Raw genomic sequence first — 144,179 nt, 5'->3', positions numbered from 1 at the left:
ATCAATGGAAAGGTCAAGCGTTCCTCTTCTAAACATATAGTCATTTCACTAAAAACTTCACCAATTTTCACACAAAAGTACTGGTGCATTTAACCCGCTACATATTATCTGATCATCACGTTAAATTGCAAGCTACTTCTCTGTCGTAAACCCTAACCTTACATAAAATGTTGCGCCGATCAGACTACCATTGCCACCCACAGATCCGCTACAAAATCGGATAACAATTTTGTTTTTGGTCCATTTCACCCCCTCATCGCCAAAAACTACAGGGGTCTATTCTGGTCTGAACCCGACCTCCATACAAAATTTCGTGAAGATTGGTCCATAATTGCGGCTTGTAGCGTGATTACAATTTTTAATGGACGGAAGGACGGACAAACATCTCAAAATCGCTTTATCTCGTCGAGATATGAGTTTTGGTATACCACACTGTGGGTCTACGACGAATATTTTGCGGTGTTACATGAATTTTTGAAAAACAAACTTATAATACCCTTTCCACATTATGGTGTAGGGTATAAAATTTAAAAGATTAATAACAAAAAAGAGCTCGCGGGCGAGTGTTTCTATCTGCTTCGAATAATGTGCGATAGAAAATGCTTGCAGGGTAATAATCTAATTATAAAGGTTTAGGAGGAAACACATTCAAACATTAAACAGGATTGTATACCATTTCGTCACTGTAGCAACACTATCTGTGAAAGTCCAGATGTACATAGGGCATTTTTTTGTTTTTCTCTTTCTTCAGCTTCAGCTGACATGCTTCTTTAACTACAGATGTTGCGGCAATTCTCAATCAGTTTGTAAGAAAGAGCGTTAAGAATTAAAAGATACAATTAGCCTAAGCTCTTTTTCCTAAAACTAAAAATAAAACTAAAATTGCAATATCTCGCCTATTAGCCTTCCCTATATGTTTTTTAACTAGGTTTGGATTGTGGGATAAGTTGTCTTTAGTGGGATATTCATGACAGCTATGTTTATTTATACACATCTGAACTGTTGAAACTGTTATTCAAAGCAAAGTTTGCAGGGGATAACCCGAAACATTAACCCACTTAGTGCCGAGAATTTTTTTGCGAGAAAACTTGAAATTTTCAATGAAAATGATATTTTTGAGACATTTTGATAAATAACTTCTTCCTCAAAAAACGTATATTTTTCTTGAAATCCGGCCTTCATTTAAAGTCGAAAACTTTGGAGACTAATAAAGATATATAATTTTTTCATCCCTTGGCTTTAGCTTCTGAAAATACTCTTACTACATACCTATCTAATCCCTGGATTTATATGGATGTAACATTTACGATTAAATATATTTTGTATTTTCATCCCAAATAAAACTTTATAAGCATGAAAAGAAAGATAACTATAAGAAAAAATCCACAAAAATATGCGAAAATTTCCGAGTTTCATTACAAATTTTCCAACAATTTTTTTGTGGTGTTAAAACAACCAATGGCAATAAGTGACGTGATTTATTTTGTTCTTTCCCTTATGGATTTATTATTGAACTGCTGTGATTTAATACTCTATCTTTAAGCAGAATATATGAACAAATTTATGTTAATTTCACTTTTTTTCAAATGTTCACTAATATTTAAATTTCTTTTATTAAATAAAATAATAAAACATATCGGCCATGCCAGGATAAATCTAATTTACTTATATTATAAAATTGCAAACAATAAAATCAAATTATTTTCTCTTAATATATATAATCATAAGCTTCATAATCAGAGTGGAATTTACTTGGGTGGTTTCACATGCTTTCCACTGCAGCAACTATTCATTCCATTCTAGAAGCAATCGGATTAGCATGCAATACATTCTCATATTTCATAAGCTTGATTTGAAAGCAAATCGATTTAAGCATTTGGGGGAAGAGCTTAGTATTGAAGCAGCACTATGCACTATAAATAAAATGCCTTGGATGGTGTAGCCGTTGCTTGGCTTTGTCGCCAATCCATGTTTCATAGGCATTTTGAACATGCACAAGCACTTCCGTAATATCCACATATCTTGTGGTTATTGAAATTTTCGAAATGTTCGTTTGTTGAACAATATTTGATTGAAATTAATGCTTTTCCATTCACATTGGTTCCTTCCTGGCAGGAGGAAATCGGTGGCAGTTGGCCATTGCTTGACAAATCTAGGACTCGTTCGCTTTCAAACTAATAATTAATTGCAAAACGAATTATTTATTTCATTTGAAATTCCTTTCAATTATCCGGCAAAAACATTGTATATGAGAGACACATAAACGACGTTGATTGGGTGGTGCTGTGCGGCAGGCGTAGCTCAACTTACCGTACATATACCGAACAACAAAATCGACACGGTTATCCCAAGAGTAAGCCATTGTGTGAATTTATGTGGAATTCTTTTTTAACACAATTTTATCTAAAATAAACAAAAGATTACTTCAATTGGCTTCAATTAAATTCAAATAGCTTTTATAATTTAGTGTGGAATTCTTTTGTCCCAAACGAGGACTATTTGTTTCCATTCAAACTTCACAGTTTTCAATATTGTTACTGAATTGAATTTAACTTTGTTACTAAATTGAATTTAACTTTCACTTTAGTGCGTTTATTATTTTTCACTTTGTTCTTTTATTTTTTGTTTAACAGGATTTCTTTCATAGAAAGTTTAAAGTCTTTTTTATTTTGCGTTTTTTTTTTTGTTCGTCTAGTTCCCGCTAACTACCTGAGGACCCGTTCGCTTCTGATTGACAAACTGTATTTTTGGTCAGCAAGAGAACTAGAGACGGTTAATTCGCCTGCCTACAATACCAGACAACGGTTCGCCCTTGCACCAGATGCAGCCGAAGTAAATGTATCGCAACAACCCGATCGGCCCATCCAACATGTTGAGCAACAACAAAAAGACCTACCCAACTAACTACCTATCTGCGGGCCTCGGCCCGATGTCGATCGGCAACCACTAGACTACCGTTGCCATAGTAAAACGACGTCTGTCGTATGCACTAAATGTTAATTAGAGTAATGCGAGAGCTACATACATATGCGAGTACTAGACAATGCTAGCTGCCGCCATAGGCTCAATACTAAATTCAGACAATAGCAACAGCGATCGTACTACGAGGGGCACGGGCACAGGTTACCATTGAACATGAATAGGTGGCAATCAGTTCAAATTTTCGACATGGCTGCTGTGATGTGTTGGTGCCTGTTACGACAAACACTTAACATCGTCGTAGGCAAATTTGTATCTTCGCAAATGTATATCTGTCTGTCTGTCCGTCCGATCATCAGGTCCGATGGACGTATTAGCACCAGTAAAATGTAAACAATTTTCAAAGAAAAAAAGACAAAACGAAAGGCATGTGAATGCATACACATTTATACGCACATTCAATTCGATTTACACATTAGATGATTGTTTTTAGCCGATTCCTGGTAAATTCGAATAAACAAAAGCGTTTTATTTGCATTTGTTGATTTTATTTACTTGTGAAACCACATTCGCTTGACAGCCTTTCTAAAGCAGATCCAAGAAAAATGCAATATTGCTGCATAAATATTCTAAAGACGAAAGAAACACGTTCCGTAACTGAAAGCGGTTTATGCTTTAATCTTGGCGAAATTTACAAATATTCCGTAAATGTTAAAAATAGTTGGTAAATGTTTTACTAACTTCTGTTTCAATAAGAAAGTTTTGCTAGTTAAGGCATTTGCCGATTAAAATTTTGTTTTAAAGTTGATACATTTGTATGCAAGTACATACATACATATGTAAAAGGAAATGTTTTTTTTGCGGAGCAGTCCCTGGGAACAGCGTAAAGTTCGAGCAAATGTAAAAACAAGTGACATTCGTTTGTATGACAATATGAATTTCCGCATACGTACATCCTATGTACATACAGTGGCTCAAATTAACAATTGGCCAAACAGAACATTTGTTAAAAAACAGAATGATGTTTTTCCTTGGACTCTAAGCTGATTAGAAAAATATTTATTACTATGAAAATGGAAACTAAGGAAGCTTTCGGAAATGGGAAAAAACTACACTAATAGATGAGATGTTGATGTTGTTGTGTTTTAAACTTTTGTTTTTACACGGTTTTATTTAACTTTCTTTGGTGTCCGTTTAGTTCAATCGAATATACTTATTGAGGCTAAGTGACAAATTATTTTCTAGTTTTAAGTGCATTTATAAATAAAACACTGAAACCTAATTTTTTTAATTATTTTTTATTTATTTTATAAATATTTTATATTCCTTAAGGTTGGGACACCAGTGCGTATGATTGGTATTATTTAGAAATATCATACTCACCTCCAATGTTAAGAAACACAAAATAATGATGTGGACGACTGGAACTGCGTAGTGAACTTTTTTGGCAGAACTTTAATAAAAAAATCAAAAAGGTTAAACAAAAACATTGCAAAATTCATGTTTTTTCAACCCTTGTTTGTTCCTTTTTTAAAATTTCCTCAGCTTTCAAGAAGAATTTTGCCTGTTAGGGCGAATATTTCTTAATATTAACATTTATTAATTTTCTCGTGCGAGATAAGCGGAATGATAAAAGATTTTGGAAGTGAAAAAGAAATGATTGAACAATAATATTCGACTCTCCTTTGTGAAAAAAAAAAACATAAAATCCCTTTTAAGTTAAAAATTTAAGAAATCAGTCTGTTGCTATCCCTACACTGTAGTGATTGTACAAATAGATAACACTGTGCAACATTTTTAAGGTGATCTTGTGCAAACAATTCGAACTGAGGATTTTTGAAAGTACAGACCCAAACGACAAGAAACACTAGTTGGGCTTTGTTGTGTCAGATCCAGCTAGGATTTTATGGCCCCATCTAAACATGGTTAAATATTGAGTTTTTAAAGAAATTCGGGGCTATATCTCTGAAACCAATGCAAATCTTCTTCTGACCTCTGAAGCAAATTCGTAAATAAGGACAAGAATAAAATATTTGGAGAAACAACGGACTCAAAAAACTACACTTATTGCATCAAATTTCAAAATATATGCAAAAATTCCACAATTTTTATACATTTCGCACCGTATCTCTCAAACCGTTAAATTTTTCTGAATATTTTCTTTTGAAAAAATATTCCCTGGAATGTAATACACAACTCTTCAGAACATTGTTGTAAAATGCCTCTATGCCGTTGTTTTTAGTACATTTTTCAACTACGATTTTATAAAAATGTCAATAATGTAGTGAAAACCGAAATGCGAGAATAAACTGTTGGTGCGAACTGTGTTTGAAATACGTGTTGTAAAAGATATGATGCAAAATACCGCTGAAACAACATGAAGTAAGCATTTTAGAGTTTCAGAATGTTCTAAAGAATTGTTGAGAACTCTATTTAAAAGAAGAAACCACGTCGAGATTGGACAAGCGTTTTGCTGTGTTTGAAGAGATAAAAGAAAAATCGAAACAGGTGCTGTTGGCTATACCAAAAAGCGTTTTTCGAAGATTGAAAAACGCTGGCATAAGTGTATTATATTTGAGGGGAATTACTTTGAAGGGAACAAGATGATGAATAAATGAATACTGTAATTTTTACGTTATTACGGTTAATAAATTATCAGACCTCGTATATGTATTTAATTTCATTTACTTAATGTTCGTAAACATTTTTTTCGTATTTCCAAACACATCAATAGCGAGCCACATTTTGAATTTCATATTTCCCGTTTAATTCGAATTTCCAAAACTGCGATTTCATTTCGCAGATACAAACCAAGAACCCAAATAGATCCTTAAGGCGTTACTCCTACTTGTCACTTTCAAAAAATCTAAAAAAAATATTATTAGCTTTAATTCATAAACATTCTGATCCATTCTCAAAATTGATGACAAATTTCATTTAACGGTTCAATCATTACCAGTGCTTCAATGTTTAGTATTATTAATATATTTAATATTAATATTTAATATGGAAACGGTGAACGTTAAAAATTTTGTTGTACTAGTACCTATTTTAATTGATACATATTCTGTGACCAATCCTCTGCAGTTTACCCTATATTTTTCCACAATTGCAGTGTTTGCCTATTATGGTGAAATGTTTAATTTGTTATCTATATAGTGGCGCAAATAAGTATACGTACCCCTCACAAAAATGAAGTTTAGGCTAAATCGTTGGGCGTTTTATAGAAACAACTGCACTGTGTGGCTCGATGGTGATAAAATAACCATAATTACACAACTTTATTTTAATATTATACATATATTACCTTCACAACGACCTGAATCAAGGCAATGTTTGTAATACGTGAAAATAGTACTTCCGTTATACCATATTTTTTTAAAAATGCCATATTTAAAATAATTACGAATGTATCGGTTTGGAAATTAATTTACGAGACAATTGTAGTTGTGTCTCCGACCATATCTACTTTTTTAGGACGCAAAGACTTGACCACGCCCACTTTTTTAAGTGTGTTACATCTACAAAACTACTGAAACAATTTTCTGAAATTTTCAGGGAATGTACAGGATGGCCTCCGGTGAAAATAGGATGCATATTTTCTTGAATTTCGAAGGGGTGGGTTTCTTTCCTTTTGCCATATTTAAAAAACCCAATATCTTTATGAATTAAAATCAAATGTCGTCATAACCCAACTTAGGGTTTTATGGAAAGACAATTTTACCGCACCCACTTTTTTCCATTTTCATTTCAATTTAAATTTTTTCTGCAAAAACTACTAAATCAATTTTCCTAAAATTGTCAGGGAATGTACCGGGACGGCCCCAAAAACAGAATACATACTTACTTGCTTAGGCCGCCATCAGACCATCTGCTTTTTCACATGTATGACATCAGCTGTTCTGTATATTAGTATACCCAAAGTGACAACATACATGTGAAAAAGCAGATGGTCTGATGGCCGCCTTAGTTGGCCCATTACAGAACGTTTGTTCCATAGACCGAACTAAGAAAAGATCTCCATTCCTCTCTGTTTTTCGCTTGACTTTTTGGAATACCGCGCCTTTTCATTTCTTCATCCACTTGTATGCTCCATCGAAGCTTAGGCCTGCCGATTCTGCGTGCACCGCCATGTGGCATGTATTCATACGCCTTTTTAGCGGGTTCATCATCGCTCATTCTTATGATATGGCCTAGCCAACGCAATCGTTGCATCTCGATACGTTTAACTATATTCATGTTTTTCATTCATGCCATTTCTTTTGACATTTGCATCTCGTATTACCTTTTCCAGCAAAATGTTGAATATGTCACACGAAAGGCTGTCTCCTTGTCTGAAACCTCTTTTGGTACCAAACTCTTCGGAGAGGTTCTTTCCTATTTTAACTGAGGACCTCGTGTCAGTTAAAGTCATTTTACAAAGCCGGATGAGCTTTGCGGGGACATGGCTTGGAATACCTTTGAACGCAGCGGGCTGTCGAAGGCTGCTTTATAATCGACAAAAAGGTGGTAGGTGTCGATCTGCATCTCTTGGGTCTTCTCCAGGATTTGCCGCAGGGTAAATATCTGGTCAATGGTGGACTTGCCAGATCTAAAGCCGCATTGGTATGGTCCAATTATCTCGTTGACCATAGGCTTTAGTCGTTCGCACAATAGCCCCTGTAGGCAATAGGGAGTAGACTTATGCCCCTATAGTTAGAGCATACAGTCTTATCTCCCTTCTTGTGGACGGGGCACAGGATACTCTGGTTCCAATCGTCGGGTACTCGTTCTTCCTGCCAGATGGTGCTAACTAGCTGATGAATAAACCTTATCAACGTGTCGCCTCCGGTTTTGAACAGCTCGGCCGGTAAGCCATCGGCCCTGCTGCCTTATTATTCTTCAGCCGATTTATTGTTGTCCTTACCTCATCTTGGCTGGGCGAAATATATTCTTCTGCGATTGGGACTGTGGTATCTTCGTCGTCTTCGCTGCTATTGGATACCAACAGGTTTGAAAAATGTTCTTTCCATATCCTGAGTACATTATCTGTATCAGTTACCAAATTACCTTGCTGGTCTCTACAGGAGGATGTGCCTGTACCAAAGCCATCAGTTTGATGCTTCACTCTTTGGTAGAATTTTCGGACTTCATTCTGGCTCCTGTACATCTCGATTTTTTCACACTCCCGCTTTTCCATCTCTCTCTTTTTCCTGCGGAAAAGGCGTTTCTCCTCTCTCCTTTTCTCCCTGTATCTCTCTCGTGCGCTACGCGTTGCTACGGATTGTAAAGTAGCCTTATATGCCGCATTTTTCTCTTCGATGGCAGCACGACACTCCTCATCATACCATGGATTCCTTGGTGGAGGTCTCTGGTATCCAAGTATGGATTTTGCGGCTGTTTGCATGGAGTGGGCAATGCTTTGCCATTGCGCTGATATGTTATAGGGATGAGGAGTGCTTTGATTAAGCAATTGGGCTAGTTGAGTGGAATATGCTGTGGCTATCTGTTGTGATTGCAGCTTACCGATGTCTAACTTTCGTGTTGTGTCTGTTCGTACTTTGTTTGCAACGTTTAAGCGGGTGCGTACCTTTGCTGCAACAAGGTAGTGGTCCGAATCAATGTTTGCGCCTCGGAACGATCGTACATCCAACACGCTCGATGAATGTCTTCCATCTATCACAACATGATCAATTTGGTTTCTTGTTTTCTGATCTGGAGACAGCCAGGTGCCCTTATGAATATCGAGATGATTAAATCTGGTACTGCTAACTACCATGTTTTTTGCAGCTGCAAAGTCTATCAGCCTCATACCACTGTCAGATGTTTCACTGTGGAGACTGAATTTCCCGACTGTTGGGCCAAAGATATTCTCCTTCCCAATTTTGGCATTAAAATCGCCTAGAATAATTTTAATTTCATGGGCAGGGCAACGGTCATATGTTTCTTCTAAGCGCTCGTAAAATATATCTTTGGTCTGTTCGTCCTTTTCTTCAGTGGCAGCATGAGCGCAAATAAAGCTGATGTTGAAGAATTTAGCTTTTATTCGAATTGCAGCAAGTCTTTCATTCACTGGGGTGAAGCTGGATACCAGATGTTTTAGTCTCCGACTAACTACGAATCCGCAACCAAACTCATGCTTTACGTCATGGCAGCTATAATACAGTGCGTCACCTTTAGGTGTTGTTGTGACGCCTTTCCCAATCCATCGTATTTCCTGTATGACAGTAATATCGGCCTTGTACTTTTCAAGTACGTCTGCCAATGCGAAGACTGCACCTTCTCTATAAAGAGTGCGAACATTCCAGGTGCTGATGCGCAGATCATGGTCCCTAAAACGTTTGCGGGGTTCTTCAACTTTAGAGGGGTTTGTTTTTCTTTTCTTTCGTTTTTTCATAGTAGGCTATTTTTTCTAGGGGAGGGTTACTAACCCGACGACCAAACCCAAGTTTTTAACGTTCTTATGGGTGAACGCGCGGCACATGTTAGCTCACTACCTTTAACGGGTGTTAAAGGCAGTTCCCCAGGTGACACCACGGGGAGGTCAGTGTCCACTTGAGATGAAAGAGGGACCAAGATAAATCCTGGGCTTTGCCATGTTAAAACCGGTCAGGGCCGTTCCTTGGTATCTTCCATCTCCTACGTCACCCAAACAGACTACATATTTATATTTGCAAAAATTACGCATGTATCGGTTTAAAAATGTAAGGATTAATCTACAATGTGGTACTTCTTTGGGGCCTAAAGATCCGACCACGCCTGCTTTTTTAAATGTTATATCTGCAATAATACTGAACCGATTTCCATCAAATGTGCAGCAAAAGCTCAATGTTTGCCGTTGTTATGTATATTTTATGAATTTCGGAGGAGGTGGGGTACCTTCCTTAAGCCTTTCTTTGAAACGCTATATGTATAAGCCAAACTTATGATTATATCGGTTTCACCATAAATTTTGGGAGGCAATGGTGTTGTGTTTATCCTAGGTACATATTTGGAGCCAAAAAACCGGACCACGCCCACATTTTTAAATATGTTATATTTTGAAGACTGATGACAACGCCCACTGTTTTCAATACATTGTTTTTCCAAAACTACTGAACCTCATTTCATGCAATTTTCAGAAAATATTCAGAAATGTCCCGTGGTCCAAAATGCTATATATTTGTAGACGAAATTCGGGAGCCTATTGTTTTATAATCGCTATATTTGCTAAACTTATGAGTGCATCGGCTTGAAAATTAATTTTCGAGACAACGGTGGTTGCGCCCCTGGTCAAGAAAATCGGTATAATTACAAATTTCCTTAAATGGTGAGATTCAACGGTCCATCAGCCATGAAAAACTAAGACATATATGTAAGTCTCAATAAGCGGGAGAATTCGACTTAGTAATTTTTTTTACTTTTATAATTAGATCGCTTTAGGATAGAGACAGGGGACATGGACGATAATAAATCCTAAACAGCATCAATGGGCGAAAAATCCGACAAATTCCGTAAGAGAAAATAAAGGTTACAGACAAAATCTCCTGATAAATTTAAAATTCTCCTCGGTTTGAGAATGGACCGAAGAGGTGAGGTAGAAAATACCTATTTTTAAATTTTCAAGCATAAAGTCCATAAAATTTGTCATTAAAACTCATTACGGCGGGCCAGCAACGCGGAGAGGGGTCTGCTAGTATTAACATAAATTAGTTTAATTATGGTTATTTTATCACCAAGGAGACACACAGTGAAGTTGTTGCTATAAAAAACCCAACTATTTAGCCTAAACTTCATTTTTAAGGGGTACGTATACTTATCTGTACCATTGTACATTCTCAAACAAATCCACAAAATATAAAAATGATAAAGATTTTTATAACAAATGTATGTGTCAACAGCGAAAGCCTATATGTTCTTTAGTAGTTTGCAAAAGTCCTTTAAATACTTAATTGCATTATTGGCCATGCAACATGAAAGTGACCAGCCACACAATACTTCAAAACATTTATAATCATTTCCTCTGACAAGCATGCAAGTTGTGCTCTTCCCAGGTTTCTCTGATTGCCAAAGACTTGATACAATTACAAGCAATTAACAAACAACAAACCTCTGCCATTTTTCTTCTTTTTTTATTGGCGGGCGAACTGTTAGACAGTCATACAATGGAACAGAATAGACAGACAGTCAACGTTGTTTTTTGTTTTGCTCGCTTATTTGTTTGCAGAATTCAAAATTATAAATACATTTTTCTTTAATATTTATTTGAAAGGCCTCGGTGACAGGGAAAGTCGTCGTAGACGAGGAGAACTGCACGAATTCGGTTCATAATCTTGCAGACAATTAATAAAATCGCTTCTGTGATAAGAGAGATTTAGGGAGGTGTCTGACAAAATTGAAATTTATTTGTTTTGTAAGAAAATACATATGCAGATACATAGATTATTAACTTGTGATGATTTTAGATTTTTGAAAATTAATGGTTGTAAAGTAATAACTTATTTATTAATGTTAAAGCATAAAAACTGTTTATATATAACAAAATCAGAAAATATCGTAGAATCTTCGAAATTCGAAAACCACAATAATGCTAAACAAACTGCCGTTTATTTTTAATCTTGTAAAATGGAAAGGCTGGGTAACAGGTAAAAAATTGAGGGACAAGCGACATTTACATTTATCGGGGTTCTAGATCTGTGTTGATATTTGTATGTATCAGGGTTCTAATCGATTGGTTGAAATTTTAAGTCGTTTTTTGTAGTTATACTTACTAAATTTAAAGAGATTATCCGTAATTATAAAACTTATGAAATAATAGAGGGTGCTCATGTTCTTCTACACCTTATTAAACTTTTTATATTAATTTGCAAAACAATACAAGATAAGTTCTTAAAAGAGGTTTCTTAAAAAGGGTCGTAGGGGAGGTAGCTATACAAACACGTGCCTGCTACTTTGTCAGCGACATGTTTACATTAGTAAACCAAAAGGATCTAAATTCCTTGAGAACAAAAAAAACACATTGCATTTGAAAAATCAAATTTCGATGGCAAACATGGTCTCTTAAGGGTTTATAGCCACTTGCATACTCGAACATTTTTATTGGCTCACAGGTAGACTATAATATGCTGCAAAAATTTCGAGTGGATTGGACAAAAATTGTCTGAGATATGAGGGTGTGAAGAGAAAAATTCATTGTGTTTTGCATGTAACATAAAAACAATAAACGTGTTTTTCTCGAAATGACATTTTTGAAAGCGGTGCTCTAAAAGCTCAGAAACGGATGATCCGATCTTCATATGTTTTTGTGGGATTATTTTACACATAGAAATCTTGTCTTTAAGCGAGAGACTTTTTACATTTTTTGATGGATTTATTGCGAAAAACTATCCATTTTTCGTTGAATCCGAAATTTTGAATTTGTGAATTCACCATTTTTTAAAAATGTATATTTTTATACCCTATACCAAAATGTGGAAAAGGGTATTATAAGTTTGTTTTGGTAAAAATTCATGTAACACCGCGAAATATTCGTCGGAGACCCCCAATGTGGTATACCAATCTTCATTTCTCGACGAGATAAAGCGATTTTGAGATGTGTGTCCGTCCGTCCGTTCGTCTGTCCATTATAAATTGTAAACACGCTCCAGGCCGCAATTATGGACCGATCGTCACGAAATTTTGTATGGAGGTCGGGTTCAGATCAGAATAGATCTCTATTCTTATTGGTGATGATCGTGAAATATTTAGCGGGTGAAATGGACCAAAAACATAATATTTATCTAATTTTCTAGCGGCTCTGTAGTTCTCAATAATAGCCCGATCAACGCGTAATTTTAAATAAGGTAAGAGTATATCACAAAGGAGAAGCTTGCAATTTGAGATGGCGATCGGATAATATTTAGAGGGTTAAATGGACCAAAACTTTTGTGTGAAAATTGTGAACATTTTTAACATACAGCTTATATCTTAATTCCTGGAACTGACATTCCGGAAAAGGGAGATATACTTCAAAGTGGAACGCTTGACCTTTCAATTGATGCCAATTAAGTTTGTTGTGCATGATCAGGTAACAGAGTTACAGCCTAATATATTCCGTTGTTTGTTTGTAGTGTAATAATAAACTCGCTAGAAATCGCAATTATACATCAATAGTCACGAAATTTTGCACCGGGTAAGAGTATAGGTCGAAAAAGATGCCTACAATTTTAAATGATGATCTGATATTCTTTAGCGGGTGATATGCACCATTACTTTTGTGTGAAAAATGTAAAAATTTCTTTTTTGGTCGATATTTTAATTCCTTGAAGACATATATATTTCGCAAAGTAGCCTACATATGGAAAAAACTACTGACTTTCCTCTGATGTAAATTGCAATAAAGTGTTTGCTAGATAACGGGCCTAGTGCCTAATATATAATGGGTTCTGTGTAGAGAACCACATTTTTATTCCATGCTACATATTGTCTCTCCAAAAGTTTATGTAACACAACGAAATATTTGTCCTAGACCCCTTATTTGGTATGCCAAAATTCATATCTCGACGAGATAAAGCGATTTAGCGATGGACCGATTGTTACGAATTTTTTAAGGAGGTTGGGTTCGGGCCAGAATAGAAATGATTAGTTTTTTGTGATGATCGTGAAATGTTCAGGCGATGAAATGGACCAAAATCAAAATTTTAACCAATTTTGTAGCGGCTCTGTAGGTCGAAATAATAACCCGCAAAATTTTAAACAAAGTTTGAGTTTATGATGAAGAAGTGTGAAATTGTGTGAAATTGGTAAAAATTTCAATTACGTAGCGGTTAAACAACGGAAGTAGTAGTACTACATAAGTGGATTTCATTACATTTTAGTTTGTGTGAACTAAATTTGCCTTTCCTGCTACAAAAATGTCTTTGTCATGCTAGATAACTTTTTGGTTTTGGTCATAAGTATTATACATTACATCTCTGATATTTGATAATTAAATTTTCACAATCATTGAAAAGAAGTTCCGTTGAGAGCGATTGTCCAGGGATAGTGGTATAGGGTATCCCATGGTCGGCTCCGTCCGACTATAGACTTTTCTTACATGTTTTAATTCCGTTCCGCTTAAGGACAAAATTATTAGGTTCTTAATGATATATATATATATATATATATATATATATATATATATATACATATGCTGAAAATTTATGCTGATCAGTAAGTGGTCACCGCAAACTGCTTTAGTAAAAACAGTGTTTCGTAGGCGGTGATTTGTCAAAAAAATATGTAATATTTTTCAAAAAAAAAAAAAAATATCCGAAATTTGCTCAACGTGTGACCTTTCAGATGAAAAAAAACATCTTATAAAAAATATTGGTACATTTCTAGTAAAAAATTAAAAAAAAAATGCATTTGCAATATTCGCAATTACAATATTACAATAACTTCAGCAAAAAATTCGAAGGGAATCTCTTCGGCTTTCCTTGTTCATTTGCAAAACATCTTCGAGTATTCGATCATTTTTAAATCAGTAAAAATTTATATTAAAAATAATTTTTAACCCTTTGAACCCCAAATTTTTTTCCGTAGAGATAAAAATATTTTTCATATTTATTATGATTATTAGTCCCAAAAATTAGTCCTCTGCGAAAAAAATCTTATCAATTCCTCGTGGTTAGGGAGTTACCAAATGTTGCCTGTGGGCAACATTGGGCCATTGTGGCTATAAAAATTAACAAAGTTTGTTTCGTAAGTCTTTGTATTATCGTTATATTTTTTTATTATTCATGATGTGGAAAAGCATAAACTGATGAGTTTGTTTAATTCTAGAGGAAAATTTATGAAAATGGAATGAAAAATTGGTTTATATTTATCATATATAGTTCACAAATTAGCTAATTTTGACATAGGGTGGTATTCATATAATTTGAAATTTATCAGAGTAGAAGCGTTTGAAAAATATTTTTTATTTTGTATGCAGACTCTAAACCTGATACTCCCAATCAGCATTTTTTGAAAATTATAATCAAATTCGAGTCTTTTTTGATCCGACTACACGATTAAAAAGCTGGAATATGAGCTCATTTTCTGATCTATAAATGACTCCTTTGTCGGGAGGAAAACGTAACCTCAGGCGACTCTTCTAAAGTATAAAAGCCTTTATAAAGTCTTTTTCGAGTCGTATTTCAATCATTTATTGGTGATTTCTTTTTATTCTATTTAATTTTTTGTTTCTCTCCTTTGTTTTGTTGTCTTTTCTGCTTTGTTATTTATTTTAATTATCTTTTATGTTGTTGGTTAGTATTCTGCTTCTCCATTTCTCTTGGCAAAACCTGAACATGTGTTGTGTTTTTCTATACTCTTAATATTATACGTTACATTTATGTATATCAAAGTTTTGTCGAAAGTGTATATGAGAATTATTAACAACCAAACAAAAGTAAAACAAAACAATCAGTTTTTAATCACCTAACTGTTCAAAATATGATCAGATAATACATAATTATAATCACTTTTCAAATACCTGAATGACCCTTTTTTGATTAAGCATTTTTCAATCTTCATGAAGATCAAAATGTGACAATAAATGACGAAAAAGTAGTCACATTTTAAACGCCTCAATGATTTATTTGTGATTGCTACGCATTTGTTGTTGTATTTTAAATTGAACTCTTTTTAATCATTACCGGGAGTTACTTTCGAGTCCCTTTCTGATCATACAAGCGACTTAATCAGTTTTTGATCACCAAAAGGACTCTAAAAAGACTCCGCAATGTGATTTTTGAAAAAGCAAACATTCAAATGCTGGCTGGGATATTACCCTTCATCAAATACATAAAAGTATCATCATCGATATTTGAACAGATATCCGTTTGATATCTTTCAAATCCCTAACAGGTAATATGTATGTTCTACCAAAAAATGTGTCAATCTCCTCTTAATTCAAGTCCAATCTTCGAATAATAATATAAATACAACATTTTTCACAAGCTCGAATGTCCCAATGATCCTTTGTATTTCATTAAATACCACTAATGTAACCATTTAATACCACAGTGGCCCAATGTTGCCCACAGGCAACTTTCACATTTCAAAAAATTAGAACTACTGATTAGAGCTCTAAGTTGTATGTTTCTTTATTTTATTAGATCAATCAGTAAGATTTTTCAAAAAAAAAAAAAGAAGAAAAAATGGCTGCAATTATACAATTTGTTGAACATTTAACGGCATTTTATAAAATCACTAAAATGTTTAATGTCCGAATTTTTACTCGATTACTAATACTTAAACAAGCATAACTTCGCCAATCTAGGCATTTATTTAAAACTAATTTCCATTTTTTCTTCTTATGAAATCAACCTACCCACACCCACTTAGTTTATATAAATAACTCAAACGGTGTGGGAAATACGAATACACAAACATGCAAAATTGCTCACAGGTAACATCGGGCCCCAAAAGGGTTAATATCAATAAAAATTCATATTGAAAATGATCTTCTGCCTAAAGACAAAAATTAGTTCCACCAATTTGTATATACATAGAAGTACTATTTAGTACCTTGCATACACATAAGTAGGAATTTCCAAAACAACCACCTTATCTGAACGCTACACACCAAAACGTTACTTTAATACTAAATTTTAGATTTCCTGCCCTATCTTTCAGCCTGACTCAACTCAACGCACCAACAGTGACCTTAATACAATTTTGCAGTCCTTTCATGCATCACCTAAGTACGAATTCCGAAAATCACATTTTCATAACAATCCTTCGCATCTACTTTTATATTTTAGAATTCCAGCTCTATCCACACCAAATTTAGTACAATTTTGTACTTTCACTTGTAGATCTTCACTTAATATACCAACAGTGACCCTAATACAGCCCTGCTCAGAACGGTGAAATGTTTCACCATCAATTCTCTTTCGGTTTTTGTTGAAACAGAAATAAGTGAATACTTTTGTAGATTTTTTGTTTAAATTGTTAATTGTTTAATCAGGGAAATCGTTTTTGAGGATACTGAAGTGCAAAAATGAATGAAACGTCGTAAGAAACTTCCAAAAATCGTTCTTTCCTAATTTCTCTTAAATGGTGTTTTTTTTCTTTCATGTGAAAAAATAAACACCGTTTTGAGCAGCCATGCTCTAATACCAAAATTCAGAATTGTAGTTCTGTCTCTTAATCCAATATCAAATAGAATTTAGAAAAGCACCTCCATATCTCATCCCTACACACCAATCAACTCTACCACCAACCTTTTTTTCAATCCCTTAGCGGCGGGTTCATCGATACCGGATTCCGTGTTACTGCCAGCGGCTGCTAACTCAGTGTACATACATATGTTTGTATTTGTATGGTTTTTTTTTATGGAGCAGCATATCCCGGAATGCTTACTCCGGATTCATTTTGTCCATGCCGGATGGAGGAAAGATAAGGACCAGGAAATATATCCCTTTTTGCAAATCAGGAACATACATAAGTATTTAATTTCTGTTCTGCATTCATCACATTTGCTTCGTTGTATGCAGTGTTGTACATCAATACATGTGTATGTTCAAATACATCCCATGGTGAGTACCCAAGACTATCATGCTTGTTGTTATGGTCTTTGCTTTGCCAATGTCGATCCGGATGATAATCTTGATGATGATGCATTGTTGTCCCCCGTTTGATGAAAATATCAATGTAAAACTCACAATAGCCATTTGTATTGTCACAGCCAACACGAATACGCCGCCATGGTTAATATTATCACCCGATTTTTTCCTAGTCTTTCAATAGCATTCACGTATGTACATATGTGAGTGAGTGTGTGTGTGTAAGAATGCGTAGAAGAATCTTGCATCATTTAAATATTTAGTATTTATGATAAATTTCTTTTGATAACCAATTGTAGCAACCAACGACAATGCGAATTTTCTGAAAATACAATCTGCACGACGTACACATGTATTTAAATTAAACTAAATGTACGTATAAATAAATAAAAAACGGGCTTTTAGAATATATTTATATGTATTTTATAGTACAATACTGTGTTCAATGGCATTAACATTTCCGTAAAAGTTTACAAAGTTGTTTATCTTCAAAATAGTAGACTATATATCACATCACAAGATGACAACGTCTTGTACCAAATTGCAAAACAAGTAAAAAGGCGTTAAGATCTGCTGGACAGAACCACAAACTCTGCTGAAGTAAAATGAAATAAAAATTATTAATGGGCTCTGATGTTCCAATTCGGGTTTTTTTGGGGTCCATAAAATACGAAAATACCTTTGGTAAATGTAGAGGGTGACGTAGGGGATGAAAGATACCAAGGAACGGTCCTGACCGGCTTTTACATGGCAAAGCCCAGGAGTTATCTTGGTCCCTCCCCGTGGTGTCACCTGGGGAACTGCCTTTAACGCCCGTTAAAGATAGTGAACTAACACGTGCCGCGCGCTCACCCATAAGAACGTTAAAAACTTGGGTTTGGGCGTCGGGCTAGTAACCCTCCACTGGAAAAATGCAGCCTACTATGAAAAAACAAAAGAAAAGAAAAACAACCCCCTCTAAAGTTGACGACCCCCGCAAACGTTTTAAGGACCATGATCTGCGAGTCTGTACCTGGAATGTTCGCACTCTTTATAGAAATGGTGCAGTTTACGCATTGGCATTACTGTCATACAGGACATACGATGGATTGGGAAAGGTGTCACAACAACACCTAAAGGTTGTGACGCAATACGGATAAAAGCAAAATTCTTCAACATTAGCTTTATTTGCGCTCATGCTGAAGACAAGGACGAACAGACCAAAGATACTCGTATATTTTACGAGCGCTTAGAAGAAACTTATGACCGTTGCCCTGCCCATGACATTAAAATTATTCTAGGCGATTTTAATGTCAAAATTGAAAAGGAGAATATCTTTGGCCCAACAGTCGGGAAATTCACTCTCCATAGTGAAACATCGAACAATGGAATAAGGCTGATAGACTTCGCAGCGCAAAAAACATGGTAGTTAGCAGTACCAGATTTAAGAATCTCGATATTCATAAGGGCACCTGGCTGTCTCCAGATCAAAGAACAAGAAATCAAATTGATCACGTTGTGATAGATGGAAGACATTCATCGAGCGTGTTGGATGTGCGATCGTTCCGAGGAGCCAAAATAGACTCGGACCACCACCTTGTTGCAGCAAAGGTGCGTACCAGAATAAACGTAGCAAATAAGGTACGAATAGACACAACTCGGAAATTGGACATCGGTAAGCTGCAATCACAACAGATAGCCACAGCATATTCCACTCAACTGGGCCAATTGCTTAATCAAATTACTCTTCGTCCCGATAACAAATCAGCACAATGGCAACATATTGCCCACTCCATGCAAACAACCGCAAAATCCATACTTGGATTCCAGAGACCTCCATCAAGGAACCCATGGTATGACCAGGAGTGTCGTTGTGCTACCGAAGAGAAAAATGCGGCATATAGGGCTACTCTACAATCAGCTGCAACGCGTAGCGCACGAGGGAGGTATCGGGAGAAAAGGAGAGAGGAGAAACGTCTTTTCCGCAGGAAAAAAGAGAGATGGAAAAGCGGGAGTGTGAAAAAATCGAGATGTACAGGAGCCAAAATGAAGTCTGTAAATTCTACCAAAGAGTGAAACATCAAACTGATGACTTTGGTACACGCAGAAAAATAGATGTTAGAAATATGTTTGGATCCAAACTAATATTTGTTTGGGAGGGGTTGCAAACAAATATATGTTTGGATCCAAACAAATATATGTTCGCAACATTTTGTAATATACATATCTCAATTTTATTTGTTTGGGTACCAACATATTTTTTATGTTAGAACATATTTTTTATGGGTGGAGAGAGGATTTTTGTCGAAGAGCGTAACAATAGTGTTCTGACTTGTATTATAATAAAGGCCTGGTTGTATGGTGCAATAGAAGACGCAAAAGCGATGATGAGAGGGTGAAAAACCTGTTTTTGCTTTTGCGGTGTGTATGCGGCCAAACGCTAGTGTTTCGTTCTGTGTTGTTGGTTTTGCGATTTATTCTTCAGCAGGCATTTTTTTGTAACTCACAGCCAAAGCGAAGAGCAAAAGAAAATATGTTGTGTTATTATTTCTTGTTGTGTTTTGGAGTTTTGCGAGGAAGACAGTTTGATTTATTTGGCAGTTTCTTCTGGACTATCTTTCAGTGTAGGTCGCTCTACTCGGTAAAATGAATAAATAAATCAGTGTTTTGTGTTTTCTTTAATAGTGATTTTTCGTAAATTAAAACCCAATACATTTTATAATTGGACATTTTATAATTGAATCCAAAAATAACAATAAATTTTTCATATACATACATACATACATATATGTATTTGAAATATGGATGTATCTATTTATTACATTATATAATCATTTGATTTCAGATACCGGTTTTCTACTGATGACTTTAACTTTGACAGGAGAATGTGTTTTATTTCACAACTAACGAGAAGTGTACAACGATGCTTCTATATTTTTGTTTTCTTCTTTTTAAAAGTATGACACAACATAATTATTTGCTTTTAATAAATTATTATATTCCTTTTTTCTTTCATTAAAGTCTGTTATGTATTTCTTGTGCGATGTGGAATTTTGTCTGTTGTTGCTTTTGTGTTTTGTATTTCTATCAGTGTTTTAAAAGAAACACTATGGTATCGTACCGTACTGTTCCGTACGATTATCGTATTGTACTGTTCTGTACGATTATCGTATTGTACCACTGGCCGGTTCACTGAAAAATATGTACCGGTATTGTACAGCTCATGTGTGTTTTGTGAACTGTGAGGAAATATTATATCCAATTAATAAAAAAGAAATAATTAAAAAATTATGTTATAGTGTTTTATTTATAAATGCTTGCCCTTTATTGGCATTTAATGTTATCATGAAGAGGAATATGCTTATTGGAACTTATTGAAAAGTTATTTCTAGTTTTAAGTACTTACTTACTTACTTAGCTGGCCCATTACAGAACATTTGTTCCATAGGCCGAACTAAGAAAAATTCTCCATTCCTCTCTATTTGTTGCTTCGCACTCTGGAATACCGCGTCTTTTCATCTCATCATCCACTTGTTTCCGCCATCTATTCCTTGGCCTGCCAATTCTGCGTGCACCGCCAAGCGGTCCATATTTATACGCCTTTTTAGCGGGTTCATCATCGCTCATTCTTATGATATGGCCTAGCCAACGCAATCGCTGCATCTCGATACGTTTAACAATATTGATGTCGTTGTATAGCAGATACAGCTCGATCAACTTGGTCGACACCATCAACTTGGTCTTCTCACCGTTTACCGCCAGACCCACATTAACAGATTCTCCTTCGACCTTTATAAAGGTATCAGTTACTTCTTTTACTGATCGGCCCATGATGTCTATATCATCAGCATAAGCAAGTAACATGTGACTATTGATGTAGATTGTGCCACTTCTTTTGACGTTTGCCTCTCGTATAACCTTTTCCAGCAGGATGTTGAAGAGATCACACGAAAGGCTGTCTCCTTGTCTGAAACCTCTTTTGGTACCAAACTCTTCGGAGAGGTTCTTTCCTATTTTAACTGAGGACCTCGTGTCAGTTAAAGTCATTTTACAAAGCCGGATGAGCTTTGCGGGGACATGGCTTGGAATACCTTTGAACGCAGCGGGCTGTCGAAGGCTGCTTTATAATCGACAAAAAGGTGGTAGGTGTCGATCTGCATCTCTTGGGTCTTCTCCAGGATTTGCCGCAGGGTAAATATCTGGTCAATGGTGGACTTGCCAGATCTAAAGCCGCATTGGTATGGTCCAATTATCTCGTTGACCATAGGCTTTAGTCGTTCGCACAATAGCCCCTGTAGGCAATAGGGAGTAGACTTATGCCCCTATAGTTAGAGCATACAGTCTTATCTCCCTTCTTGTGGACGGGGCACAGGATACTCTGGTTCCAATCGTCGGGTACTCGTTCTTCCTGCCAGATGGTGCTAACTAGCTGATGAATAAACCTTATCAGCGTGTCGCCTCCGGTTTTGAACAGCTCGGCCGGTAAGCCATCGGCCCTGCTGCCTTATTATTCTTCAGCCGATTTATTGTTGTCCTTACCTCATCTTGGCTGGGCGAAATATATTCTTCTGCGATTGGGACTGTGGTATCTTCGTCGTCTTCGCTGCTATTGGATACCAACAGGTTTGAAAAATGTTCTTTCCATATCCTGAGTACATTATCTGTATCAGTTACCAAATTACCTTGCTGGTCTCTACAGGAGGATGTGCCTGTACCAAAGCCATCAGTTTGATGCTTGACTCTTGGGTAGAATTTTCGGACTTCATTCTGGCTCCTGTACATCTCGATTTTTTCACACTCCCGCTTTTCCATCTCTCTCTTTTTCCTGCGGAAAAGAGGTTTTTCCTCTCTCCTTTTCTCCCTGTATCTCTCTCGTGTATCTACGCGTTGCTACGGATTGTAAAGTAGCCCTATATGCTGCATTTTTCTCTTCGATGGCAGCACGACACTCCTGATCATACCATGGATTCTTTGGTGGAGGTCTCTGGTATCCAAGTATGGATTTTGCGGCTGTTTGCATGGAGTGGGCAATGCTTTGCCATTGCGCTGATATGTTATCGGGATGGGAAGTGCTTTGATTAAGCAATTGGGCTAGTTGAGTGGAATATGCTGTGGCTATCTGTTGTGATTGCAGCTTACCGATGTCTAACTTTCGTGTTGTGTCTGTTCGTACTTTGTTTGCTACGTTTAAGCGGGTGCGTACCTTTGCTGCAACAAGGTAGTGGTCCGAATCAATGTTTGCGCCTCGGAACAATCGTACATCCAACACGCTCGATGAATGTCTTCATCTATCACAACATGATCAATTTGATTTCTTGTTTTCTGATCTGGAGACAGCCAGGTGCCCTTATGAATATCGAGATGATTAAATCTGGTACTGCTAACTACCATATTTTTTTTGAGCTGCAAAGTCTATCAGCCTCATACCATTGTCAGATGCTTCACTGTGGAGACTGAATTTCCCGACTGTTGGGCCCAAGATATTCTCCTTTTCAATTTTGGCATTAAAATCGCCTAGAATGATTTTAATGTCATGGGCAGGGCAACGGTCATATGTTTATTCTAAGCGCTCGTAAAATATATCTTTGGTCTGTTCGTCTTTTTCTTCAGTGGGAGCATGAGCGCAAATAAAGCTGATGTTGAAGAATTTAGCTTTTATTCGAATTGCAGCAAGTCTTTCATTCACTGGGTTGAGGCTTGACACCAGATGTTTAAGCCTCCGACTAACTACGAATCCGCAACCAAACTCATGCTTTACATCATGGCAGCTATAATACAGTGCGTCACCTTTAGGTGTTGTTGTGACGCCTTTCCCAATCTATCGTATTTCCTGTATGGCAGTAATATCGGCATTGTACTTTTCAAGTACATCTGCCAATGCGAAGACTGCACCTTCTCTATAAAGAGTGCGAACATTCCAGGTGCAGATTCGCAGATCATGGTCCTTAAAACGTTTGCGGGGTTCGACAACTTTAGAGGGGTTTGTTTTTCTTTTCTTTTTAACAAAACCACTGGGTTTTAAATGTCAATTCCATTAGCAAAAAGCTATAATATAAACAGCCTATTACATTTCCTCATTCATCAACAAAACGCTGTGATTTTTAATGCTCCGACTGTGATTCTTTTTTGGTACAGGTAAAATTAATGTGAATTATTACAATTTTTAATTGACTTTTTCCGCAAATAAATATCCTAAGGACACCAATAACTAATATTTTTCTTTATTCATTCATGCAAATTATTTAAAAATTCACGAATTTTCATTTTTATACCCTCCACCATAGTATGGAGGGTATATTAAGTTTGTTTTTCCGTTTGTAACGCATTGAAATACTCATTTGCGACCCTATAAAGTATATATATTCTTGATCAGGGTAAAATTCTGAGTCGATCTGTGCATGTCCGTCCGTCCGTCCGTCTGTGGTAATCACTCTAGCATCCACAAAAATAGAGAAAGGACGCTGAAATTTTGGGAAAAGGCTTCTTTTGTTTGCAGGCAGGTCAAGTTCGATGATAGGCTATATCGGTCCACGTTTTGGTATAGCCCCCATATAACGGTACCCCCCGATTTACGGTATTTTGACGTTTTTAGCTACATTTTCAGACCGATTTAGCTATAATTTGACATTTAGGGTTCCTAAGTGTCAATAAACTTATATAACAAAACTTGTGAACATAAGTCCACGTTTTGGTATAGCCCCCATATAACGGTACCCCCCGATTTACGGTATTTTGACGTTTTTAGATACATTTTCAGACCGATTTAGATATAATTTAACATTTAGGGTTCTTAAGTGTCAATAAACTTATATAACAAGACGTTTTGGTATAGCCCCCATATAACGGTACCCCCAGATTTACGGTATTTTGACGTTTTTAGCTACACTTTCAGACCGATTTAGCTATAATTTGACATTTAGGGTTCTTAAGTGTCAATAAACTTATATAACAAAACTAGTGGACATAGGTCCATGTTTTGGAATAGCCCCCATATAACGTTAACGCCCGATTTCAGGTATTTTGACGTTTTAAGTCACATTTCTAGACCAAATTAGCTATAATTTGATATTTAGGGTTCTTAAGTGTCAATAAACTTATATAACAAAACTAGTGGACATAGGTCCATGTTTTGGAATAGCCCCCATATAACGTTAACGCCCGATTTCAGGTATTTTGACGTTTTAAGTCACATTTCTAGACCAAATTAGCTATAATTTGATATTTAGGGTTTTTAGTGACCAAAAAACTTATATTCGAAAAAATTATGAACATAGGTCCATGTTTTGGTATAGCCCCATATAACGGTACCTTCCCGATTTTCGGTATTTTGAGAATTTTACCTACAAGTTTTAACCGAACTAGCTGTAATTTGAAGATTTGACATTTGAAGTTCTTAGTGGTCACCACACCTCTCCACCAAAAATTGTCAAGAAAGGTCCATGTATGGATAAAGCCCCCATATAACGGTACCTCCCGATTTTCAGTAATTTGATGATTTTAGCTATAATATTAAACCGAACTAGCAGTATTTTGACATTTGAAGTTCTTAGTGGTCACAACACCTCTCCATCAAAAATTGTCGACATAGGTCCATGTTTGGATATAGCTCCCATATAACAGTACCCACCGATTTTCAGTAATTTGGCAATTTTAGCTACAAGTTTTAACCGAACTAACTGTAATTTGACATTTGAAGGTTGTAGTGGTCACCACACATCTGCATCAACAATTTTCAACATAGCCCCAATATAACGATACCTCCCGATTTTCGGTACTTTGAGCATTTTACTTAAAATGTTTAACCGAACGCTACAATTTTTAACCGAATTAGGAGTTATTTGACATTAAAGACTCCCATCAAAAACTGTCAACATAGGTCCATGTTTTATTATAACCCCTAAATAACGGTACCTCCCAATTTCTAGCCCACCAAAAATTGTCAACATACATAGTTAGATATAGGCACCATAAAAAAGGGCCTCCCGAATGAATCATTTTATGTACATTATCTGACATTTTAACGTACCCATGTAAAGTTGAAGACAGGAATGAAAACTAATTATTCCATTTTAGTTCAGAATATTTTATGGTGGAGGGTATGAAAAGTTCGGCCCGGCCGAACTTAAAGCTTTTTTACTTGTTTCTACTAATTTTCTCACTGTTTATGAATAATAAAAATGGAGATTTTATAAATTAGTCTTGAATTTTATTTATTATACTTGTTTTTTGCCAAGAAAACCTATCAAAATTCATATTTCCTCATAAATCACAAAAACACGTGTGTGGTACGTTATTTTTAGTGAACCGTTATTTTTAGTGAACCGACCAGTGGTACACTACGATATTTTAGTGCACCGACTGCGGTACGCTACAATTTTTTTGTGCTCCGGTACGGTATACTAAAATATTTTTTAGTGGTTGTGCTCCGGTACGGTACACTAAAATATTTTTTAGTGATACCGTACCTGGAGCGGTACGTTATTTTAGTGTAATGTTTATTTTCGAACACTGACAGTCAGAATACTACAATTTTTAGTACGCCATTGTACAACAACCAAATCAATGTTTTTCATATTTTCTACTTAAGTTCCCAACGTTATTAATATGTATGTCTTAATTTGTACTTATCTCAAAAATCATATAATATTTCATTTTCCTTCATTACGTTATTTTTTAGTGTTCCGACATATGGTACACTACGACTGCGGTACCCAACGTTTTTAGTGTACACTAACGCTAAAAATATTTTAGTGGTACTGTACTCGGAGCGGTACACTATGTCAGTGTACTGTTTATTTTCGAACTCTGACTCAGACTGCGATTCAGCATTAGTTGCATTATTTGTGTTGGTTGATGAAATTACTCTTGAGTTACTACGCAATAGTATTTGTTGATGTGTTTCTTGGTTTATTTAAATTATGGATGCACAAAGAGAATCGAACTAATTTCCTCTTAAAATTTAAAAATGCATTTTTGTTGGCTTTTCTTATCTTTTTATGTTTTAAAACTTTAATTGTATTCTAAAATAGTAAAAATTGCATGTTGTTTAAAAATATTTCTAAAACAATGTGTGCATTATTAACCCTTTGTGGTCCGATGTTGCCTGTGGGCAATTTTGCATGTTTGTGTATGCGTATTTCTCACAATAAATAGCTAGATTGTGCAAGTTATGCTTGTTGAAGTATAAGGAGTATAAGTAGTCGAGTAAATGAAATATTTTAGTGATTTTATGAAATGTCGTTAAATGTCAAACGACTTGAATAATTGCAGCCAACATATTTTGAAAAATCTTACTGTGATGTTGATCTAATAAAAAAAAAACAAACATACAATTTACAGTTCCAATAGAAATATTTTTCAAGCGCTTCTATTCTGAAAAATGTCAATATGAATATTTCAAATTATATGAACACCACCATATGTCAAAATTGGCTAATATGTGAACTATATATGTATGATAAATATAGACCAATTTTCCATTCCATTTCCATCAATTTTCCTCTAGAATTAAACAAACTCATCAGCTTATGCTTTTCCACAGCATGAATAATAAACCAGTATGGAAAGGATCATAGCCGTGCGGGGCCGACTATATGATACCCTACACCTCTGTGAATATGTAAAATATAGGAGATCTATATCAATTTGAACTGATTTCTATATAATATGGTACACTTATTACTAGACAAAATTCCGTCACACATTCCAAATTTCATCAAAATTGGACAGATCTGGCGAAAATATACATATATGGGAGCTATATCCAAATCTACGATTAAGAGTAATCGACGCTAGCGTACTGTTTTGGAAATTATCAAAAAAGCCCGTTTTACATATAAAAACACGTCTACTCTCAATCGGTGTATGTTCCAATAAAAAAGTGCCTTTTTTGGGTCAGTCTAGTGTACATATTTAAGCAAAAATCAATATAATAAAATAATCGGCGTAAGCGGCTTAGGGATACGCAGTGAAATGCAACAATCGGTTTTTCGATTATTCGGTTTTCGTGAAAAACTTAAAACTCGATTTTCGGTTAGTCGATGATTTGAGAGTGTCCTAAAAGTCGACTTTCGATTAATCGTTAACCGCCGAAAACCGATTATAATCGACCATTTTCGTTGATGTGATCCGTGATGGTTATATGTATACAAAAAAGTACCGTTGATTACGCGGTTTTAGCACACCCAATAGTCAACTATGACTAATAGTCGATCACGATCAATAGTCGACTACGAATAATGATAGACTACGACTAATGGTTGATTATGAATAATAGTTCACACCGTCTTCTGAAAGTCGATTAAGAATAATCGATTATACGATTTTCGCACAGTCAATAGTCGACTACGATTTTTAGCAATTTTACGGCTAATAATCGATTAATCGATTAACCGAAATCGATTTTACGTATCCCTAAAGCGGCTCTGTTCCCCCAAAACATTTCTTTCAGTAATTATACCTATATTTAAAAAATTCCACCAAGATCGTAAAGTGTTTATTAGAGTTATTCCACGTAAAAGTCATTTTATGCCAGAATAGCCCAAACTGTATACGAGTGGTGATGATTACTTCAATAAAGAATTTTGAAAATAAATTATTCAAGCTCGAGGTAGAAAATATGAAACTTTCTACAAAACTCAACAACGCACTTCAGTAAAGAATTTTGTCCCAACAAGGTGGAACTCGCTATTGGCACCTACACTAAAAATATCGTATTTGGAAGCTACACTAAAAATATCGCTATTGAAAGCTACACTGAAAATATTTCAGTTATAAATGTACCCAGCAAAATTTGACGGAAGGGGTTCTTTGCGATGATGTGATTTCATGTCATCTTTTGCATTGGTTCAAAGGAAGTCGTGGAAGATCCGATCTTTTCATTAGGATTTGAACCAATGCAAAGGAAGTCGTGAAAGATCCGATCTTTTCATCAGCATTTGTACCCATTCCATCGATCCAATAGAGATGATGTTTGTGTTTTTATTTACACACCTGTTTATTTTCATTTTGGTACGTTCCAGTACTGCAAAAATCTACTAATTTTTACTATTTTTTCCGATAACATAAAGGAAAAATTGTTATCGTAGTAAAAATAAGTAGATTCTTGCAGTTTCTGGAACAGACCAAAGTTGTTAGAACTGTCGTCTTGATGTTGTCTTACATTTCCTGCATATCAAACAACTAAAACTTCTAAACAATTGGTATTATATGAAGTCCCAACCATCGAGCTAAAAATAGAATCGGACTGCACACATTGCTATTTTAAAAGTTCCCTTGTCTGTTCTAGATCTGACATAGAATGAAATCAATCAAATCTCGCTTCTTGGAATTTGAAAAAAAAGTCGGAAACGAAAAGGAACAAGAATCTGAAAATAAAGAAGAAACTACTTTTGGAAAGAAACAATTAAAAATAAATTAATTAAGCATAAATGGTATTTTCCATAAAAAGTCTCTCCTCCCCGTTCGTTACATTTTGTTCTTAGAGATCCCTAAAGCAAGCCGGGTTGTAGATCTCTACATATTTCCGTCACTAAACAAAAGAGTATAAATTACCAAAATGTTGTTATAAAATAACAAAATTATAAAATAAAAGTAATTTACGAAATAAAAATACTTAAAGGAGTGCATTTGGAGTCCATGTCGAAATCTGAACTGGTGATGGGAAGATAATTGAAAAAACCTTTTGTAAGATGAAAGAATATCAGTTGCGGAGAACGGAGGAAGTAATCTTTTGCGTTGCAGCGGTGGTGATTACATTGCAATTTTGGATGTAAACTTTTGAAAAACTAAACTGATAAATTAATTGTGGTTATTTCATGAATTCGTTTGAATTAATAAAGAGTTTTGTTTTTCATGAAAACCATATTTCAATACAGCATTTCCATTTTCCAAACAATATGAAAATTTCATGCCAAGGGGTTGGTGAAAATGACATGCCAAAGCATTGGTTAAAATGACATGTCAAAGCATGGGTGAAAATGACGTGTGAAAGCATTGGTGAAAATGACATGTCAAATCATTGGTGGAAATGACATGCCAAAGCATTGGTGGAAATGACATGTCAATGCATTGGTTAAAATGACATGCTTAGGATCCAGAAAAGAACGTCATCTTTTGGGGTCCACGCTCATATAAAATTCATCGATGAAGATGCTAAAAAGATGACATGCTAGATCACTTGCACCCATGATTGAATGTCATCTTTGGCATCGAACATTTTGCTGGGTAGCTTTGGTCAAGGAAAAACTAGGTGTACTTGTCATAGCGAATGTGAATTTTTGAAAATATTTGAAGAAGCATCCAAAAATCTTCAGGGACAAGAATATCCAACGATATCTTCCTGCATATATGCCAAAGACAATGTAAAGAGTTGCCGCATCTCTACACGGCTGAATGTGTGCTGAAACACGATTTTCGTATGACTTTTGACATAAAGCCGGAATAACATGCAACTTAAGCTGAAAACACATCCAACGTTTTGGTAAAGTTTTGTGTCGTTTTAGCCGTTTTTACACTGTTGGGCATGAAATATATGCCGGCAAACAGATCAACGCTGGACTTTGGTGTCGGCGTCGCCCTGTTGTTGTTTTTTCTCAACGCCCAACACAAAACTTTACTCAAACGTTGGATGTGTTTTCAGCTTTAATGAATTAAGCCAGAAATCCTCTTATGTGACGAGGCCTTAAGAAACTGATTTCAAATACATATGTACATATATGTTGTTGCAGCGTAGATGGATCCCTCACAAAAATTGGCCAGTTTTAGAAAAATATTTTAAAAAAAATTCCGAAACAATCACGGAATTATATGGAACTCTTTTAAGATTGTCCAGATCCAATATTAATAGAGGCCTTAAATCTGGACGAAGTTGGCAAAATTAAGGAACTTGATGATATATTACTGTCGGCAAGTCTGCCGAACAATCTACAAAAACAGGTATGTATTATGATTTATTGAATGAATGTTAAGCCATTATCTAAAATTATTACTCTTGTAGAAACTATCAGCGAGCAGTCTGAGAATGTTGGAGTTTATAGGGTCATCCACTAATACTTTGCAAAACAGCATAGGAGCGGAAATAAACAAATATTTAAAAAATAAAGTCGATGCTGTAGAGCCTTTAGATTGGTGGATTTTCTTTGATTTTATGCATTTTCTTTCATTTTATTTTCTCCTCCGGCAAATGAACAACAACGTATACATTGGAATTAAAAACTTTTGTGATAAAAATAAATTGTACAAAAAATTATCTGTAAAAATTAAAAGCAAACATATACATACATACATACAGTGAATCACAGTCAAAAGTATCCACGTCAGTTTATTTCATTAAAACTGCGATTGCTAAGAATTGGTTAATGATAGCGATTTCATTCCTTTTTATATTTTTACATTAGTGTCTTAACTTAAATATAATAAAATAAAACAAGTGAGCCAAGGCTATAGTCGGGTCGGGGCCGACTATGTGATACCCCAGCAAACCAAATGTCGGATGTCCGACATATCGAAACAATTTCGGAAGCAAAATCGTTCAGATTTCGTATGGATTTCTATACGATTTTTCGTAGGGGAATTTGTTCAGATTTCGTTCCGATTTCGGAGAAAATGTCGGAAGGAATTTTCCCTTCGAATTTGCTAATGTTTTTCTTCCGATTTCGTTACGAATTCGGATCGATATGTCGGAAACAAATTTCCCTTCGCACAACAACCACCTTTTGTATATATCTAACGAGCAATGAACGGAAAGAAACAAAACGATTCCCGTACCAATCACACAACGCCACAAACTTTTCAGCTTCTCTGAATCGTTTCATTCTCACAACCAAAACAAAAACACAAACTTTTCAACGTAAAAAGATGGAAACCGTACGATTGGTGAAATGTAACTTCGGCTATGCTTTGCCAAGTTGTTTCATTCACCACCGAAACGACAAGTATTTTTGGGAAACGTTTGCCGTGCGTTATGGTCAATGACACACTCAGACACACACACACATGTGATTGCTTAACAACCCTATAAGTTAGCAACAGCATACCACAGTGAATTTTATCAACCACCAAACGTTTTTGATTTATTCACATGTGTTAAGTACTATTTACCCAGCAAACCAATCGTACCGATATCGTTACGAAATCGGAACAAAATTCGGACGTTACGTCCGATATCTGATCCGAAATCGTAACGATATCTTAACGAAAGTTGTATGAAGTGGTTGACATAATTTCGGAACGAAATGTCGGAGCGAAATCGGATCGATTTCGGTCAGAATTCGCAACGAAATCGGAAGAAAATCCTTGGGAAATTCGGAATGCGAATTTTTTCCTCCGAATTTTCGTACAGATTTCTGAACGATTTCGGAATAATGTCGTATGAAAATCTAGCGTACCTTCCGAAGTTTCGTAAAGATTTCTGAACTATTTTGGAATAATTTCGTATGATTATCGAAGGAAAAAAATTTTCTCTGATGCCCTCTTTTTATTGATAAATTTTCTATGTTGAGTTTTTTATTGGAAGATTATAATTTCAAAGATATCTAATGATGTTCACTGTTGTTATCATTTTGTATAGTAGAACAATGTAAACTTTGTGTACGAATATGTTGAGTCTATCAGCACTAGCTTGAATTATTATATGTTGCATTTATATTTAAAATATTAAAAAAATGTATATGCGAATTTTATAACCAACCATTTTGTTTTTCGACAACAAACTAAAATGTTGCTTGTTAGATATATACAAAAGGTGGTTGTTGTGCGAAGGGAAATTTGTTTCCGACATATCGTTCCGAATTCGTAACGAAATCGGAAGAAAAACATTAGCATATTCGAAGGGAAATTTACTTCCGACATTTTCTCCGAAATCGGAACGAAATCTGAACGAATTCCCTTACGAAAAATCGTATAGAAATCGATACGAAATCTGAACGATTTTGCTTCCGAAATTGTTTGGATATGTCGGACATCAGACATTTGGTTTGCTGGGTAGTTTTCTATCTGTTGTTGTGGAGTTGAGTACTTTTCGCTTTTCGTTTTGTTCGTACTCACGAATGTAAACAAAACGAAACTAAACAGCGAGCTCGGCCAACGAGGGTTATGTTTCGTTTTGTATTGTCCCTATGGAAAATACGAAACGAAACGATTGGAAATTTTATTTAAAGTATTTTTACGTACTCTGCTAACGAGCAACATTTTAGTTTGTTGTCGAAAAACAAAATGGTTGGTTATAAAATTCGCATATAAATTTTTTAAATATTTTAAATATAAATGCAACATATAATAATTCAAGCTAGTGCTGATAGACTCAACATATTCGTACACAAAGTTTACATTGTTCTACTATAATTACAAAATGATAACAACAGTGAAAATCATTAGATATCTTTGAAATTATAACACTGGTCAACACGACTTTTGTTTCAACCGAAGTTGCGGTTGTTTCTAGATGAAATCGTCGAGTTATTTTCAAATCCGGTCCCGGTTTTTCTCCATCAGCTCTTGTTTTTGAGATATAGCTCAAAATCGGTTTTTACGAGTTTAACCCAGACTTTCGATATTTTCGGATACAAACAAATATTTTTTGTGGGTTTTTCGACATTAATATATTAAGGAGATGTTGTACGCTCGATACAAATCGTTTTTGAAATAGTTATGATGAGTATATATCAAAAAATATAGAAAATATACGACGGACCTTGTAAAAATTGCATATTTTGAGTACTTTAAGCTGTAATTACGTCATCGGGGGAAGTCATAGGATCTTCATATGGCAATGCGGATATGCTTAGGGTGTCTACTATATAGTCCAGAATTCAAATATATAATATAAAGTTCATAGCGCCCATGATTCGGCCATAACCTAAAAATCGCCATGAAGACTGCTAAAGGGAAATCATTTACCAGTGCTATCATTACCACATAGGCCATTTACTTTTCAATGGCAGTCCTCATGATGGTTTTTAGGTTATGGCGGAATCATGGGCGCTATGAACTTTATATTATACATTTGAATACCGGATTATATAGTAGACACCCTAAGCATATCCGGAGTACCATATGAAGATCCTATGACTTCCCCTGATGACGTAATTACAGCTTAAAGTATTCAAAATATGCAATTTTTACAAGGTCCGTCGTATATTTTCTATATTTTTTGATATATACTCACCATAATTATTTCAAAAACGATTTGTATCGAGCGTACAACATCTCCTTAATATATTAATGTCAAAAAACCCACAAAAACTATTTGTTTGTATCCGAAAATAACGAAAGTCGGGGTATACCTCGTAAAAACCGATTTTGAGCTATATCTCAAAAACAAGAGCTGATGGAGAAAAACCGGGACCGGATTTGAAAATAACTCGCCTATTTCATCTAGAAACAACTGCAACTTCGTCTGAAACATTCAACTTTTTCAATTTTGTTGAGCAGTGTAATCTTCCAATAAAAAACATAACAAAGAAAATTTATCAATAAAAAAGAGGCATCAGAGAAAATTTTTTTCCTTCGATAATCGTACGAAATTATTCCAAAATTGTTCAGAAATCTTTTCGAAAGTTCGGAAGGTACCTCAGATTTTCATACGACATTATTCCGAAATCGTTCAGAAATCTGTACGAAAATTCTGAGGAAGAAATTCGAATTCCGAATTTCCCAAGGATTTTCTTCCGATTTCGTTGCGAATTCTGACCGAAATCGATCCGATATGTCAACCACTTCATACAACTTTCGTTAAGATATCGTTACGATTTCGGACCAGATATCGGACGTAACGTCCGAAATTTGTTCCGATTTCGTTACGATATCGGTACGATTGGTTTGCTGGGACCCTACACCACTACCCCGGTTCATAAGCTTTTGACTAATAAAATTCAAAATATTAAAATTGGGATAGCTTAGCGCCTTTGCTCTGAATGTCTACTTTAACACAGGTCAATTTTTTAAAACGCATCAACCCCCAAAATTTCGTGAGGATCCGATCAAAATTTCGTAGTGTGATTGCACAAAAATGGAAAAAGGGATGCATTACCGACTATTGCGATATCTCTGTTGTTTGACCACCTATGACAACCTACTTCACATCGTTGTAAAGCTGATATTTTCTACTCTCCTTGCCAGGTTTTGCTTTCGGTATACCTCCTACAGAAGGGAGATATTAACTTTGAAATAAAACGTTGGCCTTTTTTCCAAATATTTTTGTTTGTCACATTCCGACCCCTGAATAATATCCGACCATTATCAAAAATCGAAAGGTTTTTCCTCTGTGGGACCCCCAATAACACCCAAAATTTTTCGTGACGATCCAATTAAAATTGCGACCTCTAGCGTGATTTCCAAAAAAGTGGAAAAATGGGATGTATTGCCGACTATTGCGATATCTCCGTTATTTGGATACCTACGCCAACCTGCTTTACATCATTGAAATGATGGGATTTTTTACTTTCATTGCCAGACTTTGCTTTTGGAAGGTCCGGAACCAAAGCTGTGATATTCGTCATTATTATTAAAATCGCAAAAAAGAAAAGTTGTGTTCTATTAGCGGCTTGCGATATCTTCGTTGTTTGACCACCTACGACAACCTACGTAACATCGTTGCAAAGGTGATATTTTCTACTTTCATCAGCAGGTTTTGCTTTTGATATACCCCTTTTAGAAGCAGAGATATTCGCTTTGAAATAAAACGTTGACTTTTTCTCCAAATAAGTTTTTGCCCATTCCGACCTCTGAATATTATCCGACCATCACCAAAATATAGGCTTCTTTCTCTGTAGGATCCCCATTAGCCCCCAAAATTTCGTGACGATACGATTAAAATTGCGACCTGTAGCGTGATTACAAAAAAAAAAAAATAAAAAATGGGATGTATTGCCGACTATTGTGATATCTCCGTTATGTGGCCACCTACGCCAACCTACTTTGCATCACTGTAAAGATGGGATTTTCTACTTTCATAGTCAGACTTTGTTTTTGGAAGATCCCCAACCGAAGCTGTGATATTCGTCATTATTATTAAAATCGCAAAAATAAAAAGTTGGGTTCTATTAGCGGCTATTGCGATATATTCGTTGTTTGATCACCTACGAGAACCTACTTTACATCATTAGAAAGGCGATATTTTCTACTTTCATGGCCAGGTTCTGCTTTTGGTATACCCCATATTGAAACTGAGATATTCGCTTTGGAAAAAAACGTTGTCTTTTTCTCCAAATAAGTTTTTTGCCCATTACGACCTCTAAATATTATCCGACCATCACCAAAATCAATAGGCTTCTTCACCTGTGTGGCTCCCATTAACCCTCAAAATTTCGTGACGATGCGATCAAAATTGAGACCTGTAGCGTGATTTCCAAAAAATGGAAAAATGGGATGTATTACCTACTATTGCGATATCTCCGTTATTTGGTCACCTACGCCGACCTAGTTTACATCATTGTAAAGATGGGATCTTCTACTTTCGCAGCCAGGCTTTGCTTTTGGAAAGTCCCAAACCAAAGCTGTGATATTCGTCATTATAATTAAAATTGCAAAAATGAAAATTTGGGTTTTATTTGCGACTATTGTGATATCTTCGTTGTTTGATCACCTACGAGAACCTACTTTACATCATTAGAAAGGCGATATTTTCTACTTTTATTGTCAGGTTTTGCTTTTGGTATACCCCATATAGAAGCTGAGATATTCGCTTTGGAAAAAAACGTTGTCTTATTATCCACATACGTTTTTTGCCCATTCCGACCCCTAAATATTATCCGACCATCACCAAAACCAATAGGCTTCTTCCCCTCCGGGACCCCCATCAATATCCAAAATTTCGTGACGATCCGATCAAAATTGCGACCTGTAGCGTGATTACAAGGTTTAGATGGACAGACGGACGGACACACATAGCCAGATCGACTCAGCTCGTCGACACATTCATTTTGGTATATATAAGTATGGGTCTACGACCATTATTTCGATGCGTTACAAACTTTTTGGCCAAAACCAACTTATAATACCCTCCCCACACAGTGGTGTAGGGTATAATTAGCGAAATTCAGGTAAATTTAGATAAAAAAATAAAAATGGTTAAAAAACATCGATTTCTACCTCACAGTGAAAAGTATGCACTCTAACCCCCAGTTTTTGTAACTATTTTTTGTTCGTTCGTCTATATTCGTAATAGTTTAGGCATCCATAGTTCAGCCCCTAGATGACATACGGACCTAATTTTTCGTAGACGCGTCCCATATATAGTTGAGAATTCCTCTTTTAAAAATCAGAGCTCTACATTTGCCCTGAGGCGAGTAAATCGATCTACAAAATTTGACAATTCGTGTGAGAAGAATAAAAACTTTAACAAAAACAGGGGGTAAAAGTTTCATGAAACAAAAAGGATTTCTTAGGAGTTTAGCACTTGGTATGACATCCTTTGTTATCCTTTACAGCTTTTAGCCTTTTTGGCAAAGATTTAACTAAGTTTTCGGGGCAAGATATCGGAATTTTTCCCCATTCTTCTTGCAAGGCATATTTCAGGGTTCCTATACATTAGATGTTACGATTTTTTATATTTGTCTCCAAAATACTCCATGAATTATCTATAGGATTCAAATCCGGGGATCGGGGAGGTGTTTAAATCACTTTTGGACAGCTACATAGCATCCATTTTGGAAAAATATGTGATTTGTGCTTGGGCTCATATATTGATAAAATTGGAATGTTGTCCAAAATCCCATTTTTTCAGCGCCTAAATTTCAAACATACAGGTTAAAGGCCTCATACAAATTACTAAGCAAACAAAAATCGCCCGAGTGGCACTGGTTAACCATAACCGTCGTAAAGTTGCACATATAAGGTTTTTGGGTCAAATGAAAAAAACTAGGGGTAGGAGTTCCAATCAAAAATAATTTTGTCTTTTTTTTTGACAGTCTAATGCATATACACCACTTATATGTGCATATACATAAATGATGTGTCTTTTAGAACCGCTATGGTGCTCTGGTTTGTTCTAGGAAAAATCATAAAGACCAAGAATTATTCCTAAACTTAAAAAACCCAAAAAATTTGACATTTGACCCCCAATAACTTGTTTGCACATATGGGATCGATGGGAACTTTTATGAAATTGCTTGCTTTGTTAATTTGGCTCGGCTAAGTGTTGCTATGAAATGAATCTCCTCCAGACAAATTTTTATATTAAACTAGGAAAGTGGCCACACTTAGTACACACACTATAATAGTATGTATGTATATTCAGTGGCGTATGTACATATGTCGAAGGTACGAAATAAAAATTTAAAATATTTTTTTGAATTTGTTGTACTCAAAATGTTTGCCAAGTCCGTACGAAGAATGACTGGGACTTTCTTTTTGTTAAAACATTTTTGAAATATTTAATTTGCATTGTTTCAATAAAAATACATATGTACATACATATTTATGTATATAAATATAATATAAGTTCTAGGAGGCCCAACAATTGCAATGTTTCTATTATATACTAAAATACACTTACACTAACGTGTACATACATACATCTGTATGTCTAGATGTGCGTCTATTTGAAGGTACAATATGTCTGTTGATATCTATGCAAACAAACATTTAGGCAACATATTGACTGTACTCTTTTTGCAGCATGGTGTATATGAGTGTGTCTGTTTGCGTATATAATATTGTTATCTAATTTTATAAAATGGACTGGGTAAATAAACTGAATACTATAGTTTCTTGATATTATTTTTATATTTCTTAATTTACTCGGTGACGGCGACCTTCTTTCTTTTTTATACTGCATATCCTTACAATTTAGAATTACTAATTTTTTGTTGAAATTAAAAGTTGTCTGAAGATATGTATGTATTTCTGAAACATAATTAATTATTCAATCATAGAGAAATTTTTAATTTATATCGTTTGTATATGAAATAGAAAAACATTTTTGCAAATCTTAAGCCAAGATACATTTATGTTCAGTTGTTCATGTCGTCGTATAGATATGAAACTTTGTCAATATTTGTTATTACTATAATACCGCATATACATAGAATTTTATAAAACAAATAGGATGTTTCACTAAAACGATTCAAAACTAAATTCGGGAAAACTGGTTTTGAAAAATGTTAGATTAATTTTGTTTTCAATTCCTATTTGGTTTCGAATCCGTTTCGAAGCCAGAAGTGGACAGTATTCCGCTGAGAGTACATTTGTTCCGGTAATAACGGTTGAAGTCGTCTGTATATGATCGGTGCTATACTCGGGTAAGGGATAGTATTTTATAATAATATAACACTGTGCAACATTTTCAAGGTAATTTTGTGCAAACAACTTCATATGCGGTTTTTATGGAAGTACAGACGCAATAGACAAAAACCCTCTTTGGATTTTGTTTTGTTAGATCGGGTTCGGATTTTATGGCCCCATCTAAACATGGCTAAATATTGACTTTTTTAAGAAAATCGGGGCTATATCTTTGAAACCAATACGAATCTTTCCATGACATCCGCAGCAAACTTGTAGATAAGAACAAGGAGAATGTATTTGGAATCATAATGAACACGAATAACATCATTTATTGCCTCAAATTTTATAATATATCTAAAATTTCCGTGATTTGTATATATTTCGCAGCGTATCTCCAAAACAGTCAAATTTTTTTTAATGTTATCTTTGGGAAAAATGTTCACTGGAATGTAACACACAACTGTTCAGAGCATATTATTGTTGTAAGATGCCTCTATCGCGTTGTTTCTATCATATTATTCAACGACAATTTGATAAATATATCAACAATACATTGAAATTTCAAATATGAGAATAAACAGCCTGTGTGAACGTTGTTTGAAATATGTTTTGTAGAAAGTATGATATGAAATACAGCCTAAACAACATGAAATATGTGTTTAACAGTTTCAGAATGTTCTGAAGAATTGCTAAGGACATTTTTTGGAAAGTTTTTGCGAAAGGCTACTTGGTTCAACTCTCAATAGTTTGGCAGTTACTGACCATAATTCCAGAAGTTATGTAATCTTTCATATATTTTATCAATTTTGATGCGCTATATGCTGATTTTCGTTGTTAGTATCTCAGACAAATAAGTTCTACAACTTTAGGACTACAATATTGCTGAAGACCGCAAAGCAAAATTCTTATTAGTTTCTGAGATAACGCACGAATCAATTAAAAAAAGGGTCGTTTTAGCCCGGTATAGAAGAGGCCATAAAATCCAAACCCGATCTAAAAACACGAAACCCAACTAGGGGTTTTGTAGTCTTAATATGCACTTTCAAAAAATGCCCACTAGAAGTTGTTTGCATTTTCAGTGTTGCACAGTGTAATTGTTCCACAAATATCCCACATGGGAAAAGGGAGACTTCTCTCATATCAATGAGTGCACCCCGATTCATATTAGCTATGGGACCTACTGTTTATTGCCGAGTCCGAACGGCACACAGTGTTGCCGATTCCATACAAATGTGGACAAAAATAGAAGGCGTTGACCTAGGTTGATGAATTTTTGCACAAGTACTTATGAGGGCACAGGAATGAAAAATATCAAGTTTGGTCCATATCGGTTCAGATTTGGATATAGCCCCCATATATATCTTTCCCCGATTTTGCTATAACTCGGTCAATTTTAATCGTATAGCCTTCAAATTTAATTTGTGATATTTTCTTAGGCTCCTGAGTAGTTTCACCAATTTTCGTAAAAATCGGTTCATCATCAACCCAGGTCAACGGTAAGGCTATTCATCACTGTGCGGCGTGTCCTAAGACATCACTTGTAGAGAAGTTTTACAAGGCTGAAATACTCAGGAAATGTCGCCAACATCACTGAGGGGTATTTTGCCACCGTTGAAAATTTGATGTTGTCTGGCCTGGGAATCGAACCCACGACCTTTAGCGTGCAAGGCGGGTGGGCATACCATTGTACCACGGTGGCACCCATAGTATTTTATAGAGTTTCGAATTATTACTGCAGTGCCTCCACAAGCTCAACCACTCGGGTGTATCGTATCCTGTGTAGAGTACCCTTTTATTCTAAAACGGTTTCTGACTACGGAGGAAGCTTTCAACTTCAGATTTATGTTGGCTTAAGCTGTTTGCATTCTAATAGCATATTCTTATTGACCTAATTTTATTTTATTACAATTTACATTAAGATGCTTTGGTTTCGCATCATGCTTTGCATGCTCATCATGAATGAATTCATTGTATTTACAAGCTTTTCGATATATGTTTCAACTGTATTATGAATGGGTGTTGATTGATTATTTTTTAGTATATTGGCGTATTGGGTATTTGCAATAGATGCATTATTGTTGGTAGTAGGAGGAGCATTTTCTCCGGGCTGTTAATAGCTGAAAATGATGGTTGTTGTGGGTTGAATTCCATCGGGATTGGTTGTTGCGGGTTAATTTCCACCGGGGTTAGTTTTTGCGGGTTTAATTCCATCGAGATTGGTTTTCTGTTTGCAATGGTAGTGTTTGTGACATGCTTAAACACAGCGCTTCCTCTATAATTAGCAGTTCGGTTTTCTCCACAGTTACTACATTTCTTGTCATTGGGTACATCTTTTGGATGTGGGCAACTGACGGATATGTGGATATCCTCGGTACATTGCGGTGGCCCTTTGCGTTTTAATGGTTCCTCAACTGTAATACAGCGTTCACACAGGAATCTTAAATTATAGATAGGATGCGTTTCTCCCTTTTTCTTGATTTTGGAAGATTCATGGGTTAACTCGACCTTAAACATTGGTTGGGGAGCTTTGTTCCTGTTGAAAATAATGAAGATTGATTTTACCTAACAACCTTGCGCTTCCAATTCGCTTCTTATGTACTCTTAGGGTACAGAGCTTTCAATGCCTTTTAGTACTACCAAGCCTCTAGAGCTTTTTATTTGGTAGATGTAATAAATACTCTTCTCCGAATCTAGGAAACTCGCAAGTTTTTTTTATAATTTTCCTCAGTTTATGTCTGGATTTTTGTTTCATTCAGATTTCTTTATCTCATTGAAAAGTTACCTTTACCCAAAGTTTTTGAAAGTGAGTTGACCACTGAACTCGATGCTTGCTCACGCAGATATATTGAAGACGGTTTCTGTATTCTTGCTGGTTGGTTTTCATTTTCAGGCTCCTCGGTTGTACTCAATATTGAGAAGCGATTGGTTTCAACTTGGCTTCTTGCCATTTTCGGGTCGGGTTCCTTTCTTGGTGACCTTGAACTTGTTTTTCGGTTAGTCACTGTAATATATCTATCCATTCCAGCATGGGCGTAGCCAGCTATGGGCAGGGGGGGCAGCTGCCCCCACTTAGAATCTTCAAAAAAGTTTTGAAAAATTATACTGTTATACAATAGTTGAAAAAAATTGCATATTTTTTGATGTACTACTTTTTATAACCGCAAATGCGTGACTAATATCTTTCGAATAAGCAATATTTTTTTAAAGTGGTTAACCTAACCATTTGTTAACCAGTTTTAGAAAAATATAGCTTATGGTATATACTTATGGTAATTGAAGTGTAAAACACGCATAAAAACAGGAAAATGCTTTTCCTCGAGCTCTAGGCTACTTAGAAGATACCAAACAGTATAATTTATTTCTTACTTTATAATATTGTATTTATTATTTGCAAGTAAGCTTTCGAAAATTGGAAAAACCAATGAATTCGGATGAAAAATAGATGATTTATGTAATTTTTATACACACCACCATAGTATGGAGGGTATACAAAGTTGCGTTTTCCGTTTGTGACGCATTGAAATACTTATTTGCAACCCTATAAAGTATACATATTTTTGATTAGAATAAAATTCGAGACGATGTAGTCATGTAGGTCAGTCTGTAGAAATTAAAACGGTCCAAATTATTATATCGGTCCAAACTTAGTTTAACTTCGAAGAGGGCCATATCGGTCCACCTTTTAACTATTTGTGATGTCAAAATGTGTTATAGAGATATTTTTGTTTAATCATTGAAAACGGTTTTATTTATGGACCAGAGTTGCCGTGCTATCCATTTTAGCGAAAAGTTTCGAATGTGAAGAAGTGGACCGATATGGCTCATCTTTGAACTTAAACAAAGTTTGGATAAAATATTACGAAGGCCAAATTTTGGACCGAATCGGTCGATCCGTTCCAGAGTTATTGTGCGTCCAGAAAGCCAGACGGAAGGAGATAGCTAAAACGACCCCAAATTGTCTGAAACAGATTTCGTCCAAACATAATTAAGGCGCTCAGCGCCAAAACGGCCTAACCCACATGCCCACAAAAATCAAACAGACTATAAAGATATAACCAGAACCTTTTGAAATAACTATTAAAACAATTCCATATTGCACTGATTAACACTAGGTAATACTACCTTCTGAAATAATACAATATGGAATTTTTTAGAATTTGTTTCAAAAGGTTTCAGTTAAATCTTTACAGTCTGTTTGATTTTTTTGGGCATGTGTGTTAGGCCGTTTTGGCGCTGAGCGCCTCAATTGGGGTCTAAAATAATAATGTCGATAAGACACATGTTGGTCGTATGAAAGTGTATATAACCTCGTTAGCCTAAAGACTGAGGGCATAAAAATGGCATACCAAAACGTGGACCTATGTTCGCAATTTTGAGGGGGATATTGTCTTTTCGGTGGATACATTTTTTGACAATCTTGAACTTAGAAAGCCAAATTTCAGCCAATTTAATAACTTCCAAATACCTAAACCCTTAATTCAAAATTAAAGCAAATACATTTGTAGATAAAATCTTGAAAATTACTGAAATCGGGCGGTACCGTTATATGGGGGGCTATAGCTATGTCCATAATTTTTGGTGCAGATTTGATCGCCCTATTTGCCAAATAAGAGCTAATTCCGTCTTTCCAAAACTTCAGTGTCCTATATCAATTTTTATGGATTATCAATTTTAGAATAGTAAAATGGAAATTGGTGTTCGAAATTGGCGCGAACACTATATGTGTAGAAGTAAAAAAAATGATTTATATGCTGTTTTATTTATATATTTTATCATTTTTGAACGAAAAAATGATTAAATAGTGGTATTGAGTCTTCTTTGGGCCTACAAAACTTTTCCCAGGAAATGTGTCAGCACACTTCCACGTTTTTTATTACCCACAATAGAACGGTACCGCCCGATTTTCGGGGGTTTTCAGGGATTTAGCTGCATTATCCTATAGAAATGATTGTAATTTAATACATATTTAGTCTTATTTGGGGCTACTAAACTTCCCTTCAGAAATTTGTCAGCACTGGTCCATATTTTATATAGCCTATAGCGATTTTAGGAGTTTTCAGGATTTTAGTCTTCTATGGGGCTATAATAACTTTCCCCCCTAATTTGTCAGTGCATTTCCACGTTGTGATATAGCCACTGACATTTATGATAAGTACCAGTGTTCGAAATTTCGATCAGTAAATTTTGCAAATATGTAAAGTCGTGCTTGAGCATCTAAATCATCTTCTTTATATTTTGTGAAACGGTTCAATATATTGGCAATAATTCACCATGATTACTTTTTAAATTTCATATATTTTTTAATTTTTTAAATTAATTTAAAAAGTATTCTTAAATATAGGTTTCAAAAATGTACCCCTACCATCTAGGAGGAGGGGGAGTTTTCAAGGGAAGAATTTTTTTTATTATTTTGGCCTCAACGCACTGAGTACGGTTTTACATACGACCATGTGTTGCGGTGTTTACAGTGACTTGAAAAAATCAATTTGCCAAAAAAATGGAATTTACTTTATAATCATCCTTCCGGTGAATCAAAAACGATCAAATTAGGTCTAGTATTTGCAGAGGAATGCAAGGTCAAAGTTAAAATTTTAAGTTTTTCATATTTTGTATCAAAATACCAGAGTTTTTGTGTTTTTTATATGTTCCAATTTATAAAAAATGTATAAAAGGTCAAACCCCCATGAATAAATCATAAAAATGAAAAAATAAAAAAAAAATAAATAAAAAGCGTTTTTTATGTGGGATGACGACTTCTATCTTGTTTTTCAAAATAGTCAGGCTTAATCCCATAGTCGTTATTTTATGATTTTATTAAAACAACTTTAATTTATTAGTGGGAAAAAATTGGCGATGTTTGCCAAGCGGGAAGACTATAGTTTTGCATCTGGCCACAGATCCTCAGCAGCTCCCTAGTTTCTTGTTTTTCAACAAGAAACTTTTTATACCCATGTGTCAATTGTTCGCTGAAATAGATACCTGTTCAAAGAAACACTCTGATTGAGAATTTCTTTGGCACTACCTAAACCCGTACAACTTCACTTGCAAACAAAACCAAAAACCTTCCCACAGCTATGCGTTCGTTGAGGCTCAACAAAAAAAATTGTTGGCGTTGCTTATTACAGCAATAAACCACACTTTGGACAGTGCCTGGTCTCCAAAACTATAATCTTCCCTGCCTTACCCCTTGGTAAAAGGTCGTCATTTTTCCCACTAATAAATTAAAGTTGTTTTAATAAAATACTAAAACAACGACTATGGGATTAAGCCTGACCATTTTGAAAAACAAACAAAAATAAAATAAAATACAATTTTTTTCAATAATGTAAAAATTGTATGAAAATATCAGTTTACAAAGAAACTATAAAAAAAATTAAAACATAAATAAAAACAAAACGAAAACAATGGTTTGAAAATTAAAAATAATTACTCCTCGGTTTTTCATAAAACTCATATGTTTAAGAAAACTTATTAGTCTTATGGGAAACGGTAAGAAAAAACACACATTTTTACCCATGTAATTTCAATAAAATAAAAGAAAGTGTTAATCTGATGGAACGGTACGTGTACAAAAGTATCTTCTTGCGAAAATGAAACGTTGTTCCATGTTGTTCTCCACTAAATTTGGAATTTCATTACAAGTTAGTATCTGATGAAAAATAAAATAGTTCACTTTGTGTAAACGGTAGGCTGATTTTACGGTAATAATTAATAGGAGCACGTCGCACGCACACCTTCCAAGATATTTTTATCTATTTTTTGGTTTCCTTAGTTTCAATATGTTTACTATCGAATTCCATATAGAAATTAACAATCGGTGACGAAAAAAATTGTGGTTTTGGATCCCATGTCGGTCGGTGCAAGAAATTTTGAAAAAATATGATTGGTCTGAATATAAAACAATTTTTGAATCTTAAAAAATTAGAAACTTATGTATATATCCCTTGAAGCCATTTCCTTCGCATTTTAACCTTGATAACTCGTATAAAATGATCGGTCCCTTGAATTATGAATTATCGAAATTCTACTGTAGTAGCTCTAGTACACATTGAGAAAAGCTACAGGCCAAAATAAAGGACGAGAATTTTATAATACGTTAACAAAAATTCAACTAATTTTAAGTTAAACCATTTCCGCCTAGGGTTGGTTCTCTGGTTTCGTTGGATTCACATGCATTTGTAAAACAAATCAAAAATAGATGACATAGAGTACGTCCACTGAAAATAGAGGACAAATAGAGTACGTTATAACAAAAGAGTACAGACACCTAAAATAGAGTACTGTCCTCTATAATAGAGTACGGTTGGTCACCGTAGATATAATCCATATCAATCCCGTTCTTCGGGTACCTCCCATTCAACATTTTTGTCTTTATTTACATTTTCTCTATAAATTGGGTGCAATTTAAGGGTTCATAGTGATCAAAATACTTCTCCGCCAATAGTTGTGGACATAGGTCCTCGTGTTGGTATAGCCCCTAAACCAATTTGAAGTATTGTACAAAAATTTAGCTGACCAGATAAGGTTAGGTAGTAGGAAATTGGTTTATGAAGTGGTTAAACAAATTCGCCTAAAATTGGGGGCAATGGTACTTTCGTAACGGAAAGAAAACTATCTATTCCATATTAGTTCAGAATACTTCATGGTGGACGTTTTTCACTTGTTTTTCATTAAGCAAGTAAATAAAGGTTTTAAATTTTTGTATGTAAAAAATATACACATCACAAAAAAAGTTGCCTGCCCCCCTAGATTTGATCCTGGCTACGCCCTTGCATTCCAGTTTGTATTTTTTGTTTTGCATTCGTTTCTGTTAATGTAGTTGTTGCACTTTCAGATGTGGAAACAGTTTTTCCGCGTTCGCTGTGGACGTCTGCTTTTGTTTTTATTTTTCGGTAGGTTCAATGGCATTAATATTGGTCGGAGTCATGTTTATCAACTTAGGGGGACACGAGTATGAGCGGATAGTTGGTTTAGCTGTTAAATCGACGTTGTCATCACGACTTCTTGTTTGATTGGGTTGCGACAGAGCTTTCTGGTGCTGCTACTATTGTAGTGTAAGCATTTTTCCCATTGGTACTGGTATTTTTATACCCTCCACCATAGTATGGAGCGTATATTAATTAAGTTTGTTTTTCTGTCTGTAACACATCGAACTAAACATTTGCGACCATATAAAGTATATATATTCTTGATCAGGATAAAATTCTAAGACGATCTAGTCATGTCCGTCTGTTGTAATCACTCTAGCGTTCGCAATATTTGAGCTAGAGCGCTATATTTTGGCATCCAAGTGTATTTTTTCCATAGCCAGGTCAAGTTCGAAGATGGGCTATATCGGACCACTTTTTGGTATTTTCGGTATTTTGAGGATTTTAGCTACAATTTTTCACCGAGAACTACCTGTAATTTGACAGTTGAGGTTCCTAGTAATCACAAAACATATCCACCTAAAACTGTCAACATAGATCAATGTATTGGTATAGCCCCCATATAACGGTACCTCTCAATTTTTGGTATTTTGAGGATTTTAGCTAAAATTTTCACCGAACTACCTGTAAATTCACTTTTGGGGTTCCCAGTGGTCACAAAATATCTCCACTAAAACCTTCAACGTAGGTCCATGTTTTGATATAGCTCCATATAACGGTACCTCACGATTTTCGATTTTTAATTGTTGATTTTTAATTGTTGACCGAACTACATGTAATTTGACAGTTGAGGTTCCTAGTAATCCCAAAATATCTCCACTGAAAACTGTCAACATAGGTCCATGTTTTGGTATTACCCCCATATAACGGTACCTCCCGATTTTCGGTATTTTGTGGATTTTAACTACACTTTTTGACCAAACTACCTGCAATTGAACATTTGAGGTTCCCATTGGTCACAAAAGATCTCCACCAAAAACCGTCAACATAGGTCCATGTTTTGGTATAGCCCCCATGTAATGGTACCTCCCGATTTTCGGAATTTTGAAGATTTTAGCTACAATTTTCGACATTTGAGGTTCCCAGTGGTCACGCAACATCTCCACCAAAAACTGTCAGCATAGGTCCATGTCCTCATTAGGACAATCCATCCACCGCAATCCAACCTCATTTTCGAAAAACCGCACCAAACAGTCACAAGTTGAGGATAGGGTTTCCGAGCGTTTGTACATGTGTATGTAACACGCAAAAGGAAAAGAGATAGACCCATACTTTATTTTAGGAATATACATATAAGCCGGTTAGTTCTATATAGCCACATATCGTCACCATAAATTCCCAAAGACGTAATTAACAAACTAAAAATTTTACAGCAGAAGCAAAAAACGTTATAAAATGAAAAACTGTTTTATGGAATATTAATTTTATGTGGGCGAGTATTTGGGATATTACACTGTGCAGCAGGATTTTTGGGGGGTGGAAAATTTCTTTTGGATATGAAAGTCCTTGATGAGTATACTAAGAACCCAAAAGGAAGTTTTCGCCATAGGTCAAGTTTCTGAGATATGGCGCGATGAAATTTTTGATTTTTTCCCTATAATACTTGGTAAAATAGCTGTTTGGCGTTGTTGTAGCTTCATTTTGAGGTGACATGTCTTCAGTCAAATCGATTGGGGAATCTTTTTGTATAACATTTCTCAGAAGTTTGACCTACGGAATAACTGTCCTTCCGGGTTCGTAATATTATCTTCATCGACTTTCATCGCCAAAAAGAATTGTGTGCCCCCAGCCTTTGATCACCATATTTGCGCGTACTGATATTTTTCTTAAAAATGGTTTAAGAAACCGGTTTTTTTTGTTCTAGAATATTTTTCCTTAAAAATGGTTTAAGAAACCGGTTTTTTTCTGTTCTAGAACTGCAACTAACAAAGTTTTCAGAAGCGATTAAATTTAAATTGATTGACAACTTTATAAGCTTTTTAACGGCATACATACAAGTTTATTCGGTTACTTAAAACCGTTTTAATGTCAGAATATCCGGTTCAAAAATTGAGATAACCGGATCTATCCTCCAAGAAAATTTGTTATTAACGTGTTCATCATTACAAGAGCTATTTGTGGTAAATATTTCAGAAGCACTCCAGATGTCTACATAAGCAATAACCAATTGTTATGTCTACATACCAATAAATAACCAATGACGAATATACAGAAAAACAAAACATAGTTTATTTCTGAACCAAAACCGATTAAATGCCAAAAAGGACAATGAAAACGGGACAAAATCGATTAGTTGTCAAAGAGAACCGTACCTAAAATCTTCTGAGCAACATTTTTGTAGAATATTTGGATGCTGAAAAATCTCATCTTGTGGTACTTTCACTACGGTTCAAGAAATAAAGAACGAAAAGGACATGAAAAGCATTGAGTTAGAAAAATGAAATGCTCTACAAAAAGATTCCCCAATCGATTTGACTGAAGACATGTCACCTCAAAATGAAGCTACAACAACGCCAAACAGAGATATGGAGCTATTTTACAAAGTATTATAAGGAAAAAATAAAAAATTTCATCGCGCGATATCTCAGAAACTTGACCTGTGGCGAAATTTTCCTTTTGGGTTCTTAGTATACTCATCAAGGGGAAAATTTAATAAACGAGGTACACGAGTGGAGGGTTTTGGAGGAACACTCCTTCTCAGACCATAAGTATATTAGATTTAAAATAGCTAGGCCATCGCCTAACCCGATAACCTTCCGAAACAAATCCAAAACAAATTGGACAAAGTTCGGAAAACGAGTAAAAGAAAGACTTGGGCAACCAGATGAGGAATACCTAAGTAAGGAGGACATAGAGAGAGATGTCCTAAATTTAACTGAGGCACTAGTAAAGTCTTTCGAGAAAGTTGTCCCCTTCGAGAGAGGAAATCCGCCTACGAAAAAAACCTGGATGACAGGGGAAATTCGGAATAAAGGCAAGGAGGTCCGCAGACTTTATAATAGGGCCAAACGTAAAAAAAAACAGCTGTATTCTGGGACAACTATCAGGCAAAATTAAAGGAATACAACAAAATAACAAGAAACGCCTAACGAAACTCCTGGAAGCTTTTCTGCGAACAGGTGGATAGTGTAAATGACGTTTCAAAGATTAAAAAGTTTCTATCTAAAACCCATACATAGACCGAGCAATTGGTCGATGGAAATGGAAAAAGGATTGAAACAACAGAAGAAACTCTAGGCCTTCTGATGAAAACGCACTTCCCGCAGAATACCATGGTTAACACTGAGGCATCGACGGAATGTATTAACTCATCGGAAGAGGCACCAAAGATCGACAGCTTAATGGTCCAACAAGCCATTTTAAGCTTTTCACCATATAAAGCAGCTGGGCCAGACCAGATCTTCCCGGCTTTACTACAGAGGGAAGTGGACTTTATTGCGTCCAAACTGGTCGGGATCTTCAATGCATGCTTAAAACTTACATACACTCCTATAGCCTGGCAGGAGGGAAGGGTAGTCTTTATACCCAAACCTGGCAAGGCAAGTTATGCAACACCAAAATCTTATCGACCGATAAGTTTAACTTCATTCTTACTCAAAACAATGGAACGGACAGTTTCAGGTAGACAGGGCCTTTAGGAACTGGATAAACCACATGCTAAGGAATAGATGGATAAGCTGCGGGCTATACGACGTGAAAATAAGAGACAAAGTTGGACAAGGAACGCCACAGGGAGGGATACTTTCACCTCTGTTGTGGGTTACCACCATAAACAGTCTCTTGAGGACCCTAACCGAAGAAGGATTTGACCCAGTCTGCTACGCAGACGACGTTATAATACTTCTGATATAATACTACTTCTGTCGAAGAGCAGAAACGGCTCTAAAAATTGCTTTTAACTGGGCCAGGCCGAGAGGTCTGAACGTCAACCCGGAAAAAAAACAGAATTATGTTTATTCACTAGGAAAACGAAAATGGGACACTACGAGGAACCAGTTTTTCTAGATAAGACAATAAATATCTCTTGTACATTTAATAACTAGGAGTAATTCTGGATAGGAAACTTAAATGGAAAGACCATATACAAGAAAGGGCCAACAAGGCCCAAATATGTTGGTCAACCTGCAGAAGGGCGATAGGCTCAAAATGAGGGTTCAATCGTAGGATGATACACTGGCTATACAGAAGTGTAATTAGACCAATTCTAAAGTACGCGTCTGTGGTATGGTGGACAGCCATGGACAAAAAATGTTGCAAAAGGTCCAAAGAACATGCCGCTAAGCATTAGCGGCGCAGTGAGGACCACACCGACTAGGGCTCTAGAAACAATTTTGTTTGTACACCCAATAGATATTCAGGTAAGGTATGAGGCAGCCATCGCAGCTGTAAGGCTAAAGTCGATGAGCGAGTGGATCGAAAAGAGCCACCAAACATACCACCAAAACATATTAAAGGTCACAACGGGTGAATCTATAAATCAGGTAGTATGGGACCGTATACCTGAAACTAGTGAAGTAGCCTTGTGTGAAGTGTCAATACATGACAGCGACATGTGGATTGGGGGAGCTCTAGCACAGATTCCCGCCGGAAGCTGTGGGTTTACGGATGGGGCTGTGCTAGGGGGGAGAACCGGACTGGGTCTTTATATAATGGAACCGGAAACGGAAATCTCCCTCCGTCTGCCGGATCATAACACGATCCTGCAGGCGGAACTCCGGGCGATAACAGAGTGTCTGCTTTGGTTTAATACTCACACAAGGCCTACCACTGTAAATATCCTTACGGATAGCAAAGCAGCCATTAGAGCTATATTAGGGTGTCCAAAACCGGTTAACCGGTTACCCGGTTTTGCGTTACAAAACCGAAACCGGTTTTCGCCAAAAACGTCATTTTCGGTTAACCGAAACAAACGGTTATTTGTGTCGGTTAACCGGTTTTAAAAAAATAGTATTATTTTAAAAAATATGCCAATTTAGTTCACTACGCAGTTCCAATGGTACACACCATTTGTATGAAAAATCTGCGTATACGTTATAACACACGTTAGTTTTTATGAAGTTACTCATACATTTTGGACCTAATGCAGTGAACTAGGAACTAGAGCTATTGTAACTACAATTTAAAACGAATGTTTGGTCAACTAAGACATTATTCAAATAGCCGCCATATTTTCAATAATTTCACGATAATTTGAGATTTGGCAAAGCAAGACGAAGAATCCGAACTTAATAAAATGTAAACTCAATTCTTTTGGTACACAATTTTATATTTGTAAGGGGTTTTACTTACCTTAGGGCAGAATTTCTTAATTTTGCTGTCCCCACTTCGAAGTTTATTGTCAAATAACAATAATAACAATATTATGAGATAATTATATAATAACGAAGTCGTTATACTTAACTTACCCCTTGCCGCACATTTTTAATCAAATATATATAAATTATGAGCAAATTTGTACGTATTTAACAAAACCGGTTTAAACCGGTTAACCGGTTTTGAAAATTCTTGGAAACCGAAAACCGGTTTTTGAAAAAATTGAAAATTTCGTTTAACCGAAAACCGTTTTGTTTGGAAAAACCGGTTTTTTGGACACCCTAAGCTATATCAACCAAGACAGTGAAATCAAGAACTGTCTTGGAATTAATACATTCCATAATTACTCCCAACACGGTAAGGTAAACATTATATGGGTACCAGGGCATACCGGGATTAGGGGTAATGAAATAGCAAACTCCTTGGCAAAACAAGCCAAGGAGCAACCCACGGTAAGTCTAGAAAACGCTAAGCCGTTTAAAGCTACGCGACTAGAACTAAAGACATGGGCAAAAAATGAACATGTATCCCTCTGGAGTAGTGAGGAGAAGGGAAAAAACACAAAAATCCTATGTGGAAACCCAGACGAGGACAAAACAAAAGAATTACTTTTACTAAGTAAAAAAGATATTAGTAGACTGACAGGAATCCTTACAGGTCACCTAGGTCTAAAAGCGCACCTGCACAAAATAGGTTGTGCAGAAAACAGTGAATGCAGAGCATGTGGAGAGGACGACGAAACGTTGGAACATTACCTCTGCCATTGTCAAGCCTTCACAAATCTGAGAACCCAGTTACTAGGGAATGACATTATACCAGGACTCGACCAAATTAGGACAATCGAGTTCAAAAAGATCAGAGACTATGTAAATAGGACAGAGATCCTAGACTAAGTCAAAAAAAGATAATCCTCCATAACCCAAAATTAGAGCGCACAACAGGCCTACTTATACCTTAAGTGTATGTCCACATGGGCATGTGGTGATCTAGTATCACCCCTCTTATCAACCTAACCTAACCATACTCATCAAGGACTTTCATATCCAAATGAAATTTTCCACCCCCAGACTTTGAGTTCCATTTTGTGTCACAGTGTTATCAATCATATGCGAAGCTTGAAATTTTGCAAGAGCATATATTTTAGTCTTATGTATTAGATTTAGTCAAAAAACGATATTTGTTTTTTTGTTTTTTTTTTTTTTTTTTTAGAGTTACGTCTTCGGGCATTGTTGTTGACGATGTCCGTTAGGGTTATAACTTTTCTGAATTTTTTGCAAATATCAAAAATACCACCACATAGCCGTATAGAGCATGGAAAAATATTAAGAAATGCATTATCACTTTTCCCTTACCGTTTAAAAAGTTTGCGCGCCGATTGCACACAAATTTTCCATTCCAGTTTTTTCTTATATGTTTCCATTATAATAGCATATCGTTATTAAATAAGATATTTATTATTGAAATTGAATATAGTCTTCAAAATCGGGATGTTTTAATCGTTTATTTTGACATAAATAAAGCATATACATATAAATGTATGTCCAAATATCAGGACAATATTCCGCACATAGTACTGGCTTGGTATTTTTTTGGTTATAGCCGCAATGTCCGTCCGTTCGCAACGATTCAGCTGAAAATTGTGGAATATCATTTTTAGCCATAGGAAAAATGTTAATGCTGTTAGTGAAAATCGGTTCAGATTTGGTAGCTCCCATATATATAAGGCGGCTAGATATAATGACTTGGTAATCACAGGAGACTTTAATTCAAATATCCTTGTGGATCTGCTTTAACTGACACTTTTTTGCCACTAGGTCTATTTGTTAACAATAATATAAACCGGCCACATTTTACGTCTACTGTCAATACTCTCTTAGATTTGTTCTTTGTTAACAATCCGTTAAATATACTATTATACGATCAGATATCTGCACCTAGTTTTTCAAGGCATGACTTGATTTTTCTTGCTTATAACTATATTGTCCCAGAGGAGGATGATAGGATTTTTTTATCGCGATTTTAAAAACTTGAATTACACACTTTTAGAAAATATGGTGCGCCAAGTCAATTGGAATGAAATTTTTTCACTCATATCAGCCGATCAGCAAATATCATTCATTCATGACAATATCCTGCGTCTTTACAATATAACTGTTCCCTTAAGAATAAAAAAGAAATCTACCAGAACCAAGCCATGGTTCAATTCAGCAATTAAAGCCCATATAATGGATAGGGACTTAGCTTATAATCGTTGGAAACGTTTTAAGACTCCGAAGCTTAAAGAAGAGTTTCGTGAAGCCAGGAAAAAGGTTAATATGATTATTAATTCTGCTAAACGAGTGTATTATTCATCTAGATTCAATTACGCAATTGACTCTAGAAGTAAGTGGAAGTTAATTTATGATATCGGTGGGGGTAAGTCCAAGACCAACACTAGTTATCATGGTGATTTGAACGACCTTAATAGAACTTTCATAAACGTGCCTGATATGCAAATAAACACTGATTTCTACAGTAATTACGATTTAGTGTTCAATCCAGATAATTCGAGCTCCTTCGAGTTTAGATGTGTCAATCACGAAGAAGTTTATAATAGCTTTGCACGAGTAAAGTCAAATGCAATTGGCCTTGATGGCTTGGATCCTAAATTTGTTAGAATTTTACTTCCGCATCTCTTACCATACTTTACACACATCCTCAACACAATTTTGAGCATTAGTGTATATCCTCAAATCCGGAAGCATGCTAAAATTATCTATATTCCCAAATCTAATGTTGAATACCGGCCGATTTCAATCCTATGCTATCTCTCAAAAGTTTTTGAAAAACTTATACATGCTCAGATGTTCGAGTACCTCAACCGAGAATCAATGTTATCAGATAGGCAGTCAATTAGAAAAAACATTGATGACAACAATGTCAGCTTTCTAGTTCTATTAGATCACGCAAAAGCTTTTGACTCGGTGGATCATTTAAACTTATGTCGTAAACTTCGGGGATTTTTTAACTTTTCAACAACATCAACAAAATTAATCATGTCATATCTTACTTACAGGCAATCTGTTTTCGTAGGAAATTCAATATCAGAACCATTACTGGTACCTAAAGGTGTGCCACAAGGATCAATCATAGGCCCACTTCTCTTTTCTCTATATGCAAATGACTTACCACGTCAGTTAATTCACAGTGAAATCGTAATGTACGCAGATAATGTCCAGCTGCTTTTAAGTGACCCAATAAATAACATAGATGAATCCATAAGCAAACTAAACGCTGATCTCACTCGTATCTATAATTGGGCTAGTGCAAATGGATTATTATTAAATCCTAAAAAGTCAAAATGTTTAGTCATTCACAAAAATAAAAATTTCTGTCTGCGATCCCTTAATATATATATATATATATATATATATATATATATATATTGTAAAAAAAGTATAGTAATTCATAAAATGAGAACGGCTAGGCCGATTTCTGTAAATTTTTTTGTCAGTTATTCGTATTTTCGAGGAGAAGGTCTTTACGGAAGAAAATTTTGGAAAATCTCTCTGGAAAAGTCGGAAAATTGGAAAAATCGAAAATTGAGTTTTTGTATGAAATTTTATTCCTTAATAGCGAGACGAAGTTCGCCGGGTCCGCTAGTATATATATATATATATATATATATATATATATATCAATAATCAAAAGATTGATGTGGTGCGAAGCGCAAAGAATTTAGGTGTAACCTTTAATAGTTCTTTGAGTTGGTCAGACCATGTAAACGTTGTGGCCGGACAAACTTACGGTAAACTTCGTGTTTTATGGATCACACATTCCCATACACCGATGAATATTCGGATTTTGTTAGTAAATACCTTTTTGGTACCAAGTCTTATATATGGATGCGAACTTTTTGCTAATTGTGATTCATATAGTATGCACAAACTTAATGTCGCATTCAACAGTATTATTCCATATATTTACGGGTTAAATAGGTCACAGCCCATTTCACAAAATGCAGTTTCTCTTTTCGGATATAGTTTTAATAATCTTCTCCAAATCAGATCTTTAATTTTGTTACATAAAGTAATAGTCAAACAAAAACCAAAATACTTGTTTGACAAACTTAAATTCGCCCAGTCTAATAGAGGGAGAAAGTTGATATCTTTCTAACGGAGGAGTCTAATGTCTGAACGACAATTTTTTATCAACGCCATACGTCTTTGGAATAGCCTTCCGTACGCTATCCGAAGCATCAGCAATGCGCTCATATTTAAACAGCGGCTTATTCAGTACATGTGTAGTTAATTCAATTGTTATTGTTTTTATACCCTACACCACTATGTGGGGAGGGTACTATAAGTTGGTTTTGCCCAAAAAGTTTGTAACGTATCGAAATAATGGTTGTAGACCCATACTTATATATACCAAAATGAACGTCTCGACGATCTGGCTATGTGTGTCCGTCCGTCAGTCCGTCCGTCTGTCCGTCTGTCCATCTAAACCTTGTAATCACGCTACAGGTCGCAATTTTGATCGGATCGTCACGAAATTTTGCATGTTGATGGGGGTCCCGGAGGGGAAGAAGGTGATGGTCGGATAATATTTAGGGGTCGGAAAGGGCAAAAAAATTAGGTGGATAAAAAGACAACGTTTTTTTCCAAAGCGAATATCTCAGCTTCTATATGGGGTATACCAAAAGCAAAATCTGACAATCAAAGTAGAAAATATCACCTTTCTAATGATGTAAAGTAGGTGCTCGTAGGTGATCAAACAACGAATATATCACAATAGTAGCAAATAAAACACCAATTTTCATTTTTGCGATTTTAATTATACTGACGAATAACACAGCTTAAGTTGTAAACTTTCCAAAAGCAAAGCCTGACTATAAAAGTAGAAGATCCCGTCTTTACAATGATGCAAACTAGGTCGGCGTAGGTGACCAACTGACGGAGATATCGCAATAGTCGTTAATACATCGCATTTATCCATTTTTTTGGAAATCACGCTACAGGTCGCAATTTTGATCGGATCGTCACGAAAATTTGAGGGTTAATAGGGGTCTCACAGATGAAGAAGCCTATTGATTTTGGTGATGGTCCGATAATATTTAGGGGTCGGAATGGGCAAACACTTATTTGGAGAAAAGTCAACATTTTATTTCAAAGCCAATATCTCTGTTTCTTTAAGAGGTATATCAAAAGCAAAACTAGGCAGGGAAAGTAGAAAATATCACCTTTACAACGATGTAAAGTAGGTTGTCGTAGGTGGTCAAATAGCAGAGATATGGCAATAGTCGATAATGCATCCCATTTTCCGATTTTGTTGTAATCACGTTACAGGTCGCAATTTTGATCGGATCGTCACGAAGTTTTGGGGGTTAATGGGGGTCCCACAGAGGAAGAAGCCTACTGATTTTAATGATGGTCGGATAATATTCAGGGGTTGGAATGGGCAAAAACTTATTTGGAGAAAAGATCTACGTTTTATTTCAAAGCCAATATCTCTGTTTCTTTAAGAGGTATATCAAAAGCAAAACCTGGCTAGGAATGTAGAAAATATCGCCTTTACAACAATGTAAAGTAGGTTGTCGTAGCTGCTCAAACAACGGAGATATCGCAATAGTCGGTAATGCATCCCATTTTCTGATTTGTTTGTAATCAAGTTACAGGTCGCAATTTTGATCGGATCGTCACGAATTTTTTGGGAGTGGATGCGGGTCCCACAGAGGAAGAAGCCAATTTAGTTTGGTGATGGTCGTATAATATTCGGGAAAGTCAACGTTTTTTTCTTATGCGAATATCTTCGCTTCTGGTTGGAGTATTCCAAAAGGAATACCCGTCAATGGAAGAAGAAAAGATCTCGTTTATACTGATGCAAAGTATGTTGGCGTAAGTGAGCAAACCGAGATATTGCAAAATTCAGTAATAAACCCAATTTTTCCATTTTTTGTAATCACAAAATTTTGGGGGTAGATGGGGGCCCCACAGAGGAAGAAGCCTTTTGATTTTGGTGATAGTCGGATAATATTTAGGGGCCAGAATGGGTTAAAACTCATTTGGAGACAAATTCAAAGTTTTATTCTTTGTGAATATATCGGCTTCTAGTAGTGGTATTCCAACGGCAAAACCTGTCAATGGAAGAAGAAAATATTACCTTTACATTGGCGTAAAGCAGGTTGGGGAAGGTGGTCAAACAAGGGAGATACCACAATAGTCGGTAATTCATCCAATTCTTCCATTTTTTGCAATCAAGCTACAGATCGTAATTTTGATCGGATGGTCACGAAATTTTGGTTGCTTATGGGGGTCCCAGAGAGAAAGAGGCATATTATTTTTGGTGGTACCCGGATTATATTCCTTAAAAGAAATGTTTACCAGTGAAAAGCTTATGCACAGGGGTAGTGGTGTAGGGTATCACATGGTCGGCCCCATCCCGACTATAGCCTTTGCTCACTTGTTTTAATTAAAATGGTTTTTTATAGTTAATTTAATTTTGTGAAACATTTTATTTTTCTTTATAATACTTCCCATTTTATTCATTGTGACCCTAATTAAGTAGGGTATTTCATTCAGATTATAAATCTACACTTTAATTATAAGATTAATGTCTTGTTGTGTAGAAGCATTAATAAATAAATAAAAATAAAAAAAAAATATATATATATATATATGGATCGATGGAACCCTTGCACAGATTCCCGCTGGAAGCTGCGGGTTTACGGACGGGGCTGTGTTAGGGGGGAGAACGGGACTGGGTCTTTATATCGTAGACACGGAAACGAGGATCTCCCTTCGTCTGCCGGATCATAACACGATCCTCCAGGCCGAAATCCGAGCGATCACAGAATGTCTGAACTGGTTTAAAACAAATACAAGGCCACTCACAGTTAACATCCTTACGGATAGTAAAGCAGCAATTAGAGCTATAGCAAGTAAGGCAACAATATCGAAAACTGTCTTAGAGTGTAAAAATTCAATTAACGACTATTCCCATTATGACTCGGTAAACATTATATGGGTACCAGGACTCGTAGGGATAATGGGAAACGAAGTAGCAAACTTCTTAGTAAAACAAACCAGGGGCTACATACAGTAAGTCTAGACAATGCCATACCTTTAAAGGCTAAAAGCTTGGGCAAAGAATGCTCATGTATCCCTATGGAATAACCAGGAAAAGGGAAAAACTACAAAAATCCTACGGGGAAACCCAGACCAGGACAAAACAAGTGACCTCCTAGTGATGAGTAAAAAGGATATCAGTAGATTGATCGGTGTCCTCACGGGGCATCTAGGACTATAAGCGCATCTGCACAGGATAGGCTGTGCAGAGAATAGTGAATGCAGGGCATGTGGCCTCTTCTGGCTTAAGGTATGTCCTTTCTTTTTAAGGACATGTGGTGATCTTGAATCACCCCTCTTCTCAACCTAACCTAACCATGGTAGTAACAATTATAATTCAAAAGCTAATAATAACATTTAATGGTAATTTCATAGAAATGCGATAAACGGCCCCCAGCCATATGAATATTGCATGTTAATAAATGTATAAAGATAAAAATCTTAGATTTATAAAATTTTATTTTATGGTCCCATAGAACAGAGGTCTTTTTGAAATAACAAAAAATATTAAGAATTATGCTCAGAAGTGAAAAATACTTTTAGCTTCCTCTTAAATGTGAAGTAGGAATATGAGAACATTTTCAAAGAAACTTGGTAATTGATTCCAAACTCTATAAACCCGAACCAAAAAAGAGTGCTCAAATATAGAATTTCTCACCAAGGGAACTTCAATTTGCACGTTTCGTGTTGAGTTTATAAACAAAAACTGATCTACCAATATTTCAAGGTTGTTGATATTTAATAAGTTTATAAAAATGTAAAATATTTCTGGTATTAATATAGGCAACCAAGAAATACTTCCAGTAACTCAAATGTAAGTACGTGATTATATACACTTATTTGTTAGACATATCTAACAATTTTCCGAATAATACTTTCTATTTTATTCAGTAATTTTAAATATTTTTAAATCATCAGAAGTTTTATGAAAATCGAACAAAAAGATTGTATACATACCTATTATATTGTGAAAAGAAATTGTTTCTAAATTTCTTTCTGCATCAAAATAAAAATTTACCAGAATTTACAACAGCCCTGCTCAAAGAGAATAAGATATCATTTATGATAAATTAGGAAAAACAAATTTTTGAAGTTTCTTTTGATGTTTTCTTCATTTCATTTGTAGATTAAATAAAATGTTTTTCAAAATAGTCAGGCTTAATCCCATAGTCGTTGTTTTAATATTTTATTAAAACAACTTTACCCCTTGGTAAACATCGCCAATTTTTTCCCACTAATAAATTAAAGTTGTTTTAATAAAATATTAAAACAACGACTATGGGATTAAGCCTGACTATTTTGAAAAACAAAATAGAAGTCGTCATCCCAAATAAAAAAACGATAACCCTCCTGATTAAATAAAATAATTTAGTAAAAATAACCTAAACATCCGTCAAAGGTAGTGAGCTAACATGTGCCGCGCGTTCACCCATAAGAACGTTAAAAACTTGGGTTTGGGCGTCGGGCTAATTGGAAAGGAGAATATCTTTGGACAAACAGTCGGGAAATTCAGTCTACATAGTTAAACATCAGACAATGGAATGAGGCTGATAGACTTCGCAGCGGCAAAAAACATGGTAGTTAGCAGTACCAGATTTAAGCATCTCGATATTCATAGGGGCACTTGGCTGTCTCCAGACCAAAGAACAATAAATCAAATTGATCACGTTGTGATAGATGGAAGAGCAAACATAGATTCGGGCCATTACCTCGTTGCAGCAAAGGTACGTACCCGTCTAAACGTTGCAAATAAAGCACGGACAGACACAACACGAAAGTTGGACATCGCAAAGCTGCAAACACAACAGATAGCCACAGCATATTTCACTCAACTGACCCAATTGCTTAATGAAAGCGCTTCTCGTCCCGATAACATATCAGCACAATGGCAAAATATTGCCCACTCCATGCAAACAGCCGCAAAATCAGTACTTGGATACCAGAGACCTCCACCAAAGAATCCATGGTATGACCAGGAGTGCCGTGCTGCTACCGAAGAAAAAGTGCCGTGCTGCTACCAGAAGATGGTATTGAATGTATACCGCCCAGCCAAGATGTGGTAAGGACAGCAATAAACCGGCTGAAGAATAATAAGGCGGCAGGAGCAGATGGCCTACCAGCCGAGCTGTTCAAAACCGGAGCCGACACGCTGATAAGGTGTATGCATCAGCTAGTTAGCACCATCTGGCAGGAAGAACGCGTACCCGACGATTGGAACGTGAGCATCCTATGTCCAGTCGACAAGAAGTGTGATAAGACTTTGTGCTTCAATTACAGGGGCATAAGTCGGCTACCTATTGCATATAAGATAGTATCTGGCATATTGTGTGAGAGACTAAAGCCTATGGCCAATGAAATTATTGAACCCTATCAGTGCGGCTTTAGACCTGGCAAATCCACCATTGACCAGATATTTACCTTGAGACAAATCCTGGAAAAGACCCAAGAAATGCAGATCGACCCCTTCCATCTTTTCGTCGGTTATAAAGCAGCATTCGACAGCCCTATACATTCAAAGGTGTTCCAAGCCATGTCTGATTTTGGTATTCCTGCAAAGCTCATTCGGCTTTGTAGAATGACATTAACTGAGACGAGGTCCTCAGTTAAAATAGGAAATAAAGTCGAAAGAGAATCTTCTAAAGTTGGTCTGGCAGTAAACGGCGAAAAAACCAAGTTGATGGTATCGACGCGTAATATGTCCACAAACCCCGCACCATCTGTGAATGTTGTTACCTACAATTTTGAGGTAGTAAAGGACTTCGTCTACCTCGGCACCGCCATAAACACAACAAATAACATCAGTTGTGAAATACGAAGAAGAATAGTGTTGGCTAACAGATGCTACTTTGGGCTGAGTAAGCAGTTTAGGAATAAAGCCACCTCTCGTCAAACAAAAGTAACACTTTACAAAACACTGATACTACCCGTGCTAATGTATGGTTCCGAAGCATGGGTACTTGCTCAAGCAGATAAGGCAGTGCTTGATGTGTTCGAGAGAAAAATTCTTCGAAAGATCTACGGGCCAATCTGTGTTGACGGCGTATATCTGGGTCGTATGAACAACGAGCTGTATCAACTATACAATGACATCAATGTAGTTGAACGAATCGAGATACAACGATTGCTATGGCTAGGCCATGTTATAAGAATGAGTGATGATGAACCCGCTAAAAAGACGTATAAATACGGGCCGCATGGAGTTTCTCGCAGATCTGGAAGGCCAAAGCTTCGTTGGAGCGAACAAGTGAAACGAGATATCAGAAAGCTACATATCCCAGATTGGGAAAATACAGCAGCAAACAGAGAGGAATGGAGATTTTTTCTGAGTTCGGCTTATGGAACAAATGTTCTGTAAAAGACCAGCTAAGTAAGTAACCTAAATATAAACTTATTTTGGTTACAACATAAACTAAAAGAGAATTTAAGGTGTACACCGTTCTGAGCAGAACTGATTTACAATAATCGACTGATTCAATGATCATCAACGTTCAGGGGAAACGGCCGAGGATACGAATTTTGAACGGGTCACATTTGGGTAAGACTTGCCGTTTTCAGGCAAACTTCTGAAAATCTAAAAAACCCTGCAAATGTGACATTTGACCGCGATTTATTTAAAAAACTCTCCGGCGATTTTTTTTATTTTGTTTTTTCTTATCTATCATCATTGTAGTTTAATAATTCACAAAAATTTTCAAAGGTTTAATCACCTTTCATTTAAAGTTAGCTTAGGCGCACCGTGGTGTATATTATTAGCTGGAAAAAGAAGGGCTTATTCCCGAAATTGACGCTAGAGTTTTTAACATAATTTCCAAGCACTTCTATAGGGTTCCAAAGAGGAATAAGTCGTGATTACACGCGCCCTGCCGCTTTTTGCAATTTCAAGGCCCATATCTCGGGAAGTATGTATGTATGGATTTCCCACAGATAAAAAAAAAATAATAATAAAAAATTTTTGTTTACAGGACCTATCTATGGCAAAAATTTCAAAAGAATCGGTAGGTCGCCTGTAAATACCTCTTTTGCCCATCCATCTTCACCTAAGCGGATGAAGATTATTTTTATACAGCGATGCAAGACATTAACCGTTATTGTATCTTTTTTCGCCTCCAGTTCAGTTGATACATTTATATTCAAATTGAAATCTTTTAGTTTAGACGACATAGGTGCCCGATTTATTCATATTCAGTCCAACTCACGTTGTAAGTGGTTCTACAAACTCGATAACAAGATGTAGAAAATTTTTCTCAATGTTGGCTTTTTAGCCAAAAAAAAGTATTAATTAAGAGACATTTTTGGATACTTTTGATGCTTAGAGATGGAAAATGGGTAAATACCCATTAAAATGGGTAAATTGGGTACAAATTGGAAAATACCCAGATATTTACCCTATATGTGGGTATAAACTACAAAAAATAAAATAGTGAAATTAGATGCGAAAACACAGTGTTTTATCAAATTTTAACTGACTATGAAAAAAATTACCTTTATTGGATACAGGGCAAGTTAAAATATGACCAATTTTGGTCCATATTTTGGTAAATCTCTCGTACATTCTGACAGCATAATTTTTGATATTTGAGAGCTTTTCGAGCTGTTTGTTCTAGTTCTTCTTGCAGAAAAGCATAAATGCTGCATCGAGATTCAAACTTCATCATATATCAGTTGGATTAACCCACGACTTCAGTGGATAATCTTGAGATTAACTCATTAACTTTTTCGCACAAGCAACTCCAACGACCGATTTGACGACATATACAAAGTTTAGTCGGCGAGGTTAAACCGCTTTTCTGATATTCTTTTTTTAATTTTTGATTTAATTTACAGTGAATCAATTAAGTATTTTGCCTCTTTAGAAAATTGAAAAATTTTAATAAATTCGTTTAAAACCATCAAATTAGAGGTCAAAAAGTGGAATATTTGTATGTAGTATGTTTGTGAATAGTTTAAGATCCGATGTCTGCAAGAACCGATGCGAAAGGTGTAATGGTCTTCTAGATATTGACAAACATCTATAACAACACAAACTATTTTTCCTCAAAAAAGTATTTTGCCTTTTAAATATTTTTTGAGAAAATTACATTTTTGTTACACGCTAAGTATTTTTATAGTAACTGTTGGTGGTTATCACATTCCACAACCGTTTCGGCACCAGTTCCTACATCATGCGACATGTTTTCGCGGTTATTTTCTCCCATTTTCCTTATTAATTTCTTCGACAATATGTTACATCGATTTTGGTCATTACCCGCTACCTTCAAATCATAACAAATGCGTAAAAAATAATTAAAAAGCTAAGTTGCATCGCAAATATTGAAAGAAATTACAGTTTTGAACTATGAAAATCAAGAACAAAGGCAAAAAATATTTAAAAAAATGCGAAGATCTTTCCTGGCCGCTTCCAAAAATAAATTGGGATGAAGTGTCCACAAGGTTCCAAAAGCCAGAGCTATAGATGGTTATGTAGCAAGAAAAAATTAGAAAATAATTGGAAAATCTAGAGAGACAATCATCAATTGCCATAACCTCTGAAGTTATAAAATGGGATTTTAAAAATGGTGCGGTTTAGGGGCGAAGGTATTTAAATATATTTGCGTCGGATGACCCTCACATGTTGCATGAAAATATCAATAAAGAGTAATCTAATTTGCCTTATTTTTTTTAAAATAATATGTTTTTTTCTTGCCATAATACCGTCAATATCTTTGTATGTATATTTTTGGCCAGATATTTCATCATCAACACCTAAGTTAGTTGACCACAATAAATTAGTCTTTAGGAATGAGTCATTATATGACATACTAAGAATATGGTTACGAATATAGGGTTATATTTTTATCCACATTTTTCCGTACGCTTACTTTGTAAATATTTTACAGACACTAGGTTGACTTGATAAGTAAAAAGGCTTCAAAAATACTTCATATCTGCAAATTTGTAATATTGGTTGTATAAATAGAAGTTATCAAAATCAGCCTTCATCTTCTAGCAATTTACATCCGACATGCCTGATGAGCTGAATTAAACCACCAGCGAATCGATCGTAACATATTAGTTTGGTGTGTGGTACTTTGCTAGAATTCGCATTTTCAATACCAACTCCTTAGGTCATGTTAGCTCGATTAATTCAATTAATTAAAAAATGTAATATATCTGCTTTATTAGCGCATTTCTATAATGTCGCTTCCGGGTATGGCGAAGGTCCCCTACTGGATCTTATATTTGAAACAATATAAATGTGAGAAATGTCAACGTTGGTTAGAATAAATGTTATGTCGATCTTTAGAGCCACGTACAAATTGGACGGGCAGGTTCAGGGGAAGCAATGACTCCCAAAATAACCAAATATTAAATTTGGTATTTTTGACTCAGCACTATTAGATCTGTTTTAACTTCCTAGGTTCCGTTTTCAATGTAATACACAGTGTCGCAATAGGCTAAGCAAAGTTGCAGTGGTAGGTACCGCGAGACTTAATATCATATTTGTTAATCACTATTTCTTCGGAATCATTCGAGGTTGTCCTTTTAGCACTTACATTACACTGTGGAACAAAATGGAGGTGAAAGGCCTTGGTGAGTATATTAAGAATCCCGAAGGACAGATCCGCCGTGAGTCGAACTTCCGCGTTATGGCGTGATGAAGTTTTTGCTAGAGACCCTGTAAGCCATCAGGAATTAGCGTTATATCTTTGTTCACTGTTGCTTTAGCTTATTTATGAGATGACATGTCTTCAGCCAAATCGAATGAGATTTTTTTTCGTAGAGAACTTCGACCTTCTAACTCGCTTTCTTCAATGTCCTTCAATGTCCAATAAATAACCAATGACGAATATACAGAAAAACAAAACATAGTTTAATTCTGAACCAAGTCCGAATAAATGTCAAAAATGACAATGAAAACGGGACAAAATCGATTAGTTGTCAAAGAGAACCGTACCTCAAATCTTCTGAGCAACATGTTTGTAGAATATTTGGATGCTGAAAAATCTCATATTGTGGTACTTACACTACGGTTCAAGAAATAAAGGACGAAAAGGACATGAAGGGCATTGAGTTAGAAGAATGAAATGTTCTACAAAAAGATTCGCCAATCGATTTCACTGAAGACATGTCACCTCAAAACGAAGCTGCAACAACGCCAAGCAGAGATATGGAGCTACTTTCCCAAGTATTATAGGGAAAAAATCAAAAACTTCAACGCGCGATATCTCAGAAACTTGACCTATGGCGAAAATTTCCTTTTGGGTTCTTAGTATACTCATCAGGGGCTTTCATCTCCAAAAGAAATTTTCCACCCCCCAGACTTTGAGTTCCATTTTGTGTCACAGTGTAATAATTGTTCCACAAACATCCCATACGGGACAAGGGAGACCTCTCTCATATCAATGAGTGCATTAAGCTCAATGATATGGGACCTACTATTCATCGCCGAGTCCGAACGGCGTGTCTTAAGACACCACATGTATAGAAGTTTTACATGGCTGAAATACTCAGGAAATGTCGCCAATTTGATGTTGACTGGTCGGGGAATCGAACCCACGACCTCTAGCGTGCAAGGCGGGTGTTCATACCATTGCACCACGGTGGTACATGTAATCCCAGCAAAATTTGAAGGAAGGGGTTCCATGCGATGACGTGATTTCATGGCATCTTTTGCCTTGGTTCAAACGAAATCGTGAAAGATCCGATCTTTTCATTAGCATTTGAACCAATGCAAAGTAAGTCGTGAAAGATCAGATATTTTCATCAGCATTTGAACCCATGCAAAGGCAGCCGTGAAAGATCCGATCTTTTCATCCGCATTTGAACCCATTTTATCGGTCTATTAGAGATGAATTTTGTGTTTTTATTTATACGCATTTTTCTAAATATATAAGATTAATTCTTTACAATAGTCTTGATGTTGTCGGAGACTCGAAATCACAACCAACGTTGTTAAAACTCTCGTTGTAATGACAATGTCATTCAAAGGATTGGTGAAAATGACATGCCAAAGCATTGGTGGAAATGACATGCCAAAGCATTGGTGAAAATGACATGTCAAAGCATTGGTGTAAATGACATGCTTTGGATCCAAAAATGAATAGCATCTTTTGGGGTCCACGCTCATATAAAATTCATCGATGAAGATGCTAAAAAGATGACATGCCAGATCACTTTCACCCATGATTGAATGGCATCTTTGGCATCGAAAATTTTGCTGGGATGTATCTAACATTTCCACAATTGTTCGGTTCTTTTCAGTAACGAAACCATGCTCTACTGTGTACTACGTATCTATCCATGTCTTTTAATGTAGGCACCCTCTCAGTTAAGATATTTTGTTAATGGATTGTTTCCGTTTATAAATTAAGGTTTAGTCTATACTACCACGCAATAATAGGTCTGTACGATAACTCAAAAGTTTGTACAAATTTGTACAAACTTTTACAAAATGCTGTTCGATAACAAACTTGTTCAGTGAAAGATAACTGGGAGGTGTTGCAAGTACTTGCAAGAACTTACAAATACTTTTTACTTGCGAAGTTATCGAACAGGCCTAATGATGTCAATATCAATATTTGTTAAGATTTCGCCCATTACTTGTTAACCTTTTGCACAATGATTTCAGGAAAATGATGTATGTATTCTATAAACTAGTCTGATGATCAGCTGGTTTCAATGGGGTACTTATTAATCGCTATTTATACTATTTATATACCAAATGAAATAACTCTTTGTGTGTGCCACCTTTTTTGAAAAATATTACACTTTGTGTTATGGTAATTTTTTGTTGATAGACAACTTTCAGTGTTTAGTTAACAATAACTACATGATGTTGCTCATCAACCACAATTAGCAGAAAAATAATATTAGCATTACGACATGAATAATAAGATGCCTAAACGTTATCCGATCAAAGTTTTACACTTTGTTGCTGTTGATGAAAAATTTGCCCGGCAGCAACGAAAGTTCTATATAGTAAATTATAGATGAAGATTTTATCATTACAAAGTAGAATGGCGCGGCACACAAATCATTTCGAATCGCTAACATGTAGTGAAATATATGTATTTGTATGTAATATTTCACTACATGTTAATAAATTTAGCTTTTCAAAAAGTTCCGGAGCTGTTTTAAGGTCGCCTGTGTTTTATTTGATCCAATTTGCAACTGATTACTTATATTCACTTATGCCATGTTCATACCAGCATTTGAATCACGTCGTTCGTTCTCATAATTACGTACACGAATTAACCCGTTCACACGACATGGTACACAATTCATAGCAACATGATTCATATTTTCGTAGTTTTTGTTTACTGATTTTAAAGAAAGTTTCAGCCAAAAGACGAGTATAGTTAATTCACAATTTTGGTGTTTCCAGTATATTTTCAAATTTTTCTATTTTAAAAATTAACGAGAGACCTGCCAAAATAACTTTTTGGTCTACAGACTTTCCGGCAGGCATTTGATTTTTGTTTCTAAATTTGTACGCGAATTTGAAACGATGGAGAAGAAATGCAAGTGCAATGAAAAAGAAAACAAAATTTTCTATGATTTGAATGTACCGTTTACTTTTCATTCATATTTTGTAGTTTTTCTAAAAATGTTTGGGTTTTTGATAAATTTTTAAATTTTGTATTTTTCTTGTCATAATTTATTTATTTCGATAAATTCTCTCATTTGTTAGAGATGGGACATGTTTTATCGTCATTCTGAGAGTAATTTAAATTGAACAATGTACAAAAATCGTTGTTCGTTCTCAAAATTTTGTATGGGAAATTAAGTATTTATATCGTAATTTGGGTTCGAACAATGAATAGAGAGCGAATTAACCTTAGTATGAACAAGACATTAGGCATAAATAATAGTTTCTACTTTTTATAGGTTTTGATTACGTAGTAAAATGATCACGCCATTTATCATACGATGATCAGGGAAAGAGTTCACTTCTATTTGATCCGTTGTTATTGATTTGCGACTGTGAGAAACACGTATATTGTCTGTAAGCACTCAGCAAAACAACGTCGGACGTTTTTTCCGACGCGTCTGACCGACTTCGGTCCGAACTTTGTCCGGTCAGTCTGACGAACTTTTTCCCTCTCTCTCTCTCTCTGAAGGGATTTTTTCTATTTTCTCTTTTGCTGCTTTGACAATATTCACTATAAATAAGCAGAGAGAAAAGAATTGTACATGTTTTGCTCTCGCACATTGTGGACAAATTGTAAATGTGTAATTGTTGATGTGCCGACGTTAATAAAGTACGAACGGAAAAATTAGTGCTTGGGTTTTAATTTCAGTATCGGAGAACAAATTTGCCCAGCAAACCAATCGTACCGGCATTGTAACGAAATCGGAACAAAATTCGGACCCTACGTCCGATGTCGGATTCTACGGCCAAATATCCGTGAATGTATAAAACACATTTGCATTTGAAAAACCAAAAATTCTAGGACAGAGAAGCCATCCATGGTGACTGTGTGGGTTCGAGTCCTTGGCTTTCCTTTTTCACTTGCAAAACATTTTCGATCATCAAGCTTAACTCTAAACGAGAAAATTAATAAAAATCATTAAAAAAACTATCTTCGCCTTTACAGGCAAAATTTCAAAAAATGATTTTTGTTTTGTCTTTTTTCCTCCTCCGTCAACTTCGAAACGATCCAATTTGTCCCCTATCGAGTGGACAACTTCCTTCAATACGTTCGACAATGTAGATTGAGCCATGCAATTGTTGTAATCATTGCCATGGGACTTTTGGAAACTTCCCTCCGCAAAAAATCTCAACGCAGCGCACATTTTAAAAGTGGGGGTATTGCTGTTGATCTGTAACTTACTTTGAAGTCATCCTTTAACGTTTGCACAATGTAAACTACGGCATCCTTTGGCAATCGAAAATACGCCTTAAACCTAAAATAATTTACTGATTATATAGATCTTTCCCACATGAGCTTCTACTTACAATACGACTTGTCCCTCAAATTTCTTCTAATAGATGCCCTGACACACATACCCAAACGAACTGAATTCACCTGTTTTGTTATAATCACAGTGGCTAATAGCACGTTTATATATAACTAGATTTAACAAACCCACTGGGTTTCAAATGTCACTTCCTTTGCGTATACGTCAAATAAATCCTCATTAAGAAGGTTAACCCTGCAAAAGGCTATAATATAAACATGGTCTTAGATTTTAACAAAAAGACACAATAACTGACATATTTTCGAGTCAGTCCAAGTTACTTATTATGCCCATACGAGAACCAAAGGGCCCAAGGTTAGGTTAGGTTAAAGGACGCGTAGCTGTCATATTGGACAGCCACTTCACTCGGAGACCTTATGGTCCATTGTGTTCATCCTGTAGGGGGGGGTTTGAAAGAGAAGAAATGTATGGAAAAGAAGAAAGATGTCAAGGAAAGAATTAAGCAAGATAATGAAGTAAAAAGAGTAATTTGGTAGAGAAGTCATTGAAAAGGATGTTTTAGATATAGGGGCGAGAGAGGAGAGTTTGCCATGCTAAGGCGCATTGGCTGGTTCTCGTTGAAGCCATTTTAGGCCTTTGGCCAAAAGAAGCAGTTTCGTCGGCTCGACTTGACAGAACGTTGTCAGAGATGTTGTGGTGTGTTCACCCACCGTTCGAATTCTCCTGGTCATGAGCACTGGACAACGACATAATAAGTGCTCAATCGTCTCCGTCTCTTACTCATCTTCGCATAGTCTGCAGTAGTCGGTAGTGTCTCTATCCCATCTGCAGGTTAGGGATCTTATCCTGCAGTGTCCTGTGATTGTTCCAACCATTAATTTTAGATCGGATTTCTTCATGGAGAGAAGGGATATGGTTCTTTGCTGAGATAGGTTGGGTCAGATTGCCTTTGATACCTTGCAACCAGGTTCATTGTTCCAAATCTGACCTTGTCCCGGTAAACTTGTTCTAGCTGCCGCATGAAATGACACAAGGGTGGATTGATGGAGTTGTCGATTACAATGTCGGTTGACTCCGATCCGCTACGTGCCAGCTCATCCGCTATCTCATTGCCTTCGATATTGCAGTGACCCGGGACCCAGCATAAGGTAACGATTGATTTTAGGTCTTCCAGAGCTTTCCTGCAGTCCAAGACCGCAGCAGACTTGATTGTGTGGGACTTGAGTGATTTAAGGGCCGCCTGACTATCCACGTAGATAGTCACCGGTCCAGTTATGTCCCCTTTTTTATTGCTTATCAACTCTGCTGCTTTCTTAACTGCAAAGATTTCGGCCTGGAATACACTAGAATGTTCGTTCAACCTATATGAGAGCCGTAAATTGAGGTCATCGCTGTAGACGCCTGCACCTGTTCCCATTTTCATCTTGGAGCTGTCGGTATAAACCTCTATACCGAGTAGAGGTGGGGAATTGTGAGTCCAGGCCTCCCTGTGGGGTACTCGTACATCAATCTCATCGAAGTGTAACTGTGGTGATATGTAATCACTGATTACCTCCGATCCCAGTTGGAATCCGGATCGTCGTAAGATAGAGGCATAACCGTAATCAGTGTTGTGCCATGAGTTTGTCTCTTTGAGACAGAGAGCACTCTTGGCTGCCAGCTCTTGTACTACAAGATTCAACGGATGAAGATCTAGTAGGACGTTGAGTGCTGCCTGTGGAGTGCTTTTCATAGCACCGGTAATTAACAGTGATGCCGCTCTTTGGACTGTGTTTAAAGCATTCCATAGGTGAGGATTAGGCGAACTATGGTCGTAAAAATCCAATGGATGACCTGTGGTTTCAGTCCCCAGCTCTTACCTATGGAGTTCTTGCAAGAATAGAGTGCTATTAGACCTCTCTTGGCACGTTCTTCGACATTCCTTTTCCATGTTAATTGATGGTCCAGGATGATGCCGAGGTACTTGGCTTCAAGAGAAAGCTCCAGAACAACCCCATCAAGCATTGGTAGTGTGAATGGTTTTACTTTCCTCTTTTTGGTAAACAGGACCAGCTCAGTCTTAGACGGATTCACCCCAAGTCCATTGTTGTGCGCCCATCTTGATAATTTGACTAGAGCTCCTTGCATGAGTTCCGATAATGTTTGTGGGAACTTACCGCTGATCATAATGACCACGTCGTCGGCATAAGCAATAGTTTTTATTTGTAGTTTATCATATTCCTTGAGTATTCCGTTAATCACCAGAAGCCACAGCAGTGGCGATAGAACGCCACCTTGTGGTGTGCCCCTGGTGACAGACTTCCGAATGGAAGTCTCACCGATATTTGAATTGATTATCCTGCTGCTTAGCATTCCGTCAATCCAATTGATCAGTGTAAAGGAAATACCAAGGTTAGAGAGTGTGTTATGGATAGATTCAAGCTTTACATTATCGAGAAAGGCTGCTAATGTATAGTTTGATCCATCCATATTCCTCTCGATGAAGCCCACGACCTCATTCAGTGCAGTTTCCACCGATTTACCTTTGGTGTAGGCATGTTGGGCAGAACCTATAGCACTATTTCTAAGCCTGGCCCTTATTCCAAGGTCCAGCAGTCCTTCCAAAGTTTTCAAAAGAAAGGAAGACAGGCTGATCGGTCTATAGTCTTTGGGAAGTGTATGGCTTGACTTCCCCGCCTTGGGGATGTATGTCACAGTGACCTCCTTCCATAGAGCCGGAGTGAGCGATAAACACAGACAGGCTCTGAAAATATTGTCCAGATGTGGGAGTAATACCTCCGATGCATTTTGCAGCATGGCAGGGAAAACACCGTCTGGACCAGGTGATTTAAAGGGTTTGAAAGTGTTAATTGCCCAGGCTATCTTTGGACGACTTATGATCTCCTCGATGATGCTCACATCCCCAGTGGCATGGTTGCAAGTGATTGGAGCACTAGTGCTCTCCACTACATCCATGCAGTTGGGAAAGTGGGTTTTGGCCAAGAGATCAAGGGTTTCTAGACCGGAGTTAGTCCATGTGCCATCATCCCGTTTAATATTCCCTATGGATTTGGAGTCCTTCGAGAGTACTCTACGGAATCTAGCAACGTCCTTAACTCCTTCTATAGACTCGCTAAAGCAGACCCATGATCTGCGTTTAGCTTTCTTTATTTCGCTGTTGTACTTATTGAAAGATAACTTATAGTTCTCCCAATCTGTGGACAACTTCGTTTTGTTGGCTTTATTATAGAGCCTTCTGCTAGTCCTTCTGAGGTTAGCTAGTTCTTTTGACCACCAGACCGGTTGACTTCTTCTGCCTGGATGGGTTAGTGGGCAGGCGGTCTCATAGCTATCCACGAGAACCTTTGTTACGTGATTCATTGCACTATCAAGCTCCTTGGCTGTTTTGGGGTATTGCGATACTCCCAGCTCGGAGCTTACTAGCTCATTGAATTTGTTCCAGTCGGTTTTCCGTGGATTTCTATGTGGTGGTTGTCGAATTCCGTCAATAGAGACTTGAAAGAGTATCTTCCGGTGATCCGAAAAGGAGCACTCTTCAGATACCCTCCAGTCACTAATGAGGGATTCGTCTTTATTAATTAAGGTTATGTCAATAACCTCGTCTCTGGTTCTATTTTGAAAGGTGAACTCCTTTCCCCTATTACATATTCTGAGATTATACTTTAAAATAAAATCGAATATAGACTCACCTCTGGCATTCGTATCGCTGCTGCCCCAGTGGAAGTGGTGAGCATTGGCATCACATCCTAAGATGAGATGACGAAGCAAGTGCTCCCCATTTCTTTGACAAGCTTCTCTACGTGTTGGCCGAGAGGGTCAGGGCTTTCATACGGCATATATATGGAGGCGAAGATGGTGGCTCTGTGCGAGCGGTCTTCCAGTTTGACTGCCGTGACATCTCCTCCGCTAAAATTTGAGAGGTACATTAATTTCAATTTCTTTTTGGCAACTATACATGTTCTTACCTTGTCTGCATTGGACGCGGCGAAGGTGGTATAGTTGCCATCGCTTAGCCCAGCAACACTATTCTTAAATAAATAGGGTTCCTGTACCAAGGCGATGTCAACCTCGGACTTCGTGAGAGAAAGTAGAAGTTCAGCAGCAGCCGCTTTGCAGTGATGCATGTTGATCTGCATTATGCGAAGCGGCTGCTGCTTACGTTCCTTTACTGTCCTCGGGCTAGGCGGAACCTGATCCATCCTAGTCCAAAGTGCAGCTTCCCCTCACGAGTCCGGAGATATTCCTGTCCTTGGGTGTCTATTGACACCCTAATGACAAGGCCCCCATTATCCGGACTGTGGCTGACCAGCTTCCAGGAGCTAGTCTGGAGATTGGGGTTTTGCCTGCCAAGTATCGTCAGTATTCGTGCAGGGTGCACCGCAGGTGGTGGTACCCAAACTGACAAAACTCGTCTGGTGGGAATCTCCTTCATACTGACAGCCGACAATTGGCAGCCCTCCCAGAGTTCACCAAGGCCGCCAATTGTGTTGACAAGGAAATCCAAGGATTCCTTGTTTTCACAGCAGATGACCTTGAAGCCCCTGTAGGAAGCTGCACTGCCGAACTGGGTATGTTTCGGTGGTTCCCCTTCGCCTGCGAACACAATGTCCCTCAGACGATCTTCTATTAGCAGCCACCGCCTGTCACTGTTCCTGCCAACTGGATCAGATCTGTCGATGACTGCTACCAGGAGTTCATCCGGCACCATCGGTCTACTCGATTTCTTCCGAGTATTGTCGTTGGCAGTGGCCTTATTGCTCTCAGGGCGGGCAGAGAAGGTAGATGGCTTGGAATCCTGGTTCGGATTGGGTCTCTTAGCCCTGGGATGCGGTTCCTCCGTTGATCTAACCCGCTTCACCGATTTGTTCGATGGAGTTGGGTTGATGTTTGTAGGAGCCACACTGCCAGGGGCAGTGACCAGTGCCGAGCCAGGTTTCATAGCCCCCTGCTTTCCTGAATTGGGATTTAGCTGCTTATCATCCATTACCAACGACTTTGAGTGCTGCTCAGATTGTGTGGAGCAGGGCGTTGTCGAGATAACTGGCTTCAATGGAGGTAAATCCTTAGAGCGCCGAGCCGATCCACCATTGATCCTTTTGTGGGTTGTGGGAGTCGATGATGGTGTCGTTTTCTCTTCCTCGTTCAACTTGATAAGAGAGAGCTTATTGACTTGTGGACTTCTCTTGGGTAGGTGAGGGTGGATCTTTTCGAACTTATTCACCACCTTCAGATTAATCTTTATCAATTTAAGCTCCCTCAGCGAGATGGACGAGGGATCTCTGCCGACGCACTTCCTTAAGTAGTGCATCGACCTACGGTACGCCTTCCTAGCCTTGGTTAGTCGACGTACATTTTTTTATCTGAGTCAGTGGGAGCCGCTTCGGCCACGTGGCTGGTCGAGGGTCCTTCCTCAGTAGCTTTCTGCTTCTGCAAAGTAGGTCTATCGGCCACGGCCGACGAAGGGCTCTTTTGGACTGACGATGATCCAGGATCAACAGATGTTGAGGTCTCCACTTGAACCGAGGCCAGTTTATCAGCGGCTACAGTCGCTGGAACGACCGTTCTGTCGAGGTCGTCGTCCGATGAACTGTCCTCGTCCATAGTAGAGATCTCACTCTGAGTTCGATTCAGGGTCAGCGTCCGTTCCAAAGGGGCGAGTAGTTGTCTACTTTGTTCGGTGAGACTATCATCGACTAAATTTTTGATCGGTGAAACCTTTCCGTCTTGTCCGTACCCTTCCGGATTTCTAGTCCTGTCCGACCGAGATTCATCAGTTCCGGTTCTGTGGGAATCATAGTCCATGGGCATAGCTAAGTTATTGTCAACATTGGGATTTGGGGTTGTTTGGGTTTTATTAAGTTTTTCGAGTTCCATACGTCATTGAATATATGGGGGACAGGAGGTTCACCATGGCATAGCCCTCCAGTACCATGGCAAGGACTTGACAACTAAGCCTATACTGCATTGATTCGCCCAGGTATCAATGAGGCACCGTTCTAATACAGTTGGAACCCTAACTGCAAACCTTGAACACCGATAGGCACGAGTTCGCCTGACACCCCGGCGTTAGGGGATCTCTAGTTCGTAGGAGATCACTACGTGGGTAACCTTTGGTCGGTCACAATTTCCCCCACTCAACGTTCCAAAGTAGTTGAATAGAGGAAATTGTGACCTTAAGCCCTCGCATCGCTTCAAGATTGTTACCCCTGGCGAGAGGGCCCAAAAGACGATTCTAATGCAATGTCGTGCTTTGATACTGTTAAAGTTACGAAGTTTTTCGGCAATTCACACACACACGACCCGAACGCAACGAAAGAGCACACAAATGTTTTGATTTGTTTTTGTTTTGCAGCATGCTTGCATACAACGTTACTAACACACTGTCAAAAGTTGCAAATATTGAGAATTTTGTGTGCCCTCTTCTTGGTCGGCTATGTTCTAATGGGATGCATTTATTGCCCTAGTGGTAGGATTTGGTCCGAAAGAAATTTATTACTAAACTTCAAACTAAACTAACTTGAACTTTTAACTGGAAAATCCTTTGAACATGATATACATATTTATAATTATTTATTTTGCATGCCACTAAATTTTTTTATCAGATTCATAAATTTTTTTTAATAACCTTTCATTTGACCTATTTATTCATTTAGATATTATGATATCTTTATATAAGCATTATTTTTTTATTTTTTTTGTTATAATTATTTATTTTTATTTTTCAACGTTCTCAAAGTAGTGTCTTTAAGATTTATTAGTTTATTCCCTTCCCCTTATATATTGTTAAGAAAAGAGCTCTTTTGTTAAGGATATTAGGTTGGGGTTTAGAACATTTGGGAATTAAAGTCGTATAAAAATTCCTTTTTTTTAAGGGTTCAAATTCAAAAACCACTTTGCGAATGCTGTGTTCCGTTTTGTTTATTGTTTGTTAAAATCTATGGACATAGAGAAAGCCCTTTGGGCATAATTTTATTTGTCTAAAGACCTATCGTTTAAAATTTTCAAATTGGCAAATAAGCCGTTACAGTTTCAAATTTCCTAACCAGGAGAAAAGTATAGATAAAACTACCGATAATTTGATTTATAATTTGTAATACCATTTATTTTATTGATTACATCCTAGAAAAAATTAAGAAATTAAGAGTTAGCAATAGTATTGAAATTTTTATTAGTACATATTAGGATTTGTTATTAAATAAATATGACTTGATGTATAGTCTGATAAGAAAAATGACAATGTGTTAAGTAATTAACAGGCAGGTTAAAATTAATTCGATTACCTACATTAAAAAGTAGACGCACAATGTTAAACACTATGATGGTGCATAAAATTTTAATGGGTAATATTCCCTCGGATTTCTTAATATCATCTATTAGAATAAATGTTCCTTGTAGAACAATTAGAAACTATCAACCCTTATTTAGAGATTTCCACCGCACGAATTACTCTATGGGAGATCCTATTAACAAAATGTGTGTAGATTTTAATTCCATGTATTGTAATGTAGACTTTGGCATGAGCCTTGACCTTATAAAATCTAACATAATTTTATTTTTAAATGAATAGTATATAAAAATGTATTAGTATGTAACTAACTAGCTGATGAAGTAAATTCTGTAGCTGGTTTTCAATTTCCCTCTCATACCCCATCATGATGCGGATCATGGTGTGTACGCGATCCCTACGTAAAAGGGAGGTCGCCCCCTCGGTCGGCAGGGGTGGGAAAGTGAGGCGTGGGAACGTTCGAAAAAAAAAAGGAGGACATATATGACGAGGTAAGTGTTGTGATGTGGCGGCGACTGGGGTCACTGGGGTGAAGGAAAGAAATAAGTGACCATGGTTGGGAGGGCAGGATATGGTTTGTATTGGCGATGAAGCGTTTTGTATAAGTTAGTATATGTTTGTTTGAGAAATTCCTTCTAATTTACTATTGCGTGCCAGGAGTGGGGACAAGTAGGGTTGGGACCACACCCAAGAGAGGCGCCCTGACTAACCAGCGTCCTGAATGATACGTCCCGAAAGCGCACGTAAAAGGCCGTATATTTTCTTAAACATGAAAAATAATTCCACTGAACTTATCATTTTAAAATAGTTTTTTTGCGAATTGTTCCTTTTGGATTTAATAGAGTTCACAAGAATGAAAAAACACTGATCGATAACACGTTTATCGACAACCCAGTTGGGTTGACACCAATGATACAACATTTCATCTCAGTTGTGCTGACAAATGACAACGCAACTCAAGTTTTGTGGCAATGCATAATCGACCCCTAAAGAAAAACATTAAAAAAATTGAGTGTCTTTATCTTTTTTTTGCCTGGGTAAATGTAACGTCTTCTGCTATTGCTCATTATTTAGGATTTTTTAACGATTCCAAAGTGGTTTTTCATACCTCACAACACCTGAAAAATAATAATGTATTAGTTGACATCAATGAGAATTTTTCCGCATATAATATTAGAATTGCTATAGGAAGAAATTCCAAGAAATTGAGGACTTTGTTATGATTACGACATCCGTTCGAATACACTTTTGAGTGGAATCTTGCGAGTTTGTGCCCGCCACACATTTGCTGTCGAATTGATTATTTTTGTGGCATAAAACGAACTTTAATGGACGATTTTGCAATAAAACTAATCAAAATCATATACTAATGACTTTTTCCAATAAAATTAGTAAGAAAAATTGACAAAAAGGAGCTGTTTCATAAATATTAAAAAATATTTTTTCCCATGCCACAATGCAATTTTTATATTTTTACATCGTGGAATTTATTTCGGTCATTATTACTTTTAATTTTTCAAAATTTTCTATTATTTTATAAAATGTTCATGTTTTTATTTCTTTTTACGAGAAACTTGCCGCACAACAACTTGTTTGTTTGTAAATTTTTGTATTTAACATTGGTCTGTTCCCGAACTGCAAGAATCTACACATTTTTACTATTTTTTTTTTCGATAACATAAATGAAAAATTGTTATCGGAGTAAAAATGTGTAGATTCTTGCAGGTTCTGGAACAGAGCACATATGTTTTCACCGTTCGATAAACTTTCGTAATTTGTCTTCAAACAAAAACTCGCTCGATAACGGATGCAAGAATTAGGCCCCTGATGGTGTTTCCCTTCCGTAAGTTCATATTTTTTTTATTAATTTTTAATTTTACTAACCATATTGCTTGTATAAAAAGAATAACCCATTTTGTTTTTACAATCACACATTCATGTTTGTCCTTTATTCAATTAGATATAAACTATAACTAAAAATTCATACAATACAAAAAATAAAAGTATGTATATCGTCTTATATTTTCGTTTTATTATATTTTTATTTTCTGTTTGTGTTTTGGGGGTGAAGGTAAAGAAATGTGATTTATCAAAAACAAAACAATGTATACACACTTTAACTATAATAATTATAATAATAATAAAACTTTCGAGCTGTTTCTTTTCCATTTTTGTTGATAATTTATAAAATTTACACACACATATTACAAAATTCTCCTTAACCAAATAACGCATATTGTTGTTGCTTTTTTATTTTGTTTTTACATGACTAAACAGTAGTAGTAAGTGGAACTAATTGATTATCTTCATTTTTTTGTTTCTATTACAGTAATAATAAAGGGTACCTAACATTAGTTTAATTATTCATTTTGTTTGATTACTTATTTGTGGTTAAATCATTTAAATAAACCAACTATTCTCAAAAAATATTCTGAAGGCCACATCAAGATTTCTTACACAAACACTCAACAGAGCACATGCCACGTAGCATTTACAACATATTCCGATGGCCATTGTTGATAATAAATTACTAAATTTTTTAGTTAAAGTACTTGAATTCCAAATATTGCACAAGCAACAATTCGATGGGGAAAAATCATCATTGAGAAGCATTCAAAACATTTAATCAACCGCATAGTAATAATTTTTTTAACTTTAACTTAACTTTATATTTTTTAAATACATTAAGTCATGATCATAAAATCAAAATAATGTACTGGGCAATATAATAAAAATGTACTCTGGTCATCCTGTGGACATATGGCAAGTCTGTTGGTGTTTGTGTATCTATATATTGTTTATATACTTTTGTTGTTGTATTTATTCAAAAACGTCATTCGCTAGTGTTCAACTGCTGTTGTCCTCTTTACAATTTACATAAATTAGTTTATTTATATTCTCTGTATACTTTCACGTAGTTAGCATTCTACAGTAGTGATTTTGTTAATTTATTTACTAAATTTATTTATATATGTATATTTTTTAGGTAGATATACGCGAATAAATGTATGCATGTTCTTATGTAGACATTTAGGAAATTTCAGTTTCTCTTAGGTCTATATAAAACGGACATAAATATATATATTTGTTGTATTTATTCAAATTTGGTGTTATAATACATAAATATTTATGTCTGCAAGTATGTATGTGGTTTTTGTTGCATCTTAATCATTAAAAATCGTATATCAACAACGACATATGTTTTACTTTACAACAATAGTTTTAATTTTGTTTGTAGTGTTTAACGTTTTTTTTTCTCATATCAGACAATGCGATGATTCTAATTCAAGCTATACTTTCTTGAACTAGCAATTCCCCTATCAGCATATATTGGTCACTGAATCTTCACAATAATTGTACTTTTGAATAACTGATTTTGAACATAGATTTCAGCAAATTTACTTCTCAAATTGTATCTATCTATATCCAAAAATAAGTAAAACTAATCTAAATAGTTCCTGAAATTTGGCAGAGTTGTATTAATGAAAGGTGAAAAATAAACGTAATCCAAAAATATACCATAAGAAAGAATATAGCCTGAATGTATATAGGTAAAATTACTGAGGTCTTCCACAGAAAACACTAAACGCGGTTAAAATGACAACAAGCGACATTCTTGACCAAAAAGAACTGTCAAAAACGGATTCAAAACGTCTATGACAAATGTAATAACGGAGAGTTAATACCTTTTAATTCGTATATGAACATTGAAAACTGAAAGAAATAAAACTACCACAAAATCGTCCAACATGAGATAAATGGTATTAAAGGCTTTTATTTATTACTTCGCAGTATGTTATGTTCTTCACTACTACACGAATCACATTGTCCATTCATGATCGATTATTATATACAAATATACATAAATATATATTATATAAAAATATAATTTGATTCAATTTGCATAGAGGTTGAAATTTAAGGATAAAGAATCAATTCAATATCAGTTGCTTCTAGCTAAGCCTTTAACACGCCACATATTAACAATGAAAATAAATAGAAATATATACGTAAGTGGAAATAAAACTAACTAAACTACAAATATAGTAATGAGATGGAGGGAGATAGGTTGTTGCAGAAATCACTAAAAATAACTTCGTTATAAGGCAATGCAATGGAAAAGTTATGCTTGCTTGATTTGGAAAGTAAACATTTCTCTACTCCATATTGCGGAGAGATCCAATTAATACAAAATACATAATTTAATTTTATTATTCGTTTATGCGGTAATACTCGGAGAAAGAAAAGCAGATTTAGTTTGGCTCAACCAATTTTGACTGCTATACTACAGAGCTATCAGTGACTACTTGGGGTAGGCATCAGTTTTCGGGTATACGTCTGTAGCCACCTACTGAAGAAGACTGCAGATTTGTGACTGAATTTACACTTCCGAAGGACGATTGTGAGGCTGATGTAAACATCGGAGAAAAGCTGCTAGTATTATCGAAGTTTGCTTCGTCTGGATGGTAGCTTGTGGCGTTGGTTGCAAATGCTGTGTGGGGTATGGTGTTTGTATTGGTGGGTATGCTTGTGGATGCTGGATCGTTTCGAATTTTATGTGTTGATCTTCCACGGGAACCTTGCATCACGCCTGTGTAAAAAAGTAAGGGGATAATGCATATTAAAATAACATTGAATTTTTTCTCAAAGCAATTGTAATTGTAATTTTATTTTTGTATTTGTAGGTTTGTGTCCATGTGTCAATAGATTTTTGTTTAGTGTATTGTTTAGCGCAATAAAAGCTTTGTGGCTCTGTAAGAGGATATATTATGGAAAGAGTGTTAAGTAGATGGGTGGGTGTATGCTGTGTTAGGAGGTTTCAAAGCACATACAACCTACAAAACGTTAAACAACACATGTACATGCCAAATAAAAAAACAAAATCAAGAGTATTACAAAAAAAATGATTTTAGAAATTATTGGAAGTTGCGTTTCAATGTCATGTAATGAATTCTGAAAAGTTTTAAAGTGGTATTGGTTCATCTACAATGTTTCATACGTATAGACCTATATGTAGATTTTAAAGTTCAACCTTTATTAAAAGGTGCAGGTCCAATCAGCAGGGAAATAAAAAAATTATGAGTTATTGAAATATAAAAAAAAATAAATCGTTTAAATTGCTCTTAAACACATTTTATACTTGCGCTTAAAACAGATGTTTTGGGAGTTTACGTCATTTATTTGACATATGTTGTATGGAATTGACAACTTAAATGATGCATTTTTTATAAAACAGTGTTAAATGTAAAATGCGTTTTATCCATACGATAAGTTCAAAAACCTTCAAGAATTTCCTAAGTATTTCTGAAATTTATAAAGGAACAAGTAAAAAGTTTCGTTCGGATTTGCCAACAGAGATATATCATATATCAGCCTGTATGAATAGAAACATGCATCTATGGACAGATCGAATACCGGCTACACCATCAAGATTCTTTTCCCTAAAAATTATGTATTTAGGTGGTTTTCAGGTGGCCCTTTTTGGACGAATGTACTTCCCACATAAAAATATGGATTTGGATTAAAACTCAAAAGTGTTGCGGAGGAGGTCCTGAAGTAATGGGCCGCATTGGCCATTTTGGAAGTGGATCTTATTTTGGAAGTCAATCCTTTCGATAGATTTTGCGCCTTCCGGTTATATCAGTCAGGAAGCATGGACTTGTCCACAAAAAACTTAATATCGCTATAAACAGGGCAAGGAGTGCCTTCGGTAAACATTTCCAAGGGCTCCTTGAATAGACCTTAAATTGCACTTAAACAAAAATGGCATTCGCCTTAATAAGGCAAAAACAAAATAATGCATGAGCCAGTCTGGGATTCGTACCTGGGTCTCCGACAACTAAGAGACACGGTTGACGACGTCTCAGCATTCTGAGCCACCATCAACTTGTCAAAACTTCTGATGACAAGTATTGATGATAAAATCTTCTAATACAGAGGGACAAATAAGTTGAAAAAAAAAACCTACCAACATAGTATTTGTGGTGAACATTGAAAAAAAGGGTTACCAGCAAAGTCGGACTACAGGAAATGTTTGGGATTAATTAAATGACATTGATTCGTATATATATTTGTCGAATGATGGACGTATAAATGGTAGGTAGCAAGCTAAGCCCTGGTTTAACCAATAAAATAACATTCTAATATGCCTGATGATCGGAAGTAACCACCCGTGAAACGTAGCAAAATGGTTGAATGTGTGGGACATCGGTACACTTCTTATTTTTCAATGTACCTTAGGTCATGATAGCTCAACTCGAAAGAGAATTATTAATTCAAATATCACTATAAAATGTCCTCCACCTTAATAACGCACCCTAAACAGTGGACCGATATGACCCGTTTACGAACTTATACTGAGTTTGGACACAATACTACGGGATCTAAAATTTGGACAAAATTGGTTGTTTCGTTTAAGAGATATCACGAGTACCATTTTAGGGAATATTATTATGATTCTCAGAAATATAACAATATGCAAATTTTGAATCTACGCAGTATCTGGTTCGAGAGTTGTGTGCACCAGCCACTCACATGGTGGGCGTATGGGAGTTTTTTTTTATTTATTTATTTATTTATTTAATCCATTTATGCAATACAAAGCCTTTAAGGCCAAAAACATTACATTTCAAATATATACATCTGAATAAACATACTTATTATATAAAAGAAAAATATGAAAAGTTTTTGAACTATACGTATTATACAATATTAATTTCAGTATGGTCCCCACCATAACAATACAAGAAGAAGAAAAAAGATATCAGAAATAGTCCTAGTTACAAGTAACACTAATGTTAAGATTCTAACACGATCAAAGGTCTGTTAAAATGTTCCAAAAGTTTTAACCTAAAAACATTATTTGAATGGGAAAAGATTCGTAATTCCAGGGGTAATATATTCCATGTACGTGCAATACGAACAAGAAATGATTTACTAAATATATCCTTCCAAATTCTAGGTATGAATATTTGAGGATTCCTAGGGATGTGGAAGAATTCAAATTGTCTATATAGCAAAACCGGGTTTTTAAACTTAATAATCTTATGAAATAAAGACAGATTACGAACGTCAACATAAGCATTAAATGAGCATTTCAAAAATTTTTTAACAAATTCAGAAACATGACTTCTTCTCGGAATATTGTAAACAAATCGGGTAATAGTGTTTACAAGTTTTCTTAACCTAGTCAGGTATAAACCCACAGTACCACAAATAACATGAGACATTAATAGTGAATGGCCAATTCTATACTTCACATGGGTTGGCAGATATGCATTACAAGCATAAATTCTACGTAATGAAGACAAAACTTTACCATATAATGCATCAACATGGTATTTGAATGAAAGCTCACTATCTATAATCACGCCTAGACACTTATGTCTGTCTACAAATTGTATTCTTTCATCCTGTATATATATGTTAGGCTCAGGACTAACACGATGAGATGGTCGAAAAAACATAGCTTTGGTCTTGGATGAGTTTATAGACAAAGAGTTCATACCAGCCCAGTTCACTATACATCGAAGACAGTTGTTTGCACTACTCTCCCATATCTCAGAGACAGACGGTTTACCACTAAACAGCAAAAAAATATCATCAGCATACATATATGTTCTACAATCCGGAAGTCTAGTGTAGTCAACTAAATCATTCACATAAAGAATAAACAAGAGCGGACCTAAAACGGAACCCTGAGGCACACCGGAGTAGAGTGGCAAAAAGTCAGACTGAAGACCATTATAGCTTACAAATTGTATTCTATTGCTGAGGTAAGACATAATGAGTCTGCATGCCGAAACAGAAAAACCATACTCATTCACAAGTGTGGTAATCAATTGATTGTAGTTGATAGAATTGAATGCCTTGGACAGGTCAAGAGATATTAGTACACTGAGCTTGCCTGTATTCATGTTCTCCCGAATACCATCCGTCAGGCCAATGAGTAAATGTGTAGTGCTATAACCAGGTCTGAAAGCGTACTGGGAAGCACAAATTTTATCAGAACCCAGCTAACAATTTTTTCCGGTTTTTTTCCGAATTCGGAACGAAACTCTGCACAAGTATGCGATTCTGATGTCGAATTCGTTCAGAAATCGGAACAAAATTGTGTGAAGGTGCCCACGAATTCGGAAAGTTTTATCGGAAAAAAATCGGAAGTAATATTAGAGTTTCTTTCCGAATTCTGAACGAATTCGCAAAAAAACTCGAATGAAAAAAAGGGAAATTTTAAGGGAATTTTCGATTATCTGCACAATTTCGGAAAAAACTCGGAAAGAACATTCGAAAATCGGAAAAAATTCGGATGATTATGGGATGTTTGATCCGATATTCGGAAACAAATCGGAAAATTATTGGATGTTTGACCCGATATTCGGAAAAAAATCGGAAGATTATCGGATGTTTGATCCGATATTCGGAAAAAAATCGGAAGATTATCGGATGTTTGATCCGATATTCGGAAAAAAATCGAAAGATTATCGGATGTTTGATCCGATATTCGGAAAAAAAAATCGGAAGATTATCAGATATTTTATACGATATATGGAAAAAAATCTGAATATTTTCGTAAGGTTTTATTCGAAAATCGGAAAAAATTCCGGTGATTTATATTTCGGAAAATGTTCGGATGTTTAATGCGAATTTTTTTATTCTTTATTTCATCATCACAAGTTGGATTTAATAGTATTCATTGCTGCTGCCCGCTGATATTATGTGTTTGCAAAATTATAAAACACAACTTTTCCTAATAAAGTTTCCATGTGTCATCACGATGTTGTTCTTTATTTGGCGTATCTAAAATAGAATTAACAATATTTGTTATTATAAACAGCTTTTTACAAAATGTGTATGCAAACTTCCAATTTTAATTTGTTTTAAAACACACAATAATTTGTTCCGCTACGTCTTACTCACTTAACTGCTGCGAAATAACTAAAAAACAAGGTACAGCATGCAAACAAAGCAAAAAATTTCCCTTGCCGCTGGCGTTGTTTGTATACAATCAACTCTCAACCAGAGTTCGGGATTTTTACTCGCTAGAAAAATACACAGATCAAAAATTCTTTCAGATTATGTGCAGAGTACTCGGAAACTAATCGGAATGAAAACAAATCAAAATTTCCCTTCCGAGATTGTGCAGAGCACTCGGACAATAATAGGAAAGAAAGGTTACGAAATCTCGGAAAAAAATCTGATATCAGAGCCATCGGCAAAAATTGTTGGCTGGGAACATTGCTGCATAATTTGGCACTTAATAATATGATTTTCGATATAGCGGGAAGAATAGAAATGGGACGGAAATCTTCGGGTCCATGGACGGTCTTGGATTTAGGTATGGGCACAACACGTGCTTGCTTCCATGCCTGTGGAAATGACGAAGTCGTTAATATACAGTTAACTAAATCAGTTAAAATATGTGACACGTAAGGAAAAATCATCTTAATGAAAGATATTGGAATACAGTCCACACCCAAAGATTTGGATTTAACTTTATTCATTGCAGAAAAAACATCCATCTCATTTACACAAGCAAATGAAAATCGATCCTCATAACCCACGGACGTGTCAACACCAATCATCTCTTCCGAATGGGAATCTCCAACAAAAAACGCATTCAGATCATAAGGGTCTATTTCACGCGTGGCATCATTAACAACAACACAACCAGCATTTTTCAAATATTTCCACATGTCAGAAGAATCCATTCCACAAAACATCTTCGAAAAATGGTTTCTACGCGCCTTACGCATAACATTTTTGGCCCTATTCCGATATCGGCAATAAGTTTTCCAATTAAGATCAGACCTATTTAGCTGAAATGCAGCGTATGCCAAATCTCTGAGTGACCTTGCGAACCAGACCTTAATGTATTAAAAAGATTGCAATTAAAGTCTCCAATTGCTATAATGTTATTATAATGGGAAAATATACTACTGTGAAGATTTTCAAAATCATCCAAGTTGCCCGAAGGCAAATAAACAACCCCAAACAAGACACACATGTTATTCATTTCCAATTGTATAAAAAGAGACTCACATTTCCGGACAGACACAGAAAAAACTTTCTTAAAACGGAGCTTGTTTGATATATAGATGGCAACACCTCCACCCCTATGAGAAGTCAATCGATCATTACGTAGTATTTTGTACCCTGGAATAGAAACCGTCATGTCAGAAATATCCGGAACAAGCCATGTCTCAGAAATCGCAATAACATCAAATATATTATCCTTCATAATACATCTTATTTCATTCATTTTCATAGGAGGCTTAAGGCTTCTACAATTCCATTGAGCTATTTTCATTTGATTCGGAAATTGGTGTAAGACTGTCTTAATATAAGTGTTACTGCATCAACAACAGCATTGTTTTTACAGCTTCTCTTCAATTTTCTGAGGAAGTATAGACTTCCCCTAAAAAAACTTGAACCATCATAAAGGACCCCGAGTACAATCTGTTGCAAAAAATTAAAACGATTTGAGGGGAGGCCTTAAACTGTACCCAAAGGAGTGATACGATATAGTCCATATTCGAGCCTGATATATATCTGGTAGAAATATTACGATGTGGAATTATGGACCAAATCGGTTACTTCTACTGGGATTTGTAGTGAGCAACATCTTAGCGGAAAATGTTGAACTTTTGTGGGGGAGGTACCTTGTAGAGTGGACCCGTTGGCCCATATTCGAACTTGATCTAAGTTTGGACGGCCAAATTTTGGACTCTTGCAGGTTCTGGAACAGAACATATGAATAAAGGCCTGGGTACATAAGCTGCCTCGCCTGGTTGCCTTGCTTTCCTGCTTCATTTCTGTGTCTTTATTTAAGAGGATATTAATTAGTTCTAATAACAGTTATAGTATGTACTTATAAACCTTGATAAATCCACCGTACACTGCACCGTAGAACCCAGAATAATTAGTCATCTATACTTACAACTACTGTAGCGAAAAAAATCCTTGTGTTATGTCCTGTTTATGAATTCTGAAGTCATGAAATGTTCAGAAATGCTTTATAGTTTTAATATGGGGTGATCTTGATCGAATTTCAACTTATCATGTGATCAAACCGGAATTTCTTGAAGGGATCCCTTATTTTTGGGGCCATAGTCATTTGAAAACTTGTAATAATCCTTAATCCTTACACTTTAGGACTTTTCTTTTGAGCTATTTTTTTCACAAATTGTAGCCCATTTCATATTCCCACCAAAAATAAAAAGTACGAGAACATCAATTTCCGTTTTCTGCCCTACAGTTATACTGATTTATATATAATTGTTCCACAAACATCCCTGAAGGGACAACGGAGACTTCTCTCATATCAATGAGTGCACCCCGATTCATATTAGCTCAATGATATGGGACCTACCGTTTATCGCCGAGTCCGAACGGCGTGTCCTAAGACACCACTTTGTAGAGAAGTTTTACATGGCTGACATACTCAGGAAATGTCGCCAACATTACTGAGGGGTATTTTGCACCGCTGAAAAATTTTTGATGTTGCCTGGCCGGGGAATCGAACCCACGACCTTCAGCGTGCAAGGCAGGCGTGCATACCATTGCACCACGGTGGCACCCAGTTATACTGATTTACCGACCTTTTAACAGCATCGGATATACTTCTAGTGTCTCTGGTCTCAAATGTACTACTAATGTGTAATGTACTTCTTTTAACAGATCCATATCATATCCTACAGTGGTGGTGGAGTATCACTGTAGGGCACAAAACGGGAATACTTTTTATTATTGTTGGGAATATGAAATTGGGCACAATTTGTGAATAAATTAATTCCAAAGGAAAGTTCTTATGTATAAGGATTAAGGATTATTACATATTTCAAAATAAAAATGGCCCCAAAAGTAAATTCCCGTTTTTTCAAACAGGTTCCACAAGGGTTCTGCGGTGCATACGGTGCGATATAAATGTTGGGTTTTTTTGGAATTCGAACCGTACATTTTCTAATGAATGTAAATTTTGCGCACTTTTCATAGTTATCACCGAAGACTACCTTCGTGTCTATCAAATAAAACTAATTGTTTGTTGTTTTCAATAAGTTATAGTGCTTTTTATCCCCAATACATTTTGATTTCAATTTTGCATACTAACTTTTGCGACAGACTGTATATGGTTGTTATAGCAACATAGAAACCTACGTAGAAGCATAGGTTTGATGCTGGGTTGGCAGCCGCTGGCCGAAATGCTATGGTTTCGGGGCAATCCGATACGATCGATATTATACGGTTCGAAAGCTTTGGTACTTATTAATCACACAGACATTTTGTGTTAGGAGAGAATATGAGTTTCGTATGATATCATAAGCGACACTAAAATAGTCAATGCTATAACTGCTTGATTTCTCTGGCTATGTCATGTTATTATATTGGAGCAACATAATCCTGCTCAATTACCTGCAGAGGAATCACGCATGCTGGAAATGCCAAACTTTATGTGGAAAACACAAGCGAAGGAAACCATCAGGAACCTTAAATTATATCGGGTTGTGTCGAATAGTAAATATCTATCCTGCTCCAAAAAATAACGTTTGTCAAACGACACTACTTTTATAATATTTTAAATAGCTAAAATATTCAGGATATGTCGCCAAATTTGTTAATTGTATTATTGAAAACAATAACGAATGAATAAAGTTACAAAAACATAAGTTTGCCTGTTTTTCATTTTCGTCATGTTGACATTATGAAAGAAAGCATGAACCTTGTATTGGCATGTCAATAGAAAACAATTGTGAGATTATTTATACAAATTCTGTAAAGTATATAAAAATAAATGTAAACTTAAAAAAATATAATGAATATCCATTGTTTTAAAACTAATCATTTTCAAGAGCAAATACTAATAGGGGACATTTAAAAACAAACGGTAAAAAACTAAAACTCTACTAATTATATTGCAAATGACAATTGTAATGAAAAGAAAATCACTAAACTAAAATCGGAAAGATATTGAACTATAGAAGCATATGTTAATATGTTTTAGTGTGTGTGTTTGTCAATTAGGAATAAAGTGTTGTATTGAGGACAGCGAGAGTTTTGTGGTATGTTATCGTGTTTAGAGTGGATATCATATATGTGTGATAGAGTGTAAAGTGAATTGAATAGATAGAATTAAAAACATCAAAAATAGCAAACCAATATTAATTAAGGCAGGCAGGCATTTTAAAGTAGGCACTCATATCATTTCTATGCGCATTTTTGTTTGTTTAGATTGGTTTCGTTTTCCACACACAAAAACTATGGATGTCTGTTTAGCGTATACGTTAATGTTTTAATCTGTTTTGAGTTCTTGTTTAAACCGTGAATCTGTTTTCTTTTTAAGTCTTTTAAAGGTAAATGCTTTCAGCATTTTCATATTTTTTTGTATTTTTTATTTTTATTTGGTTAGTTTAAAGTACGTTTTTTATGTTTTTTTTTTTATTTGGTATTTGTTTTGTTTCTATCAAGAGGCTTCGATTTGTAATTAGTTTTTTGTCGATTTTGTTAAAATCTTACAGTCGATAAGGATGTTTCTTGCACTTTGTATGCTTCACGTCGGAAATTTTCCAGTTTAACTTTGTTCATGGGTGCACCTGTAAATAATGGACACAAAAACACATTTGTTGTTGTTTGTACACAGTATGAAAATTTAATAAAAACCAAGAAAAATGTGTCAAAAATATAAAAGAGCTTCCTTTTTGGTAAGTTCCCTTTCCAACTGTTAATAGTATTTAAATATATGTGATATATTTTCATTATATTTTCAAATAGAATTCTAAGATTCTTTTCTACATCGACTTCAAGGATTACACCCTGTCTTCAAATGCTATGTTTTTATATGTACCACAAACATAATTAGCTAACACTTTCAAAAGAATATTTCTAAATCAAACACGTTTTGTACAATACATTTAAGTTCGAATGTTTACCATAAATTATATCGAAACCACACCTATGCCTATTATTAATTTCTTATATAAAATAAAATTATACTAAGAGTTAAACTACGTCTTCTATTAAACTTTATTTAGATTTAAGATAAAACTTTGTGATGATAGAGCTTGGCTCCGAATGCATTGTATGTATACATATCTAGATGCTACTAGATGTATTGTGAAAATCGTAATAAAAAATTAGTATTGCTAATTGGAATCTTCATTCCAACGATTTGTGATATTTACAAAATTGTTAGAGTAATAACAACACAATTAAAGCTAATGATTTTCCTATTAACATTTTATATAAAGTTTTTCATGATTTCTTCTATGAAGGCTTGGAAAACTTGCATAACTTTTACAAACTACACGTTAGTATTGATTGGATTGGATTAAATGACGGCTGCGACGACAAGACAATGCAATGGATACATTATGTATGCAGACAGTCAATAGTGCACGAAAACTAAACAATTTCAAAATGACTTACCAATATAACTAAGCAGAACCGGTAAAAATATTAAGCCATGGGCAGCTCCAATTAAAACAATTCCCAAGTACATTCGGAAGTAGAAAACTTGAAAGATTTGACTTTTAGCAAAAGCCAATACTAGGATACCACCGAATTTCGTTAGTGTAATGCCAGAGAATATGGAACTACCCATTTTCGTAAGACAATCAGCAGCACGTTTCTCTCGGGTGGCTTCTGTCGATATAGAGAAACTGTGCACCAAATGGGAGCAAAATTCCACAGAGATGCCAACAGCCATGACAAGGTTAACCAATGAAACAGCATTTAATGAGATGTTCCAATAGTACATATTGCCTCCTAAATTGATGACGATCATGGTAATTGTAATAACAACGACCAATGATGAATGTATATCAAAACCCATCAAAAGGAATGTCACAAGAAATATGGCCAACACTGATATTCCCATACTTTGTAGGGTATCCGGCCACATTGTCAAATATTGTTCATAGAAAACGTAAAAGACCGAGTATGGGAATATTTCAACTTTCAATGCCTCTTCCAACGGTACACCCTGAGACATAAGACGTCCTTGAATCATGTGCGTAATATTTGCCGAAATCTTTCGAGCTGAGCGCAATGCACTGTAGTAGTCTGCTGAGCTTTTCAAAATAGTATGATACGCCATAAAATAGGAAGCACCAACATTAGTTTGATTAGTTTCTGGCATAGTGCTATAACGTACACCGGAACCATACACAGCGTGTCCGGCTTTAGCGCAGGAATCATCAGGATTGTCTTGTAAGAAGAATGGTAAATATTTGCCAAAATCGTTTTCATCAGGGCGGTGCAAGCTATTCCGATTGATGACACAGCTTTCGCAACTGTAATCTGAAAAACAAAACGAAAATAATTTTATTAATCAATAAATCGATATAATATGATTGACCAGAATAGGCCTATTCAGCAACTTTTTAACTGTTCGACAATCGATATAATATTATTAACCAGAATAGGCCTCTTCAAATGTTCGAAAATCGACAACTTTGCCTACAATTAAAAATATTTGCAGTAAAGATTGTACTATTCAGTTAAAATAGGAGACAAATTACCGAATAAACCCCCTTTGTCAATTTCACGTTGCTTGGTAAATATTTACTATATAAGTCAACTTACCTGTATGGGGACAAAAGTCTCCAGTATCAGGATGATATTTACAGCATGTCGAAGCTTGACTCCAATCAAAGTAGTCATCAATCCAACTTGAGGCAGGTCGAGCAATATACGAAACATTAGAACGTTTACTTGATAAATAGATTTGTGTTATTACACTATCGTCGTTGCAGAACTGACCCGAACAAACTAAATTCTGATCAAATGTTGTGGAGAAATTAAGACCAGACTTTAAAACAAAATAAACTGGAGGTCCAATGCTCAGGTACTTGTTTAAGGATTGGAAATAATGTAAGACAAAACTATCTTCTGGCATGGAGAGTTCCTGATTCAATCCAATTTCAATTCGCGGTGCAATGGCTATACTGGAACATAGCCAACCAAAGAACACAATCATAACAATAACACGTACAGTTTTCTTCATCAGGAATGGTACATATACACTCTTAAAAAATTTATACAGCAAGCCTTCAGTAATGGGCGCTGCATCGGTCTTCTTGCCTCGTATGAAACAGCAAACATCCAAACGATTCTCGGCTTGCCGTTTTGTGTCCAAAGTCAGTAGACTTACAAAACATGTGATTTGTAGAAGAAAATCGAAAAGCAGTGCCATACCAGCGTACATTGCGAAAGCCTTTACTGCCGGCATATCGGAAAGTCCGCCCAGGAAGAAGCAGCAACTTTCACTGACTGAAGTTAAAAGCATAGAGGGACCTACACGTCCAAGTATTCTGCCAATGTGTTCTTCGTGGGTTTCGTCTGGTCTGCGACCATCCCGCTGATAGGTTTGTACCAAAATAAAGATGTTGTCTACACCGACAGCCAGAACCAGGAAAGGTATTACTTCGACAATGATCAACGTTGCCGGTACTCCAATGTAACCGAAGATGCCAACCGAAGACACTACGGAGGCTAATACAATGATGACACCACCAACACCTAATGTTATCTTGCTGTCAATGAAAGCTCGGCCGACTTCTTGTACGTGTCCCAGCGATATGGCTATGTAAGCGAACATTATTAGGTATGACACCAATATAGTTAAGACATCCGACTGCGATCCACGATTCAATTCATCCTCAATAGACCTTTCCGAGGTAAATGCTATATCCATATGTTTGCTCATACGATTTTTCGTGTAATTGAGCATATAATTCACATAACGCTCTTCCCATTCTAATGTCGGTCCTAATTTTACTTTATCATGGTAGTTTCTAACCAGGAACGTTAATATCAATGCATTAGCTTGTTCGTATTTGGTGTCTGGTCCAAGTTGTTGCCCCGTCTTAAGGAAGCCTCCAAGAGCAATAGCCGGATCTACTATACCGCCATACGGCGCCAAGCATAAATAGGGATTACTCATGCATTGGTACAATTCATCCAAATAGGTGACCTTAAAAATGAGGAAAAAATTTAGTTTACATAAACTCATACCAATATACGCCCAGTTTTGCTTACCTCGAAACCATTATCTTCGCTTTCATCATCTAAACGATCCAATTCATCTTTGAAATAGCCCCAAATCGATTGGACTACACAATTCGATGTTTCTACTGGCACCGATTCTCCAGCAACCAATGGAGCATAACATATATCTTTGAGCATTGTTGCATTTTCAATGTCTTTGCCCAAATTTTTAATATCTTCTTGTAGATTGTAGACATCTATTAAAAATTGCTTATCAAAGACTGGGCCAAATCGCATGGGACCGTTTGAGGTGTTGTGTATAATGTCAGGCAAATCTACGGCTTTAATAATTATCTGTTCTATCCTATAAAACGGTTCGAAAGTTGAGTCGAAGAATTCCCGTTCCACACGTGAGCGTGATTGGGGTGAAGCCCACAATTCGACGGGATCAGTGGTGACATGTAGAAATTTAATGCCACTACCTAAAGCAGCAACGACAATCAATCCTCCCAGCAGAGTTAGCCATGGATACGTAGCAAAAAGTTTACCCCATGCCGTAAAGAATTCCTCAAGACATTTTTCTGTTTTGGCACCCAAGTGTTCAAAGTATCCGGAATCGGATTCAATAACGACATCGATACCGTCATGATGTGGTCCATCGACTTCGTTGCCATCAGCTGTGTTAAAAGAAGAAACAATAAATAAATGTCAATGTTTTCTATTCATGTACATATGTATGACCTAAAACAACAACTAACAACAATTTCGATAAAAGCATAGAGATTAATGGAACAGAACAGCATTTCTGAAAAGCAGTTCGAAATTTGTACATAACTGCTGATCATTTACAATGAAACGCGATAAACATGAACTCGGACAATAGCACATTTCTACACAGTTAAGTATTATCATAGTATGGAGAGTAGACAATAGTAATACAATGCGTTTATTAAAAGAGAAAGCAATTAGATTTTGATTTTAGACGCAAAATTGTAATTTTTAATTTTTAAATGATTTTTATTGGAATATTTTATCACGCAGATCCGGTAAGGTACACATTTACTTTTGAGTAAATTACGATTCAAACAAACATTATTGAAAATTTAAAAAAAAAAAAAAATCTGGAGCTTGTTATTAGCTGAAATTTGTTCAATTAAAGACACAGAAGTATAAAACTGGCATATTTCGTTTAAAGTATTAATTTACAGAAAGCTAATTTAACTGTCACACTCCTATGTTCTCTCTCTAATTTACAACAGAGATATGCGGCTTTTTCAATTGCTCAACGTATATGATGGAAAACAAAATGTTAAACTTTTCAATTCTTCTAATAATACTGCAGTCACAGAATAGAATTACTCATGGAAGATCTTGTTACATTCCCCTTTCGCCTTCATAAAAACTTTTTAGCTTTGTTACTAGAGACAAGAGAAGAAGATTGGTGAGTGGGTATTAAATTCACGTAGAAATTCGAACACGGTGTGTCAATTGTTTGAGTGGAACTATGTAACTCTTTTTTGGATACAGTTAAAAGTCGATAGATCTTAAAAAGGCCAATTATGAATGAAAATACTAATGCTCTGTTCCAGAACCTACATCAACTTACTATTTCTGCAATTTTTACAATTGTTCCTTTATAAATTTGAAAGTTTTGCAAGTTTTTGTGTACGGGAACACACACAAAATATAAAGAGCAGCATGTGTGACATCGGTATGTCCTAGTAAAAACAGACTATAGGAACACATTTTGAAACTAACCCCCTGTTTTGTTAACTAATTTTTGTTCGTTCGTCTATATTCGTAATAATTTAGGCATCTGTAGCACTGCCCCCAGATGACATACAGACCTAAATTTTCGTACACGCGTTCTATATTTATTAAAGAAATCCTCATTTAAAAATCAGCGCTCTACATTTGCGCCAAGGCGAGTAAATCGATCTACAAAATTTGACAATTCATGTGGGAAGAATACAATTTTTTACAAAAACAGGGGTTTAATATCACAAAAAGCTAAATTAAAACTATGTTTCAAGTTAAGAACGTACATAGTATTGAAAAGGTTGGTTCTAGTTTTTGGAAGAAATGCATTAATACTGATTATAAGGTAAAGTAGTCTAATAAGCAAAGTTTAGTTGACAATTCTAATTAAATCTACAATTTTGAAACTTTCTTCTATATACATATGCCCATTTTACAACAAAAGTCTACATACGACTGCAAACATTTTAATTTTGCATTTTTTTAACATTGAATTTGTTTCGAGACGGCATAAAATAATAAAAATCTCCAAATCTATTGCTAATTGAAGCAGTCTTTAAATATACCCTAAAATACTGATGTACAAAGGCCTACATACAATTTTTTACTTTATCGAAAATATATAACAACGGATTGAAACAATTCGAATCTTCTTCTTTAATTGAGATGGCATAAAATGAACCTGATTCTTCCTTATTTCATTTAAAATTAACTCCCATTTGTAACGTATTCAGTGATTCTATCAAATTGGGTCACATTTAGCGCTATTATCTAACATTAAAGAACAATCTTAAATCAGTTGAAACGGTACAATCTCTCTGAACTTAAATGTAAGCATAAAAGGGAGCGTTATCCCATGCAACTACGGCGGCTGGGAAAATAGGATTTATAAATTTTTTTTATAAACATATTTTAAATCCAACATTTGCAATTATTTTGTGCGAACTTAAACTCATGTGTAATGTCCTACTTATGTAAGACAAGAATGCCAAATACATCGCCAGTATTTGTTTTAAGCCGAAAACTCAATAAACGTTTGAGTAAAGTTTTGCAACAGCTCAATTGTCAATAAATTGTTGGACAATTTTTAAAGCAAAATTTCTATTTTTTTTAATGTATGTATGTATGAAGACTTTTTGTATGGTGTCCATATGTATATCTCGAGAATTAGCATTACTACATAGATTTCTAAATAGATTTCCTATATACATTTAGTAAACATTATTATTTATCAATATAATTAAGACTATATGTTCATAAATAAAAAATCGCAAAGTTATTATAAAACAACAACTAATAAAATACATTTTTGAAAAGTCACGATAGAGATTATTTTAACATTGTAACAGACAGAGACATAAAAAGATGTACTATAAACTACAGACAAGCAAAGCAGACTTTTAGCAGCAGACGAACTTCAAAAGTGTGTATAATATGTTTTGTGTGAGTGTGCTAAACAAATAGTTTTGTGTGTGTGCATGTGTGCTACAATGACTAATATAGACGACTCTGTCAAATGATATTCAAGGATGAGATTATGAAGAAATGTGGAACTTATTTGCAATTTTGTTTTTTTTTTTTTACTTTCTTATATTCACAATGAAAAACAACAACAAATTATGCTAATAGGTGCCACCAAATACAATGAACAAAATTTGTGTTTGTGTTAGTTTCGTTTGTGTGTAACGCTTCATATATCAAAACAAAAAACGTACTGGATATTTTCGATTGCAGGGGTGAATCCTCCTCGGGAGCTAATTCATTGTTGACCGTATGACCACCAGTGTAACGTCTGCCAAATGTCGTATTATAACGGTTATCCATCAAACCTTCACCTACCAAAACTGTTTTGTTAAATATATGTTTTTGCCAATCATCATAAAACAATAACATTATCGTCAACATTGATAATTACAATTCAAACAACAATAAAAAAGAAAAAAAATAAACATTAAAACAATAAAATAAATACATGTATCTGCGGTTGTTTTAAATTATATAAGTCTACATCAAATTGTATTACGGTGAGTTAATTACTATTACTCTTTAATGTAAAATATTATAAATATAAATTTAAAAATTGAACCGTACGTACCGTACTGACACCCTAACTTAATATTTCATAACTAGTTTTTGTGTGTTAAAATCGTGTTTTCAACTTTTTGTATGTATGTTGGTAGCACAAGCTCCCACGAAAACTTTAAACCAAGTGGACGTCCTAAAATATAATCTACTAAATCGCTTTGATCGATCGAACACAATTTCTGTCATACTATCATCCAAGAAAACAGAAAAAATGCCTACGGGCTTGTCGTTTCGTATTATGTAAATCTTGGATTATTAAATAGAATAGACCGTAATTTTTGTAAATCATAAAAAGGACATGGATTCGTCATTCAAAAACAATGCGAAATAAAGCAAATACATCAGAGATTTTTTACCAAGATTTTGGGATGTTACGAATTATTGAGGTTTCTGTATTATGTAATACATTCAATTATATGGAATCATAATGTACTAATTATTACTCTTGTATTTGGTGATGAAGTTAGATTTTAAAACCAATATACTTCTTTATATTACTTTGTTTCTACAATTTAGTAAGCAAACCGTTCTATTCAACTAAATATCACTCCTGACATGCAGAAACTTTGCGACGGAATAGATATGTTTAATTGTCGATACATTTCTAATTGCTATGACTTCAGCATGCAACGATAGTGAATTGCAAATTCGTACATACTAAATTAACAAGAAAATTATAAGACATATGTAAATTATTTCATTTCGTCATCTATGCCAAAGAAAGTCTGAGCCCTCATTTATAAATTAAAAATCTGTGCTAAAAATTAAACCATTAAATGGTAGATTCCTGACATACAGACTTGGTTGATGTGCAAAAATATAGCCAAAGAAAAAAACAGTTTATATGGAGAAAAAGAAATAGACAAATAATAAAAACAACATGGAATTGTTGTTAACGACATACCATCCATATTTTTGGAGGGGAACAAGCAAACTCCCATAAGGAATAACAAGCTTCCGACAATAAAAACTGCTATCATTATAACGGTAAACGCATCAAAACCACCAATCGTGAAAGGTTGAGGCGCTGGTGGTACTGGTGGCGGAATGGGACAGGATGCTTCACAATCTGTACAGGAACATGCCGGTGTTTTATCCTATAATTTACAATCGAAACATACAAAACAACATGAACATTAATAACATTTTAAATAGAGTGTGGGAAAAAATTACATTTAATGGGCTACTGCAAGGAACTGTTGTAGGATCCAATGGACGGTAACCGTCAATGATTGACGAGCTATTTTCATGTTGAACATAAGTGATTTGGAATGGCACATATATGTTATTGGCATCACCCATATATGTAAACCACTTAGTAGCACTGCAACGCGAAGCTGTGTGATCGCCACAAACAATGTCCATGGCAAGTTGACCAGTGGATGGTACAGATACCTGTAAAGAAAAATAAATCGAATGTATAAAAAATTTTCTTCGGTGAATAAAATAATGTTTCCACATTAAAGGAACGTTTTATTTAAAGGGAAATAATTCGGACATAATACGACAATAAATGTTTATATATCCCTGTATTACCGATCTTTTTGAGAGGGTTATGAGATAAGAATGGTCCTATCTGATGCAAATATTCACTCGGTTATTCACTGTCAAATGCAAGATATTTTGCTGCATCAGATTTTAAGAAAACTTACCACTTGGTAAACATTGCCAATTTTTCCCACTAATAAATTAAAGTTGTTTTAATAAAATATTAAAACAACGACTATGGGATTAAGCCTTACTATTTTCAAAGCAAAATAGAAGTCGTCATCCCAAATAAAAAACGCAAACCCTCCTGAAAATTGTTGCTAAAAAACGAACTTCATATTTTTTTAATTGTTAAATAAATTCTCAACAAAACTAAACAAAATTTATTTTAATTGATTTAATTATTAAACTACTATTTATATAGTGTTTTTTATACGCCCTTGTTTCATGGAGTGCATCTTTTAAACTTGGCCGAACTTGGGTTTGCTTATTTTTTAGTGATTTAAATTGAACTCTCTGGATACCGAATAACAACATTATGGCTGCAAATATTTGTAAATCTTCTGATAAATGCGCTTTTAAAAGATGGGATTTTGCTTGAAATTAGTACAAATTAAGCAATGCATTTATGTGGGAGCTATATCAAAATATGAACCTATCTTGACAATTTTTTACCAGTAGGAGTTCTATCTCCGGAGGCAATAAAATGCCATATTATAGGTAAATCGGTAAAAATCCAACGAATCGGGAGGTACCACAAAATAGAGCTACATCGAAACATAGTTCCATACTGAAAATTTGTTGTAATAAGATTTTGCAAGCTATGAGAACATGGAATGCAAAATTACAGTCAAATCGGTTGGAAAATGCGTTCAAGACATTCAAAGTATCCAACATTTTTGTTGAGAAGATTTTCTATTCCCTGAGAAGTTGAAATGTGGGACTAAGACCAATTTTGGTGAATAATGTAGCCAAGACACCAAAATTAAACAAAATCGGGTAATACCGTTGTATAGGCGCTATAGATATTATCGAGAGTAGACTGTATCCTAATGTAATTATTTCCAGACTATATATGTGTGATTCGCTTCTTTTATTGGAAATAAAAGACATTAATAAATATTTAATGTATAACTTACCTGAGAGCAAGACTTGTATGTGCTATTCGTATAATTGGCCGTTATATGCAAATCAATATTGTTGACGTATGGTTTACCTATTGAGGATGTGTAACACGAACGGAAAAGAAAACGATTAAATAATCAAATTTTGAAATCATTTGCTAAACAAACGACATCCTCTCTTCGACAAAAGAAATGAACAACATACCGTCTGTATTATTTTTTGTTTCGACGACATGCATAAATTCCGATTGTTTAGGTGAGCATGTAAATTCGCATAAATGCCTCACCAAATTTGCCATACATGATGGACAACGATCCAGAAAATTTGCAGCTAATTCAATATTCTTATTCAGAATCTCCACCTAAAAACAACAGACAAATATTTGCAATTCATATAAAGGAAGATGTACAGCAGGGTTGTCAGTCACGTTGATAATACCTGTTTACTATCACAGCAAAAATCCGATGCGCCATTCTCCAGCAGGTGACCGCATCTTTCTTTCAGTAGATTACGGCCTTCATCGGAAATGGGTTTGGCCGTACCATTGTAAGCACAATACTGACTACGAGCAAACGCATCAACATTGCAGACTCCATACCAGACGCAGTCCTGTAAATGAAAAGAAAAAATATTTTCAATTTTAATAAATAAACGATCTATTTTAATTAAAATCAAAGATCGATTGAATTAATATATTAAAAACAATTAATTTCAATCTTTTTTAGATATATCATATGAAAAATATAGGAATCGCTTAGGATTTTTCTCGTAGAACAAATACCTATTAAAGTTCTTCAATGAATGGCGTGGTTATCGTCAAGTGGGCCAATTTTTAATTTTATCGTTACAGTATGTTATTTAATAAATCGAGCAACAAATTTTTGCCCGAAATCCGACAACATTTTATACAGTTGGGTACAAAATAATAGCAGCGGATACATGAATGTTCCCATAAAACAACTAGGATAATCCGCTTCAACCAGAAGGCCCTCACGGACTAAATATTTACCAAAATAAGAAACAAATTAGAAATATCGCTACAGTTTTCAGCTTTAGCATGATGCAGAGAGGATTTAGTCTATGTTGCATCTAGAACACGTTCTTTGCACGACTCTATGGAAGTGAGTAAGATAGTATTTCGTAAGATGTTTTTGGGTAATTTCCAACAATAAAAGCCAATTATCTAGCATAAAAAGTTAAAAATAACCATTCCTGATCGGTTTAAGAAGTCAATTTGATGTTTTCAAAACTGTATCTGTATCTGTCACATCTCTCTGTGGGTTGCTTTGAGAAGAAGCTGTTAAAGCGCTTCTTCATCATGAAGTAGTTCAATTCAATTCTTCAATTCTTTTGCTGGATACTTTTTGTCTAAAAATGTATTTTACGTTAACTCATTTAAGACAATGCTAAGCAAAATAATATAAAAGAGAAATTGAGGAAGAAATCATCAGCCTTATTACGGTTGGCGTAGTCGTATTCAAAATTGCAAGTTGACGTGTCGAAACGACTGATTGGTATTATGAATATATTCGTCCTTAAAAGCTAAAATATCAAATTTAAAAAAAAAAAAAACTTTGGTAAAAAAATTTATAGAATTATCAGTAGATCATGTTTAAACTTTTAATCCAGAAGAAAAACCAACCCTACAGTTTTTACAATCAAAATAATTTTTTGGCGTAGACGTTTTATTATTTTATGGTATCACGAAAAATTTACGACAACGACAATTTTTTTCTCATACAAAATTAAAAAAAATATATATATTTTTTTAATTGTAAAAGAATTCCTTCGAAATCATCTTTTGAACAAGAAGTAAGAAATTTGCATTGCTTGAATCGTTATACGAGGACTCTAACAGATTTTCAATTGAAAGTTTGCCATCTGATAAAAACACGAAATTTGTCATACGAAAATGTATAAAAGAAGTAAAATGTTTAATTATTTTAGGTATTTTCCAATATATTTCATTAATCATTGCCAAACAAATTTTGAAATTGATTTGTTTTTATTTTTATATCCAGTCGTTAAAAAAAATCGGTCACGACTCTTTCCTCGTATTCCAACGCCATACGTGATACCGATTTGTCGTATCAAAAAAAATGTTATTTATAACCCAAGAAATCCGTCCAGTGAATTATGAATGTGTTTCTTTCGATATTTTATGGACCTATGATGTTATAAAATAAAAAAAATGTTCGTAGTATATAATTTTTCATCATATAGAAAATGTAAACTACCCCTACGACATTTGAACAGTGTTCGAAAATAAACACTATGGTATCGTACCGTACCGTTCTGTACCGTACCAAGGTGGATAGGTACACTACGATAGTGTACCGCTCCGGAACACAAACACTAAAAAATATTTTAGTGATACTGTACCGGAACACAACGATAATCGTAGTGTACCGCATGCCGGAGCACTAAAAATCGTAGTGCTCCGACTGCGGAGGACTAAAAATCGTAGTATTCCGACTGCGGAGCACTAAAAATTTTAGTGTTCCGACTGTCGGAGCACTAAAAATCGTAGTTCTCCGACTGCGGAGCACTACAAATTTTAGTGCTCCGACTGCGGAGGACTAAACATTTTAGTGTTCCGACTGCCGGATCACTAAAAATCATAGTGCACCACGTGTTGGAACACTAAAAAATAATAAAGGTATTATGTTTTCTTAGGAAAATTAAATATTTGGTTAAATTTGATCAAATAAAAATTAAGATAAACTGTTACATCCATGTATGTTTAAATTAGTTAAACACATTGCGAAATTTGGTCAAAATTATGAAAAAACTATATTTAGTTTTTGTGGAATGAAGCACAAAGATCGTCGTGCCGGAGCACTAAAAACCGTTTTGTACCACGTTTTGAAACTATAAGCACTAAAAATCGTAGTGTTCGACTGTCGGAACACTAAAAATCGTAGCGTACCACGAGCCGAAACGCTAATAATAATGTTAAGATAATCTGTTTATTATGTGTTTATTAAATATTTTATGTTTTTAGAATAAATAAATATGTATTTATTTATTATTTAATAAATTATTTATTAAATTATTACACTGTGACACAAAATGGAACTCAAAGTCTGGGGGGTGGAAAATTTCATTTGAATATGAAAGTACTTGATGAGTATACTAAGAACCCAAAAGGAAATTTTCGCCATAGGTCAAGTTTCTGAGATATCGCGCGATGAATTTTTTGATTTTTTCCCTATAATACTTGGTAAAATAGCTCCATATCTCTATTTGGCGTTGTTGTAGCTTCATTTTGAGGTGACATGTCTTCAGTCAAATCGATTGGCGAATCTTTTTGTAGAACATTTCATTCTTCTAACTCAATGCCTTTCATGTCCTTTTCGTCCTCTATTTCTTGAACCGTAGTGAAAGTACCACAAGATGAGATTTTTCAGCATCCAAATATTCTACAAAAATGTTGATCAGAAGATTTTAGCTACGGTTCTCTTTGACAGCTAATCGATTCTGTCACATTTTCATTGTCCTTTTTGACATTTAATCGGTTTTGGTTCAGAAATAAACTATGTTTTGTTTTTCTGTATATTCGGCATTGGTTATTTATTGGTATGTAGACATAACAGTTGGTTATTGCTTATGTAGACATCTAGGGTGCTTCTGAAATATTTACCACAAATAGCTCTTGTAATGGTGAACACGTTAATAACAAATTTTCTTGGAGGATAGATCCGGTTATCTCAATTTTTGATCCGGATATTCCGACATTAAAACGGATTTTTGAACCGGTTTTAAGTAACCGATTAAACTTATATGTATACCGTTAAAAAGCTTATAGAGTTGTCAATCAAATTAAATTAATTCGTTTCTGAAAACTTTGTTAGTTGCAGTTCTAGAACAAAAAAACCGATTTCTTAAACCGTTTTTAAGGAAAAATATCAAAACGCGCAAATATGGAGATCAGAGGCTGGGGGGCGAACAATTCTTTTTGGCGATAAAAGTCGATGAAGATAATAATACGAACGCGGAAGGACAGTTACGCCGTAGGTCAAACTTCTGAGTTATGGCGAAATGAATTCTTTCTTGACAAACTATACATACCTACATGACAAAAAACAAGCGAAACTTAATCGCGCCATAACTCAGAAGTTTGACCTACGGCGTAACTGTCCTTCCGCGTTCGTATTATTATCTTCATCGACTTTTATCGCCAAAAAGAATTGTTCGCCCCCCAGCCTTTGATCTCCATATTTGCGCGTTTTGATATTTTTCCTTAAAAACGGTTTAAGAAATCGGTTTTTTTGTTCTAGAACTGCAACTAACAAAGTTTTCAGAAACGAATTAATTTAATTTGATTGACAACTCTATAAGATTTTTAACGGTATACATATAAGTTTAATCGGTTACTTAAAACCGGTTCAAAAATCCGTTTTAATGTCGGAATATCCGGATCAAAAATTGAGATAACCGGATCTATCCTCCAAGAAAATTTGTTATTAACGTGTTCACCATTACAAGAGCTATTTGTGGTAAATATTTCAGAAGCACCCTAGATGTCTACATAAGCAATAACCAACTGTTATGTCTACATACCAATAAATAACCAATGCCGAATATACAGAAAAACAAAACATAGTTTATTTCTGAACCAAAACCGATTAAATGTCAAAAAGGACAATGAAAATGTGACAGAATCGATTAGCTGTCAAAGAGAACCGTAGCTAAAATCTTCTGATCAACATTTTTGTAGAATATTTGGATGCTGAAAAATCTCATCTTGTGGTACTTTCACTACGGTTCAAGAAATAGAGGACGAAAAGGACATGAAAGGCATTGAGTTAGAAGAATGAAATGTTCTACAAAAAGATTCGCCAATCGATTTGACTGAAGACATGTCACCTCAAAATGAAGCTACAACAACGCCAAATAGAGATATGGAGCTATTTTACCAAGTATTATAGGGAAAAAATCAAAAAATTCATCGCGCGATATCTCAGAAACTTGACCTATGGCGAAAATTTCCTTTTGGGTTCTTAGTATACTCATCAAGTACTTTCATATTCAAAAGAAATTTTCCACCCCCCAAAAATGCTGCTGCACAGTGTTATTTAATAAATAAAAATTAGAAGAAAATGTGTAAAACATCTGATTTGATTTTTAGACAATGGAGCACTAAAAATCGTAGTGTTCCTACTGCCGGAACACTAAAAATTTTAGTGTTCCGACTGCCGGATCACTAAAAATCGTAGTGCACCACGAGCCGAAATGCGAAAAAGTAACGTTAAGGTAATCGTCTGTTTATTATGATTTATGAGGGAAATTAAATATTTTATGTATTTAGGATAAATAAATACATATTAATAAATAAAAATTAGAAGTAAATGTGTAAAATATCTGATTTGATTTTTGGACAATGGAGCACAAAATCGTAGTATTCGACTGTGGAGCACTAAAATCGTAGTGTTCCGACTGCTGGATAACTAAAAATCGTAGTGTGCCGACTGCCGGATAACTAAAAATCGTAGTGTACCACGTGCAATACAATAAGGTAATGTACCACACATGAGTTTATTATGATTCGTAAGGAAAAGTTAATATTATATGTTTTTTTTAATAAACACAAATTAAGAAATAAAAATTAGTAGGAAATGTGAAAAACATCTGACTGTTTTTTGGACACTGGAGCAGTAAAAATTTTACTGTTCGACGTTTAGGTAATCATCTGTTGATTATGATTTATGAGGAAAATTAAATATTTGATGGCTTTTGGGTCAAGTAAAAATTAATAAATACAAATTAAGATGAGCATGTTATATCCATGTACTTAAAATTAGTTACAAAATTTGGGAACATTAGTAGAAAATATGACAAGATGTATGCGGTACAAATTTTTATAAAACACTACTTATTACATTTTTTGTTACATATAATCTAAAATATTACACGCTACTGTGGTTGCACATTTAGACGCTCAGTATATACATACGTATCAGAATAACAATACTTAGAGTCATAAAGATGTACATATTCGTATAAAAATTGTCTTCCTGATCTTCATGAATTACTTAATTTTTTTAATGTGAACAAAAGAAATAAGGAACGGAAAATATTGACAACAACACAATGTTTGCGGAAATTGTACCTGTTACTTTTTGTATCAAAAACAAAATTCCTCAGTGAATGCAGTTGAAGAAAGTATGTGGATTTTCCCAATTATTTTGGGGAAATTGTTCCTGTTGATATTTGTACAACAAACAACATCACTCAATGAGAATGTGCTGATTTTCCGCAAGTAGGATTGTACATTTAAAGTCAACTTTATGATTTCGGGATAAATACAACCACACACTTATTATTTTGGGGAAATTATACCTGTTGCCATTTGTACAAGAAACAATATTCATAAATTAATGATGATGATTTTTTTTTCTAATTTTCTACTAAAGCTCTCAACGTTTGTAACTAATTTTAAACACTTGCATTTTATTTATTAATTTTTATTTTTTGATTTTTCAAAATAGTCTGGCTTAATCCCTTTTGTTGTTTTAATATTTAAAACAACAAGTTTATTAGTGGAGAAGGTTTGGCATTGTTCGCCAAGGGGTAAGGCAAGGAAGACTAGTATCGATCCACGCCACTGGATCTCATCAGTTCCCTTTTTTTCTTGTTTGTGGATATTCTCCACCGAAGTTATTTTTCAATAACTTCTTCAACAAGAAACTAATAAACTTGTTGTTTTAAATATTAAAACAACAAAAGGGATTAAGCCAGACTATTTTGAAAAATCAAAATTGTAACAGCTATCCCAATTAAATAAACGCCACCAATGTTCTATTAATTTTTATTTTTAATTTTTACTTGTCCCACAACCCATAAAATATTTAATTTTCCTCAGAAATTATAATTAACAGCGTTTCCAAAGACATAGAACTGAAAAGATTGGAAAAGATGCATAATGCATAAATGTTTATGAAACAAAGTATATAAACATTTTACCAACAACAGGAATATGTTAATGATAAAAACCCCATTAAAGCGCAATTCGGCTTATACAAATTGTAGGAAAGCAAAAAGTTGGACTCAGGATCGTATTCCATAGCAGTTTCCAGTTCATTGAATATGAACTTGGCGGTTAAAAACGCCTGAAATGGTTAACTACTTAACAGAATGTTGTTATGATATCGTAACAACAGAGCTCAACTCCATCTATTGACAAATGTTAGTATATTTACATCTTTGGCGTTTCGATTTTTAGAGATCCGGCAGTCGGAACACTGCACTTTTTAGTGATCCGGCAGTCGGAACACTACGATTTTTTGTGCTCCGCAGCCGAACACTACGATTTTTATTGTTCCATTGTTTCGATTTTTAGAGATCAGGCAGTCGGAACACTACAATTTTTAGTGATCCGGCAGTCGGAACACTACGATTTTTAGTGATCCGGCAGTCGGAACACTACGATTTTTAGTACTCCGCAGCCGAACACTACGATTTTTATTGTTCCATTGTTTCGATTTTTAGAGATCCGGCAGTCGGAACACTAAAATTTTTAGTGATCCGGCAGTCGATTTTTAGAGTTCCGTCAGTCGGAACACTAAAATTTTTAGTGATCCGGCAGTCGGAACACTACGATTTTTAGTGATCCGGCAGTCTGAACACTACGATTTTTACTGCTCCGCAGCCGAACACTACGATTTTTATTGATCCATTGTCCAAAAATCAAACCAGGCGTTTTTAACGTGTTCTATTAAATTTTATTTTTTAATTTGTATTTATTAAAAAAATTATGAAATATTTAATTTTCCTCCCAAATCATAATAAACTCATGTATCCACAGTCATAACACTACAATTTGTAGTGCGCCATTGTACAACAACCGAATCAATCTTTTTCATATTTTCTACTTAAGCTCCCAACGTTATTAATAAATATGTATACATACATGGATTTAAGAAGTGTATCTGAGTTTTTATGTCTTAATTTGTACTTATCTCAAAAATTAAAAATATTTAATTTTCCTCGCAAATCATAATAAACTCGTGTGTGGTACATTATCATTACGTTATTTTTTAGTGCTCCGACTGCGGAGCACTACGATTTTTAGTGTTCCGACTGCGGAGCACTACGATTTTTAGTGTTCCGACTGCGGAGCACTACGATTTTTAGTGCTCCGACTGCGGTGCACTACGATTTTTAGTGTTCCGACTGCGGTACCCAACGTTTTTAGTGTACCAAAATGTGGAACACTACGTTTATCGTTGTGCTCCGAAACAGTATCACTAAAATATTATTTAGTGTTTGTGTTCCGGAACACTAACGCTAAAAATATTTTAGTGATACTATTCTCGGAGCGGTACACTATGTTAGTGTACTGTTTATTTTCGAACTCTGCATTTGAATGCATACGACTACGCCAACCGTAATAAGGGCGTATATGTCTGTTCCAGAATCACCAAGAATCTAAAAAATTTTACTGCGATAAAAATTTGTCCGTTAGTAGATTCTAGATTCAATTACTTTTATCAAATTTTGCTAATATAAATGTTGTTTAAAATAAACTGTTTTTTTTAATAATTTAATACAATTTTTTGAAACATAAATGGAAGCTTAGCTCATATGGCCAAGGAATCAAAATGTGCTCAAAATGGCTGAAAATGTATGCTTTATCATTTACGAATTATACCGAGATCTTGAATAAAACTGACAAACTATATTTAAAATTTTGGAACCTTCTTGGCCCTAAGTGTTACATTACCATTAATGGTTCATTAACATTAAATGATCGGACAAGAAGTATTAATGTTGTAATTATATTTTACGTTTGCGATTGTATGCACATGTGAGTGAGCATACATATACATATAAGTAATATTGATTATATTAAACCACCTTGTCAAAAGAAATGAGCTGTAAAATTACCTTAATCGCCTCAACAACCAATATAATTTCCAGCTTGTACCCCAACGGTAACGCTAATAATTTTAATACACCCTTTATTCTGTTTCCTATTTGTTCATATTTTAATTGTCTTTATTGGACTGGCTATACCATTTGGACTTGCTATAATAATGATGAAATGTAATTATAAAAGCTTTAACTACAAAACAACAACAAAATGGCATATATACTGTACATATCTATGCACGTAGTATGGTACATACATATTAATAACTGCCATTTAATAGACCGCGTTTAAATCACGTTCAAAGTACGAGCCATTTCAAATAAAGATAAGGTAATGTTGAAAATAAAATCGGAATCTTATTTGGAATCTACATACAGTGTTGGCCAATGCAAATACAACTAAATTATGTCTTTCACAAAAGTGTGTAAAATATACACATTTTTAAATAAAATGTAGAGTTTTGGAAATTATTGATTTTTAGTTATTTAATTTAGTTCGACCTTCATTTTAACCCTTCGTTGGACGCCTACCTATATTGTTTACTTTAGAGGATCCGAAAACTTATAAAATTTTTTAATATCATTAACTTAGTAAAAACTTAGTAAAAACACGCTCGAAAATCCCATTTATGTTCAATTTTAGAGCACTGTATTTTGTTTTGCGGTATTATTCAGAATGAAATGTGTACATTTTATATCTATACAGCTTATTGCAATGTAATAACGATGATATCAAGAGGTAAATGAATGCTTATTTCCTAAGGATTATATTCTTAATCATATGGAGTATCCTATATTTGAACTAATCCAACCCACAAAAAGAGAAGAAAAAACCCATCAAAAAACCCAAATTCCGAAATTTTTCAATAAAAAATGGGTGGATCTGGCCAGTCTCATGTGTTACGAATATGATATGTATGTCAAAAAATCCTTATTGCTCCTTTTTTGTTGATCCTTTTGACTCTATGTCTTTTTCATTTGAAATGTAAAAAAATTTTCATTGGAGAGGTAAGCCAATTTAAAATGCAAAATAAAATGAAAACGACCTTCGAAAGACATCATCATGATCTATTGGAAACCCATTTTGTTATTGCTTGCATACATAATATTGTTTGTTGTTGTTGGTTATAACATTGTGTAATGTTAAGAATTATTTATAAATACTTATACTCCACCAATCGGGAATTACATTTTTTCGATATCAAACAAAACTAGAAAAATGCTTCCTATTTTTAATGGTTGCATATGTATTGCACACCACTGTAACTCCACATGTGTAAGTAACCTTAACCATAGACTAATGAAAAGATAGACGACGGAATGCTCTCACCGAGTATGTTCGAATTGAGTGTGCTGAAAACGCAACTCAAAATAAAATGCCAAAAAATACAAGTTAATAAATATTTTGTTCTGCCAAAAGGCTACATGGGGTTAGTTTTTGATGGGAACAATATCCTCAGACAAAAATATTCAAGAAAATATTGTCATTTTCCCAAAAAACGTCTTCGAACTTTTTTGAGTTTTCGTGTTTGAGTAGCTTAACGGCGCAACATTGAGTCTATAAATTTATTTGTCTATGCCTTAACCTTTTTTATTTGCAAAAAGTCTTTCTACCAAAATTCATAGGCAAATATTTAAGAAAAACATATTTTTACATTCCTTCTTTTCCAATTATTATGCTGCAGTATAATCACATCCAGATAATCGAGTAGTAAAAACACATATAATATTATACTTAAATTATAGACTAACATATACTTTAGACAGAGAAATTGTAATGTGCTTGTTTTTTCAAGGTGTCGCCCTTACGGAAAGTACCAGCGTTTTCACTCAATTGCACAATGTTTTGGGGTAAATTGCAATATTTTTTTGAATATTTTTATATGAGGGTGTAGATGCGGCTAAGATTACCCACATATTGTCTTTTACCAGAATAAATAGTTTAACAAATTATAGTTATTGTCATTTTAAAAATTGAGTGCATAGCCAACTCACCCAATTCACACTCAGTGAGAGAATTAAGGTGAGAGGATTTCTCTGTATATACTTTCATTAGTCTATGCTTAAATCATATTTGAGGGTCATATTGAATAAAAATATATAATATAACAAAAAAAGGAATCCATACTTATGTGGTTTTCGTAGAAAACAGTATGAGTTACGGGTACAAGTGGTGGTGCCTTCAGACAAGAAGTTCGGAATCGGCTATAAAATCTAAGTCCCATATCATTGAGGTAATATGAATCGTGTTGCACTCATTTGGAGAAGTCTCCCTTGCTTCTTCGGGGATATTTGTAATAAAAGATGCCAACTTAAAGTAAAAGAGAAATTCTTAGAATCTGCAAAATCCGGATTGGAGGAAATAAATTAAATATTTTATTAAGTTTTCTCTTTTCATATGTATATTCACATGTACAAAAGACAAAAAAACCAAACCAAAAACGCAAAATTTGAAAAAAAAAACTTCAATAAAGTTTTTGTTTTTAATTTGTTTTATATATATATATATATATATATATATATATATATTATATTTGTCTCTAAAAATTTTTAAAAAACTTGTTTAGACCAGTATTTTATTTTTTAAGTAAAGTAAACAGTATGAAAGATTCTGGAAACCAACTATTATTTAATTTAATTATTATTTGCAATATAAATGGATTTGTAGTACAGCAGACAATACAGTAAAAACAGAAAATAGTAAAGTCGTAGAAAATAAATTCCTAACTAACAGCTTTGATTTACAATGTTTTTTTAATAATTGACTTAGACTTTTTTATTAAAATATGATAACGGTAGGTATTAACATTAAAATAACATTTATAAACCTATCCTAGACAAAGCGACAGTCTTTAGCGAAACTTTTTTAAATCTTACTGGAAAATGTAAAAGTGAATATAAATTGCAGTATATAAACTTAAGAAATCATGTCTATGTAGATGACAAATCAAAATTGTGAAATAGTTGGTCTTGCGATATAACACAAAATTAATGATATCTACATGCAAGGCAATCATCGAATTGGACTATACGCGTAAATTTAAAAACTATAGTTTCATGTAGTTGTAAGATAAAAGAAGAATAATTCACGAAATGTAAGAATTAGTCATTTCACAAAAACTTTTCGACGCAAGATTTTATAAAAAATTTTCTCCTCAGCACATATATTTATAACAACTGATTGGAACAATTACTGAAATATGTAAGTGCATAATTATAAATCCATTGATAAAAAAAATTAAAATATGAACTATTTAAAGAAATTCGATATCTCCAGGCCTGATGATTTAAATATTCACAATGCAATATAAAGTAAAATCACGTATATTTTTGTGTATATTTGTATGTATGTATAAATAAGTACGTAGATAAATAATAAATATAAAAACATCTTGCCGGCACTAACTAATGTACATACCTACATACATATGTATTCAACGCATATACCCATGCAAATAAAACGTCTCGTATAAATCGTATGAATGACTAATTAAAAGGGGACATATCGAGATTTTGTTTTGCCTTTTCATTAGGTGGCCTCCGTAGCAACGATATCATTTACAGTAGATTTTTTGGGAATTTTTCAGATGCGGGAAACAAATTTGTTGTGTTTTGGTAAATCCAAAAATTTATTTACAAAGAATTTGGAATTAAAATCAAGAGATACATAAATCGATGTTAATACATATTTGATAGTATAGAGAAATGAAGAACGTGTATGAAATAAAAATGACAAACTAAGACATTTATAGCGATAGTTAGAGACTTTTTTAATGTATAAATGTCAGTGCAACACTTCGAGAAGACAATTTCCCACATTTCGCAGACATTGACTAAACCGCTCAGCAAAATAATAACCTGAATCATTTTTCCTGTACTTCGCTTTTTAATTCCGTTCTTCGGAATCGTCGATATTGTTGTGAGAAAAGTCTCCACATGTGGTTGCGGAAAAGTTTTTTTATTATTATCAATTTGAAAATACAAAGCTGTTTGGTAGCATTCCATAGTGCCACTAGAAAAGATAACAAAACTAATTACATACTTGTCGCTTGAACTGCAGATCTCTCAAGGGAGCGCCGCTTTGAAATTGTGAAAAATGTTAAAATCAGTACGTATTATTTCCATTTTTTTTTTTTTCTATATTACATTTGTTGTTTTTCCCATTGATGTTTGTTTTTTTAAGCATCCTTAATGACGAAACAACACACAGACACAAAATGTGTGTGTATTAGGGTTATGACTTTTTTACAACCTCATATCCCTGTATCATAGCGTGATGAGTTTTGCCATAAGATTACATAAAATCTTAATTATAAGGTGATTCGGTGAAAAAACCTCACGCACAAAATGATTTTAAAATTTGAATTTATCAAAATTATGGACAATTTTTTGAAGTTACTGAAAACAGATATATAATTGAAAATAAACTTTAGAGCCACATGAGATAATAAAAATGACATAAAATTTATTTCTCACTATTTTTCTTCAATTCTGAGAATCGTAAAAATGTCGTAAACGCTTTTGTTCAAAAATATAATTTTTTAACAAAAAACAAAAAATTTTAAATTTTTTTAAAGTGACTTTTTTCGCGACTTTTTTGATATTTGAATGAAATAAACGTTATTATAGTTATTAGTAGGCTTATATTTATTCATTCGTGCAACAAAAAATAATTTTTTGAAAAAAAATTTTTTTTTCATTTCATATATTTTTTCAAAAAATTATTTTTTTTAAATCGATTTGTGCGTGAACTTTTTTTATATTTCAATGGAATAAACGATAGCATAGTGATTAATAGGCAAAAGTTCATTCATCCCTGCTACAGGAAATCATTTTTGAGGAAAAATGTCAAAAAGTCATAACCCTAGTGTGTATATATTATATTCAACGAATCGTATACTGACCATGAAATACGAATGGGAATTATTTGGCCGGCTAAATAGTATTGAACGAATAAACACAGTATTGCACGAATAATTCAATAATAACTTATGTACTATTGATCATTTATATGTATTAGGGAATGGATGTTAACGTGGAAGTGTTGACATCATAGCCATTCTGCACAGTGTAATTTATTTATTTGTGTATACCTGCACAATGTCTTCTAAATTACAGTACGGGTTTGTAAAACAAAACTATTTCCATAATTTTTGAGAATTATAAAATTTTTGTAGAGATAAATGAAAAGTGTAACAAAATTAAATGTCAATAAACATTTTTAAAGTTAATTAGCATAACATTTATAATGTGATAAAAATAATAATAATAAAAAATAAATAAAAATATATAAATGAAAGCAAGCAAAGATGATTACAATTATAATGACCACAGTATTTCAGATTAAGAAGGATTACGGAAAAAAGAAGGATTTCGGAAATAAAGCTCAAGTGTACGTTTAAAGTGGGATGCGTTGTTGATTAATTGTAAGGGGTGTGGGAGAGTATTCCAAAGACGAATTGTCCCAATGAAAAATTGCCAATCTGATACGAGGCTTCTACGGAGAAAGGGTTTGATTTTCCTTCCTCTTCTGGATATGAAAGAGTAATTTTTTGATATAGATAGTTTGGGTTGTGGGTAGTTATGATCTTGTGCTTTTATGTTAAGGATAGTGGTGAAACTGATCCCGTAAAGAGAATTGGTGAGATGAGATATATCCTGCGTTCTACTCAGCCCATAGACATACCGAATAATACTATTGAAAGCCCTGTTTAGTTTAGTAAGTAGAGTAAACAGTTTTTTTACAAGCCAATTACTGCTCAATTTCGCGTCTAAGAATATTAAATAAATTTCAGTTTAAAGTCCAACAATAAAGACAAGATATGTGCAAATTAAGTTTAGACAGACAGGTCGAAACAAATTACTACAAACGTTTCGTATCTGGATTTATAAATATTCAAGCATTTTTTTGTGGGAATTATTCGCAGTATGTCAACAGTCAATGATCGTGTTACTGACGTATGTATAATTTTGTATTGTAATCAATAATTGAAAAGAAAAATGAAAAACTAGGTGAAGAAAACATTTCCAATTTGCAGTTTTGAAGCGACAATAAAAAGCATTTTATATTTTAAAATTTGTTGTGCGATTTCTTTTTTTTAATATACCGTGAGCGTCAACATAAACTTCATACCTCAAAACAATTTTTAATTGCATTACCACACCGACATAGGGTTTTCAGGTGGTACATGATAGTTACGGGATTAGGGTAAATAGTTTGAATGGGTTCAATGGTTAGAGAATAATATCTTCAGTACTATCTACCCTAGTGTACAGAAATGTGGTTTATACCAAAGGTGTATGTAACATATGGGCAGGAATCTGAAGTGTTCGCCCATATATATGAATAATTTTTAGCCGATAGCCTTAAATTCTAGTGCTGTTCTTTATATTATTTTATTGTAATTTTAATTATAATAAATATATTAAATAACAAAATAAAAATATTGGTATATTTCACTTCTATGTATCTAGGATCGGTCATTGAAGTCTCTGGACATCAAATCTATTGTGAACTTGCAAAAAAATTCGACAGAATGTTAAATAGAGACATATTTTATCTCCATTCCATGCGGAAAATATCATCGGATTACATCAAAACACTAGTTGATTTAATGTTTGGAGAATCGAATGTGATGAAAAAGGCCGGACCGAATTTTTTATAACCCCCAACATGAAATATTCTGAACTCTTATGAAATAATTAATTTTCACAATTTTATGAGGAGATTAAGCCTGCGATCGATCCTCAAATACCCAATTTTAGCTAGTTCGGTACCGGTGCCCGAAAATGTAGATAAAAACTAAAAATCTGTAAACGGTGCTACCGTTTTATAGGGCCATACCAAAACGTTGACTTATGTCGAAAATGTTTTGGAGAAGTTTTGTGACGACTGGGGAACTCGAATGACAAATTACAGGTAGTTCGGTCAACAAATGTAACTAAAATACTGAAATTACATAAAATCATTTTGTGGAGAAGTTTCGTGATTGCAGAAAACCTCAAATGTCAAAGTCGGTCAGAAAATGTAGCTAAAACCCTCAAAATACTGAAAATCGGGAAGTGCCGCTATATGGGGGCTATACCAAAACATAAAGAAATGTTGTGACCCCTAAGAACCTGAAATGTCAAATTACAGCTGGTTCGGTTAAAATTTGTAGCTATAATTGTTCCACAAACATCCCAGATGTAGTTTTGTAGCTAAAATCCTCAAAATTCCTAAAATTGTGAGGTACCGTTATATAGGAGCTATACCAAACAGTTTTGGCCCCTAAGAACTTTAAATAGCGAATTACAGCTGGTTCGGTTAGAAATTAAAGTTAAACCCCTCAAAATACTGAAAATCGGGAGGTACTTGCTATTTGGGGGCTATACATAAACATGGACCTATGTTGAACATTTTTGGTGAAGAAGTGTTGTGACCCCTAAAAACCTCAAATGTCAAATTACAGCTGGTTCGGTTAATATTTGTAGCTAAAATCCCCAAAATGCCGAAAATCGGTAGGTACCGTTATATGGGAGCTATAGCTGAACGTGGTCCTTGACTTGCCTATGGCAAAACAATACTCGGGTGCAAAAATATAGTGCTATTTAAATGCGTTACAAACGAAAAAAACAAACTTAATATACTCTCCATACTATGGTGGAGGGTATAAAAATCAAAATAAAGGTAAGCCAATTAAAGAAATACAACATTTCCTACGTTTGGCAGAAGTGTCAACATTATTTTGACGCGTAAAATTTTGGGTTATTTTTTAAAATTTTAACTTACTCCCTTCCCTAAGGCAACTGTGAAGGGCCTAATTTTTCTGGATTTTAGTTCACCACTAAATACTTGAAAAGTTGCATTGTTGAGAGGTGTAAAGTTTATTTTGACACTCACTGTATTTGGGGAAACAATAATAATGAAACAAATTTCAAATGAAAGTCCCCTAAAATTTCCTCCTGTGTCTATACAAGCAATTCTGTTCCGAAAAGTGTTGTTTTCAAAACATTAAAAATAATGCTAATTACGAAAAATATAAAAGAAATTGCCTGAAAATTGCCAGCAATTTTTTTCCACTTTCATTCCTTTACCTGTCTCTCCTACAAACAGAGACTAGCCACAAGTAAACTTGTCTAATGAAGATTGGGACTTAAGAATGAAGCACATCGTTCAAGTTTGTTCATGATAACTATTGATGACATATGACCTAAGATATTTTTAAATTTTGCCAGAGCATGTATTTTAGTTTTATGTACCAGATTCCATCAAAAAACGAATTTCAATTTTCATGTGGGCTACGTCTTTGGGCATTTATGGGGACGATATATTGATCTTTATAAATAATTGACCCAGACATGTTTACAATGCAGTCAATTTTAAAAGCATTCCTTCAGCTAAGCAAAAACAACAAAATGCAAGCAATGCAAAAACAAATGTTAAAAAGAAAGAAAAAATGAACTAAAAGCTCTTACCGATCGCTTGGAGGATTTGACTTAAAAAGAAAACCAAACAAATTGAGTGGAAACAAACAAGCCGATTGAAATTTAAACATTCATTTTTACATACCACGAAATTGCTGAATACCAAAATATTGAAACTCGCAAGAAAGTGCAAAAATATTTTTTTGGATGAAATGGAATGTAATGGCATAATTGTGCAATTTTTAAAAGCTCCAAACTGTTCGGACAACGATCAATAAAAATATGATGGTACATACATATTTGATTTGTATTTTCCATCAATTGTTCAGTTACGCCGATGAGATTCCCATCAATTTCTTATTTACTTTTTTTTTATTTAATTTGTTGTACGCATGAAGCAGAGATAGTAGCACAATATACGGGCACTCAATTCATAACATAACAGATTCATGGGCGTATGTATTATTTTTTGTGCCTGTAGCAGCAGCGGCACCCCGACCTCATGTGATTCTGTTTTGTGTCGTTTTTATTCTTTTCATACAATTGAACTCTCATTTAATTCAATTCCATTTAATTAAGAAGTCAAATTACAGATGAAATATTTTACTTGGAGGAACCAGAACATGCTGAACTTAGAAGAGATTGTCGCGTGTTTTTTTCTGTTCATGTTTTATACACGTTTAATTTCTTTCGTTTTTGCCCCTTCAAACTTCTCCACAATGTACAGTGGTCAGTTTTTCGAAAGACCTGGCCAATGATCTAAAAATGAATGGTTCTTGACCTAACCTTGGGTACTTATGTTTTTTTGTGTCGCTGATTTCATTTTTCTTATTATTAAAACCTCATGTGTGTCATTATATCGATGTTTTTGGTCACATTTTCCAAAAAAAAGTCGTATCAGATCAAAATAATCTACGAAATTATTTGTCATAACATTTTACTATAGATAGAATACAGAAATTCATCAAAACTCTAAATTTTGATTAACGCCAAGAAATGTGATCCTATACTATATTCTTCCTAATCAACGAAAATCTGTATATATATCTATATACAAGACAAAATATCGCAAAAAAACTTCAGTGGCGGCTTGAGGTAACTGATGTAAATTGAAATTGGTAAAATACACTTCCATTTTTAAGAAGTGACAGCTCAATTCGACCGAACTCACAACTATTTTCCTAATTTTCTGTGAAAATTATATACAAAAAATCATCATGTAAGGCTATATTTAACATCAATTATTAAAAACCCCAAACTTCATTGGTGAAACTCAAATACCTCTCATTATAATTACCAAAAAGGTTGAGATCTACGACCTCAAGCTCAAATAAAATTTATTATTTTATTGATATCAAAAAGGTCGAAAAAACACAACAATAATATAAAAGCTTTAATTATTTTTGCATATATAAATTGTTTTATAGATGATTACAATTTGAGAATTCGAAACGCTGCGAGTAAAATTCCAAAAAAACGTCGCTTTGACCGGCTATTAAACGTGAGAAAAAATATTATTTTTCTTTCATAACTACACGCAGTGAATTCTTTTGACCACTGTGCAATGACAGTTTTGATGATGTTTTGTACAATAATGTACTATGTGTATAATCTTATGTGAATAAAATAGGTTTATTGTACATACATATTAGTACACTCATTTTGGAGTATGTATAACATTTTTACGATGAATGAAAATTATATATGAAAAATAGTTAACATGCCTTTTTGGAAATGAAAAAGTATTCGCGAAACGACTTTTTAGTTGTCAAAACCTGACTCATACGAGCTAACACTTTCATACCGCCTTTTAATAACATAGCATACATACATATGTATCATCTTACAGAGGTTACTCTAAATTCAATGATCTTTAATTTTGGCATATCTTTTACTTTTGCATTGATGATAGCAGGAATGAACAATGATCAGAAATCATATAAATATATAGTATCATAATCTGCGATAATTGCGATATTAATTTCTTTACGTAAATGAAATTCAATAAAAGTAAATAAACGGCAATAAACATGAAAATGATTAACTCTGCAAGATGAATGTTCATTTTTTATTTCTGATAAGATATCGATATCATTGTTCCAACTTAATAATATCTTGTATATATCCAATCGTGTTTTTTTTTGTGTTCTAAGCATATTCAATTAAAATGTTATTGTTTATCAAAAAAATGGAAATACAAAAAATGAACTGTTTTTCAATGCAAAACATTATTATTAAGAGGTAGTTTACACTATCTATTAATGTCATATGACACGAAATAAAAACATTCCATATTTACCCACGGAGGCAATGTGGAGACATAGTTTTTTTTACATTTTTGCTGGTGTGGACGCACACAGTAAATGGCGTAGGGAAAATCTCCAATATTACACATATTAGCGAATATATAGCGATGGAAAATTTCATGTCATATGACATTTACATATAGTGTAAACTACCCCTTACTTGTATTTAATCATAATAAAATAAATTACATATTGATTATTTAGAATAACGATAGGGACTGGTTCTTCGCCAACCCCAGGCTCTTAAACTCATTAATGTTATGTGAACAAAAAATAACAAAAATCGCCGGAACCTTTTTGCCACAATGCACAGTGTTCGATTTTCGAAAAAACCTGGCCAAAACTCTAAAAATGGATGGATCTCGGCCAAACCTTGGGTTTTTATGTTTTTCGGCTCGGTGGTGGTCATTTAAGGGGTCATTTTGGTCCCTCCTCCTATAAAATGTGATCTTATCGAATCAAAATATTCTACAAATTTGTTCGCCATCAATTTTTAGTATAGGTCCTAGAATACACCAAAACTCTATATCTTACCTTTGCTCCAGAAATATGAAAGTTAGAAAAACATTTTAGGGTTAATGTCGTACTTCATCAAAGTTTTGGCCAAATTGTCATACAAAACATGAGTATAGCAGAATGGTGTCAAAGACAAAAATTTCTCCCGCTAAATTTCATTATGAGTAATCAATGAAATGAAATTTGTAAGGTACTAAATAATTAAGAAAACAATTTTTTTTTTAAATTTTACAACCAAATTTTCAAATATTTTTTCATATTATTTTTGATCATTTAAAAAAGTTTAAATTAATATGATGATTATAAATAGGGTGAAAAGGACCATTTTATATACATACATGATATATATGTAATTGCTTCGTTTACTATTAAAATACACACAATAAGTCAATACTATTCGCTGTCAGACTCGTACTCGTCTGATGATCCAGAATCTATATTGGGGTTTACAGGTACTACCTCAGCATTCCCAATGATAATAATTTAATAGCAGCTGAGGATAGCTTTTTGTTTCTTTTTGGAGGGTTTGAACGCAGACTTGAAATGAGAGGATCTGAGGATACAAGTAACCAATTCATTATATCTGTCATTGTGTTTATTCTAGAAGATTTTCGAGAAAAGTTTTCCCGATATTTCTTAATATCCTTATTCCTGGACTCCTGAGCTTCTTCGGAAAGGTGACCGATGGACCACTGCCCACTTAATAATGAGAAAACCATGGATGAGTACTTCATGAATTGATGTGGGCATGTAATACCACGGATACGTGTTTATTAATAATGTTGCAGTATCCAAGCAATACTGCTTAAAAAGATTTATATCTACTGCGAAACCACAAGATAAATCTTGCATTATAACGTCGTGTGCTCGGTTAAGGCATTCGGCATCTAAACCTAAAATTTCGGCAGATTTCTCCGAATCGGTAAAGAAACTTCGGGCCGTGTTACCATCATTACTGTTTCCGAACCCTCCAACTTTTGGCGTGTCAATAATAAGCCCCAATTTCTGTTTGAAACTCTTTTGTATTTCCCGTTTTTTTCCAATCTTGTTTTATCTTCTTTTGAGCGGGCTTGCCACTTTTTGTTTTGCTAATTTATATCCCAAATGCAAAAAATATTCCATAAAATGGATCCAAGCATGTAATGTGGCTAAACAATAGCGCAAATTTGATTCCTCAACTGGCAAAGCTAAAACTTCGTCCAATTTATTGAACTGTTTAGACGTAGCGTTACACAGATAGCAACGCATGTTTGACTTCGTAAGAGTGACATTATTACGTATTTTGCCATCAATCATGGTAAAAAGTAATTTGTATGCAATTATTATATCTTTTCCGTTTATGTGAGTAGAATATGGAACAAGAGCTTCTATTTGTTGATCGATATACATTTGCTCTTGAATAATCGAATTTTGATCTTCACGAACATATTCCACCTTTATTGGACTGCAATAACGAAATATGTAATATTATGAAAGTTTGTAGCTTAAAAAAATTGTTTAAATTTTTTTTCGATGGAAAACTAAAAAATTTTGTCTTTTCTTCATGTACCTGAAAGACAAAATATCACATAAAAACGAAAAGTGCAAAAATGTGCAGGATGTTTCGATGGAAATTGGTAAAAAACTCTTCCCTTTTTATGAAATGATAAGTTACACAGCCCAACTCGATCTTACTCATAACTATTTTCATTATTTTTTGTGAAAATTTATCTTAAAAAAATTAACAAGTACGGACATCAATTATTAAAGAACGCACAATTCATTGGCGACACTGAACATCATAAATACTGTTACGAATGTAACTGATAGGTCTAAGTTAGTTTAGTTTAATTTCCGTTAATTTAAATATTTGAATTGTAACGTAAAGTTTTTATTACGCAGTTACTTTATTTAAGCAACAACAACTACCATGTAGAAATCTCTTCATCATTCTAGTTCTTTACCTTTCATTAATGTGTTTTTGTTTTGCTTTGCCATAGTCATGTAATTATTGTTTAGTTTGTCACCTCTTTATTTCTTTGCACTCATTACTGTGCTTGTCGTCCAATTGTATTTCCCCATGTATGTATGTGAGTATGGTTGTTCGCTTAGTGCGAATGTGTGTCTGTGTGTTCGCTGCACAGATTCGAGGTGTTGCCATATGCTCTAGATATTTCTCGAACAGGGAGACTTTGGGATATAAATTACCGGGGAAATGGCAATGGGGAGTAGTCGTGTTTTAAGCGTTGAACTGAACAGATCGGTTAAAGAATTGCTGCGTGCTAACTAGAGACTTGCTGTGTGCTTAGTAATTAAAGTCAGTTCTGAATAAGTGTAATAAAGTAAATAAAGCATTGTAGAAACGTAATCTAAAACGAACCCTGTTTTATTTGGTACAAATCGTACTGGGGAATAAAACAACGTCTACACGGAGATGAGTTAAACCTAATTCCGTAACAATTGGTGTCAGAAGTGGGATTACGATCATCTCGATCGATCTGAATAAGAAAAATGAAGAAACTTCCAGACTTATGATGAAGAAATTAGATGCTAAAATGGAAGAAAATTCCAGAAAGAGTGAAGAATATTCCAGAAAATTGGAGGAAAGATTTGCCAAATTCGACGACAAATTAGAGGAAAAGTTAGAAGAGAACTCTAGAAAAATCACCGAAAACTTAATGGCAGAGAATTCTAGGATGTTTGAAGAAAATTCAAGAAACTTAAAAGAGGAGTTGGAAGAGAATTCTAGAAAAATTAACGAGAAACTCGAGAACATCACGATGGTGATTGAAAAGAGAGTAGAAAACGTGGAGGTACAAATGAAAGAGTTGGATAAAAAGATTTTGTCTGTTGACGAGAAAGTTCTGGCCCATGATGAGAAATTTGTGAACCTTGAGAAGAAAATGTCGGAACTGGAAATCAAAGGCGGCCCAGTGAGAGCTATTCATAACACGTTAAAAATCAAGCCTCCTGTGTTCGACGGCTCAACCTCTTTCAATGTGTTCAAATTACAGTTCGAGACCGTGGCTGCTAGAGATTCTTGGAACGACAACGACAAGGTTGTATCACTACTAATGGCATTGCAGGGCGGTGCTGCTGAGGTAATACAGACTATTCCCGCCGCTTCTAGGAACAACTATGGAGATATAATGGCTGCTCTTGAACGTAAGTACGGTAGTGAACACAAGCAAGAGATCTACCGAATGGAACTGAGGGGAAGAGTCCAGAAGCCAAATGAGACCTTACAAGACTTTGCGGCTGATATAGAGCGGTTGGCGCAGTTGGCATATCCAGGAGAGACACATCCATTGGTGGACCGCATAAAGATTGAGACATTTGCAAGTGGTATTCGTGATCCAGAGATAAAATTTGCGGCGTATGCGGCACCGATAGGAACATTTGCAGAAACCGTGTCATTTGCCCTGGCCCAAGAAACCGCGAGGATGCTGGTGAAACCTAAAGCTTACAACGTGAGGAGGCTGGAAGTTGAGGACAACAATTCCCAGAACGTGGTCGATCATCTGAAAGATGCACTAATGCGTGTGAAACGAGGGGCTGGAAAAACGAGAAAAACTTGTTATAACTGTCGGAAAACTGGACACTTGGCCCGAGAATGCAGATTGAGACAAGCAAGGCCCAGATCCACCTCACCGCCTTCAAAAAGCGACGAACAACCGGTGGCCAAGAATCTGGAAAGGGTGACATCAGGTGAATCAAATAAAGGGAATTCCGTCAATCACGAGACGCTGCTGGCAGAGGATGAAAATGATGGTCCCACAATCTCTATAGCCATAGTCCAGCAGAAGAATCACAACTTAACGGTTAAAGGCTTCGTCAATGGTGTATTGCGTACCTTGACATTGGACACCGGTGCAACAAAGTCCATTATTAGACCGGATTTGGTAAAAGGGAAGGTATTGCCGTTAAATGGAGTCAAATTGCGGACGGCCACAGGCGAGAAGACCCTGGTGCATGGAAAGGCCTACCAAAGGCTAAGTATGGGTAGGAAATCGGTAAATTTCGATTTTATAGTGGCCGATATTGTGGACGAAGTTATACTTGGCGTGGACTTTATGATTGCCTTCGACATCAACCTGGACATAAAGCACCGTGTGATGACTTGGTCCAATGTGGAAATACCGATTAATGTGGGCTACAAAGAGAAGAAAAGCATGTGTCGCCCTAGCGCAGAATCTGACGAAATCGCTGTAGATGTCCGCACGCTGAAGGTGGAAGCCGCCGAAAAATGGCCAGTACGAAAGCGGAAAAATCTCGCAACGAGGAGGAAAAAGCGAAGATGTACGTCGAGGAAACGTCCATCGAAAAGCGGCCGTACAACAAGGAAGGACAAGTCCGATGGCGACCAGGTGGCACTTAGGAAGGTGACCACAAAGAAAGAAGGTATAACGTCAAGATTCCTGGAGAGAAAGCAACGTCCAGAAGAGCAGAAGTCCAAAGCTGAAGCAGTAGAGGGTACAACTAAACCGGTTGCCACCACTACGGAACGAGAACTGCGTCTAGTCAAGAGGAGCAGGCTTAAGCGGGAGGCAGTGTTACCAATGCCCATATCACAGAGAGGGAACTGTGCCTATTCGGGACGAACAGGCTTAAGCGGGAGGCAATGTTACGAATGTAACTGATAGGTCTAAGTTAGTTTAGTTTAATTTCCGTTAATTTAAATATTTGAATTGTAACGTAAAGTTTTTATTACGCAGTTACTTTATTTAAGCAACAACAACTACCATGTAGAAATCTCTTCATCATTCTAGTTCTTTACCTTTCATTAATGTGTTTTTGTTTTGCTTTGCCATAGTCATGTAATTATTGTTTAGTTTGTCACCTCTTTATTTCTTTGCACTTGTTTGTTGTTGTTACGTCATTACTGTGCTTGTCGTCCAATTGTATTTCCCCATGTATGTATGTGAGTATGGTTGTTCGCTTAGTGCGAATGTGTGTCTGTGTGTTCGCTGCACAGATTCGAGGTGTTGCCATATGCTCTAGATATTTCTCGAACAGGGAGACTTTGGGATATAAATTACCGGGGAAATGGCAATGGGGAGTAGTCGTGTTTTAAGCGTTGAACTGAACAGATCGGTTAAAGAATTGCTGCGTGCTAACTAGAGACTTGCTGTGTGCTTAGTAATTAAAGTCAGTTCTGAATAAGTGTAATAAAGTAAATAAAGCATTGTAGAAACGTAATCTAAAACGAACACTGTTTTATTTGGTACAAATCGTACTGGGGAATAAAACAACGTCTACACGGAGATGAGTTAAACCTAATTCCGTAACAATACGTTTCACATACCTTTCATTACAATTACGAAAAGACAATTTTTAATAACCGTTGTTTATTTCGCATATTATCATAGATTTATAAACATCTTAAATATTAAAAAAAAATTCCAAATAGGGTCACTTTGACCTGGTTTTATACCCACTTATTAATGTATATATATTATATTTTTTTATAACTACACGCACTGGGATCCTATTAACAATATCTGACACTTTTTAGTGTAAATTGATAAAAAAAATTTTCGATTTTTGGCCAGGTTTTTTCGAAAATCGAACACTGTGCAATGTGTCGCAATTTTTTTGCTTAGTTTGTATTAATTTTATTAGTTTTTAGATTTAATCCAGGTACCATTGTAGTCAAATTCCAATTTTAATGCCAAAATGCTTTATTATTAATAGTTGAGTTCGTTTACTTGCCTTAGGTTACCATTTCTTATTATTTGTAACCTGCAAAGCATTCCTTAACCCCAAAAGTGGTAAAACTGGAAGCAATATTTAAAAGAAAGAGAACAAAAATGGCTTTCTCTTTTACCACAGGCTACCAGAAAAATTTCTTCGGGTAAAAAATGGTAGAACTGATTATTGACATGTTGACATTTTTCAGGAGGCGATACAGTCAGTACATTGTCCCAATGTAAACTTCTATATCTCAAAAAATGGTAAAAATACGAAAATACCATTAAGGTCAATCTTGTAGAGAATTTTCGCTGCTGCAACATTTTCTATGAACATTGTAATTTCAGAATCCGCAAAAACTTCCCAGGTGTAAGCACCTTTCATTTAAAGTTAGTTAAGGCGCATTGTGTACTTAATCCACATAAAGTATGCCGCGTGCCACCATTCGAAAGTTTATGAAAATACCTATCCGACAACAGCATCCCCACCTATACGACAGATTATTTTATATATTCAAAAGGCCATAAGTCGCTTATTTGTTTAATTCACTCTTATACTTAAGTTAGTATAGGCCCACAATAATTATGATGACCGGTCTTCGGACATTCCCCGAAGAAGAGTTTTTTTTTTCGACAGTTACTCAATATTATCTCGTATAGATTGCAAAGACAAAATGGTAATCGCAATTTACGTTAAAAATTATGCAATTATCGTTTGCGAAAAATATCTTAGTAGGGAAAAAACTCTTTTAAATATTCTGTAATAAAATTCAGAGATATTTATCTTATGGTACTTTACAGAAATTCCTCATTTCTCAATTGTAACTTTAAACGAATTCTGTTCAGAGCTATAGGTGACATTAAGCAACGTTTCGACGAAGATTCGATTGCTATAATTATTATGGAAAAATATTCGGTCTTAAATCTGCTGAAAAATACTGCTAAACCACCCTTAAATTTCTTGAAAGTGAAAAAACATGCACTTAGATTCCAAAAAATCATAAACTTAAAGCTTCTCATAGCCTTGTAACGCATCATAAGTCATTGGTAAATACATATCTCCTAGAAGCTTCTTTTTACGTTTTGTATTGGAATACACAGAAATGCCGGAAACTTGGTAGTGTTCTGATGTTGATGCTTAGGTGTGCCTTAAGTTTTATATGTACATAAAAGCGAAACTTGAACTAGATTATTGGTTACATAAATAAGCCGATGATTTGTTATGTGTTACGAGGCTATGAGAAGCTATAACCTTATGATTTTTGGAATGTAAGTGCATATTTTCTATCTTCTGAAAGTGATATAGGACTCGTAGACCAATTGCAAGAAAATTAAATGCGGTTTAGCAGTAATTTGTCTGGAGATTCCTCTTTCTTCCCTCCCAGTCTTTGGTTTTAGATGTTTCACGAAATCTATTATTTCTATGTTGTGGCGACTTGTGCACATGATTTCAACTATGTACAGTGAGTCAATTAAGTATTTTGCTTCTTTAGAAAATTGAAAAAATTCAATAAATTCGTTTAAAACCATTAAATTAGTGGTCAGAAAGTGGAATATTTGTATGTAGTATGTTTGTGGATAGTTTAGTGTCCAATATCTACAAGAACCGCTGCGAAAGGCTTAATGGTCTTCGAGATATTGACAAAAATCTACAACAACACAAAATATTTTACCTCAAAAAAGTATTTTGCCTTTTACATATTTTTTGAGAAAATGACATTTTTGTTACACGCTAAAGATTTTTCTAGTAACCGTTGGAGATTATAACATTATAGAACCGTTGCGGCACCAGTTTCAACATCTTGCGACATGTTTTCGCTGTTATTTTCTCACATTTTCCTACATTAATGTCTACGACAATATTTTACATTAATTTAGGTCATTACCCACATTAATCTCTAAGAAAATCAGTGAAAGATGATTCGCCGCCACCTTCAAATCATAACAAATTCGTAAAAATAAATAAAAAGCTAAGGTGCATCGCAAATAGCGAAATAAATTACAGTTTGGAATTATGAAAATCAAGAACAGAGGCAAAAAATTGTTTAAAAATTCGCGAAGATCCTTCCTGGCCGCTTCCAAAAATTAATCGGGTCTTCAATATTAATCTCTGAACCAATGTCTTGGATGAAGTGTCCGCAAGGTTCCAAAATCCAAAGATATTGACGGTGTTATGTCAAGAAAAAAATTAAAAAATAATTGGAAAATATGCAAAAACAATCATGCCTTGCCAAGACCTTTGACGTTATAAAATTAAATTTTAGAAATGGTCCGGTTTAGTGGCGAAGGTATTTAAATATATTTGTATCGGATGACGCTAACATGTTGCGTCAAAATATCAATAAAGAGTGATCTATTTTGTCTTGTTTATTCAAAAATAATAAAGTTTTTTCTTGGTAATTACCTAAATTAATGTAAAATATTGTCGTAGAAATTAATGTAGGAAAATGTGAGAAAATAACAGCGAAAACATGTCGCAAGATGTTGAAACTGGTGCCGCAACGGTTCTATAATGTTATAATCTCCGACGGTTACTAGAAAAATCTTTAGCGTGTAACAAAAATGTCATTTTCTCAAAAAATATGTAAAAGGCAAAATACTTTTTTGAGGTAAAATATTTTGTGTTGTTGTAGATTTTTGTCAATATCTCGAAGACCATTAAGCCTTTCGCAGCGGTTCTTGTAGATATTGGACACTAAACTATCCACAAACATACTACATACAAATATTCCACTTTCTGACCACTAATTTGATGGTTTTAAACGAATTTATTGCAATTTTTTCAATTTTCTAAAGAGGCAAAATACTTAATTGACTCACTGTATATTCGACTAAATATTCAAAAATAAGCAAAATTTTCTTTTATTTCTACCGTTTTTATAATGAAATATAACCAGTTTACTCTTTTCTAGGATAGCGTTTTCCTTAGCGCTAAATTTTAATAATTTGCTATAAAATATAATATTTTTACACACAGGAACAAAGATTATGTTCTCAATTATTAAAATGTATACTAATATTGCAGAAAAAGGTCGATATTGGCAAAATATTTAACAAAAGCTACAAAAACCGAATATTTTTGACGCATAAAAATTAGGGTTAACAAATTTTTATTTGCTATTCTCGCTTATAGGGTTGCCATGGATCCATCTTATAACATTTTTTATTTGCTACAAGACCTACATTTTTGTATTTGCTTTTTGGTTATTAGGTATGGACTTCAAAAATACTGGGGTGTTAATATTGGTAAAATAGAAAACCGAATATTTTTGACACTGTATATTCATACGTGAAAAAATTTTTAGAAGTAAGCTATGATAACTTCAGTAGCTAATAGACCAAGAGAATATCGTTGCAATAACGGTCGGGTCTATGATCGGAAACGACCCGAGTCCAATTTAATGTATATTATTTGAGACTATTCTCTAACAAGATTAGGTCAAAGCAACGTTTAAAATTATCCAAAATATGCTATATAAATTTAAATTTATTTTTTAAAAAATGCTTAGAAATTCTCAAAAATATCATTTTCATATAAAATTTTAAGTTTACTCGCAAAAAGATCTCGGCGCTAAGTGGGTTAAATTAAGAGTATTAAAACTTCCCCCAGAAATTTGTTGCTATAGTTCCACGTTTTAATATAGTCCCCATAGGTAGGTACCGATTTTCGGTATTTTCAAGGTCTTAGACCCATTGTAACACCGAAATGGTGGAAATTTCGTATTTAGTCTTCGTTGGGAGCCCTAAACTTTTCCCCAGAAATTTGTTGCTATAGATTAACGTTTTGATATAGCCCACTCCCGATTTTCAATATTTTTAAAGTCTTAGTCACATTATCACACCAAACGGCTGAAATTTGGTAATTAGTCTTCGCCAGAAGTATAAAATATTCCTACAGAGAAATGTCGATATAGATCCACGATTTAATATAGCCCCCGTGTAACGGAACCGCCCGTTTTTTTTTATTTCGTGGGTTCTTTGTCACACTTTCGGACCGAAATGTGGATACAAACGCTTTGTACGTTCATAAATTAAAGGAAACTAGTTATTCCATTTTGCTTCAATACAACTCGCAATGGAGGGTATAAAAGTTTGGCCCGACCGAAGATAACGTGTTTTTACTTGTTAAATTATGAGTTTTTTTGTCTGAAATTAGTAGAGCTTTACTTATGTACATACATATGTGCCGATTTTGAAAAATTTTTGCAAGAAAGATTTCTACCGCCGAAGACTCTGAAATGCCAAATTATAGCTAGATCAGTTAATAAATATGAGATAACACGTAAAAATTCAACAAATCGGGACTACCATACGAGAGGGCTAGATCAAAGCATAGATCCATATTGAACATTTTTCGTAAGAAGATTTTCTATGCAGTGAAAAGGTCCCGTTCATTTCTGTAGGCTACGCCAAATTTTTTTAACTTAAATGTTGCCGGCGATAAATTTACATACTATTTACTTTCACTTCCATAAATTTGAATATATAATGAGTGATAAAGAATTTGTTTGCGCCGATCATGTATAATTTTCTACACCTCACCATTCACTTCATTCATATTCAGATTTGAAAATAATTTTTATTTAACATTTATTAAGAAGCCTATAAAGATTAAACACATATAGATATATTTTTATTCGTAAGTCATTAAAAAAGAACAAAAATATTTCGCTGAGAATCTGCTATTATTTGTTTGCCATTAAAAATTGAAAAAAGAGTAAATAAACATATGTGCATGTGTATTGTAAATGGAAGTAGCCATAATGAATAAGGTGCTAATGGGGAAATTTCAAATTCACACCTTGTCTTTTTTGACTTCCTCTACCCACACCCCCTCACATTATCACGGTACTCTTATTAAAACAAAGAAACAAATAAATATCAATTCATTTAAGTTCTATTTTAAAATTAATATATACATTCAATAAACCGTAATTATTCATTGTTTACTTATGTGTGAAAAAATAGATGATTCATCAAGAATGGATATTTGAAACTTAGTTCTGTATACATAAATCATAATTATTAGGTGTCAATTTTTCCCTGAACCAGTTAAAAGAAAATGGAGAAAGTGCTGTTTTGTATAGGTATGTATATATGTGATGTATTACATTTAGCTAGTATAAGTTGTGATTTCTTCAATACGTTGTTTTATTTCTTATCAACCAGACGTCGAAACTGGCGTTTGGCGAACCGACATCATTTTCTTAGAACGACACAATATGCGAATTTAGTAAATAAACAAAGGAACGAACAGCTATGCTGATACACAATGCCGAAACGGTATCGTCGATGATGATTATGACGAGACATTGCCAAAGGTGCGTATGAGTGACTAAATCGTTTTTGTTTTTAATTAATGTGACAAATGTGATAAGCTTTGATAATAGGTTTATGTTTCAGAATCACCTCAGCTGTTAGTCGCAGCACACCTGTTCTGGCAGTAATGTGTGATTCCCTTTTGGTAATTTGATAAGACTATGAAAAATATAAACAACATTGTGAATTCCTTAAGTATTAATCATAAGACATATTGAGAATGGATCGTTTGTCATTGCAATGAATCTAATATTTTTTTCCGGATATCAATAGAAGTTGTTTTGATGTAGTTGTTCTAAATAATTGTAATGATAAAATTATGATTCAGGGTTGTGCATACTAACTGCGACTATTAATATTTTGTGATAACAGTAATTTATTTCTACAATAAAAGAATTTGAAATATGAAACAAGACTAAAATAAATGACATAGTACAAGATGATTGATGCAGTGCTAGTCAAAATAGACATTAAAATAGCAAAAAATTCCCACAAAGCTGAATTTTGGTGGAGAGCTAGGGTTTGTCTTAGAAGCAATGTCCTAAAAGTCCGCATCAATCACATGTATGCAAAAACAGTTATTCGGGATCAAAGGTCAACATTTGGAGATGTTTTAGGTTTTCGGATTTTTTTCTTGAAAACGGTGGGTCTATGGATAGGTAAGTCGACTTTCGATTAATCGCAATTTTGCAGTCAAAAGTCTAAAAATCGTAGTCGACTTTTGTCTGGAGGGAAAATCGCATAATCGATTATCCTGTGATCGATTTTCGAGTTGGCCCATTGTTTGTTAACTTGGCGGTTTTACAGTTTCAAAAGAAAACGCGAAAAATCGCGTGGAAACTTGTTCACGATTAACAAAAGGCCACACAACATTTGTAATTACGTTGGTATTTCTTAAAATTTCAGGATATTTGAAAAAGATATATAGCCCTAAAGTACGAGGGCTGCCCGATAACTTTCTGGTATAGGCAATACTGCGTGCTGCCAGGCGCCATTTATCATTTTTTGGAAAGTTTGACAGTTTTTAGCCCAAACGCACTCAGGACAGTTTGACATACGATCATGTCTTGTGTTGTTTACAGTGACTTGAAGAAATCACTTTGCAAAAAATGGAATTTACTTGTGAACTTTTTGTCCGATCATTTTTTTACAACTTTTGACGTGGATAAACGCGGCAAGAGTGCATCGATCAAACTAAATCTTTGTATGTCGATGAAGGATCATCCATTGTGCCAGAAAAAAATTAAGCCGTGCCATGACGGATAATGCAAGATCGTTATGTTATATACCGTGAAATAGAGGCATCCTTGGGCATTTTTTCCTCCAACTAACATTTGATACTACATGAACACCTGGCCGCAAAAATGGGTTCTGTCGATTTGTGCAAAGAAATTGTGAATACTAACCCGTTGCTTCAAACGACGTTTATAAAATCGTCACAGACGACGAATCTTGGATCTATGCGTATGAGCCCGACCGTGGTAGTCTTCCAAGGCGAGCCGAATCCAACGAAAGTTGTTCATGAATGAAACACTTCGAAGCAAATGGTCGCCCGTTTCTTTGGCTAAACTGATTATGTTGCTGCTATACGGAGTGAAGAACGTAGGATGGTTGATTCTGATTGGTACACTACAATTTATTTGCCTGAAGTCTCCTGAGAAATTCGAAAAACGAACAAGAGAAGACAAATCATTGTACACCATGACAATGCCAGCTCTCACGCATTGATGGGTCATCTGCCATACAGCCCTGACTTGGAAAAAGTGCTTCAACAAATGTTTTGAGCACATGAAAAAATATATAACTCATGCTGGGGACCACTTAAGAAAACAATTAATGGTATTTGCGTTTTCATTGTTAGGCCAGAAAGTTATTGTGCAGCCCTCGTATCTAGCTCGTGGCCTTGTGACCTTATTGCGTTAGTCGGCTGATTTCTTACAAAATATTTTAGTTGCGGATACTATTACATTTTTCCTCGAAAATGCAACTAAAAGCATCAGAAATAGAAATGAAATACATGTGCTCAAAATTCGCACTTTTAACGTTTTGAAATGCTTAGCTTTGCATTTGTAAAGTATTAAGGCATGGTGAACTGCAATACTTAAGACTTTTGCGGACATTTGCAAAGCAAGTCTGCCTTACACTCAAAGGCAACAAGTGCTTGTGTATATGGAATTCTTCAAAAATTAAAAAATAACGCAAAATACAGGTTGCGGATGCGATTTAACCCACTATTAAAAAACAATTTTTATAATTGTTCAATTCGAATGTTTTTACAACCGATTGCTATATATTTTTCAAAACAATACACATATACATATCGTCGGTGTCATGCTTAAGTGTTCCATACGCCATTTTTGGCATTTTGATTTTTTGGTCGGGTTTTCTCTATCTCTTATAGTTTCTGAGATATACAGATGCCAGTATGTTCCATATCCGCTTTGTGACCCAAAAAATCTTGTCGTTTTGTTCCATATCCATAAAGCCTGGCGTATGGAACAAAACAACTTTGAACTTTTTAGTTCCATATCCATGTCGTTTGGCGTATGGAACAAAAAGAGACAAAAACGAATTGTTCCGCTCCAAAAATGATGGCGTTTGGAACAAAAAATTGGCCATTTTTGCCAAGTTACGAATAATGTGGCGTATGGAACAAATTGTTTTCAAGGACTTGGTTTAAAAACTGAAGAATAATAGTTTTTAAATCCAAATATTTTTGAATATTGTATTGTTATATGAAAACGAAAATTTATCAATCGTTTAAACAAAAAATACCTACTTTAAAGACAAAATTTTGATGTAAGTCCACAGAGGTATACGCAAAAACGTTCATTCGACTTGAAGCTAGTTTAGACACCGACTACAAAAATGGTATTATAAGAAAAACGCGTTTAAATGTTTTATGTTACCTCAGAAATGCAAAATATCAATCCGTTTTGTCCGATCGAAATGGCGTATGGATCACTTAAGCATGACACCGACGATATGTATGTACTGTCTATGCCGCTTAGACAAACTTTAATAAAATCTTGTCATTTCAAAAAAGTGTTCTTCGAAATACGAAATGCCTAATTTATGGAATTTTTCATTAAAAGTAAACATAGAAAATTAAAAAAAAAAATAAAATAAGATTTTCATTCATGATTTCGTTTTTTTTAATTGCCGGACGCCAACGTCACAATAACAATTTGTCATTTTTTGACAATCCATACATTAACCCAACTGTCTTGTTGTGTGTAATCACTGGGTATATTCTGTTACCATGGCTAATACAAACAATTTTCTTCAACACTCGTGCGTTTTATTACAACAGTCAGCTATTATAATGGAAAACTTGCCTACTAGTTATTAAACTTACATTGGGAGAGAGAAAGAGAACGCAACTAAAATACTTTGTCCACAAAACGTTTTTATTCGAATGAAAAAAAGAGAATCGAAAATACTAGATGTTTTACTAGGCTACTTATAAATTGTGAGTGAGCAGCATTGAGTTACCAAGTAAAAAATATTTTTTTTACGTTACATTGAAATAGTTGCGAGCTGGTGTTAATTGGTGTGTATAGAAAACAGGTTTAAGAAAGCAATGTGCTAATTGACTTCATCACAGATAGGTTTATTCTGTATCATATTAAAAAACAGGGCATATTATCGAAAGACAATTGACATTCTTCTTATTACTTAAAACGCTTTATCATTTGTGCTCTGTTCCAGAACCTGCAAGAAGCTACTATTTTTTACTACGATAACATTATTTCCTTTATGTTGTCGGAAAAAATATTAAAAATTAGCAGATTCTTGCAGTTCTGGAACAGACCATTTATATTGTAAGTGTTGGATATAAATATGCATATTAGGGCTACATATAACCAAAAAAATAACACGCCAGTACCATGTGCAGAATATTGTCCTGATAAGGTAAATGAGTGTTTTAGTTCGATTCGGTGAAAAAATTTTCCGCACCGACTAAGATTTCTTAATGCCTTTTAAACACTGCACACAGAAAAATTTTGAATTTAATTAAAAAAAAAAAAACATTTGTTTGTATACATACAAAAATATCGCCATTTAACGAATTTTATGTATTGACCGTAGTTATGTAGAATTTTCCGACATTGAAGATTATATTCAATTTCAATAATTAATAGTTTATTTAATAACTACAGTGAGTCAATTAAGTATTTTGCCTCTTTAGAAAATTGAAAAAAATTTCAATAAATTCGTTTAAAACCATCCAATTTGAGGTCAACTATATGTAAGTAGTACGTTTGTGCATAGTTTAAGATACAATATCTGCAATAACCGCTGCGACAGGCTTAATGGTCTTCTAGATATTGACAAAATTCTATAACAACACAAACTATTTTACCTCAAAAAAGTATTTTGCCTTTTACATATTTTTTCAGAAAATGTCATTTATGTTACACCCTAAGGATTTTTATAGTAACCGTTGGTGGTTATCACATTCTACAACCGTTTCGGCACCAGTTTCAACATCTTGCGACTTGTTTTCGCGGTTATTTTCTCCCATTTTCATATATTAATTTCAATAAATTCGTTTAAAACCATCCAATTTGAGGTCAACTATATGTAAGTAGTACGTTTGTGCATAGTTTAAGATACAATATCTGCAATAACCGCTGCGACAGGCTTAATGGTCTTCTAGATATTGACAAAATTCTATAACAACACAAACTATTTTACCTCAAAAAAGTATTTTGCCTTTTACATATTTTTTCAGAAAATGTCATTTATGTTACACCCTAAGGATTTTTATAGTAACCGTTGGTGGTTATCACATTCTACAACCGTTTCGGCACCAGTTTCAACATCTTGCGACTTGTTTTCGCGGTTATTTTCTCCCATTTTCATATATTAATTTCTTCGACAATATATTACAGAAATATTGATCATTATCATCGACATTAATCTCTAAGAAAATCAGTGAAAAATGACTCGCCGCTAACTTCAAATCATAACAAATGCGTAAAAAATAAATAAAAACCTAAGATACATCTCAAATAAAATAAATTACAGTTTGGAACTATGAAAATCAAGAGCAGAGGCAAAAAACAATATTTAAAAATCGCGAAGATCTTTACTGCCGCTTTCAAAAATTAATCGGGTCTTCAATATTGATCTCGGAACCAATGTCTTGGATGAAGTGTCCACAAGGTTCCGGAAACTTGTTGAATGGTAGGGGATGTTGTGGTATTTTTGATATTTGCAAAAAATGTAGAAATGTTATAACCCTAATATACATATTTGTACACACTTTGTAAAATATTTAAAAAGTTAGCGTACGGAAAAATTTGTATAAATATACCTGTAACCCTATATTCGTAACGATATTCTTCAGTATTTCATGTAATGACTCATTCCTAAAGACTAATATATTGCGGTCAACTAAATTAGGCAATTAGGCAACTCGCAGTGCCCTACGGCTGCATGAATAGGATCTCTGGCGCGGTTTGTACCTATGGGCATGGTTGTATCCTGAATGAATCAGGCATAAATGTGAACCAACGCGGAAAACTGAGCGACTATATATCACCAGTCCTGAGATTTGACGATATAGACGTCGTTATACCTAGTAGAGATGACTGGAACCGCAATAACCCCCCTCTGGACGGTCTGGCTTTCTATACAGACGGTTCCAAGATGGAGGAAGGTACCGGGGCTGGCGTCTACTGTGAAAGGCTATCTCTTGAGTACACCTACAGACTAGACAGCAACTGTAGTGTCTCTCAGGCTGAAATCTTCGCGATTTGGAAGGCAGCGGAATTGATAAAAAGTTTGGATGCAGAAATCTTTGAACCGGTGACTATCTTTGTGGATAGCCAAGCGGCTCTTAAAGCCATCAAATCCTGCAACATCAAATCCGATGTCGTCCTTAAGTGTAGATCAGCCTTGGGAACGCTAACTAACGGCTTCCGGCTATGCTGGGTACCAGGACACCGCGACTATCTGGGTAATGAAAGAGCAGACGAATTAGCTAGGCGAGGATCGCAGTCCACAGACCTAGCTATTGCTGACTCTATCAAATCACCCATTTGTCATTTCTTTCAAAATATTAAAACGTTCTCTGACGAAAGAGCCAGTGAATTGTGGCATAATAAAACTAGGTTCATTGTGGCAAGATCCATATGGCCGTCTCTGTCAGTCAAAAGAACGAACTCTCTGCTGAACCTGAGTAAAGCTGAAGTTAGAGTAACGACGGGAGTCATTACTGGACACTGCTACATCAGGCCCATACCAACAAATGGGATGAGGATGTTTCTGACTACTGCAGACTCTGTGAGGACGAGGAGGAGTTAGAGACGATCGAGCACATCCTGTGTCGTTGTCCAGCAATGGCTGGTAGACGGCATAGGTTAGTAGGTGCCTCACTTTCCACCGTGTCTAACTTTCTACTCAACTGTGGAACCTGCTGTGATCTACAACATCATCAAAAATCTGAAGTGGCTGGGACAGCGCAACCTGAACGCGTAAATAAATTCAACTATTCTGCCTACCATTAAAAATAAATATTTTCTCCTACTCTAAAACTACTACTCCACTCTTAAACATTCTTGTAATCTATTCGTTCTTTCACTGTGCTTACAACTTTCTCTTTTTATTTTTCCCCTATCCTCCCTTTTTCCACCTCCTCTTTTCCTGCAACTTTTTTCTACTGGACCGGAAGGTCTCCGAGTGACGCAGTCACAATTAGTGGCTGCACATCCCCTAACCTAACCTAAATTAGGTGTTCTGCAAATTTATTCTTTTTTATCATTTCTATTTTCTTGTAGGGCACAGTTGCTGTACTCTCAGCTTCCTGCTAACCATTTGGTGCGTAACAATCAAGAAGTGAATTGATTCTAAATTAAGTGCTACATGTGTAAGAATGGAAAAATGGCAACTTGTGAAAATGTGGGAACAATAATTCCATTAAAATTTACCAAATAACTTTTTCTCTTAATTAAAAATCTTACGAAAAGCAGAAATGACGACACCCAATGAAGACTTTTAAAGAAAAATGTGGTTTGTTAATGGCTGACTTCCGAAACGTCAGTTGCTTAGTATTCGTGCATGAAACTAGGGGTTCTTAGATTGAGTTGCCCACTACGGCAATTTCATGAAATTACTCTAGTATGGAACTCGATCTAAGAACCCCGTTTCATGCACGAATACAAAGCAACTGACGTTTCGGAAGTCAGCCAATATAATATTTAAATAAAAATACTATTATCATTTAATAAAAAGTGTTTCCACCGGGCTGATTCGGTCAGTTATTTTTATGGAATAAATAAAACTAATTTATTTCATATTTAACTCAACGTTTCGTTGGTCTTTTTCCAACTTCTTCAGGAGTTTTTTTATTAGAAAATCCTACGACAAAAAAAAAAAACTCCTGAAGAAGTTGGAAAAAGACCAACGAAACGTTGAGTTAAATATGAAATAAATTAGTTTTATTTATTCCATAAAAATAACTGACCGAATCAGCCCGGTGGAAACACTTTTTATTAAATGAAAATATAATATACGGTCATAACAATCAAAAAAAAAATACTATTATTTTGATATAATTTTGAAAAATGTTGATGTTTGTGGGTTGATGAAATTTCTGGCCAAAAATATACATACATATCTGACATCATGATGAAATTATAAGGTGATGTAAAACGGCGGTTGCTTTCAATCTGTCAAATTTTTAGTTATTGTCAATTAGTTGTATGAAAACATAAACAAACACTTTAATAGCTTGAAGGATTTTCGGTCAAAATAGAGTTGTTGTACTAGTTACGTGACCTGCTAAGTCTGACATATTATAATCCTCACACAACTCTGATGAATACATTTCTTCAGCAACACATTTCTCAGCAGCAATATATGTAGGTAGGATTCTACCCGGTATTTACACAAAACATGTATAAATACCAGGTAAATTTCTTTTTACAGTGTTTTATTTGTATGTTTATTTGGGTAAATAAAAGTTTATTTTGAATTCAAAATTTTGTTTTTCTATCATACAGCAAAGCAAAAAAAAAAAATACCAGAAAAAAGGTTTAACCACGCGGACTAAACTTTGTATATGTCAAATTGGTCGTTGTGCGAAAAAGTTAATGAAGAATGCAGGAGGACTTAATCTCAAGATTATCCACTGAAATCGTGGGTTAATCCAACTGATATATGATAAAGTTTGAATCTCGATCCAGCATTTATGCTTTTCTGCAAGAAGAACTAGAACAAACTTAGAGCAAAAATTATGATGTCTCAATATACGAGAGATTTACCAAAATATGGAACAAAATTGGCCATTTTTTAACTTGCCCTGTATCCAAAAAAGGTTAATTTATTCATAGTAAGTTAAAATTTGCTAAAACACTGTTTTTTCGCATCTAATTTCACTATTTTATTTTCTGTAGTTTATACCCACATATAGGGTAAATATCTGGGTATTTATCCATTTGTTCCCAAATTACCCATTTTAATGGGTATTTACCCATTTCCCATCTCTAAACAACAAAAGTATTCAAAAATGTCTCTTAATAAATACTTTTATGAAATTTTAGTTGAAATGCCAACATTGAGAAAATTTTCTACATATTGTTATTGAGTTTGCAGAACCACTTACAACGTGAGTTGGACTGAATATGATTAATTCGGGCACCTATGTCGTCAAAACCAAAAGAATTCAATGTGAATATAAATGTATCAGCTGAAGTAAAGGCGAAAAAGGATATAAAAACGGTTAGTGTCTTGCATCGCTGTATAAAAATAATCTTCATCCGCTTAGGTGAAGATGGATGGGAAAAGAGGTATTTTCAGGCGACCTACCGATTCTTTCGAAATTTTTGCCATAGATAGGTCCTGTAAACAAAAGCTTTTTATTATTTTTTTTATTTGTGGGAAATCCATACATACTTCCCGAGATATAAGCCTTAAAATTGCAAAAAACGGCAGATCGCGTGTAATCGCGACTTATTCCTCTTTTTAACCCTATAGGAGTGCTTGGAATTTATTTTAAAAACTCTAGCGTCAATTTCGGGAATTATCTCTTCTTTTTCCAGCTAGTAATATACACCACGGTGCTCCTAAGCTAACTTCAAATGATAGGCGATTACACCTTTGAAATTTTTTGTGAATTATGAAACTACAATGATGATAGATAAGAAAAAACAAAATCAAAAAAATCTCAGGAAATTGTTTTTAAATAAATCGCGGTCAAATGTCACATTTGCAGGCTTCTTTAGGTTTTCAGAATTTTGCTTGAAAACGGCAAGTCTTATCCCAACGTGACCCGTTCAAAATTCATATCCTCGGACGTTTCCCCTGAACGTTGATGATCATTGAATCAGTCGATTATTGTAAATCAGTAATTCTCATAACGGTGTGCACGTTTAGTTCTCTTTTAGTTTATGTTGTAACCAAAAAAGTTTATATTCGGTTATTTTTACTAAATTATTTTGTTTAATTAATAAATAATATGAAGATAACATCGAAAGAAACTTCAAAAATTTGTTTTTCCCGGTCCTCGATGATTTTAATGATACACATAACTCCATACTTCCCGAGATATGAGCCCTTAAAGTTCCGCAAAAAACAATGACATTTCTCATATTTTTACAGCCGGCCAATTCAGTATCGTTGTAAAGGCCGCAGTTAAATTTCCTTTAAAAAAACTTTAAGACTTTAAGTGAATGACCGGTCAGGAATTTAAGACTTTCAACTACGAACTGTGTCCAACACCGGCTTCGCGGTTAAGTCTCCTTTAAATAAATAAGTTTTTTTGGATGACCACCCTAGGGTCGGGATTTTAAAGCTTTTACTAATGGACGGGGTCCAACTACGCGGTTAAATGCTCTCTTTAACCATTCGTTGGAATGGCCAGATCCACATAATAGTTTAATAGTAAATTGTAGTAAATTTTATGACATAAGTTGAGTTTAGAGCCCGGTCCCGGATCTTGATGAGTGTAATGATATACATTACCTCGAAAGAGGTAAATGAAGGCATACATGATAAGGATTGTCTTATCAATCCTATGGAGAATCCTATATTTGAACCAGTGCACCCCATAAAAATAGAAGAAACGCTCAGTAATGGGTTTTATTTGTCTAGTTAGGTGTAAAATTGTCTGATGTAAAAGAGTAACGCTATTACCAATGAATTATTCATTTTGTGGTAAATTCACCGATTTTACACCCATCTTCTACTTTTGCGACCTCTTTATGTGTAATTTTGAATACATGGTGGGGGTGGTATGCGACAAATGTCATAAAGGGGTATACATTTTGTCAAATAATGTTGGAATAAATCTAAACTAAACTAAACTTAAACTGGACTTATGCTTAAAACAGATTTCATTTGTTATCAACGGCATAAATCAACATCGTAAGAAAGTTCGAAAAATCCATATATTTTTAACTATTTAATGCCTTCTGCGAAATTATAGGCAAAAGTCATGATTTATCCTAATGTTGGGAATACAGGGCAATATAATTTTGTAATTTATGTGACGATATGTATGCACATAGCATAGTCTTCAATTAACAACTCTAAACTAAAATGATTCAATCACTCCATCTCCACTTACCTGAATACTTGGTGCAATCAAATTAGAAAATATCACAGTAAAGCAGAGTAGATGCAGTAACGTTGGTCGTGGCGACAATGTGCTAATGCAGGATAATTTGGGGAAAACGGAGTTGCGACGTTTAGTTTTAAATGACCTTGATTCGGGTTCCGCCATCATTGCTATAACCCTGAGCAGGTTGCAGTAGTTATGTTAGTAATTGAGGGGAGAAAATATAATGGAATGATATTTGTGTAGTTGTTTTTGATGGCCTTTTGAAGGCCAACTTTGTCTCCTTCGTTGTTGATGTTCGTGCTGTCGGTTACAGTCGCCTTGTTTTGATATTTGTCGGCTGTTGGTTGTGTTTCGTATTGTTGGTTGGTCGGAATATATAGCAACAGCTCACAAAGAGCTATATTCAATTGCTGCTGCAGACTATAGTATTTCTTCTGTTGCGAGTAAAATTCCCATGCAGCAATTTTAATGTCAAATACACACGCATCTATGCCCGCATACACAAACTCTCGCAGCGAGAAAGACTTTCTCTTTCTGTCGGCTGACACTTCTTTTATTACTTGGGGCAGGGCGGCGTTCAGACACGCAAGGAGGGGCCTCCCTAATGTATGTATGTTTCTTTTGTTTGCACTATGTTGTAAACAACCCCACAAAATACTGAGAGGAAGTTATCCTCCTATCAATCTCACTTTTTTATAAACAATTGTGGTTCAGCTGATATCTTACCACAATTATATGACTAATTTGTGTTAACGATTTATTCACTTCTCACGATAAAATGCAGGAAAACAAAATTTAAAAAAGTATCTTTCAAATTCCAATAACCGAACGTAAAGCAAATTATCTTTGCAATAACAAGCAGGGCGGCGCAGTGACTTTAACCGAGAGAGGGAGAGCGAAACGAAAAAAACAATTCGGGTGAACGCAAAATAAATGACGTAGTCTGCCAATTAAATAAGCCAATTCGACTATATTTTTCCAATCAATTTTATTTCAGCTCCGGTTATTTGCGACACAACAAAATCATGGTTATTTGTAATATTCAAAATTCACTATTGTTTATTAAGACACTCTTTCATTTTGTTTTCTAGAAAAGCAGAATATTATTTGTATAGTACTGCATTTAAGATTTCTTTGTTCATTGCAAAGAGCAAGGAGAGAGATATGAAATTTTCACAAGTCTAAGTCTGGCAAAATCTTTTGTAAAAAATCAATAAATGAAATTTCACTATTTTTTTTTTTTTTTAATATTCTTGTAGTATTTGGTTTTCAACGGATGCAATTAGTAGTTAATATTTGATTCGAATGTGGAACTGGAATTCACTTTGTCCATTTTATCATTTTATAGCATTCGAATTAGCCAATAAGAGTTGTGCAAGTTTTTTTTACTTTTTAATTTTGCAAGTATACTATTTTTTCCGTTTTATAATGACAAATTCCGCGTCTCCGTTGTTAACCGTATTGTATATTGTATTGTATTGTAGTCTGACTCTGAGATACTTTTTTATTGTTTATGGGGAGAATTAATGCAGTGTTGCCACTATTTTTGGGGCCTTCTCTCAACATTGTCCCATCTTTCCTCCGAAAATCCCCAGATATATTAAGAAGTTCCCAGATTCAATTTACACTAAGGCCAAGTTTACACTTGCGCTCCAAAATCCACTTGATTTCAAACATATCACAATGATCAAGGTAGATGCATATGCGCAGCTGATCGAACATGAATTTCCAAAACAAGTTGTTGTAAATTGAATTAATCATCAAAAATATACGACAACAGTTTTGTTCCTTTACTTTTTTAATGGTAAGGGTGGTAAAAGCGAAAAGTGTCGAAATTCCTAAAAATTGCTCTCTCATGAACATTTTTACCAGAAAAGTAAAGGAACGGAAAATGG

General features: G+C 34.9%; 2 protein-coding genes across 20 annotated transcripts in view; both read right to left on the bottom strand.

Annotated features, from left to right (window-relative positions):
* Positions 1-2,979, bottom strand: part of Scp1 (Sarcoplasmic calcium-binding protein 1) — a 16,462-nt gene extending 13,483 nt beyond the window's left edge. Inside the window, exons 1-2 of one of the 2 annotated variants that reach the window (XM_073968421.1) lie at positions 2,710-2,979; positions 2,311-2,403 (exon numbers count right to left, since the gene is read on the bottom strand). In XM_073968421.1, the coding sequence (XP_073824522.1) occupies positions 2,311-2,362 (52 nt within the window). In that variant the 5' untranslated portion in view covers positions 2,363-2,403; positions 2,710-2,979. Of the gene's footprint in view, positions 1-2,310; positions 2,404-2,553 lie in introns of both variants that reach the window. The other variant, XM_073968422.1, reaches the window with a different exon arrangement.
* A 76,119-nt stretch (positions 2,980-79,098) lies between these two features.
* Npc1a (Niemann-Pick type C-1a) lies at positions 79,099-143,791 on the bottom strand. 18 transcript variants are annotated; one of them, XR_012410295.1, is made up of 13 exons: positions 143,674-143,771; positions 142,291-142,941; positions 101,063-101,233; positions 100,829-100,985; positions 100,639-100,715; positions 99,185-99,406; positions 98,916-99,108; positions 97,642-97,770; positions 94,220-94,845; positions 92,765-94,154; positions 91,607-92,479; positions 90,338-90,774; positions 79,099-81,776 (listed from the first exon to the last, which is right to left on the bottom strand). XR_012410295.1 is itself a non-coding variant. In XM_073968356.1 (12 exons), exons 1-12 carry the CDS (start codon positions 142,447-142,449, stop codon positions 81,771-81,773), a joined length of 4,080 nt encoding a protein of 1,359 aa, XP_073824457.1. In that variant the 5' UTR covers positions 142,450-143,791; the 3' UTR covers positions 79,099-81,770. The 18 variants fall into 18 exon arrangements, 10 of the variants coding, with proteins under 10 accessions (XP_073824457.1, XP_073824458.1, XP_073824451.1 ...); XR_012410294.1 differs by having other exon boundaries at positions 143,011-143,768; XR_012410297.1 differs by having other exon boundaries at positions 97,642-97,761; positions 143,011-143,768.
* Positions 143,792-144,179: the final 388 nt, after the last annotated feature.

The sequence above is a fragment of the Musca autumnalis genome, unplaced genomic scaffold, assembly GCF_047663935.1.
Source record: "Musca autumnalis isolate F117 unplaced genomic scaffold, ASM4766393v1 scaffold_2, whole genome shotgun sequence".
NCBI classification, from domain to species: domain Eukaryota; kingdom Metazoa; phylum Arthropoda; class Insecta; order Diptera; family Muscidae; genus Musca; species Musca autumnalis.
The sequence above is the reverse complement of the archived record's forward strand: the minus strand, read 5'-3'. Positions and strand labels throughout refer to the sequence as shown.

Bases quoted from the DNA above. Each gene is read 5' to 3' on its own strand.
- Npc1a (XM_073968348.1), bottom strand. From the start codon at position 142,449: ATGATGGCGGAACCCGAATCAAGGTCATTTAAAACTAAACGTCGCAAC. The intron at 99,407-100,638 runs GTAAGTTATACA...TTTTCTTTACAG, and splicing joins CATACAAGTCTTGCTCTCAG to GTATCTGTACCATCCACTGG. The intron at 81,777-91,606 runs GTAAGTCATTTT...TTTTTTACACAG, and splicing joins GGTTCTGCTTAGTTATATTG to GCGTGATGCAAGGTTCCCGT.